Source organism: Apteryx mantelli, chromosome 17 (assembly GCF_036417845.1).
Source record: "Apteryx mantelli isolate bAptMan1 chromosome 17, bAptMan1.hap1, whole genome shotgun sequence".
NCBI classification, from domain to species: domain Eukaryota; kingdom Metazoa; phylum Chordata; class Aves; order Apterygiformes; family Apterygidae; genus Apteryx; species Apteryx mantelli.
This window is the reverse complement of record NC_089994.1, coordinates 18,432,758-18,550,548: the sequence shown is the minus strand read 5'-3', so window position 1 is coordinate 18,550,548 and position 117,791 is coordinate 18,432,758. Positions and strand designations below refer to the sequence as shown.

Below are 117,791 nucleotides of genomic sequence, written 5' to 3'. Positions count from 1 at the left end.
GCCCAGGCCACCCTGTCGCGGCCGCTGCAGTGCCGGCAAGGCAGCCCCCGGCGTGCCTGGCCCCGGCGGTCGGAGACCTGCCCAGGCTGCAAGCAGCTGACGACCCCAGGCTCATGTCTGCAACCTGTTGCAGTGCCAGTGACGGTACCCGGCGCAAGGGCTTTCGGTGCATGCCATCGCCTCCCTGGCAGTGCTTGAGCTGCGGAAGTTGTTTCACTTCCAGATGGTTTCCCTGCAGCGACTCAGGTCGCTGCGCTACGTAAAGACCCGGCGCTAACACGGAGAGAGACGGCGCCCTGCAGGATAGCTCAGATCGGGCAGCTCTGCCAGTCCAGCACTGGCTCTTGGAACCGCCCGGGGATGCTGCTGGTGCGCGGGGGCCTGCTGCGAGCGCTGGCTGAGCCGGCAGCCGCGTTCGACTCCTGGTCACTCTCGCCCCGCAGCTTCCCCGGGAAGAACGAGCTGCAGTGGCCTTTGGTGGGTCTGGTATTGTTGTCCGCACAGCTGGAACTGCAAAACACACCCAGGACAAGGAAATCAATACTGACCAGGAGGAAAGAGAGCAGAGCCAAACCGCCATGTCTGGCTTAGCACCACATCTGTGTGCAAATACGGTCACGGTTTTGCTACCCCCAGCACGGGAGCGAGAAACGTGCCCCCCCTGGGTGGGCAGCCAGCCTGGGGCAGGAGCGGCACAACCTGTGCGCTGAGGCCGGTCCCCATCCCGCATTCCAGCCACGCAGGGAAACGCTCCCCCCGCTCCCCCTCCACCTGCCATCAAAGGATGGGTTCCTCTGCCGGCTGCCTCGCCGCGCCGCGGCTTTCCCGACGGAGGGGGGGGGAAGCCCAGGCGGCGGGACCCTCCCCTCCTCGGATCTGTCATCAGCGCGAGAAATCCTGCCCTTCCCCGACCTGCTCAGCCTGCAGGCTGCAGGACCGGCGTGGCGGCGGGATGGCGGAGCAGCCCTCCCCGGCGCCCCCGGGCCCCCCGACCCGCCCCAGGGACAAGTGGAGCAAAAAGATGGATTTCCTCCTGTCCGTAATCGGATTCGCTGTAGATCTGGGCAACGTTTGGCGGTTCCCTTACATCTGCTATCAAAACGGAGGGGGTAAGGACACAGCTAGGATTATTTAAGTCTTCTTTTCGAGAAGAGAAATTTGTTTTTCATCTTTCAGACCTGGCAAACTTGCTGTTTCTCTCCTTTGTTCGTCTCTGTAGCTGCCCCTCTCCGGCGAGGGCGGTTTCAGAGAGCGACCCAACTTCTGCTGACATCTGTCTCTTTTCTGTCTTGTGTCTTTTTCCATTGAAAACCCTCTTCCATTCACTTCTTTCCTGGTGGGATTAGAGATGTCAGCTTGCAGCTATGGGATGGCTAGCACGCGTTGTATGGTTAATAGTTTTGAGATTAAAAAGAGAAAACTAACAAGGTTCAAACTGAATGTAGCGATTAAGCTGTAAATTTGGGGTGGGAGGTTCGTACGCTTTGGGATCTGGAGACTTTGGGGAGCAGCCCTTCCGGGCGCTCGTGCTTTAGGACAACCTGGGCAGGCACAGCCCGGCACCCTGCGCTGCACCCTGCGCCCCTCGGCGAGCTCCCTCCTGGCAGGGGCGAGCGACAGCAAGTCAAGACACATTAGCTCCACTAAGGAAAAACCTGCAGGAAGTGAGAGCTAAATGCACTGTTTTCAATGGACGAGAACACAAAAACCTTTACAGAGAACGACTGAAAAGGAAGGAAAATTTTGTGCTGTTTGCAGAAACGCAGTGGATTTAATTGCCAAAGTCGTAGGCATTCGGGTAACATCCTCTTAGTGACTGAGAAAATTAGAAGAAAATAATTAGTGCCATACCTGAGGCTAAAACGTGGATGCCGGGCGCCCAGGCTGAAGCACCCCGAGTGATCTGTGATTTACTCCTGGGCGCCTGCAAGTGAACTTCAGCCGCTCTTCGCTGGGGTGGTTTAGGCAGTTTTAACCGTGCCGTGCAAACCGGCGTGCAGAAAGCACCCCGTCCAAATAGCATCGCTCGGAAAGGCAAGGAACAGCCCGAAAAGAGAGGGACGAGGAGAGCAGCTCCGGGCAGCACGGGGGCTCTGGGCTCAGCTGGACGCGTCCACGGCAGAGACGTCCTCGAGGGCTGCTGAACGGGAGCGCAGCGCAGCACCACACCGCGCGCCTCCCCCAGCGCCCGTCCCACGGCCTCCCCGGCTGCCTGCGGCATCCCCGGCTGCCCGCAACATCCCCGGCTGCCCACGGCATCCCCAGCTGCTCCACAGCATTCCCAGCTGCCTGCAGCATCCCGGCCCAGACACAGCCCTGCCGTGCAGGAGCAGGGAGTTTCCCTCTCGCAGGGGCTCTGGCAGCTCCCCGCCGTCCTCCGAAGGAAAACCCCACGTGCACGCGGCTGGGATAGACCAGTGCCAGCCCGGTCCTCGAGGAAGGGGCTCGGAGGAGCCGCGGGGGCTGAATTAACTAATCCCAGCAGAGCGCAGAGAGCGGTTCCCGCCTGAACAGCCCCGTGGGTGCCGGCGTAGCCCCGGTGCAGGCGCCATCGTTATGAATAATGCAGACGACAGCATTAATATTTATAGCTCAGGGTGGCAACGCGTGCTCAGGGGGATTTTTGCCGAGCTCTTCCAGACCTGAGCGGTGCTTGGTGTCGCCCCCTACTGCCACTCACCGCTCGTGCTGCCGCTTGTGCCGGTCGGGCCGTGCGATCCCAGCTAACGATCCGCAGCCATCGGAGCAGGGCCGCTCGGCCCGGCGGCGGCTGGGCGCGATGCTCACCGCCGTGCTGTCCCTGCCCCGCAGGAGCCTTCCTCATCCCCTACACGCTGATGGCCGTTTTCGGCGGGGTGCCGCTCTTCTACATGGAGCTGGCACTGGGGCAGTTCCACGGGACCGGCGCCATCCCCATCTGGAAACGCATCTGTCCCATCTTTAAAGGTAGGAGACCGGCGGGACGGGGGGAATGACGTGGCCGCTGCCAGGGGCTGGCGGGGACCTGCCCTCCTCTTCCCCCAGGCGTTGGCTTTGCCATTTGCATCATCGGCCTCTACGTCTCCTTCTACTACAACACCATCATCGCCTGGGCTCTCTACTACTTCTACTCGTCCTTCTCGGGCACCCTGCCCTGGACGAGCTGCGACAACCCCTGGAACACGCCCAGCTGCACCAGCTACTTCGGGGGCAGCAACGTCACCTGGACCAACTCCTCCCGCTCCCCCGCCGAGGAGTTTTACACGTAAGTGCGCGTAAGCAGACGATGCGACTGAGCCGGGGCAAGTCCCCGAGGATGCGCTTGGGTCTGCGTCGAGGAGCGGGACCAGCAGCGCTGGGAGCAGGTACGGCGATGCACCACGGCCTCCCAGGGAGCTTCGCGGTCCCCTTCCGCGATGCTGCAGGAGATGGGCGCGTGCCGCGGTGCCGGGGCCGTGTCCGTGGCGAGCCGGTGCTGAGCCCCGTCCCGGGTGGTGCTGCACCGCCCTGAGTCCCCCTCCCCGGCACGGGGCTCTCGGGCCACAGGAGGAAGGTCCTGGAGATCCAGAAGTCCAGCGGTCTGTACGACGTGGGGGGGATCCGCTGGCAGCTGCTCCTCTGCCTCTTCCTCATCTTCACCGTCGTCTACTTCAGCCTGTGGAAAGGAGTGAAAACCTCGGGGAAGGTAAGGAGCCCCGGCACAGCCCTGCACGGCATGGACCTGAGCACGGGGGCCATGCGACCGGGCACCCAGCGGCTCCTCTCCATCGTTCCGGCCATGCACGGTGTGTGCCTGGCTGCCTCGGCGAGTTAAATAAGGGATATTGCCCCCTTGGCGCCCCTTGCCGGCACCCCTCAAACCCCCCGGGGCCGCGGCGCCCGGCCGTGCCGGCGGCACTGCTGACGCCCGCCTCCGCCGCAGGTGGTGTGGGTGACGGCCACGCTGCCCTACGTCGTCCTCCTTGTCCTCCTGGTCCGCGGGGCCACCCTGCCCGGCGCGTGGAGAGGGGTCGTCTTCTACCTGCGCCCGGACTGGGGCAAGCTCCTGAGCACTGCGGTGAGTGCCGCGCCGCGCGCCCGCCGTGCCCCCGGGGCTGCCCCCGCCGCCGCCGCTTCCCTGTTCCTGCAGAAACGAGACACCCTGGACAAGCTCTTGGAAATGCAAATCCATAACCGAATCACCCATCTCATTTGCCGCCGGGCTTTATTTGTGCCGCGGCCTGACAATACGCTTCCCGTGGGTAATTAGCAGTGCGGCGCTTGGGAATTCTCATTAAAGGGGGCTCCGGGCACCCCCGCGCTTCCTTCTGCCCTCCGCGTGCGTCGGACGAGGACGCCAGCGCCCGGTCCCGCCACTGCACAGCCCCAGGGAGGAGAGCTGCTCCCCTCCTGCCTGCTCCCGGGACGCTTCCGGGGGGAATGGGAGGCGCGGGAGCCCCAGGCAGGAGCGGAGCTTTGGCAGCGCGTGCCGACACGGAGCCCGTCTCCGCATTGCCGAGCCCGTCCCGGCGCCAGCCTGCCTCTTGCTTCCCTGCCAGGTCTGGGTCGACGCTGCCGCGCAGATTTTCTTCTCCTTGGGCCCCGGATTCGGCGTCCTTCTCGCTCTGGCCAGTTACAACCCTTTCCACAACAACTGCTACCGGTGAGCGGCGCGGCCGAGCCGCGGTGGGATGCAGCCGCGGGGTCCCCGGGGCGCCCAGGCTGCGCCGGCGAGAGCCGAGCTCGCGGGAAGGTCTCCGTAGGCGATGGCATTGCGGGACACCTTCCCCCCACCCCCCGTCTGCTTTCCAGGGATGCGCTGGTCACCAGCGCGGTGAACTGCCTCACCAGCTTCCTCTCGGGCTTCGTCATCTTCACCGTGCTGGGCTACATGGCCGAGATGAGGGACGTGGAGGTGGAGGACGTGGCCAAAGACAAAGGTTCGCCTCCCTCCGGCGTCAGCGCCCCGGCTGCTCCCGGTCCCGCGGGGCCGACCCGCCCCGGCTCTGCGAGCGCGTCCCAGCCGGCGCGGCCGCCACCGCAGCTTTGGGACCTCTCCTTCCTGACGCCAACACCGTTCCCACCACTGCCGCCACCTGGGCTCACGCCGGAGCAGCCAGCGGAAAGGCAAAATGAACCCACCTTCCCTCCTAGGGCCGAGCCTCCTTTTTATCACCTACCCGGAAGCGATCGCCACCATGGTGGGATCCACCTTCTTCGCCATCATGTTCTTCCTCATGGTGATAACGCTGGGGCTGGACAGCACGGTAGGCGCCTCTGCAAACCACAGCGGGCACAGCCGGCTGCTCCGGGCTGCATCCCTGCTGGGAACAACGGGGCCCTCAGGACGCGGGGAAAGGCAGCAGCTGGCCTGGCCCCTCCAGCCCGCGCGGGCACGGACGGAGCACAACCTGCTCGTCTCTAACGCGCCTCATCCGGCTGGCCGCTCGCGGAGCCCCTAGGAGGTGACGGCGATCCCGGAGCGAGGGGATGGGACGTGCCCAGCTCAGCTCCAGCGCGGGGAGGCAGCGAGCGCTCAGCCCCGGCTCTCCATCCGCCGCCCGGCGTTGCTCCGGCTCCAGAGCCGCTCAGCGCCGCGCGGGAACGCGGGAGCAACAGCAGCCCTGCGGCTTTCCCCAAAGCGCCCCGGCATTTTACCAGCCTCCCCGCGCTCCGCCGATAAGATTCGCTGCTCTTTTCCCGTCCGCGGGCAAGTGCAGGGGAGCCCCGACACCCCGGGAAGAGGCTGCTCCGGGTGGGGGCCGGGCGAAGCCGGCAGGAGGCAGCGGCTGACCGGGCGCCGGGATGGAGAGGACCGCGGGGCCATGGCAGATCTCCTCGAGAGCAGGACCGGCCCGGCGCCTTCTTGCTCTGCCTCACGCCGGCGCTCCCGTTGCAGTTCGGGGGCTTGGAAGCGGTGATCACGGCCGTGATGGACGAGTACCCGCACGTCCTCGCGCCGCGCAGGGAGCTCTTCGTGCTCGGTCTCATCGCAGTGTGCTTCCTGGGCTCTCTGACCACCCTCACCTACGTGAGTACGGCACCGGCAGGCCGCACACGCTCCGCCTCACCCCTCGCCGGGCGTTTATCCGTTCCTCTAACAACTCTGGGAGCAGGTTTTCCCAGAGACCCGCTAAACGCCCCAACAGGGTCTGTGGGCAGCTCTCCACTGACTCACCCCACGCTCGGGAAGCCCTCGGAGGTGGCCGTGCTCCTTCGCCAGCCAGGTCCGTCCCCGTAGCGGAGCCTGGGGACACGGCCGAGGCGCGAGGGATGCAGGAGACTCCCTCCCCAGTGGCCGCGGGGCTGGGGGAGCTACTCCATGGAGCGGAGCCTTCTCTGTCCCCCCCCGGCCGAGCCTCCCGGCCTCCCGGGGAATCCGAACCTTGGCAAAAAAGCCACGTGTTGGGAGCAAGAGGGGCGCAGCGCGCCGCCGGGGCGAGCTGCCACCTCACCCGTGTCCTTCCAGGGCGGCGCGTACGTGGTGAAGCTCCTGGAGGAGTTCGGCGCCGGCTGCTCCATCCTGGCAGTGGTGCTGCTGGAAGCAATAGCTGTGTCCTGGTTTTATGGTAAGAAACCGTTATTAAGCGCCCACCACACACCTGAAAACCATCCTGCGGGCGCTGGCACAGGCGTTCAGCCTCACGCACGCCAGGGAACGGCAGGGGACGCAGGGGCACAGCGGTGCGGGAGCGCACGCGCGACTCCCGGCACGGCGGGATGAGGGACTCGGGGCAGTGCGTTTCCGAGCGCGCGAATCCCCCCGCAAGCGCAGCGCGCGCGGGGCTCGGCCGCTCCGGGCGGTGACGGCTCTTCCTCCGGCAGGGATCCAGCGGTTCTCGAACGACGTGGAAGCCATGCTGGGCTTTGCCCCGGGGATGTTCTGGAAGGTTTGCTGGGTCGCCATCAGCCCTGCCTTTTTAGCAGTGAGTATCGATATCCCAAGGGACAAGTCAAGCCACCAATTTCCCTTTAAATGACGAGCAAGGGGGTTGCCCAGGGCTGCTGTTTGGGAAACACACATCCCCACTGTTTTCTGCAACACAAAATCGATGGGAAGCTCCTAAATTAACTAGGAGACATGCCAAGCTGCCCACAGCCCGGGACAGGGCATTTCTCAAAGACAGGGAGTTAAAAGTGCGTTTTCCAGCCTCTTTGGCAGCTGCGCTCCGGGCACAGCCAGGAGCTGGCAGCCGGGCGTGCTCACCGTGCACTGGATGCGGCCCGTTTCACCCTCCTCGGGAAAGGGAGCTGCTGACGCCGAGGATGGCGGCGCCCCACGCTCGCCCGGCCCCGAACACCGCTGCAGCCCCGCGCGCCCGGCTGCACCCACCGCCTCCGAGCCGCCAGCCCTGCCCGCGCTTCAAAGGCTGCCACCTGCGAGATGCACAGGGGTCTGATCTCGCCGGATTTGCAGGAGGAGAGGCCTTGTGGGCATTAATTACGGCTCGAAGCGCTTCGCCTAGGTTATTAAGAGAGAAGCATTATAATCAAAGTAGACAGCAAATGGTTTCATCTCGCCGCGGAGACGTGCAGCCTTTGCAGGCCATCGCCTTTGCGGTTTGCCAGATGAGGAACTGCAGGAGCAAACCGGCGCGAGCGGTGCCAGTCTGGAAAACGTCACTGCAAAAGCCACGTTCGCCTTTAGCAGTTAGAAGCGATGGCAGAGGGATGTGAACACTGTTAAGCCGCGGGATGAGCCCATATTTGTAACAGGGCTGGGGAGACGTTGCAGCTGATCTGCTGTCTTTGGGGAGCGAGCGGGGCTGTTCTGCCGGGGACGCGCGAGCCTCCCCAGCGGGCTCTGCTTGTGCAGAGGTTTTGCCGGCTGTACATCCATGCTCCAGCCCTGCACGCGTGCGCGTGTGTGACGGTGTGCGATGTCCCGCTGTCGTCCTTCCCTAATGCAGCCCTCTCCGCTCGCTCACAGTTCATCATCGCCAGCTCTCTGCTGGAGCAGCCGCCTCTCGCGCTCTTCGACTACCAGTACCCGGCGTGGAGCATCTCGGTGGGCTCCCTCGTAGGAGCCTCGTCCTTCGTCTGCATCCCCTTCTACATGGTGTGCAAGCTGGCGGGGACGCCCGGGTCTCTCAAGCAGGTGAGGCGCCGGGGGCCGCGCTGCGGGAGCAGGAATGGGAGCAGGAGCGGGAGCGGGAGCAGGAACTGGAGCGGGAGCTGGCCGGCGGCGGTGGCCCGGTGCAGCGCGAGGCCGGTGCTCAAGGCTCCGGTGCTGCGGGGAGGGAGCCGGGGCTCCTCCCGCTGCACTGTCCTTCCCGCGGCGATTCAATCATTGCTGGGGAGCTGGTTTCAAGAGGGCGCAGAGGAGCCCGGCTCGACGGCCTAATCCTTTTAAGCCGTATTTCAAAAGCTGTTATTTGGGCTGGGCCAGAAGACAGCGGGGCGAGATCGGTGCCGCTCATAGGCAGGCGAGAGGCACAAACCTGTCCCCAGACGTCACCGCTCCTCCGTGCCCCTTCGTGGGACGCCTCCTCCCCGCGGCTCCCCACGCTGACGGGGGGGGGTACAGGCATGCGGCGTCCGCGCCGTGCCACCGACGGCTTGCACGGCCCCCAGCCCCGCTCCGGCTGCGCCAGCCCGGCACGTCCAGGGATGCAGCTGGGGGAAGAGCAGGACGGGAGGCAGCAGCGTCTCCTGCGCACGGCACCCGGCCGCCCGTGCCGGCAGGTAACCCGCTGCCCTTCTTCTCGGCGTCTCCCGTCCCGCAGCGCCTCGCCGTCTGCATTCGGCCCGAGAAAGCGGCACGAGACCCGCAGGTGGAGGCGATGCGCCTGTCGCCTCTGCTTTAGCGCCGCCGCGCAGCGGGGGGACACGGACCCTCCTCGGCGCCCCCGGCCCTGCCCTGACACCGTCTTCGGGCAGGCGGAAGAAACGCCGCCGTCGCTCTCCCCGCGGCACGCCGCTGCCCTCGCTGCCCCCCCCCCTCCAGGCCGTGCAGGCACCGGCATGGCGAGACGCTGCGGCAGCTCCTGCCAGCACATCCCAACGGCACCGCGGCCGCAGCCGGCGCTGCCGGCCTCTTCGTCGCGCGCTAATAGGTCAGATCCAGTTCTCACCGCGGGCGGAAAACCCTCCCGTCGACAGCAACGAGAGCAGGACCCGGCTTTGCACACGTGTCGTCGCAGCCCATCGCCGATCCCCGTCACCCCAACGAGACGAGAGCCGCGGCGGTGCAGAGAGCCGGGACGTGCGGCCGTAAATCACCCCGAACACGAACGGGGAGGGAGGGAGGGACGGCAAGTGCCCCGCGCGCGAGCTGCCGAGGCACGCTGGCGTTACAGGATATCCGGGCGGCCGGAGCGAGGCGCGAAGACACGGACCTGGCAAAAACCGAGCATCCCTCGCTGCCTGCTTCCCGAAGCCACGGCCCGGAGCTTGTAGCCGCTCGGCTGCTGGCTCACGCGGGACCAATTCCTCCCCGCGGATCCGGGGCCGAACGCTGATTCCCAGGCCTCGGGACGGTGGGACACGTGGCGGCGCGCACCCTGCTGTGTCCGACTGCGCCAGCCTGGCTTAGAGACGCTTGCCGCCTTGCTGCGCGAGCCTAGCGAACGCGAGCGCTGCATGCCTTTAGCTGTGACGTGAGTGACGCGGAAAATAAAGCCGATATTGGTCATCACGCGATAAGCCTAGGGAGAGGATCTGGAATTCCTTGCGCCGATTTCCCAAAAGCGACAGGCACCGGGGCGGCTGCACATCGCCGAGCCGCGGGCTGCCCGCGCAACAGCTCATGCCGTGGGACAGAGCGTCGCCAAGGCTCTGGCGGAGCCCCCGCGCTCCAAGGCGAGGCCCGAAGCCGCGGCTGCTCGCCGGCGCGACGGTGCTGGGCACAAGCACCTTGGGCTCCCCGTCGGCGGGAGGAAGAGGAGCCGCGTCCCGCAGAAGCGGGCTGCCCACCACGGCCGACGGCGCGAGCGGCCACCGCGCTCTCGCCGCTCCCGCTCGCAACCGGCCACCCGGCATCCGTCACAGCCCCTAAATCACCTCGCGGCACTTCTCCTCTAACCCACCCGTTTTTCAGCAGTTATCAGGGGTATTAAACGCTCCCCGGCTCCCGTGTTCGTCACAGCACCAGGCTGCCCTTGGGCGCGTGGTTTGCCTGCGTTTCGCTATTCCGTACGCGCGCTCCATCTTCCCCGTCACGCTCTTCCCGCCCGCCCCGCTGAGCGCGTTCTGCTTCATTTCAGCCCGACTCGGGAGAGCAGAACCGCGCGGCACGGCCGAGCGCCGCGGCGCACACAGCCATGCCGCGAGCAGGGCCGAGCGCGGGCCACGCGGCCGCCCCTGCGGGATCCCGAAACTCCTCGCCGCAGCCGGCTCCGGGTCTCCAGCAGCTGGGTGCTGCTGAGACCCCTCAGCGGATGACAGGGACCGGAGTGGGAGAGGGACCCCAGCCAGGGACCTGGCTTCCCACCGGGAAAGGGATCCAGGAGAGGCGAGGGAATAGGGGAGGGAAGAGCAAGGGAAGGGAATAGGGGAAAAGTGAGGGAACAGGGAAGGGAAGAATGATGGAAGGGAATAGGGGAAAAGCAAGGGAATAGGGAAGGGGAGAGCGAGGGAAGGGATCTGGGAGAGGTGAGGGAATAGGGAAGGGAAAAACAAGGAAGGGGGAAAAGGAGCAGTGAGGGAATGGGGAAGGGAAGAACGAGGGAAGGGGGACAGGGAAGCAGGAAGGAAGGATGGAAAGGGGAAAACACGAGGGAAGGGATCAGGGAGAGACGAGGGAAATAGGGAAGGGAGGGAAAGAGGAAAAGGAGTAAGAGAGAGGGGAGGGAAACAGGATGGAAGGAGGGAATGGGAAAGGCGACAAGGGAGGGGAGGGAAACAAGGAAGGAAGGAAAAGGAAGGGGGCTCTGGGAGGGGGGAGGGAGCTGGGGGAGGAAGGGCGAGGAGGGAGGGAAGGCGGAGGGGGAGCAGGGGAGGGAGCGGGGCGGGCCGGCAGGAAGAGGAGGAGGAGGAGGAGGAGGAGGAGGAAGAGGCGGGTCCGGCCGCGCCGCGAGGAGCCGCCCGAGGCGGGACCGGGGCCGGGGCCGGGGCCGAGGCCGATGGCGATGGCGGCGGTGCGGGGCTGGGCGCTGGCGGCGGCCGTGCTGGGCCCCGGCGCGGCGGCGCGGAGCCGGCCCTACGCCGTGCTGCAGAAGCAGAACCTGGGTAAGCAGCGGCCCCCCCGGACGCCTGGGCCCCCCCCCCCCCGGACGCCTGGGCCCCCCTCGGCGTGACCCCCGCGGCGCCCGGTAGTTATCGGCGATTTGCGTCGTGAAGGCGTTTGGATGTATTAAAGGGCTTAAAACAGCCTTGTGTTATTAAAAAAGGGGTTGAAAAGGGGGGGGAGGGAGGGGGCCTTTTTTAGCCCATTCCGCGGTTTGGGGCCCTGTGGAGCGGGGGCCCCGCGGGGCGCAGGACCGGGCGCCGTGGGCCGCTGACCGGGCGCCGTCTCGCCCCGCAGTGCTCATGGGCAGCGTCCTCAGCGCCCTGCTGCTCGCCATGGTCCTCATGGCCCTCTGCGTCTACAAGCCCCTGCGGCGGCGGTAGCGGCGGCGGCGGGACGACAACGACGGCGGCAAGACGATGACGACGGCGAGACGACGACGACGACGGGACAACGGCGATGACGGCGGGGTGGCGGCGGTGACGGCGCGCAGCGGACGCCCTCCACGGTGCGTCCACCCGGCCCAGCTCGAAGGAGGTCGGCGGCATCGCGCCGGGAGGCTCCGCGGCGCCGCCTGCCTGGCTCGTCCCAGCGCCCTGGCCTTCCGCGGGTCGTAGCCCAGCGGGACGCCGGGGCTGATCCCGAGCGGGAGCCCCCCGCTGCCTTCCCCAGGGTCGCAGGTTTAGCGCCGGCTGCGACCCTGCCCGGGCAGGGCGATGGCGCGGGCTGCGTCCCGGCGGCGCTGCGTGACCCGTGGCGGGCCCGAGCTTTGCTTCCCGGTGAATTCGGTTCCTTGCTCGACCGCCCAGTCTGGAAGGTTTCTAGCGGAGGCTCCAAAAAAGCCGTCGGGAAGGCGAACGCCCGGCAGCCAGCCGCGGCCGTGCGGGTCCGCTGCGTGCTCGCCTCTGAGCAGAGATACTGATGCACGAGCAAAATCTGGTTTAGCTCTTTTGGGATAGGCTTGTCGTGCCTGACACTAGCTGCTTTTACTCTTAACTAAACATCCTCCAACAGCCTTGCACCAAAACAGCTACGCTGAGTCCGCTAGGAGTTTAGCTGCAGACGAGGGTTTCTAACTTGTACTAACCACTGACCCCTTTAGAGATGGATTTGGGCTCCTGGAGCAGGTGGGACAGGTTACTGTGATACTGGAAATACTTAAGAGCCTCCGGAAGTTCACGCTTGAGAGCCCGTTTTGGTGAAGCTCGTGGACCGCTGGTCTCGGCTCTCTGGAAGTGTTTTGGCTACGGACAGATCTCCGTTCTATGCATTGTATGTAATGAATTCACGTGTTTACACTGAAATCACACTTGCATATGAATGCTGCTATTTGGTTTTGCACTGCTATGAGTAGTAACTGGATTTTGCTAATGTGTGTTACTTTGATATTTAACATAGGGTTTTTTGGGGCTAGTAATTTATTTTAGTATTTTAAAACTTTAATTCCAGTACAATTGTGTCGACATGTTCTCTAAAACCTTCTGTTGCATCTTACATGTTTTCCGATTCAGTTTGCTTTAAAAGATACTGACCGTTCTTGGTGATTTTCTTTGCTGCTCCGTTGTTTTAGTAAAATGAGGGTATGAGGTTGGTCTAGAGCAGATATGACTTCTAATCTGCGTGAGATGAGAGAGGGAGCAAGGTAACATTGCTTTTTTGTTGTTGTTGTTGTAGCAGAGTCCTGTATCACTGACTTTGTCCTTAATCCGATGTAAAACTTTCCGCCTGTAGCCGCGTGCTGTTTGCAAGGGGGAAGCCTGTGCTCAGGGCTGGGGCTCCGTAGCCGCAGCTCCGTGGTCCCTGGAGCCGTCTTCTTGTTTGCCTTCGTTCTTCACTCCCTGCTGTGTCTCTTTGTACAAATAAAAGGCTAAATAAGCACTGCAGGACTCCTTTGGTTATTTACGGACATTCTGCTTGGTACCACCTCTGCCATAGCCGTGCCGTAGCTGGTTTCCCAGCCTGTGATACGGCTTTGATCAATTTACCATTAAGAAGATGGGTGAGGAAGGTCCGTGCGAGGGGACAGGGAGAGGGCAGCGGTGTCCGCTATTTGAGGCCTGATTTTGCTGGATGTTTCTCAGCAAGGAGCTATTCTGACTTGGTGAAATACACTATCTGAGCTCCTTTAGGACACTGGAGTTACCAGCTGGACTCTGTGCTACCCCTCCTTTTTCTGGGCAACTGTTTTCTGAATTATATTCAATATGGGTGTTACCTTGTGCAGCAGCAACAGCATGTATGGAATCAGTGCAGTTTGTCCACAAAAGTGGAAAACCCAGCTTTCACTCTTTACGGGAGAGCTGAATACAGCTGAGCATTTCAACACTGCAATTTCTGCCAGAGCCCTGAAGAAACCTTTAAGAGAGCGGCAGCATAATAATGCTGCTGAAGTAAACTGAAAAGGAAAGATAGACTGAGCACTTAAACTGGAGTGCTGGCTTAAATCAGCACATGTAGTCCATTAAGCATAGATAGTGCTGAATCAGAGCTCAAATTCAAAGGTGGTTCTGCAAATAATGACTACTGCTAACTCCGCTGTAACAGGCAAAGTTCGATTAACTCTGTTGCTTTTATGAAGACTATACGCTTTGATTAAAAAGTGGAAATTCTTATTAGCATGCTGCTTTTGGCCCAAACTAAACACATCAGGAACTGTTTTTGTGCTTAGCTTAGCTACTTGAAATCACAGTTCAAAAGCACAGAACAGTGCGTAAACGTTTACTCTCCCTTCCGGGAAGGGACAGAGACAAACAGCGCTGACACCGGGGCACGAGAAACCTACTGACTTCCCAAAGGACCTTGACTGATGGCACTTAAGAGCTAGTTATGGGTAGATACAGCCTGTAACTATTCTTAACTTTGAGTTCCTGCTTTTCTGCTTCACTGCAAAAAGTTACTTTTTTTTTTTTTACACCAGTCTGTGTTAACATCAAAAATAGTATGTAACCTTTTACTGTTCTTTTCCTATCTCTTTTTCTTCAGTACTTTCTTGTGTAATGCATTGAATTTCTAACACTAAAATGCTTTTCATTTACGTAAAACATATTTGTATATTATTTGTAAATCCGGTTACTATGCTAGGAAAGTACTAGTGTGTGTAATAAAGCATCGCGTGCTCTTGAGGAGAATAACACAAGCTTGTGTGCGGGTGATCAGAGGATGCCTTTTACCCATGTAGTTAAGACGTAAGCTATGATTTAAGAAAAGTAGCATCTGTTTCACAGAAGCAGGCTGTTTACTTAAAAATAAATAAATAAAAATGTTACAGTGAAAAACAAGGTTTTTACAGTCGCAGGTTAAGAAGCAGGGGCCTTAACAAAACAAAGTGAAAACTGCACAATATTCTTTAGTTTATGATATACAAAACACAGAAAATAAGATTCTTTTCTCAAGCTATTTCCCTTGAAACGTTGAAGTGCTTAACAGAAATAAGCAATGTCAGACAGATGCTTTTATAAAGGCAACAGCACTCTTTATTTCCGCTGAAGGAAAAAAAAAAAAAAAGCCATCTTATACCTCACAACTTGTCAAGAGCTCAATGCAAGGCTAATTCCCTTTTACGCAGCTGTGAAAGTCACAGAAAATCTCTTTTCAAAGAACGACTCAACAATTCCAACACAGACCACTGCCAATGCGCAAGGAAGCGATGGTCAACAATCCTGCAAATATCAAATAAACTATTTAGGGAAACAAGCCACATCATTTTAAACAAATATGGTGCAGATATACCTGTTCTAGTGTATACAGAAGGAATTTTAGTCATTTGCTATGTAAAACAATGAATTACTGGTTTAAAATAGAGTTCCAAGTTACCAACCATCTCACTGGTTATGATCAAGTCTATTTTATAGTGATTTTACACTGGTTAATAGCTGGTCACACAGAACTGCCCTGTTTTGCCCAAGTAACAAGTGCAGGATTAGACAGCAATATCAGACCATAGGTACCATAGGTTCTTTACACTTCTGCCAGCCAGGACTAAAAAGTATTGCTCACATTTGACTACAATAAGGCTTTCCTGTGGATGTACATCGTGTACTTGTGGAGTGCACTTTAGAGTCACAGCATAAACACTGTAAACACTGACAGAAGTGCAGACAAAACAGCTACAAATATATAGTATGACTAAAGACCTGAGGAAAGCTGGTTAAAATATACTTTTGAATTGTTACGATACCACCTTTTTTTTTTTTTTTTTGGAGCGTACTTGTATTGGCTTGTTTTAAAATCAATAAAAAGATTCAGATAAAAAAATATATGTATTCACATGAAGGATGAACATTTGAATTTTAAAAAGCAATACACGCATTTCCCTTTCAGATGACAGAATTATTAAAACTCATTTTTCAATAAGTGTACATTAAAATTCCACCTGATTTTTTTTTTTTTTTTTTTTTTTTTTGAGTTTAGCACCCACGCACAGGCACGCACGCATGCACATACGCACACAGAGAATCATCTCAAGAAGCACCTGTATCTACCAGTTATTTTCTTGCTGCCCTCTGACTATGTGAACTAGCTGGTTTTGAATCACTAAAGAAACTACTACTTTAACAGACAGATGGTCCCATTTAGGATCTAAAATGTTACTGGCTTGTTTTGTCCTTTTTCAGAAAGCGCTAGTTTAATCTTGAGCTTGGATTAGCTGTTCAAGTATAAAATTATCCCTCTTAAGCATGAGCATGTGATAAAATCTTGGTAACTAGAGAGGAAATATCCTTAGTCGTGTATAAACAAACCTAAGAGAAAACGTCTGTCAGCATGATACACTGTCAGCATGAAAAACTACTGTATGCATGTATGTGTGTGTACATATATAGATAGATAGATATCCTTCCACGTAACTGGAAGAAGCACAGTCAATGGCTTTGAATTATTCAGAAATAACTAAGCAGATGACTATTTCTTTGGTAAGTAATGAAGAGGTTTCCCCCCTGAACTCCCCACAGACCATGTTCTCAAACTTGATGGCAATCCTACATCCTGATGCTAAGCAAAATTTCCACCTGCTCTTCAATAAATGTGTTTATGTAACACTTTTCTTTCAAAGCTAAGACTGCATGGCTGGGGAGCCAAATGCAGATCCCCATGTTCTGAAACTCCCCTCACGTTTAAGCACTGCACAATCTGCAAAAGAGTCTTTTTTGTAGGTAGCGCTCCAGCCCACAAATCAAGGTGGAAAACCACAGCAGAGGTTCTGAACCACCTTTTATGCTAACGATGACAATTAAGAAGGCAGGTGAAATGTTTACTTTAGTAATCCAGGAGTAGTCCTCAGACTGATGGCTATAAAAGCTTTCAGTTTCACACAACTTTGGTCATCCTTATTTCAGGAGATCACTAAGGAGTTATTTTTCCACAAGAGAAAGCTGTAGAACTTGCTGAAGCTCTGCGTCTTCCTCTTCACGACGTTGCTTCTCCCGCTCCTCCTGCTCTCGGACAGACAACTCCATAGCAAGCTGCAAGTCTTTTTCAAAACTGGAAGGCTCATTAGGAGTACTGCAGTGTGAATTACCTGCGCTTGTTAGAAAGCTCTCCTGCAGTGCCCTGAAGAAAGAAAAACAGCTTCAAGAAACAAGAGGCACAGATTCTATATCACTTCTCCTGCAATAATCCTCCTTAGCAACTGTTTTCCAATTGCAAATTTGAATCCTTTTCCTAAAGGGAAGAAAGCAATTCTCAAGGTGAGAGTGCAACGTGTTCTAACAGCCATAAAGTTCCCAAGATAAAACCTGTTCTTTGAAGGTTCCTCAGAATCTTTTATACACACTAAAATACTAACAGTTAAATTTTCAGTGTGCTTCTGAAAGGATCCTCACCTTGTTTAAAGGTGCCATCATTCCCATGTACCCAAAGCACCAGGAGGACGCAGTTATTTGTGTGCACAAACATTTCTTTGCGCTTAGCTACAGGACAACCCCACAGCATATTCTCAGGGGTCCATTGAATATGTTCCAAGTTTGTAAGGATTACATAATGATTTTGAAATTAAATAAGAGCTACCCTGACGTGTTCAGTACCTAATAAACATTATACTTACAGGGACCAAATTCACAGTTCTAAGAATTGTGCTTATTTTGTTGAGCAAAGAATCTCAGTTACATGTGTCTTCCAGTCCTACAGCTGAGCGAAAGGGTCATGTTATGTAAACCAGGGAGGCCTAATTTGAGGTTCTTATTTCTTGAAACAATAAAAACTATAAGAACAACAGGAAAAGAGGCCTCAAGTTCTGTGCATCTATACCTGAACGGACAAAAAAACCCTCACAATTCCTTCATGCTACTATTGGAAGTATTTTGCTTTATCACAGCATGGCTTGACATGGAAGAAAAAAAAAAGTTACCTCTGATACTGTAAATTGAAGTCCTGTGAATATGCAACTGCTCCGTTGGAATGCACTCCCATTTCCTAGAAATGGTGAAAGGGGAAAAATTCCACAGCAGTTAGCAGACTTGCAATGCAACTCAGTGAAAGGTAACTCTTAAGTTACTCTCTCTCTACTTTTTTAAATTTATTACTATATTTTTCTCCTTTGAGGTTCTTAGGAAAAAGAGGTCCTGCATAACTTTTTCCATACATTGGTGCAATTTAGAGGTGCAACTATCTCTCCATAGTCCTTGCAAGACTGTTAGATCTGCACTGAGTGGATTACACCACACTTACTTTATTTCCACTAGATTCCAACAAACTCTGCTGAATAGCAAATTGCATAATCTCGTTATCTTCATCCTGCACATGTATATTCCTGCCATCATCTTGGACATGGTAAGATTTAGGGATCTCAAACACTGACTGGTCAACCTCAAAAGTAGCACCTGTAGAAGCCAAATATAGTTACAAACATGGCATAGTGTATTTTTACAATTGTTGCTCAAAAAACTCTGATAAATGTTTTCGCACAATTAAATTAACTCCAAAAACTTTGATAAACCACCTGGCTACACATACCCAGAGGCTTTGAAAGACTTATATGGCAACCAAGCACAGCAGTGAAAGAACACAGCCTTTAGGATGCTGACAAGTTGTACAAGTAAAGTCGATGTGCAGCAGAGAGCAAAGGTGGCTGAACTCCGACAAAAAGAAAAGCAAGGCTGCAAAACAAATACTGGAGTGTCTCAGACTTCAGTGAAGATATTCCTAATGACCGGGTCTGTAACAGCTCATAGGATGGAGTATGACTGGATACGTGCAGTCACAAACATCTAACTCGAACATAATTCCCTCTCTCCTGGAAAGGCACGCAGCCTGATCTGTCACAGCACTTTTCTATTCCACTTCCCAAAGCAGTAGCTTTCTCACTAGCAGCAGCACTGTGATCTAATGCACCATAATTTAGATGCTAAAACACTTTGTAAAGCTTGCTAGAGCTCAGCTTAGTCATTTGAGCAAGCTCTGAAAGGGCAGAATGGGTTGATATGACCAATATGACACACTCCAGATCAGCTTTGTCATGCATTGCAGCTTCCTCTCATCTGTGAATTTTGCATTCTCTGTAGTTAACCTGTCTCTTTCTTTTGTGGATTCCACTGACAGAAATATAAAAAGATGCAGCCACTGCAACTTTCCACTCCTTACCCGATGTCTCACACTGTGCACCTCCACCGATTTGCGATGATGGTTTGTCAGCTGTCCTGCAGCCATTAACATTTTCAAAAGTAATTCGGGCATTCAGCACATGAAATAAGGGAATTTCTATAGGAAAGAGTACAAGATTTCTATAAAAAAAGAGAATTCTGTCATTCACTTCCACACTTGCAGCCACATCAAACCCGTACAGGTTTACTGAATATATTTCATAAACACCATCCCATAACCACAAAGCAAATCACAACCCACTTCACCAAGAAGTTGCACTTGGTCAGTCTCACTATTTCTAAATCTTCTCAGATTTTAACATAAGATTTTAATAATTTAAGACATTGGAGACAAAAGGAAAAGGCTAGCAAACAGCTAATTCTTACTGAAATGATATTGTCTTTAAAATTACATTACTCTGCTGGTCCTTCAGAATTTGGATTTAATGATCCCAAGCTCACAAGATAATGTATAGCTGGGTTCTCACTTCTAGAGATGGTGAAGATGACATTTACAAAAACCTTGTTAGCTTTTTGTTCCAGTTTATAAACTAATGTGTTGCAAACACCAACAGAATGGAAATGAAGATGTTAAAATAAAAAATGCTGAACATTACCAATTTTGACAGGAAATCCTGGTGGAAATTCCAAAGTGATGAAATCCCTAAGTCTAGCAAAATGAGCACTAGTTCTGGCCATCAGATCAATGATTGGAGTGACTTGTTCCATAAGAGACAAAGGAAACTCTTCACTCATCCACAAGGTTGCTTTAAATCTGTAAGATCAAGTTGCATAAAAGCATTCTACGTTTACAGTTTTGGAACAGATACAAAGCAAAATACATAGCATCATCCCCTGCTTCATACATCTCAAAGAGACAGAAGAGTTACTGCACTGAGAAACTGAATTGCATTCTGGTCAGACTAAAGGCAATGTATAAGAGAAGTTATTAATACCTTACAATAGGTAAGGGTAGGACTTCTAGAAAGTTACAGCATCACTCCAACTGTTTTTGTTCACTTAGTACAAGAAGAATTAGAGTATGGCTGAATAGTTCAAGATACCTCTTTTGATTCATTTATTTTAGAAAAAGGGGGGGGGGAATTTCATCAGATATTTGTACAAAATTGTTTTCTAAAGATTAGATGACTGGGAAATGACACATTTGAAAGACATTAAAACAGGAAACAGTTAAGAGCATTTCTCACTTCTGTGTTCTAATGGTGACTTCTTTCGGTCTTCCTATGTCTCTATCTTTCAATTCAAACTCTGGATTAAAATATTCCTCCAGAGTAATAGCAGTAGGATTGTTAATTGTGGCAAACTCTGTTGTTAGATCCTATAAGGAAAAAAAAGAAAAAAGATCAAAAAAGTAGAGAATGAATAGGCAGCGGCTACTACAAGAAACTAAGTTACCTCTTGTGGAGTAACTCCTCCTCTATTTTAGTCACCAGTGATATGTAGCCATACACACATACACACACATTTAAAAGTCAGACCCAAACAAGTACTTTCTACTGAGCTCTAAATCCATGTTAACAACTACAGTGCTATCTTGATACAGAGCCAGCAGTTGGCAAATCTATTATCTACTGTACTTAATATATACAGATTCAAGGGAGTCTTTTCTGAGGCGATATTGCAATCATTGTCAACACACATTTCAGAACAGCCAAGGACACAACTTTTCTGAGTTGCTGGAGAGCAGCACGCTACTGTGTCATTTCTGTCTCTCTTGTCATTTGTCTGATGATCGCTACACTAACACCGTCTCCCAACCAAGGCCTCTGCCGGTCTGTGGCTCTTTACCTGTGGACATTTTTTCCCAAATTATGGTTGGATGCACCTAAGAACTGCGCTTGCTCAAATTCACCACCACTGCTAATGCCCACCTCTCACTTTGTGAATTGTTTCCCATTTCTTCAGTTCAGCAGCAATTTTTGTATTGAGGCTTAAATTTTCCCTGAGGATGTTTTTGTTTGTTTTTAACCCTCAACTGTTCATTTATATGTAGCAGTTGCTTCCTTCTGAAGGTTTCCATGAAAAGGGCATAGAATACATTAGCAAACACAACTTCTATTGACACAGACCTCTGCACTGTAGTGACCTGTTATGAAAACAGCAAAGACACTCACCTGAGCACCATACTCATGCTCCACTGTACCCAGAAAGGATTCCAGGGGGTTCCTGTCAGCTTCAGACAATAGGAGGAAAAAAAAAGTTATCTATTATTATTGAATAGCACTAAAATTCATGTACACACCAGTCTAACAAACAAGGCTTCTAACCCAAAGTAAAGGGGGCAGCTCACATTCAGGGAAGAGCCCAAGTTTCCCATAAACTTGGGCAGAAAAGACCAGGACCAAAAGGTGACAGAATAAAATGGTTACAAGACATAGAATAGAGGAGAAGGTTTTCAGTGGTTTCTATCATCAAATAACTTTATTTTTCATAGTGACTCCCTCCAGGGCCCCAAGGTAGATCAATGAAGGGCAGGTTACCATGCAAGGTTATTGCCTGATCTCCCTTTACTCTAATTTAAATACTACAAAGAATTAGGGAACCAAAAAGAAACAAAAAGCCCAAACAAACAAAACCCACATGAATCTTGTAGTCATGGCAAAAAATGAAGTAAAGGCACAAATATGTTCCAGAACAGGAAACAGAGATGCTGAAAGCATGGAAAGAAGTGCAGACTTTTAAAGCTTTCAATAGTTTTGAAGGGCTTTTCTTTCCTCCAGATACAGCTAGAATAAATAATGGCTCATTCATATGGTAGGAGTCAAGTAACAAGTCACCTCAGTCACAAAATGCAAGCTAAAGCAGGGCAATATCGGCAAGCAAAGTATTTCACTTTATCTGCCTAGTACTTCCGCAGCCACACAGAGAAGGTGTCAGAGAGGCTCTACTTAATTCCATCTATCCTATAGGACAATTACCTTTATATCTTTTCTTCTCCTCTTCTGTTAAATGTTCCGTTCGTATCTTTGTGACTACATTCACATTGTTTGCAGTGTACACCTAAAAAAAAAAAAAAAAGGTACAACACAGGTTAAAAGACAGCCTTCTCTTTAAATGTAATAAAAGACCATGAACACAAATCTAAAACAAGACAGGATTAAGAAGTATTGATCTTCTTATGACAAGTATCTTAAACATATTGGTGATCAACATGAAACACTGCACTTCAGTGACTTTTCTATTCACTTTGCTTGTCAACAGAAATGCTACATACTATTTTCTTGACAGTCCTGTGCTAAGGCTGAAACTACACGGCCACCTGCTGGGCAAATTGATAAAATAAGGCAACCTACAAATCATATGACAAAGTATCTCTAGACAGCATTAATTTTTCAAGCATTGTACACCAAGAAAAAAGCAAAGGAGTTTGGCCATTGATTTCAACGGCAACAGAATTCAGCTTTTCAAACAGTTTCCTGGGAAGTAGATTTATGCACTTTTAAACAGACTTTTGTTTTTCTTCAGTCTGAACCAACTTCAAAACTAGACAAGCATTTCCTGTCTTGCTGAAGACTCCCCACCTGGGCAGAGATTTTATGAGAGAGAACGGGGAAGAAAAGCCAGACTATGCTATTTCTAAACAAAAGGTCATTGATAAGATTTTCCAAATGAAATTTACTGGATGGTTTAATTACACAGGAACACTAATGAACTCCAGTGTCCAACTGAACTGTCCTGCAGTCTTATGAGAGAAGTCTTCATATAAATCTATGAAGCTATTCAGCATTAATTTTACTGTTAAATGAAACTATAAAAAAAAGTGCTGTTTACTGCACAAATTCCAAAACCTGGAGTAAACAGAGACTTATTAATTAGGAAAGTTAATTCTTGCAATTCTTAACTTAAAATTCCTAAAACACTAAGGCTGTAAAAGCCATCTTCAAAAATACTTCTAAAAAAGTGAAACAGAAAACCAAAAAACCACTGTCACACGGAATCAATCAACGCCACTGCCTGGCTCATCAGCAGGGGCAGGGTCTTTAGTTTACCAGCAGTCTTTTACTTGAGTTGATAATGGCCTCCTGCTGCCATGAGTTACATCACTTTCTTGCAGTCCTGCCATTTGTGAGAGCTCAAGGCACTTCATCAATGGGCTCCTCATCTTCTAAACAGTGAAAGATGCCAGCACTCCAGAATGAGTTCAGTTCTAGTTCTTGGATAGAAGTGAGTTCTACTGGTTATGCTGAACCTTTTGTCCCATTTCTCCTGAAGTGCTTTGATTCTTTCTCTCCCCAAAAGCCCCTGCTGACATTCTTACACACAGGCACCATCACTCCCATAAGGCTGGCACCCTTGAAGTTCCTCACTCCTGCCCAGTTCTGCTGGCAAAACAAGAAAGCTCTCAGGGGAAATTTAGAACCTGGGATATTCAGGAAATAAAGGCATAACACAATCACACTTCAGTTAGCTATAAGACTTCTTAGTTGTACAGAAGAGATTTTACCTTTGCTTCATAACCATTTACACCTTCTGCTTTCTCTGTCCTCCATACCCAGAATCCAGATGTGGTTCTGACAAAAAGTGAACACCACAAGCGTCTACACAGTTGCATTTCTACACAGTCCCCAGCCCATTTTTCTCAAAAAGCTTTGAACAAACAATAGCTTATTTGATTAGCAACCCCAGACAAAAGCACAAGCCAGTCTGTCCCCACACACACGTACCAAGAGAGGGCTGAGGAGGCCATGCTGTTTCTGTTCTTATTCAGTCCATGGCCAAAGCGCAGAGGCTCAGTGAGAGATTTTAGGTTGGGATTTGGATGCCTGAGCCACAGAGGAGGAGGAGAACCTAAAAACTTACTGAATTTTGTCTGACAGCCTGGCCAGAGCAGCTTTTAACATGCACAGTTTAATTTCAAAAGTAACCTGTCACTGAAATTTGGGGAAGTGGTTGGTAGGATCACTTGTCTAGGAAACCCTGGGACAAGTTTCTGAATGTATAGTTGCCACCTTTACTAAGGCTCACTGAACCTCACAGGGACTAAGTTTTGGAAGCTTTGAAAGAGTGCTTAAATATTCCGGAGAAAAATGACAGAATTACATATCTCACTTTGAAAGCGCCTCTCGTTTACAATATGACCTGATCATAGGGGTGTTTTACTGTGTTTCAGAACACTCCAAAAGGAGCGTAATAAAAAGGCTTGTTTCAGCACCTTTGACTAAGCTGACGGATACCTAGATTAAACAAACATTAATAAACAAGGAAGACAAATACAGTAGAAAGTACTATGAGAAGAGATACTATACAAGCATTTTTATTAAAAGTATTAATGTGAGATATAACTCATTTAGCTAACATAAAACCTGTGAATTCCCTTGCGGGATCCTCAATGCCCAGTCTGTCCATTAGTTTTGACACTACACATACAGATTTGGGTGAACTACATACTTGTAACACGAGGGGTTATCACTGACCCCACTAATATGATGATCCAAAAGCTTCATGCAAATCAGTTCAACTGGAAACTTTTTGCCAAGCAACAGCAGTAAGCTGACCAAGCAAAGTTTCTTTAACTGCATGTGAAGTTTAAAGTAATTTCAGACATAATATTTTTATTAACAGGGCTTTGAGAGTTTGTCTTTAAAGCTTAATTGCAAGTATGATCAACCATAATCTTGCAGAATCTATTTACTATGAGAAACTTCATACCTTACCTTTCAAAAGCAATATTTTTTGTATCAAGGCACGTATTAATAATTGGAGACGTAAGGCGTCTTTCCACATCTTTTCTTTTCGGTGTCATAGATCCCAACGTCAAACGCTTCATGTGTTGGGAAATCTCAAAACGCTCCGTTGTAACAAACTTATCATCATGATTGATCTCAATTAGCTCTGCCCAGCCTCCAGTATCTGTTGGAATGATATATCTCATCATCTGCAAACTTACCAATAGTATTCAAGAAGGAAAAAATGAACAGGGTATATATAGTCTATATGAAAATGAGGCTGGAAGTTAATTCATTGTATTTTGTAGTCAGCTGAGATAGTCTCAGATACATCTCCAAATCAGTTTTTTGTTGTTGTTGTTGTTGTTTTGTTTTTTTTTTTGGGGGGGGGGTGAGGGCAGAATAGAAGGGGAGCCAGTAAAGAAGAGATTGAAATCAAATTTTAGCCTTATTCCCATATTTTGACCCCAAGTCTTCTCAAAGCAAAGAAGTCAAGCCCTTATGTTAAACCCCAAAACAGTGACTCTACGGGTCATGAAAGATAGGTAGAAAATTTTTGTTGAAAGCTAAGTACACATTCTCAACAGGTCTTCTTGAGTAGAACTGGTATTTCTCATTGGGGCTTACAATGTATTTAGTGATCAATGATTCAGACATGCTAAAATATTTACCTTCTCCCTTGAAAATTAAACTACGTCTTCCTCTCTCCCAGCTCATATTTTCAAAACCCAGTAATGTGATATCCACTCGTAGCTTGGCACCACTTTTCCAGATGCGGCAGACATCACTTGGACACACTCTAGAAACAAGTGGGACTATAAAAGAAAAATATAAAAGTATAAAATACTCTGAGACTAAGTGCACAGGAAGTCTGAACTCAGCCAGAAGCTATATTCCTGGTATAGGAATTGCTCAATAAAGTACTACAATCATTATTCCAAAGGAGACAATATTGATCCTCTCTACCTTTAAGAATGATGAACTTAGGGGCTAAAAACACTGATTTTAATTTAAAGATGAACATGAAAAGGAATAAGACATTTGTCCAGACTAAAAGATGTGAAATGAGATAAAACAGTCTCCTAGCAGTTTAATAGTTAGCTGTTTGGAAAATGAAGTCAGCTGTAAGGCCCAGCATTCATTCATTTAAAAGAAGAGCAGGGGTTTCTAGAGTAGACTGTGCACCAATATATGAGGCGTGTATCACTGTCTTAGTCACCCTGTACCCAGAGTCAGGTAAACAAAGCTCCGAGGAAAGTCTTCAACAACTCTGACAATGGTTGCAGTTTCCATTAAAAGAACAATTTATGCAACCAAAAAATAAGAGGTTAAATCAAATCCTCAAAGCTCTGAATATTTTGAGGGGTGAAGATATGTATACTGGGGGAAAGCAAGGAAGATTCTAATAAGCATATTTCTCTGCACATCTTTTGTGGCAGTTGTACACAAGCAGGTCGTTCTGTTTACCATTTAGAAGAGGTAACAACGATCAAGATACTTACCCCAGCTAGTAAATTCCCATTTCATTTCCACATAAAAGTCAGGAGTCTGAAAGAAGAAAATACTTTGTGAAACAAATAGTTTTAACCAAACATTCAGTGTAGCATTTCTCATTACGTTTCAGATTTAAAAAAAAAAAAAAACACAAAAACCACACAGAACTTGAGACATGACAAACAAACCTTAAAACAATGAAATTGAAACCAAGAGATATAAAAGACATTTCTACTGAGCTATTCTTCACTTTTTTACTACAGAAGCAGTAACAGCTTCAAGATTCAGCCTCTAATGCTGGAGTTCATAACCAAGCGTAGTCAAGGAAAAATCTCCATCATCTCCCACAGGTCTATGAGACGTACAAATTGAAATGAAGAACAAAATCATCCAACTTCAGATCAGCTGGGTTCTAATCTCTGTTCATCTGGTTTCAGTTTACTTAACTGAACTACTTTGAACCTCTTGCTCCAGACTGTAATTCTGATTCAACTAAATAATTACCTCGTTAATCTTTTGGAGTAATTCAGGAACTCCTCCAAGCGTCATAGATGTTTGCTGATAGTCCCGATGCTGCAAAATCATATGTACCATCTCTGGATCTCCTGTACTGACAGCCTCATGTAAAACTGAAAGAAATCAAGACACAAGCTGGTTTCAGGTGGTTTTCAAACAAAATACGCAATATAAAATGCAGTCAAAAATACAACATTTACAATTGAAAAATATTAACATACAGTTTAACTTTTTTTCAAGTTATCTTTACCTGTCCATCCCTGCGCATTTTCTTTGGTCACATCTGCCTTGTGTTGAAGGAGGACTTTGGCAGATTCTATATAACCCAAGGAAACAGCAAGGTGCAACAAGGTCCGGCCTCGCGGATCACGTTGATCAACATCCTGTTGAGTATCCAAGATAGAAATAATACTCTAGTTGTTCTATCAAATGCAATTAATCAGAGTGCACTGAGGAGAGTTCGTATAAACAAAGCTTGTCAGTAATAATGTAACAGGAGTCAGTATTACCATATATCAGTTTGTGACACCTAGTCAACTCAGCTTTCATAACACTACTGTATTGCCCTTCTGCACTCCTTACAGTGCGATCTTACTTCCCTACTGAAATAAAAGAGAAGCAGAACAGGGCCCATAAATCTAACAGGATAAGAACAGATATCACTGTAAAACATTACAGGAAAAGAAATGAGAAGCATCAACAAGAACTCCGACATTACTTCCCCTTCTGTCTCCCTTCAGAAACAGTCTCTTTCAGGAGAAGATAGGAGTTCTACTCTTTGTGTTTTGCACCATGACAGTCAACAGCCTGAGAGATCACTAGAGGGTAGAATGGTATTATATGGCACATTAAATCAAAAAGAAAAAAAAAGAAAAAAAAAGGAAAAGAAAGAGCGACAGGCCATACAACACATTTTGTATAGCACTTTTTGAAAGTATGGAAGCAAATGGTAATTTACAAAGCATCCGTTTGACTGACACACACAGCACAATGAAGAGTGAGTGCATTATGCAAGTCACAAGAAAAAAAAAAGAAAGAAAAAAAAAGGTAACTACACAGGCATAAATATCCAAAACATGCAAGCACAACATACTCATACCTTACATATTTTTCACTATTAGCTTAGAGATTTGAAACAGAAGAGCATCTATAACTAAAGGAAAAGGGGAAAGTCAATAGCAGAATAAGAAAGGAAAGTTATTATGCAAGTTAACCCAGTTATCTGACAGCATCAGGTTTGAAAGATCACACACAGAGTTGGGAAAGCTTCATTGAAAGCATTCTCTTTTCACTTCTGTGGTCAAATACTAATTAACTTCCCCACTTTCTACAGCTCCAATGTCCACCATACTGACAGGTAATGGACCCTTAAAAAAAAAAAAAATCCCTCCCAATTTGCTTTGATGTTGTTAACAGGTAACCATACATTCTACTCATCGTTTGCCACACCAAGTGCAGCTGGCAAGTTTCTTTTGATTCTCTCACCCACCCCTTCAAAAGCAAGAAGCTTATCCCAAGGAAGCAGGGGGCAGCATATCTTTGGAATACTTAAAATTTAAAAAAAAGTTATTTAAAAGCAGATAAAGGAAATGAGAGACAAACATATTCTGTCTTAACATGTTGCTCATTTCCTTACAATGTGAAACGTTTTGAGGTAAGAAGCAGCACTTCACAGATGTACGTGCTAACCAAACTGCAGTCTTAGACTAACAAAGAGCAGAATTATCCCTGTTTAATTACAAACTTTCAAGGATGAGAACATTATTGAAATAGAAATAAATACACAGAAACAACATGTCATTCAAATTAAGCATTTTGTTAAGTAGGGACTAAGATCACATGAATTTGATAACTAGTAGCTGCATTCCAAAGATTCATCTAAAAAGAACAGGAGCATGCTCTAAGCAAGCATTAGTAAATCGTGGTGTACTGTTAGAACTGCAAATGGTAATCGCTAGTTAGAAGGTGGCACAGCTCATCTTCGGATCATATCCTTGTGGTGTCAGCCATAATGTAATTAATATGCTCTGCTTCTGCAAAGTGTACTCCATACTCCATACTAATGGATGCCAGTGTTTTCCCACAGCATCTCAGCAAGGAGGATGTTTGCTGCAGATTTTCAGACCATCTCCTTACGTCATTACTATTTCTCCCTTGGTTGTTCCCAAAGAGGGCTGGCTTTGTATTTTTCTACTCTACAGCATGAAACAATGATCCATTTTTTAACAGAGATGCTGAAAACATTCCAGCAAGTATAAAACTGCTGCCCCTGCAGTCCTGGACAGCAAAGAAGCCATAAGAACTGTTCGTCCTCGGCAAGATAGTGGCCAGTTTAATCTTTGGCAGCAGCAGCCACCTTTGCTGCATGTTGATTTCCCACTAAGGTAAGCAGTATTTATTGCTTTTCTGGCACAGAAAATTTTAACATCCATCATATCTGCTCTTTCTGATCTGTTTCAATCAGTCCTAATACTTTCTATAGAGCCATTTTGAAAACCACATCTGAATGCTCTGAGCATAGTTTTACAGGTAAGAACTCAAAGTTTAAGGAATACCTTACATAACAAAAAATATCTCTCTACATCTTCCTATAGCACTCTCTCAGCCACAATTAACTAGCTAAAGAAGGATAACCATCGCGCAGGCCTGGCAAACAGACCCGGGTGCACAAACAGGGTTACGTCTCCCCGGAAAGGCGGTAAGTAAGGTCCATTAAGCCCTGCAGGATAGCACAGGGTCTTCAGGACCACCAAGCCTGAAAGACTCTACTGACGGGTTGCTGGTTACATGTCCGGGTTACCTTATCTTGCAGCTCCTCGTCCAGCCGCCTGTAGTCATTATTCCAGACCAGGACGTGCAGGGGAAACTTGCCGACGGCCCTACCAGGGGAACTCATCATGCCACACACCTGCAGGAGCGGGGGGGGAAGCAGGGCGCCTACCCTCACTGTTTCCCCCCCCACCCTCCTTGATTTTGGAGGCCCCAAACTCCTCAAGCTTCTTGTCGCTCCTGACACCCACCTTCTTTTGGGGAGGGAGGGGAGGAGATCTCACAAACTCCCCAGGCCACGACCCCCTGCAGACCCTTCACCCCACTCTGAGGGGTGCCCCCTGCCCTCCCCAGCCCCACACGCCTAGGGGTGTCCCTGCCCACCCCCCAGGACCCACACACCCAGGGCTGCCCCCCTGGCTCCTGTCCCCCTCAGCCCCACACTCCCGGGGGGGGGCCCTGTTCCTGCCCCCCCCAGCCCCACACTCCCGGGGGGGCCCCCTGCTCCTGCCCCCCCCCAGCCCCACACACTCAGGGCTGCCCCCCTGCTCCACTCCCCACACACACGGGGCTGCCCCCCTGCTCCTGCCCCCTCCCTCCAGGCCCCACACACCCAGGGCTGCCCCCCTGCTCCTGCCCCCTCAGCCCCACACTCTCCGGGGGGGGCCCCCCTGCTCCTGCCCCCCCCCAGCCCCACACACTCAGGGCTGCCCCCCTGCTCCACTCCCCCCACACACGGGGCTGCCCCCCTGCTCCTGCCCCCCCCTCCAGGCCCCACACACCCAGGGCTGCCCCCCTGCTCCTGCCCCCCCCCCCACACACTCCCGGGGGAGAGCCCGCCCCGCCCCTCCCCCACAGCCGCCGCGAGCCCCGCGCGCGGCCCCCCGCGGCCTCACCCCCGCCCCCTCTCTCTTCCTTCCTTTCTCTCCAGGGCAGCGGCCGCTGCGGAGGGGGGGCTCCCCCCTCGGCTCTCCTCGGTTCCGCCGCCACCGGCGAGCTCAGAAGAGGAAGTCACTGCTCCCCGCCCATTTCCCCCCCCCTCACGGGCGGGCAGATGGAGCGTCCCACCCACGAGCTCGTCCCATTGCCCTCCGCGCGGGGGGCGGCGGCGCGGGGTTAGGTGGGACGCGGCGCTGGGCGCGCCCTGCTCCCTCCCCACCCCCCCCCGCCCGCACCAAGAGTTAGTTTCGCCCGCCAGCCCTGCCGTCGAAGGGGGCGGCAACGGCCGCGCTGCCGCCGCCATCGTGGGTGAGGGCGGTTGTGGGCACTGATGGCTCCGGGCGCCATCTTGCGTCAGGGCAGCGTGGGTTTCCCGGCAGCCCTCCGCGGCCGCCATGTCGGGTGAGGGCACGGGTTTCCGGAGAACAGTCCCTTCCGCCAGTCCTGCCATCACCCCGCTCCCTGCCCACCGCTTGGGACCACGCCTTTAAAACCTTGCCTTCTCTCCTGGGTCCGCATCCGTGTTTGTTATGAGCTTCCCGTGGGGGGACAGTCAGTAAGGCCTATGGAGCTGCTTACAGAACGGTCTCCGCGGAAGCGCGACCGACGCTGAGCGCGAGACAGCACGGCCTGAAGCGGCTGGTGGGCAGGCTCCTGCCAGGGACAAGCATGGCCGACAGCGCCGCGCGCATGGCCTCGTTCCACCCGTCTACCGTCTTTACGCCAGGAGTGAACATGGCGGCTTAGGGCCGCCGCGAGCCGCCTTCTTTCGCTTGCGGAGCGCTGCCCGGCGCTGGCGTACGCTGCTTGGTGAATCGCGGAGCGGGCGGCGCTGCCGTGCGCCTGCGCGCTCGGCTCGGCTCGGCTCGGCCGCCTGGCGGGGGCTGCTGGCGGGGACCCGTTAGAGCGGCAGGAAGCGCCCGGTGCCGCCGCGCCATGTCGAAGCGGCTGCGGAGCAGCGAGGTCTGCGCCGACTGCAGCGCCCAGGGTAGGCGGCGGCGGCGGCGGACGAGGGGCAGGGACCCCCGCGCCCGGGCGAGCCCATCCCCCTTCCCCTCGGCCCGGGCAGCGGCGCCTCCCCGCCCCCTCCGCGGGGCGCCGCGGGCAGGTGGCGGCCGTGAGGGGCGGCGGGTTGGGCCGGGCCCGGCGCCGCCGCGGGCTCCTGTCAGTGCGGGCCGCCCCGGAGCCGGCCGCGGCAGGCGGTGCCGGGCCGCCCCTCACGGCCGGGGCCCGGGGCGGGGGGCGCGGGCTCCCCGCGGGCTGTGCCGCTTTGGGCTCCCTGTCGGAGCGTTTCGCGTCGGTTCTTGTCCCCAAGGACCCGTTTAAACCGCGGCGACGCTGCACGCAGCCGTGTCTCTGGCTTACCGCAGCGTTGAAGGCGTTATTTTCCCCTCGCCTCTTCTTCCAGGTGCTTGCCAACAGTTCTGGGTCTCCCCTTGGTAGGCTGATTTTGAATGCGAAGAGGAAGGGTCAGGTTTTGCAGGAGTTTGCGGGAAAAAGGGGCACCGTCTATTTACGATCAACTTCCCAGCTCCTCAGCTTGGAGAGAGGGACAGGACTTAGCTAAAGAAACCTTGCAGTCGCGGAGCGAAGAGCCGGCGGGGGGGGGTGTGCCGGAGATGCCTCGCTGGAGGGGGGCAGTGACCGCTTGTGAGGGGCCTTGCGAGGATGGATTTGCCGCCAGTTATTTTAAGGGTCGGGGAGGGTTTAGCTTTGGATCTGTTAAATGAATGACACTCTGCGCTCCGTAACTGCAGGTATCCCCAACTTCTAAAGAAAGGCTCTTCTAAAACCTCTAGCGGAGGCTTGGGTTGCAAACTTTTGTTGAGCAGTGTGTGTTCTGGATACTGAAATGCACGTTATCTGTCTGGGTAAGATTTCTGGGCAGAAAAGGAGGGTGCACCTAAGAAATCTTGAGCATGTTGTAGCTCAGGGTGCTTGAACTCTTAAATAAAAAAACAAAACATAGTTTGGAACCTTATTGGAAAAAATCATGTTTTTTAAAAAGTCAGCTGTATCTCATTTTCTGATTCTCTGTATTTCTGCTGTTCTTGTATTTAAAATCGTCCATTATACTTTTTTAAGGAGTTGCCCATGTTTGTTGTCCTCTCAAATGTATGTAATTTTTGTTATTTTCATTAGTTATGTCTTGTTCTGGTTCTTTCAATATGCTCACTTATGTATAAGCTGAAATGAGTTAAAACACTTTAATGCAGATAAAATTTGAATAGTCAGAAGGTGTGACATGGGGGAGGGCATAACAACCTTTGTAAAGTGGGGCTTAAAAAAGGAGAAGAAAAACCAACAAAAAAACAAAACTCCAAACATACATTTTCCTAGTCTGTTGAAATACATTTTGAATTCATTTTAATTAGCAGTGTTACAGCTTTGTTTTATTGTGTTAGCCTTGACAAGCTATTCCATAAAGTTTACGCAATGTATCAGAAACACTATCATGGCAATCTCGTAAGCTGGACCGCCTTTATTTTATCATTTCATGACATAATAGCATTGTCAGATACTTATCTGATCTTGGTGAAAAAATCTGCTGGCTTACTCATATAAATGAAGGAGTCTTAACTTAATGATCTCTTAAAAACTACATACAAAAGAAACCAAAAAACAAAAAAAACGCCCAAAACAAAGCCCTCTCTTACTTAAACCAGACAGAAGTCGACAGGATTGTGTTTAGGAGCTGCTATGTGTGCAACTATGTCAGCAGATGTGAGGGACCGTAACCTTTTAACCCAGATCAGCTGTAGCAAGTACAGGATGTCTGACTGCTGCAATAGTCAGTACTTACCTCTTGGACTTCATCAACATATACCTTGTCTCTGTAGCTAAGTATGAATAGTTTTCTTCTGCGAGGTGACTTTTTTATGTGCTTTGCTAGTACATTTCCTATTCTCAGGCATGAGTTCACTTTTCAAACTTACAGTGTCAGGCTTGTCTTGATCACACACTTCCTGTTTTGAATTACTCTGCCGTGTTTCTGAAAACACATTAACCTATCTTTCTAGCTTTTCTCCTGTTGTATCTTGGTATCAGCTTATTTTGATCATATCTATAATTGGCTTTCTTTTAAAAATGATTCAAATAGATTGATGGAGAGTCCAGCACAGACACTTTAATTTAAAACTGAATTATCAATTTTACCACAACCTGACATCGCTCTTTGTCTTCAGACTATCTAACGCCATATTCTTTTCCCTTTCCCATCCCCACCTGTTGCTTGAGTACAGATAAATCTACTAAGCTGCTATATGAATTGAATTGAGAGCCCCCAAATCTTTGTATGATTTAATTTAAAAAAAAAAAAAAACACTTGCAGAAAATAGGTTGCACTTCTAAGCTTCCCCCCCCCTCTTTTGATCAGGCTGTTCTCTAGCATGCACACGGTCAAATCCACTGTCTTTGTTGTCGTTCAGGCCTTCAAACTGGGGCCCGAGATGCTAATCCATCCTCTCTCTGGTCTCCCTAACGCTTGGTAACAGCTAAGAGCGTTCTCTTGGCCCACTGTGCTGAACTTCCCAGTTCCCTTGCGGAAGCTGCCTGTTGGCTTTCCTGGTTTTTACTGTCTTCTTTTTCCCATCGTACCATCCACGCTTCCAGTGATGCCAGTTTTTGACAGATTCTACGCAAACATCTGGGCTTGTTCACCTATATGATTTAAGTAGATTGTGCACCCTGAAATTACAAGTAAGACCTCTGCTTTTCTCTTCAGAGGAATTTTAAAGCTCCATTTCTGCTATGAAATGGCCAAATCAACAGTGACTTACTTTATCAAGGCTAAGTGGCAATTGTTGGGAGCCAGTTCAGTTAAGTATTGAGGTAGATGTAAAGGAAAAAATGTGCTAATGACTGTTAGTCAAAACAGAGGAGCAGGGTTCAGCAACAGCCTGTAGCTGTAATGACTGAAACAAGAAACTTAGTGGCTTTCAGAAGAATCCTGTTAGTTTGTGAATGAGGGTGTGATAAGGTTGCCTCTGCTAAAAAGAGGCTGGACTCGTTAATCTGGAAGATTGCCTCCGGTCTTTGGTTCTTAGGTTGGAGTTAATGCATCTCATTTCATTGTTTTTTTTTTTTTCTTTCTTAGAAGTGAAAGTTGTAAAAGTAATGGAATGATTTAATAAGGAGGTTATGTGCTTATTATTACTTTGTTTTTTAATTTAGATTAGCTATTTTCCCCAAACATACACTTAAATCTGGCTCTGGGCTATGTGATAGTTATCAGCTATGAGTAGAGGCTCCCTTCCCTCCGTGGGCCATGGTTTGAACAGGTTTGCCTACATTGCCTTCAGCACACACATAGCATGAGCTCTGCTTAAAAACCACAACAATGATCAGATTTCGTGTTTCAGAGATTCAGTCAATTTATTGCACGGGTCAGAAGGTTTTTTTTTTTTTTTTAATGATGCACAATTGTTCAGGTATATTCTGACATGATGCAGAAGATCTCTCATTAGATACCTGGCTTGTGTTGTACTCATTATTTAGCCTCAAGCTGATCTCTGGATTTGGAATTAGGCAGAATTTTCCAAATTAGGAGAGATCGTAGATGCTTTTTCTTTCCCCTAGGATGTGCTAGACCCTAAAGATCTGTCTTGCTACACAGATTCTTGCTATTACAGGGTCCTTGGCACGTGTAGTCTCTTGCGTCACTGATAGAAAGCTGGGGTTCCCTCCCCTGAGGACAGAGCTAAAGGCAATGGAGGGACCTAAGTTTAATGTCCTGTTTTGCACATACTCGGTTTCAGTTTGATGTAACATACCTACTTGTTTTTTTCTCTCTTTTTTTTTTTTGACATTTGAAGTTATATAATAGCTAATATCTATTATTTACTGTCTTTCTCTCTGTGGAGAAGGACCCCGGAGTCCTGGTGAACAACAAGTTAACCACGAGCCTTGTGGCCAAGAAGGCCAATGGTATCCTGGGGTGCACTAGGAAGAGTGTTGCCAGCAGGTCGAGGGAGGTGATTCTCCCCCTCTGCTCAGCCCTGCTGAGGCCACACCTGGAGTACTGCGTCCAGTTCTGGGCTCCCCAGTACAAGAGGGATGTGGCACTACTGGAGCAAGTCCAGCGAAGGGCTACGAAGATGATGAGGGGACTGGAGCATCTCTCCTATGAGGAAAGGCTGAGAGAGCTGGGACTGTTCAGCCTGGAGAAGAGAAGGCTGAGGGGGGATCTTATCAATGTATACAAATATCTGAAGGGAGGGTGTCAAGAGGATGGAGCCAGATGCTTTTCAGTGGTACCCAGAGACAGGACGCGAGGCAACAGGCACAAACTGAAGCACAGGAAGCTCCATCTGAACATGAGGAAAAACTTCTTCACTGTGAGGGTGACGGAGCACTGGAACAGGTTGCCCAGAGAGGTTGTGGAGTCTCCTTCTCTGGAGATATTCAAAACCTGCCTGGATGTGATCCTGTACAATGTGCTGTAGGTGACCCTGCTTGAGCAGGGGGGTTGGACTAGATGATCTCCAGAGGTCCCTGCCAACCTCAACCATTCTGTGATTACTACTACCTTCCATCAATTGTCGTATTGGCTTGCTTATAGATGGCTTCAATTTGCACTACAGCTATCTGGGAGAGAGACTACCTTTCAGCGAAAATACAGGATCCATTTGGAGTTGATTGAGTTAATTTGCTTGACAAATTATGATTTTTACTGGACCTTTAACTTAACACATACATATCTTGTCCTCTTCTTTACTAGGAAACTCTTGTGTGTTGTTTTTTATAATTTATATTAATGTTCTAATTGAAAAACATTTTATGATGTGGAATTTAACACTTTGAGTAGTATCTGAAAAAACATAATCATAGACTGATTTTTTTCAAAAAAGTAGGTATGTATCATTATTCTTAATTTGTTCACAACCCTCTCTTCCCCCATTAGTAAAACTACTGTTACAAATACTTCTGTTGAACTCCACTAAATGGTATACAAGCACTTCAAAAAGGTGATAAATCTAGTGTCTCATTGCACCTACAAAGGAAAGTATTATCCTAATTTCACAGCTGCAAAGTGGGGTGGAGATGAGGCGGAGGAGGGTGTTCAGAGTTTCCACAGCAGGTCTCCTGGCAGTCCTAGGGCTCCGAAGTCCCTGTTGAGTTCAAGGACAGTTGCTTCCCAAGGATCCTGAAGCCTAGCAAGGTTTTAACATTTCCAAGCTCATATAATGGCTAAGCATTAAAGCTAAGGTTAGGATCCAGGGCTCCTAATTTTAGACTCTGCGTTCAAAATAGAAGATCATCTGTGTTGCCTTCTATGTTGCAATAAGTGTATTTAATTCTCTTTTTCAGATCCTTGTTGGGCGTCTATAAACAGGGGAATTCTGATCTGTGATGAGTGCTCTAGTGTTCATCGAAGTTTGGGGCGTCATATCTCTCAAGTGAGACATCTCAAGCATACACCATGGCCACCAACACTGCTGCAGGTAAAGAGTAAATGTTTGTCTTCCTTCATTAAATCTATATTCTTTTACAGTTTTTACAGAATTTAAATTACTAAACTTTTATTTGGAGCAGGGTGGTCCTTTTAACCTTTTTTTTTTTTTTGGAGTTAGTTTCCTTTTATTTCTCTTGTTTTGCCATGGTAGATCACCAAGATCAGAATTGTCTATGCATTTTTAATTTGATACCTTTGATTTGGAAGGTCACCTTCAATTTGTCTGTCAGACTTCTGCAATACGTCTGCTTTAACATAAATTTTCAATATATAATGAGCCTTTCTTTTTAGTAGGGCTGCTGTTGGTGAAGAGTGGAGAATTTAAGGAGGTTCCTATGACATTCCACCTAATAACATACTAGGCATGGTTCTGATATCCCAGTAGGTTATAGATACTGGCCCACAGAACATGACTTTGTTTGTGTCTGCTTGCTGTGCACTTGGAAGTTACAGCTATTTGATAAGTCCATCTATGCAGCTAGCAGCAAAAGTTCTTTACTGCCTGTTTGTGTACATTTTGGATTTCAGATGGTGGAAACGCTGTATAATAATGGTGCTAACTCCATATGGGAACATTCTTTGCTGGACCCTGCATCTGTTATGAGTGGAAGGCGCAAAGCTAACCCACAGGATAAAGTACAGTAAGTGGAAAAATTACAGAATTTTTCTTATTGTAGAAGCATGATTATTTTATTCAGCAGTCACGAACATAGCAACATATATATGGGAACCTGAGTTTGCTTTGTTTCTGGAAGAGAGCAAAAGGATTAAACTAGTTATTTGTTCAATGATTTATTTTTATTTTTGTTAAGACTTTTAATTCTTATGCCACATGTGCTTCACTACCCAAGGATACTAATGTGGTTGAGTGTTAAGCAGTTGATTTAAAAAAAAAAAAAAAAAACTTTTCTGTCACATCAGTTTGTCAGAAGTTTAGCTGTCTGTTTTAATTTTTTTGTGTTTGTATCTTGATGCTGTAGTTTGATAGAATGACTTAACAGAAGAAGTGCTGAGCACATGCAAGTTCAAGCGAAATATAAATAATAATAGTGTTCAGAACTACTCAGGAGATAAACCTTTAATTGGGACTATTCAAAATAATTAATCTTAGAGCTGAATCAATTCTTTTACTTTAATGTTTTGTACGTTTGTTTTATATCTGTGTGTGTGGAGTGTATATACATATATTTTTAACTAGATTGTTTTATGATATGTATATCTCATTTGATTGGAACATGGACTTCAGTGGGTTTGGGTATAATTTTTCTTGGTGTTTGTGTCTATCAGATGTTAGGAACAGTAGATACCATCCTCTTGTCTCTAGTTTCACTCAGAGACTGGAGAAGAAAATAGGGCTACATGTTCTTTTGGTTCCTGATTAGCTTTTCAGTTGTACACTAAATAATGAAATTAGTTAAGTAGCTAAAATGGAATAATTTAGTTGGTTGTACTGAAATGCACATTTTTTTCTGCCTCCATTAGAAGAGACTGTTGGTTTCAAAACCTGGCTTAGGACTTTAATATATCTATTTCTAGTTACTAAATTAGTTCATTGTTTACTTTATTTAAGACTTCAGCAGTGAATATGCTGCTTCATTTTAAAATGTAAATAATTGAATATAGTACCTATAGATCTTAAGCTGTCATTATTTTAAATTCAAAGTTTACTTCTAAGAAAAATACAGTGCATGCTAGAGTCTGTGTTTTGACATTTAATGAAAGTGTGCTAAGTACAGTTATAAAAACTGCATTGAGTCACCTTTTTAAGGAAAATATTTCTCTAATTTTGCTACTAGTAACATGCAAAAATCTAATGCAATGTTTACTTTCTCTAGGAAAAACAAAAATTGACATATGTATTAACATTTTGAAAGCAGTAATATTTATTTTCTTTTGCTTTTGTTGCTTTTCTTTCTCTTTACAGTCCCAACAAAGCAGAATTCATTAGAGCTAAATATCAAATGTTAGCATTTGTTCATCGCTTGCCATGTCGTGATGATGACAGTGTTACTGCCAAAGATCTTAGTAAGGTAAGTTATTGTTTGTTTGGGTTTTTTTGTTGTTTTTTTTTTTCCTGCAGTCTGCAGAGGCTACGGCGTGTGTCTAACAGAACACTGAAATCTGATCAAGTTAGCTGTTTTTGACTTAATAGTAAGATAACTATTGCTGCTCTTCTGCACTATTATGTAAACACATACAGCTCAATTTCAGCTTGAAGCAGCTTTCTTTTCAGTGGTATATATGGTTAGTGGATGGTTGAGAGGCACAGACTTAGGTTAGCTTGGGGAAAAACATTGGCACAAAAAGGATATAGTGAGAATTCTTTTATACCTGTTTCTAAAAGCATGTTTGAAAAAACAAGTGCTGAATCAAAATTATTGCCATTGTATTAAGTACAATCCTGCTTGTTTTTCAGCAACTGCATTCCAGCGTAAGGACAGGGAATCTGGAGACGTGTTTGAGATTACTGTCCTTAGGAGCTCAAGCCAACTTCTTTCATCCTGTATGAACACTTTTTCATTATTTTGATTAGATCAATTCTTACAGTTTGTAATGTTTATACTGCTTTCAGCTGGTACACATTATATTTCAATCTTATATTCAGACCTGTTGATTATGTAGAATCATGTGCTTTTTCTTAATAACTTGTAGGAGAAAGGAAACACCCCTCTTCATGTTGCTGCTAAGGCAGGACAGATTTTACAAGCAGAGTTATTAACAGTTTATGGTGCTGATCCTGGTACGCAAGATTCCAATGGAAAAACTCCAGTTGACTATGCAAGGTAGAAGGCTCTGACATCTGTGATGCTTTTGTATACTAACTGATGTTCATAAATCATATAATGAACCTGCTTAGTTATGGTTTTCAGTCCTGATACTAATTTGACCATTAAATACCAATGAGTACTTTTTCCAGAAAGAACAAATATATAAAGAGCATAAATATGCGTTTCCTCATTTCACAGCCTGAATGCCTGAGACGACAGTTGTGATCCCAATGAAATTAGCTGTGCTAAGCTAGGAGATCCCAGAAAACCAATCCAGGAAAAACTTTCTGTGAGTTCAGCAAGTTGAATAGACTCCAGGAGTGTAGATAAGTTGTAGAAAATGGCTAGGACTGCACAGACAAGAGAGGGAGTACGGGGTGGAACCAGGCCTTTTAGTGGCAGTGAACTGCTGAATAGGCTCATCCAGTCCTAAACTGCATCCCCAGAAAGTCCTTCCTTTAGAAAGGCTGTAAGCTTCCCAAGAGCAGACAACAGTTGTGTAAAGAAAGATCAAACATGAACGGCTCTTGCTGATCATTTGGGCAGCAATGAGGCAGAGCAAGATTTGCAGCACGGAACCAAAGAGTTTAAGACTTTTTGTGTGTTTATGTGTAAAATTGGACGCTACTTATCAAGCAGAAGCTGCATATTTGCATAAATAAAACATTTCTGTTGCTTGGATTGCTTTTGAATGTAGGCTGTACATGAATTATGAAGACTGAATATGTTTTTTTTTGGTTACAGAGCACAATATACCCGAGTTTTTCTTATTACTATTAATCAAACATGAAGTTGGATGAATTTGGTGCATGATCTCAGGAACTGTCTAGGAATTTGTGATAGTGTATTCCAAATAGCCTGTATAATTTGCTTTTCTACAGCAAGACAATGGGCAAAGCTGTTCAGGATTTTTACTGACTAATGTTGGGGAGTTCATAAATTCTATCTCTATTTTTTGCCCCCTGGAACATATTGCTGAAAATCCTGCTGTGAATTTGTGTTCCACTGATACTCTCAAGTGTGTGCTGTGTTGAACTTATTGTGGCTTAAACTAAATTTTTGTTTGAGCATTTTTTTTTGAAGCTTTGTACTTTTTCAAAGTGAGTAATAAATATAACTGTTTTCCTGTGTATTTGTGTAAAACAGACAAGGTGGGCATCATGAGCTGGCAGAGCGCCTGGTGGAAATTCAGTATGAACTCACCGACAGGTTAGCTTTCTATCTCTGTGGCAGGAAACCAGGTAAGTGCAAAAAAACTGCACCCAAAGGTCTTTCAGTGTTAATTATAGAACAGTTCAAGCTATAGTATATTATATTTGTGTCATCAATGTTATTACTCTTTTTATATCCATTTAAAATATTCTAACATTATATAGATTACACATGAAGTCCTAAAACTCTAAAGCAAGTGTAAGATTAGTGATATAATGCATTTAAAATTCAAATAAAATTGCAGAATTTAAGTATCCTTAAATTAAAAATTAAGTTTCTTTCAGTTTTCCACAAATAAGTTTTCTGTAAATAGAATACTTCCGAAGGCATGGAGAAACATCCATAAGCTGAGATGAGTATTGTTTAACTTAAAGGAGTGAATCACAAGGAAAATATTAAGTATGTGATTGTTGAATATTCTACAGAAAATACTGTAGAAACTTTTAAGTAGTCTCATTGAAATGCAAAAGCAAGGGGATGCTCAATTAAATTGAAGTGTAGCATGTACCTCTTGAACATAAGTACACTTTGAAATTTTCCGCCATAAGGTGCCATAAAAGCACCTAAACAAGAACTTAAGCTTTATTAAAAAAAAAAAAAAAAAAGATGGAATTTTAATACAGTTGGTAAGACTTAATTGGAACCTTTGATAACACTAACAGTGGTAGGAATCTTCTTTCAGGGCTTGTTAGTTTCTTGTTATTGGAAATTGGGAGATCACATGTAAAACTGATACCTGCTGTATATCCTGACAACATTGAAAACTGTAGACCAGTAACAACATATTAAAGTATAATTTATTTTCAACTCTAGAGCATAAAAATGGACAGCACTTTATTATACCTCAGATGGCAGACAGGTAAGTTGCTGATTCCATAACATGTATCAAAACATCAAAATAAGTGGGAAAAAAAAGCCCTAATAATTAAGTTTAGAACTTTCCTTGTTGAAATAACTTTTAAGCTTGTTGTAGTTTTATCTTTTTATCATGTACCTTTTTCTATCTCAGAAGTTTGGGTTTTTTCCAGAATAGAATATTAGAATTAAAAAAAAAAAAAAACAGAAAAATAGAGAAGTTTACTGTATGTGATTAAAAAGCATACAAGGGGAAGATGAGATAGTTATATTAAAGCACATGAGGATTTCTGGGAAACAGATTTTGTAAATAATGTAAGAATCTCCTGAGTTAGTGTCTTGATACCAGCATTTTAGAATTTATACTTGCAAGATAGTTGCATTTTTTTCTTCAAATACTTGTACTTTTTGTCATCTGAGTGCTCATAAGTTTTGGCCATGGTCAGTGAAATTGCCTTTGTATAAAAGATACCACGTATTAACAAATCATAAGTCCCTATTTTTCTTTTATTGCTATGCAATTGGAAATAAGGCGGCTGTAAGTAAATTATGTTCAACTTATTGTTTGCAAAATTTCTATGAAAAAACTGTAATAAAAAATGAAAAATTGTAGAGAAACGCTATGTAATAGTAAAATGCTTAGTGGTAACATCTATAATTTTTAGTTTGTGTTTAGATATTGGATAGAATGCTTTATATTTTCATTACAAAGCATTTTGCGGAGCAGAGTAAGTATAGTTTGCCTCATTGCACAGAGAAGAAAGCTGAGGCACAGAGAAAATGACTTGTTTAAAGATGCTCCTCAAATTGCAGACTCTGCAGTATAACCTGAGAGTCTCGCCTCTGCCTGCTGCCCTCCACTGGACTCTTTTTTTTCCTGTCTGGGTGACTGCCTACAAAAACTCTTCCGTGTTGTCATTTAATTATGCAGAGGTTTTATCTGAGCCTTTCCCTACCTGTAGGCCAGGGGAGTCTTCCCTGGGTGATACAAATATGGGTTCAAAAAATGTCAGCTTTCTGATTTATGTCCTTTATGATAAATTCTGTTGAACTGCAGAATTTTCATCTTATGCCTCAGCCTTAGGGCTAGAAACTAACAGAAGAGATTATGTACTAATCGGTACAGAACAGTTTAAAGCATGACCCTATTGCTGTAACCATTTGCCATCCTGGTGGTAACCTAGCTCCTGCATGATGCAGTGGAACAAATCCTGTGTGTTCTTTGTGGACTCACGTTTTGGTCAGAATAATCAAGTTCTTCAGGTTCACTACAGAAAGCATTTTGCTGTTCTACAACTTAGACCACTTCTTGAGCTACACAGATAGCTAATCATATTTCTAAGGATTGTTGGGATTTTTCTGTTTTAAATTTAAGCTTGTCATTTAGAAAAACTTTAGGAATATACTAATTAGTATATTAGTAATATCGGAAAGATTAATGCAATAAAAATTGTATAAGTATACTAAAAATACTAACATTAAATTAAGGAGTATCAAATAAAAGTGAACTCTTCTAATCATTAAATGTAAACGTGCTTGTAGAATTTGTGTTTAACAAGCTTTTTGATGCTGTAGATATAATGATCACTTTCTGTTTTCATAGCAGTCTGGATTTATCAGAACTCGCAAAAGCAGCTAAGAAGAAGCTTCAGTCTGTAAGTAAAAATTCCAATGTGTGCTGTGCAACACATTTTTCTCCTGACGTGGCAAACTCTGCACTTCATCTTTCAAACTTATTTCGGCTGCTATTAATTACCACATAAATAAACGTCATCTTTATAGCAAGAAATTTAATTCTGGGGAAAAACATGAAAATAGTCTGAAATGGAGGAGAGGGGAAGATGACAGATCCGTGGCAGAGAGGAAATATTTGTTGGCCTTGTTTGGGGTAGTAGTATCTCTAGGTCTGTCTCTCTATTTCAAAACCTTTAATGTTGTAACTTGTCTTGCTATTGCATATTTTATATAAATCTGTATGTTAAATGTCACTATTTGCCTTTAACTTTCTGGGAAGCCAGAACAGTGAGCTACTGCATGCTACTAAGTTCACAGTAACACCAGTTCACTAGTGTTCTTAAGGTGTTTGTGACTAAATTTTTATATAAGTTAGGGTGGGATATGTTTTCGCTCTACTTAAAGCTTCTGAGATTGAGTATGTCTGCTCTCCTTTGGCTATTTTTGACCCTGTGTAGTTCATTTCTCAGGCTGCATAGTAAAGCTATCCATTAAGGAAAGTTGTGCACTCAAGTTTTTGTTAATATAGAGGTCTTATTAGAATTAGTTTATTTTCAAGCTGTAATTATTATTCTCTTCTATTCTTAGCTAAGCAACCACTTATTTGAAGAACTTGCCATGGATGTGTATGATGAAGTTGACAGGAGGGAAACAGATGCAGGTGAGTGAGGTTTTCTGGAGTGTGTATAAAATTAATTTGAATTGGTATATTACATACAAGATGCTAGTGTAAACTACCATTAAATTTAAAATAGTTTTGTATTCAGAAGTTACTGTTATTGGTAGTTTGTTTGTCTGCTGTGTTGTTTGAAGGTGTATGTTAATTGAAAAAAGACCTTTCTATTTTTTGGAGAGTAGAGGACTCTCTGAAAAAAAATTCTTTAAATCGATTGTATTTGTGCTTGAGGTTGTGATTTTTTTGATCCTTTGACAAGGAACTCTGTCAAATGGAACAGAAAGATTATTCTTTCTTTTTTTCCTCTCTCTCTCTTTTTTCTTCCCCTGAACAGTTTGGCTTGCTACTCAGAATCATAGTACACTTGTGACAGAGACAACAGTGGTCCCTTTTCTTCCTGTAAACCCTGAGTATTCCTCAACCAGGAATCAGGTATGCGGTCTTGTTGATACTATATAAATATAAAATATAAAAATATTTTCATTTAATAGGCCAGGTATTCAAAATAATATTCCTTTACTCTGTCTCATTACTGTAAAAGAGTTGCATGTACTTGTAAAAAGGTTAAAATAGTTTCACATTAAGTCTGCCTTGGAGTCCTTCAGTTATTTATTTAAAATCACGCTTTTCTTTTTGCAAGAAAATGTAATTGAGCTGTGAGCTCTCTGTACGTGCTATAGTCTTTGTTTTATCTGGGAACTGTACTGTTCATATAATACACAATGTACTTTTTTTTGCATCATTCTGTAATTTAGGGGAGACAGAAACTGGCTCGATTTAATGCCCATGAATTTGCTACACTAGTTATAGATATTTTAAGTGATGCCAAACGAAGACAACAGGGGAATTCACTCACTGGTTCAAAAGGTGAGTATGCTTTTGGTTGTCGGCTGTTCTATATGCAGTATTTCAGTGATTTAATCCATACCATAGCATCATTCAGAAGTACTTAATATGAATGAAGAAAGAGATTTATACTATTTTTATAAATGATAACAAGAGCTAAACAGATACATGGATAACAGGCTATTGACAGCATGCATTAGCCACCAACATAATGCCTAAACGCAGAAGATTTGATTGTTAAGATATTGGTATTACAATTAAATCAAGTGGTGTGTGTGCAATTTGGGAGCATCTTTTTGTGATGAATATGATTTTATGATTACTAGGTAAAATTTTCCAGATGACTCATGAACTCTTTAGAAATCAAGAATTTTACAGTGTTATTTCTTTTGACTGGCAACTAAGATAATGTCAATGTTGTTAAAGACTGGCCTTCCTAGCTGCTCTCTGCATGCAGGACTTCACTGTAATTGGGATGCTTTAGAACATCCTGTTAATTTGCCTAAAAATGTTTACTTTCTGTATTTCTTCCAGAGAATACAAATAACCCTCCAACAACCAAGCAGAGCCGTAGCTCTAGCTATAGAGATAGAAAACAACGTTTGAACATTCTAATTCTCCTTCTGGAGAGAACTTGCTAAAATGGATTTTTAATATTTCCCTGTATCTGTCAATTCAATGCTGATATCCATTTGGCCATTGTAGTCTGTTTTGTACTTTCTTTTTCTCCCCTTATGTGAATTTTATTAAACTTGTAAAGCATAATTCTCATCAGTTACTTTAACTTGCCTAAATACTTACAGGAAATGAAAAGATTAAAACATAGAAGTTTGTAGTTTTGACCAGCAGATCCACATATTGAGTGGATTTAAATTAATTTTTAGGACTACGCTAACCAAATGATACCTTATTCTGCCTTATTTTGTATTGTCACTCTGGTCAAAGTTCTCTTCTGTTGTGTGTTTTTTGTGGGATTTTTGTTTGATTTTGGTTTTGTTTTGTTTTGTTTTTTAGTGTGCACTTTCACTTGTCTTCCTAACTTTGTAATACAGATTTTAAAATTATATTTTTTGATTTTTTCAGAAAATGTGGAACTGATACTGAAATCAATCAGCAATCAACATAGTAGTGAAAGCCAGGATAATGATCAGCCTGATTATGACAGTGTTGCTTCAGATGAAGACACAGATCTGGAAACAAATGCAGCTAAATCGAACAGACAGAAGGTAGGTTTAAAGTATTTATACACACACACCAAATTTTATGCATAAAGGTAATCTGAAGTCAGTAATCTTCCCCATTGTAAGGTGATTTAAAATGCATGAGTGGTCAGAAGTCTAGTGTTTTGATTACTTTTCACCTTTATTTCAGAATCATGCCTCAGTCTATAAAGTTTCTAACAAAATTAAATGTTGTGGCTTAAATTTGTTATAAATAAAATGCCCCTTTAGAAAAATAGAGCATGCCACTGAGCACATCTGGAGATAAGCTATAGACTTAATAGAACAGATGAAATAATTGAATCTACCGAAATATTGTTAATCAGTGAGTTCATTGACTTTCACAAACATTTACTGCTTCTCACTGAAGAAATATATACATCAGACCAATAGTGACCGAGTGATTTAAATCATTCCTGAAAGTAATACAGCACGGTAAAAAAAGGGGCAATAAATCCCTTTGGTTCTAGTTTCATGGTGATGTTCCCATTGGACATCTAGTAATCTGTCTTTTAGGATTTACTAGTTCTTTATTGCATTTTTTTTAAACCACTATGAAACAGTATTCTTTCACTGTTTGACATGCATGAGACAAGTGTTTTATGCATAGATGAGCTGAGTTGACTGACATCAGATTTCTTTTATAACAGTCCAAAATTATTTTAATGCATGAATGTTATTAATTTGAACTTAATTCGAACCACGATTCCTTTAAATTAAGCAAATGAAAATCTGTTGAAATCTCCTTGTCTCATTTTCTTCCAGTAGTCTGTTTCTCAATAGTGTAAGTATTTTTCTCTTACTGTTTGTAGAGCCTAGATTCAGACTTGTCGGATGGACCAGTGACAGCCCAAGAATATATGCAAGTTAAAAATGCTTTGGTGGCTTCTGAGGTAAAGATTCAGCAGTTAATGAAAGTGAACATCAACTTGAGTGACGAGCTGAGAATCATGCAGAAAAAGGTAACAAGCACAATAATGCAACTCTTTCGTTTAATAACATTTATCTTAATTTCAGTTGACCAGAATAGCACCACTGAAACTGAAGATTCAATAAACCAATATAAGGGTAGGGAGAAAACTTGAAATAAAGCTGTTTTGGAATCAGATATGAGACAACAAAGGTATATGTGTTAACCTGTGTTTTGAGTGCTTTTTTGGGGGGGGATGTTGATGATCTTACTTCACTCTGACATAACTTTTCCCAGTGATCAGACAGTTGTTTTAAATCGTGTATACTTTTGCTATCTTAGCAGTTTTCGGCACTTAGAAAGTAAGTGATAGCAGACGTCATGTGTGTGTGCGTGTGTGCCTGTGCGTGTAGTGTACTTTTCAACTTTTCCAGTAGATCTGCTGTTTTGTTGCATTAATAAGCCTAGCTGGAATGAGGGGAAATTAAAATCCCAATCCAGTTTTACAGCAGGAAAGAATCTGAAGTGTGGCAATATAATATCAATTCTTTTTTGCATATAAGGAAGCTAAGATTTACTTTTTTGTTTGCATTCAAATCTGTGGGGAAGTAGAATGTAAAGAATATTGTGGATTAATTTTTTTTTCTTAAAATATTCAGCATTTGGCAAACCCAGTTACTGCTTTAAACCTTCAGCGTGGGTTTTCTCTAAACAAGGATAAGGTAGAGGTATCTCACACTACAAGATACTACATATAGATAGTCGTAGGGAAACAGCAAAGTGATCATTTGTGCTAAAATCCTAAATTTAAAATCTGGGCTCTAAAAAACTGTTTTAGAAGTCAGACCTTCTAATCCTAATATAAACAAGTCATGTTGTCTCTGAAAGGCCAAAAATTAGTCCTTCATGGGCAAGCGAATAAATCTTCGTAAAAATAATCATGATAGGAGCAAAAAATCAAGATGCAGTGCATGTTTAGCTTGAAGGAAGCGGAGCTTTTAGGGTTACTACTAATGTGTAAATTTGATTGCGAAAGATAAAACTGCTGAAAATGAATATGCAAAAGGCCCATTTCATCATCACTTGGGACACCTACATCTCTTGTAGGCTATCAGTTCTTGATGCTAGGAAGTGACTACAGCCCTAGAACTGGCTAGTGTGTGTGTGTGAAGTAAGATGGGCTACCAAACCATTCGTAATTTGTTTTATGCTTTACCAGTATTTGGGGTAAATTGGAATAAAAATAGATAAACCAGCCATTTTTTCTCAGTGGGGTAAGGGAGGAGTTATATCTCTATTGAACTCGCTATCCTGTCTGTCATGCTAGCTAAGAAAGGGCTGGCTACTTTCTCAAAGGGGTTCTCTTCATTAGTGTTAGAAATTCTATTTTCCAAATAATTACAAGGCTGCAAGACTTCTAATTGCAGCTGCAGAAAGCTCTCCCTGTACAGAAAGTTTGCTTAGGAGTCTTCAAGCTTTGCTATTGCGGAGGTGAACTTGTTCTGAGGGCTGCATTAGCACAAGCCAAAAATATGTATTTTTTTCCCCCTGTTGTTTTGGAGCAAAGAGGCTGATACTTTGGAGAGTGGTGGGGGCTGTTAAGCTATTAGCATCTAAAGCCAAGCTAAGTCAGTAAATGCGAATATCCTCATATGTTCAGTACCATCCTTCTGTTAAAACTGTTAGCCTTTGAGGTCTATTGGAATGACAAATAGAGAGAGGAATGTAAGACAGCTCAGGTTGTTTCTGTGGTATTTTAACAACTTGTACTGCTTAATCATTTTTCTACATCAGTTGATTTACCTTTTCAATTATATTGAGTTTCTTTAGATAGATTTAATCTTTTTCAGGAAAAAAAAAAAAGATTCCTAAGGCCTATGGATTAATGAGTCTTAGTGTATTTATGTGGTGTAACAGAAAAGAGATCGTTGCTCTTCTGCAGTAGAATATGTTTTGAAAGATGGCACAGCTGTGGCTCACTCATTTTGAAGATCAGTTGCGCTCATTTTATGTCCTGGTGATGTAGATAGCTATGGGACTTCTCTAACTTAGTTTTTAATTATGAAGAATGGATATAGCAATGCTCTATCGCAGAAGGAAGAAAGGAGAATGGCTGTATTAGCTGTATGAGGCTACTGGGAACTTCGGGACATTGTGGGAGTTCTCTGGTGGCTATTTGGAGTGAGACACCAATGTACTTGTACTGCTTCAGCAATTCTAAAGCAATAGACTTTATTCAAGAGACTGGGTCTTGGGGTTTTTTTAGGGTTTTTTATATTTATATATACATATATATATATAATATATATATTGTTTTCTAAGCACAGAGCTCAAGCTAAAATTTCTGTCCACTTTACACATCACCTTATTAGCCAACTATGTACCTAATCTTTTGCATGCTAATTACTTGAGAAAGATGCTAATTAAAGAAAAGGCAAAGCTACACTTGATGCATGCTACTTATGAATAGATTCTTCCTAAATAAAAATGAAAATACTTCAATGGGCACTCTAACGGAAAAAAAAATTTTTTTTATGCTTGCATATGTGTTTATGTACCTAGAGGCAATGAGGAGATTGGTCTGAGTTTACATTAGCTGTAACCTGAAATTCCACCAAAAAAGTTTATAAAATGTGGTGGAGGATAAGAAAAAGGAAACTGCGAAGTTGACCTATTTAATTGCCCCTAATGACAAAGTTTAAAGAAATAGCTTGAGTCTTGGCTGGTCCTTGAATCTTAATACACAGAAATCTTAATACACAGTGCATCTTACTACAGAGTACACGAAAGAATGTGGAAGAAGCATAAATTATCTTGATAAAAGTCTGCACGCTCAATTCAGAGTTCTGGGAAGTGCTCCAGGCACCAGAATTTTTTGGTGGAGATAATGTTCTTGAAAGTTCATATGATGCAAAGTAAATGCAAGTAATAAATGTACAATTTCCAGATAAAAGGCCATCAGCTGTTTGAAATATACTCAATATATTGTTGGAGAATTGCTGATACTGAAGTACTTTTTACATCTTTTCTTTATGATGTGTTAATATAGCAAACTTACTCTGAGTAACTCCACATAAAAATTAGAATTTTTGCATTTTTACTATCCATCAAATGTATATAATAAAAAGCTAAAATTAGTTCTTGTTGGCTTCGTAGAAAGCAATAGCTGATACTTTATTTTCATAAGCTAAACTCTCTTCTTGCTTTGCAAAGCAAGCTCTAGTTTTCTTTGCGCTGCCTCTGGCATCTGTGCTATAATTTTGGCATTTGCAAACTTCATGGACCTTATGTTAAAGTCCTCTTTTAAGTTCTTGTAGTGACTGCTGAAATGGATCACTCCACTTAAAAATTGTTTTGTTGGCAAGCCCTCCTCACATTTGCCTCCCCAGACAACTCAATGTATTACATGATTCACGTGCAAGTACAGTTAGGCTGGAAGAAATTGATTGTGTACTTTGAACTGCAACAATTTTAAGGTCCAATTTGACTTGCCTCCCAGAAGAAAGTGCTGCAAATCAGCACATAAATATTTAACAGATCTGGAACATAGATGTTTCTGTGCTTATACTGAGCAAATCAAGTAGTTTCTGAAAAAGAAATCGAACGCCAGCTGCTAGTAGCTGGATTACTAGTAAAGCTGACAAGCGTGTACCTGTATATTCCGTTTGCTTTTGACGCTTGCTATTAGAAAAACAAAGTCCCACTGCTAAACATTTCTTTCAGCTTCAAACGCTACAGAGTGAAAATACCAACCTCAGAAGACAGGCCACAACCAATATATATCAGGTCCAAACTGGTTCTGAATACACAGACCCTACCAACAATTCTTCCTTAAAGCGACGACCATCTGCACGGGGTAGCAGACCCATGTCTATGTATGAGACTGGATCAGGTCAGAAACCCTACCTCCCCATGGGAGAGGTCACATACCCAGAAGAAAGCATAACGAGACTACAGCCTTTCCCTCCACATGTAAGTAAAATTGCTGATGCTTCTGCATTTCTCCTTATGTTCGACTTTTCTGTCTATTCCAACTGTGCTCATATACTGGTGCTTCTCAACTGTCTGCTTCTTAGCAGATTTGAACTGTAAGAATTGTTACTGTTTGCTGTATTAACATGTCTGCAGGAGCTTGATGTTTTGAAGAGTAAAAGCTATAACAATTCCTGAATATATAAACTGAAGCTTTTGGCTTCTGCTCAGCTCTTTCTTTTAACCACAGTATATTTGCCAAATATCTATGTGTCAAAAACAGGAGGGGAGGGAAAAGTAGTATTTCAAGAAGGTAGGTATAGTTCATGGGTTTCTTTTGCGAGATACACAGGCATGTGCCTATTTGTGGAACTTTAGAACCTCCTTTCAAAAACAAAATAAAATTGAATATAACTTTTTTCATTAGGCAACTCTTTCTTATTCTGAGTTGGTGAAACCTGCGACTGAAGACAGTTTAGACCTGTTAGCTGAACAGATTCTTCTGGATTAGTATTCTGGATTGGTATTTTTCTGTATAGGGTACTAATAGGAGAGAGGGAGATCTGAATCAGCCACAAGGATTCTGCACTGAGGTGCTCACACTGTAGATAAGTGGCCCAACACGCATTAGGGCTTATTAAAGTTAACTTTTGTGGCAACTTTTTAAATTGCCTTGTGAGAAGGAATATGTGACAGTATTTCCTGCAAGCACATATTTAGCATTTGGGGATTGGTTTCAGTGTGTTCTCTGTTGATAGCACTATCTTGTATTCCCCTGCCACATGAACATTTAAGCACTTTAAAACATATTTGGAAGTTAACATTTCTTACCTGACATGGGGGAGAGCAAATGTTCCATGAACATCCCAAAGAAAACAGTGAGTGCCAACAGGAGTAGTGCACCAGGGAACTGGTGCAGAAATCTTAATTTTTTTTTTCCTTCAGTTGAATTAATAAGAACTCTAAACTAAATGAAATCTGTATCATTCTAAATGAAGTTGGCATGTCAATATGAAGGCGGTTCTGGCAGCAAGAAGTGTAAGAATTCTTCTGTATGTGGCAATGTAGGCAAAACATGATATCACTTTGTACAAGTCTTTTACATTTCTCATTTGGTTTTGAATTTGGATAGTTAGCAATAGTAGTTCTAAAGCATTGATTTGTTCTGTGGAGATTGGTTAATTTGGTATTATGGTGAATGTATTTTTTTCACTGTGGAATTTGGCACCTCTAGAATATCAGTGTTACAATTATAATGAAGTCAGTTGTGTTTTGAAAGAATTAAGTCCACTCAACCTCAGCCAAGTTCTCAGTATCATTCTTGCTTTATGTCATCTCCTTGGTTTTAAGAATGTTCCTTTATTTCACTTCAGAGTTATTTGTGTTTTGTTTTTGGTTTTCCCGAGTGTTTTTTTCTTTCCCATTTTTAGATCGGGAGGAGTGCGTTTGTGACCTCCTCTTCATCTCTACCTTCCTTCCCCTCCACGCTTTCCTGGTCAAGGGATGAAAGCACACGAAGGGTTAAGTACCTTCCCAATTAGTCTTTTACCTGGAGGAGGTGGCAATCATCCAAAAAGCCCTTATGCCTCTGTTCTTTCCCCTTTATGCTAACTAGCCTTCATGCCTGCATGAAGCAGCATTTCATCATTTCGGTTTCTTCTGCCACATACTATGGATACTTGCCTCTCTCTAACTTCACAACAGCTAAAATCTTCAGCATTTAACACCATGCACAAAGTTGCTCCAAATCACTTGTTCAACTGCATAACACTGAAAACAATCAGAAGACAAGCTGGCTGCTGTTTAAAAAGTAATTTGGTAGGCACTTTATTGATGTTTCATAAGCCAATATATAACTTTTCCTACTGACTAAAATGCATTGCATGAGGCACAGGTATGCTCACTGGGTCCTAGCTTTAAAGCCTGCTTTCTTTGGGGGCTGTCAGTTTGCATCCAATCCGGAATGGTACTGATTGACAGTTTGTCTTACAGATGTTCATTAGTTTGTCTGAAGTGAGTTCTTCAAGCGTCCAAATGGATAACTATTTAGATTGCCCACCAGTTCGTTTAATATCAGCTAGCCTGCTTTCTGCTTACCTTGACGGACAAAAGACTGAAAGGGCATGGAAATTGCTTTTAGCAAGACTCCTTTCAGGTTAAAATTGAAGATATTGTGAAAGCGTATAAAGGAAGTTCATACTTTGTTCCATGAGGATCTGCAAAACTTGTTCTTCAGGTCTTTGTTAGTCACTATACTGACTTTAGGAAGAAAAATTGCTGTATTACTGGGAAGCATTGAGTCCATTCTATATGGTCGTGTTATCTCAAAGACACTGTCTTTGTTGCAGCCTCGTACATGAGCTTTAGCTATTTAAAGAAGCTTTATCCAGCTTATTACACTTTTCTAAATGTTCTCTTTTGATGTAGTGGGACATTTAAATCTAGTCTTATTCAAGTTCATTTGCTGGAAGTGAGCATAAAATGCCACCTCACAAAAGGACAAATTTAGTGTAGCTAGCAAGGTAAACAGTTTTAGACTAGTCTGTTTGCGACAGACAGCTTCTTAGCAGGCTACATTTTGTTTGGGATCCTAGAAATAATTACAAGCTACATATTCAAAAGAACGCAAAAGCACATTACATTTGCAGCTCTAGAATAACTTCTGGTTTGGGCTGTGGAAGGGCGATGGCTGTAATGGATCCAGAGTAGGCTCAGTTTATTGTGTCACAGACAAATGAATTTCTGAGATGAACGGCCCGATAGCTTTCTCCACTGCTGTTTGACTGACCTGGAGTACCAGCTTGCACTGTGGCAGAAAGTACCCCTCAGTCATCGGTGAGCTGGCTGCATTTTGAGGACTCTATGACTAAACATCTTTAACTGTGAAGCAAACATCAATACAAGATTCTTTGGGGTGTTCTTAGATTTTTATGGCTCACTTCATACAAAATTATGAGTAGCTTATACCCATTTTGGTGTATTATTATACATTAAAAATTTAAACTTTGCTTATTTTGCACTAAAACAAGGCTTTCCCAAGAGCAAACTTAAAAGAGAAAAATATTCTTATTTCTTTGCAAGACTTAGCTAATTTTGAAAAGATCTTTAAGAAAATTTCTCCCTTTTAGTCTTAGTATAATGAATCAGTACTGTCTCATTCTGTTTCTTGGACATTGCAGGGTCTCTAATCAGATTTTACTATATAACAGAGATTTTTTTCAAAAGCCCGTCTGTGGGTTTAAATATTGAACGGTCATACCTCTGGCCTCTTTCCCTCAGCATAAAATCCCTTTAATTCTTGTGCCACCAGTTTATTTTGACTGTATAGTGTTTGGAGACATCAATTTAGGAAATATTAGATTTACAAGGAGTGCTAGATAATAAAAATTTTAAGTGAATGTCCTTCTGCTTAGTCAAATGTGAATCTGGGTTTGCCTGCAACTGGTATCAATACTATGTTTTTAAACTATGGTGGAACCTAGAAACTTGAGAGATTTTTTTTTTTTCCTTCAAGCATACACTGATTTTATTGCTGTATCAAAATCCTGTTTTCTTAGTTCATTGTTGTATTTGTATTTTTGACCATAACATACAGCATTGCCATTCATCATACTGTTCTCCATTATACATCTGGGAGAAGGGAAAGGCCAGAAGCTGCATGTAATAGTTTTGTATCTTCGCTATTTGTCACTTTTTAGGATTGGTCTTTGCTATCTTGAGAGATGATTCAAAAAATGCAACTTTTTTTTTCTTCTGTGCAAAATAACTTTAAAATGGATGGAAAGTGCTCATGTTACAAGTGCTTCAGACCGAAGATCTGTTTTTTTTTGTTTTTTTTTTTTTTTTTAACATTAAATGAGTGCATAGCAAATGGAATGGGCCTTAACCAATGAAAAACACTTCCTGTTCACACTCCTCATCTTTCCCCAAGACAAAAATATTGTCCTGACTGTACGTGTCAGGGATGCTAACTGAAGGCATCCTTTACAATCTAACACTTGAGATTCCCTTGATCTTTACTTCAGAGTTTCTGTAAAGCTCGAAGGGTGATTCTTCAGCTGGGATCGCAGAAGACCCTGTTAGGTGAGCAGTGCAGTCTGTGAATTAGGCTGGAGCTGGGGGGATGCCAGGACTTATTAGGCTTAGCAGAGGGACCCGTATGTAGAGTGACACCAGTGTGCCGTACTTGCAAATGGACGAGCTGCAGTAGGCACTTCAGGTGAGCTTTGCAATTTAAGACTAGAGCAGGCAGGTGCGTGGTGACCCTTGGCCTGGCCTCGCGTGGGAATGTGCCTCCAAGGGTCTTGAACTGAAAACTGATGTGAATTCTGGACGTGGGCCTAACAGTAGGTATCCATAGCATAAGCCTGGAGGATGTATTGCCAGGATATAAACTGTACAAGGAGGCCAGCTGAGGTTAGAGAAGGGAGACTAGCACGACCTGTGAGAGCTTGCCGACGGGCGGGGCTACGGTAGGATCTGCAGGGTACTATTCCAGAGCTGTCATGACTAAGTGTGCTCACTTGTGTTAACAGCCCTCTGGGAGGGGGAAAAAAAGTCATGATAAAGGTAGTTTAGAAAGAAATAAGCAACATCACCCCCTTACACATGGATCAGATGCTTTACTGGGAAGTGTAGAACTGGTCTGCTGAGGGTTATGAGGTAACTGACTCTCTAACATCGTGCTTCTGAAAAAGCATCATTGCTCGGGGCATTGAACTGGGTGGCACGCTGGTTCCACGTGTGGTTCCTAGGTCACTCCGTATTATTGCCCCTTTTGAACGTCAAGTGAAAGGGAGAGCAGGAGAACATTGGTACTCAGATGGCAGGTTCTGTGAAAGCTGAAGGACTCTTTCTTTTTAGAACTGCTGATGAAAGCTTGGAAAAACATATTCTCTAATACAGATCTGATTTGTACTTTAGGGAAGAATTTCTCATTAAAGAGGTAATATTTAACTAGGGAGCTAATGAATTTCTTGTTTTGGAAGAAGAGAACGGCCTTTGGTATCACATTCATTTCAGTGCTGCTGTTGTATGTATGCTGTAAGCATACTAAGCATCAGAGTCTATTGGGTAAAAACAGGAAAAAAATAAATCCCAGCTGAAACAACAGTAGCTGGAAGTGTGTGAATGAGTAACCTAGAATTGAGCAGTGAATAATGATAGGGGTAGACTGAGCTTGAAAAATAAGACTGGTACAGAAACTTTTATGCAAAAGAACAAACCAATGTACACAGAATGTATCACTGAAAAAGATCTTTATTTTAAGCACAATACTTAAATAAATCTTTATTTGTTGTAGGCATCGAAGTTAGAAAAGCAGAATAGCATGCCTGAAAGTGACTATGATAATCCCACCACCAGTTTGGAGCTGGATGAGGCAGGGTAGGTCTGGTGACACATAGAGCTAATGCTTGTATCTTTGCAATATCAAAAGACATAGAATTATTTAAACAACAATAAAATTCTGTACCGCAGTGACAATGTCAATATTATTCTTTTCCAGGTCAGGTAGAAAAGGAAGGCAGAGGAGTGTCATTTGGCAGGGGGAAGGGTCTATCCCTGAAGATACTGATACGGCCCCCAGTTCCAGTTTGCCCAGTACAGAAGATGTGATTCGGAAGACTGAACAGATCACTAAAAATATTCAGGAGCTGTTGCGGGCAGCACAAGAGAACAAGCATGACAGGTAAGTGATGAGTTCCTTGAGAGTTCTTGAGTTTATGAGAAAATTAAGAAGATTTTTAAGTGTTTTCAAAAGTACAAACAACATCACGTATATTTATGCCTGGAGATACTGATTTCATGCATATGAAATATGTAGGTCCCTGGTGCTTTTTGGGTATATTGGAACTAGTACTGCAGGGTGAGTGCAGAGGAGAGTGAACAGGCACAGTCTGTGGAAACAACACCTTCCTGTCTGAAAAACCAATACAGTTCTCTGGAAATAGACTGTGGCTGGAGCACTGTCTGCTACTGACCTGCCTATCCTACATGGAAGTAGTACAGGGATGGGGGGGAGCACTGGGAAGCAAGACTCTTGCGAAAGACCCGCTGCAAAATGCAAGCGTGTAGTGTAAGTTTTTAAGATTCAAGTCAGATGAGTATCTCAGAGAACTCAGTTGCTTTAGGTAAGAACTCCCAAAAGAAATGTGATTGTAATACCGAGTCTTATTTCAGGAAAATTTTCAAAGGCAGGGAGAATTTGGCCTTCATACTGAAATATTACTTCTCATTCTGGCTACGTTTATGTTATCTCTAATCTGCTGTCATGGTGACTTTTGTCTTGTATGGGTGGGGGGGGGGTTGCTTTGTTTTGTTTTCTTTTTTTAGAAGGAAACAGATAATGTGCCAGCAAAAGCTATTTTGAACTATTAGGTTTAGACACAGAGATAACTTGGTAAGTAGGTGACTGTTTATCAGTATGTCAGTGAACACTCAGCTTGAGCTCCCTCATGTAATCTGTAACCAAACCTAACAGTTAATTTTGCTGAATAGCCACGAGCAAGTGCTAGTGACATTGTCACTACCTAATCGTCAGGTGTTTTCCTACATAGCTTTTAAGAAGACTATAAATAGTAGTTAGGTCTTCCTATATATGAATGTATTTTAGTTCTGAACAGTTTTGGTCTCCAGAAAGCTTGCAGACTAGCAGTTCTTACGTTTGAACTGCTGTTCCTCTTTCTGATCCCAAGACCCATACAATTCTTTGCCTGTTAAAAGTGGCTGGTGATTTTTGTTAAACCCTTATTTCCTGCATTATTGAGAAAGATGGACAACAATGGGGCTCTTTTGTTCTGTATTTTTTCCGTTCTTGTACTCTTCTATTTTTAGAAGGCACAGTGCACGACCTCTCGTTCTGAAACTGAATGGAGAGCTCCAGAGCGTGTTTCTGATAAGCTCGTTGCCCTTGTCCATGACTTTTTCACTGACATCCTTTGATGCTTGCTTGCTTGTTCCTTTAAGATCACAATGAGAAGCAATAGTAAGAGACGTTTCAAATGAGTTTGATTGTTTATGTATGTCACCATTTATGGAGTTCAGATTAAAAAAATAAATCATTGAAAGATGCAGTGCAGCATAACTAGGTTTTTGCTGTTGAATTGACTAGATTGTTTAAACAACCTGTTTTGTTCTCTTTGTTTTTTTTCCTCTTCTGTACCACGAGTAGTGTGTTCGTATTTAAATGACTAGACCTACAGAACACTAAGCTGTGAAACTATAGTTCTTTGTTTTCCTAATCTTTGGCTTTGTCTCAGTGGGCCAAGAATTACTTAGCATGCATGGAGCGTACGAGACAGAATGAGTAGGTTTGTTCTACCATTCTCCTCCAGCATTAGGAGAACACTTCCTTAGCAAAGCGAGATATTCAGTACTATTTAAGATGTAATCATATGGCTTCCAAACTTGTGTTGGGAATGTTATAGATAATCGGACAGTAATAGATGATATTCTTGCATCATTTTATTAATGAAACACCTTCTTCCTTTTTCTTCTCACTTTTTTTCTTCCCTTTTCTGTGCTCAACTGGCCAAGTAGACCATTAGAGCGTGCAGGCATGCTCAAGCTCAGACATAGCCTCGGCTGTTTCAGTACGCTGGTTCCCTGGGCTGAGAGAGCTCCCCTGCAGCCTTTGACCATCCAGCAGCCTGATCCTACCTCCTGGTACTCTGGCCTCTGTCCCTGCCTTCCAGGCACAGTGTCCTTTCTCTTTCTCTCTGCTGCCTCTTTCCCTCATGCACCATCTGCACAGGGGTCGTTGAAGGCTATGCATGAAATGCTTTGAGTGATGAAGAAATTGCAGATAGCAAGTAGAGAGAGTTGTGGACCAGTAAGAGTGCCCATTCAGCTGAAGCTCCTAGTATTGATTTACTGGGGAACAGAATCATAGCCTAGAAATTGCAACTGTCTCCAGTTTAAGAGATTCTCCTGTCTCCATTCTGTATTGTCTGTCAATATAAATTAACTTATGACAACTAATAGCACAGTATGCTGTTGCTGGTTTTGATGCTGTTGCAAAAATAGCAGAATTTTCATGGTCCCCAACATGCAACATTCAAACCTTGCAGTGTAGGCCTTTAACTGTTTATATAGCTAGTGTGTTAAACAAGAAGATAATCTCTATCTTGGATCAATGAAGAAAGACTTATATGTAAAATGGTTATACCAGTGTCTTTCACCTTGAGCAAAATATTGTTTATTAATGCCTAAAATGCAACCAAATTTAAACATTCTTTAAAAGAGAACTTTTCAAGTTCTAACCCCAAACATTACTGCCAGTGATAAATATCAAAATCAGAGGAAGAGGTTACCTCAAGTCTTCAGTTATTGTTGATGATGGATTTTTGTTTTCCTCCAAGCTATCACTACTTGAATATCTTCCTAATGTCTTACTGAAATGTGTGTGGACTTATCAAACGTGTCAGCTTATTTAATGAGTGTGCAGTGTATAGGCTAAAATAACGCCATTCCTCTGAGGCATGCCAAAAACTTGGCAGCAAAGCCAGAGAACTGGAGAATGTGTTATGAAATATGTATCTCTAATACAAGTTCTCTTTCATTCAAGTAATTCTTACAGTTTTTTCCACGCTGTTAGTGGAGGGTTTAACTAGCAAACAGGTTTTTATGTGAGTTAAGGTACTGTTAAGTGTGTCTTCCAGGGAGCAAATTGTTAACTCAATAGCAGAAAGGGAATTACAGTGAACTTGAAGTATAAAGAGATCTTCTTCCACTTTTAGTTATTTGAAAGGACTTGTGATTTGAGACATACGGAAGTACTCCCTTTTTTAAAGCAATTTTTCCTGCATCGCCCAAATGACCCCAGTGTGTTGCTTCCTTTTCAGTGCATTTGTAACTGATGTATTTTTGCACCTTTGGTATTGCAAGATAAATGCATATCATTTGATTGTGGGTTTGTTTTTTTTTTTTTCTTTCCTTCTTTTTTTTGCTTGAAAGGGCAATGATGTATCATAATCAATAGATGCTGAATATTTTTCTGGTATGCTACTGCTTTGTGATTTTTTTACCTTAAGATTGCACTGTGTTAACTAACTTATAATGTTGAAGTTGAGTCTTTAAAGCTTAAAAACGAGTCTTTTGAAATTAGACTTTTGACAGACCATACTAATGGAATGCTTCACAAAAACTTATGGTCAATAGTTTTAAGATGTATTTTGAACAAACCAATTTTCATTTGGTATATAATTAAGAAGTGAAATCTGTGAGGACTAATGGAGTCTGTAGTGATTTCATTAGTTATCACTTTTTAACTCAATAGCTTTACTGAAAATTTAGCCTAAAATGTACACACTGTGAAAGTAGTTCGTAGTTTGGAGATGCAGGTATTTGTAAGCTGCTGTATGAGCATTGTGCGTTGTTCGTTCATTGTGTTTAAATTCATCAGAGAAGACAGCTTGGCTTTCTTCGGTTACCTTTATATGATGTTTTACCTTTAGTTAAACTTTACCAAAAAAGCAAGGTATGAATTCTCTATTGGAAGCTTTGCATACACCATTCGCAGTAGGTGTCCTGCCTATCGATTTGTGAAAGGGAAAAAGGGGAGCTGCATGCATAACGCTGCGTTCCTGATTTGCACTGAAAATGGACTGATATAGGTATGGAAATGAATGTTCTTGCAGTTGGGATGTGTCCTTAGGCTGCATCTCTGCAACAAACTAAAGAACGCTTTAGGTCCAGCTGTCGACCCCAGAGAAACACGTTTCTTAGAGAGATCATTCAAAGTTTAGCTGAGAAATGATGGGTTAAAAGCTTACAGAGGTCAGACTTCAGATCTTGCTGCCAAGTGTTTAGAATATAGTTTTTTGGGTTTATTCTTTTTTGGTAACATAATACAAAGAAGTATTTTTTTAAAAGACTTCTACTTTGTAACTTACCCATGGAAAATAAGCGCAGGAAAGTTTTCTGTATTGCTTCAGAGAGATAGACAAGACGGTCCTATAAATATCTGCTCTTGAGTCTTTAAATATTTTTGTTAACTGTTTGGATGGCAAAAATTCAATTCTGAAACATAAAATCATTTGAAACACCTTTGGTTTCTTTAACTCTTTTTCAGACATTAAAGGATATTTGTAGTTGCATAGATCCTTAACAGTCTAAATACTTTTTTGCAGAAAGTTTCTTTGTTCCTAAGTACCTCTGCATCACCATATTTTGTATAAGTGTCTTCAAACTGCAGAATCTTACTTTACTTTGTGCCTGACTTACATGAATCAATTTACTTGTGCATGCTCTCACATACATAACAGTAATACGTTGATCCTACGCAGACTGAATAGAACAATCTGAGCAACTTTCTGCAGCCACTTAGAGACAAATTGTAGCATTTGAATCATTTTTAGGAAATGCCAATGTATGAATTAATGTGCAGTTAGTATTTGTAGACATGTGTTTCCATAACTGAGTACAAATTGAGACTTTTTTCTGACAATATTTGGTATAACAGGTGTGGACGGTTATTCCTTCAAACAAACTTTGATCAAAGACAAATCAAAATAGAAGAAATAACTATTTATTAAGGTTTTTTTTTCTGAAGTCATATAGTATGGTTATATACAAGCTTGTGCTGCAGTGTACAAGGGAGTGTTTAAGGAGGAGACACTAAGCTTCACCATAGTGTGTTTAGGTTTTTGTGACTCAGTTGTTTGAGGGAAATAGTCACTGACTAGTGAAATCGAAAAGGAAAGAGAGTCTTTACATGTAGAATAATATGTTGCGTTTTTTTGCAGCTATATACCATGCTCCGAGAGAATACATGTGGCAGTAACAGAAATGGCAGCCTTGTTTCCAAAAGTAAGTGCCTTTTAGTGTTAAAACTAATTTGGCTTTTTTTTTTCTCTTTGTTAGTGAATTTTACTGCAGTAAATGAAAACCAAAACCAGAAGGTAGGAAGAAATGACTAGGTATTTTTGTCAGGTGTTGCATCTTTGTATTTATTACCATGCTGATTGGAAAGGGTTAATCTGTGAATCCAGGCCCTAAAGCTGAAAGTTCAAAAGTAAAATTTAAAAAGTACAATTTAAAAAGTACATGCAGTTCCCCTAAAACTGGAGGCAAAACGGGCACAAACTGCAACACGGGAAGCTCCATCTGAATATGAGGAAAAACTTCTTCACTGTGAGGGTGATGGAGCACTGGAACAGGTTGCCCAGAGAGGTTGTGGAGTCTCCTTCTCTGGAGATATTCAAAACCCGCCTGGACGTGATCCTGTGCAACGTGCTCTAGGTGACCCTGCTTGAGCAGGGGGGTTGGACTAGATGATCTCCAGAGGTCCCTGCCAACCTCAACCATTCTGTGATTCTGTGAACTTGTTTTATCCACTCCTACCCCATATCTGTGATTGTAGTGATTGCTCATAACATCTCATACAGCTCAGAGAGAAGTCCCAGAAAGCACAGAGCCCTAGCAGCAGATGTCCTATATTAAAGAACATTTGTTCACAACTGCTGGCTAATTAAAAGTGATCCTAAAACAGTTTTGTTCTGTCATCTACTTCAACTTTTTCTTTCCCTTCCCAGAAACCCAAATCTGAACTAGTAAGGACTTCATTGCGTCTGCTGACATCTAGTGCCTACAGACTCCAATCTGAATGCAAAAAAACCCTTCCTGTGGAGACCTGCCCTACCACAGACATCCAGCTGGTCACTCAGCAAGTTATCCAGTGTGCATATGACATTGCCAAGGCTGCTAAACAACTGGTTACCATCACAACCAAAGAGAACAACAACTGAGTCACACTTGATTTTTTTAGTCTTGTTTTTTTAAAGGTTGACTTTCAAATATAGGTGTGGAACTATTCAAATTTTTACTAGAAAACTAAAGGGGCAAAAAACTTTTTTAATTCAGTATTATTTTTGCATGTTTTCTAACAATTTTAATGATTAATTTAACCCACTGCCTTATTTTGTGCCTGTGTTGCCAGTTTAGTTACAGATAATAGCATGTTGCAAATAGCTGTTGAGCCAATATCCCATACCAACATTGTATCCAGCTCTTATAAGAGATTTCCTTAGGGCCATATTCTGCTTTCGGATATTGCTTGCACAACTCCCGTTGAAGTCAGCTGCACATATCAGAGGGCAGAATCTCGCCTTTGCTCTGTACATCCTGGAGCCTCGCTTGCAGTGAAACCAGGCTCTGGAGGCTCCAGAACATAACTGCTAAACAGCAGAAAGAAGTTTTGTAGTCCTTCTGCTAACGGAATACGGACTGAGTATTATCTGTTCCCATATCAACTGTTGTGCAATAATACATTTCTAGTCTGCTGAAACAATAGTAGTTGTGGGCATCTGAGCTTACTAAATGTAACTATACAAGGTCTTTTGTCACTTTATCTGTTTTGGAAGGAATTTAAAATTTAATAGTTATTTCTTTTAGTTGTCACTATGCCATTAATATATATGTTTGATGTTACTTTAGGGCATTAGTGGTTAAAATATTATCCTTTGTTTCTGATTTAGTAACTCATTCTGAGGTTTCCTACAGAATTTTATTACCATCTAGTGTCATCTTCAAGGCAAAATTTTGTTTGTAGCAGCATTGTTTAATATCTCTCAAGAAGCAATTTTACTGAAGATCTCTGTGATAATTATGGAAAAAAAAGAAAATTAGAAGAGTGCCAGTTCAAAGGAAGCTATGTCTGCCATAGTATATTGCCTTTGTACCTTAGTCTATCTAAATGTGAAATGTTTTTATATCCAGGAACTTTCATGCAAAGTTTTTGAAATTTTACAAGCTACATGTGGAATAACTCAAGATTAGTCACCTATCAGAAATGTAGATAGGTAACAAATGTCAGTGTATGTTTCATTTTTTTTCAATTCCTAAGTTCATAAAAATTTCCCAAAAATGTGTAAGTCCATACTCTCAAAAATGATAGTTCCTTTAGGAGTCTAAATTCCATGGAGAGTCAGTGTTATTTTGCCTCCTAACGTGTCCCCTCTGAAAGTGTGCTGTCTTTTTCAAAGAGCCTGCCACGCCAGCTTGACTGGGAGCCACTTAAAGCAGCGCTTTAGCTGAAAATCAAACTTACCAAACAGAGACAGATGTCACATGTCAGTAGTTAATATAGGAAAGTGTTTTACCTTACCAGCTTGACCCTAGAGCTCTTTCAGTGGTCTAATGGTAAACGGCAGAAGGATCATAACGGACAGATGCAGCGCTGTTGTCTGTAGTGGGGCTGCACAACAACGAGGATGGAAGTTGATCTTATAACACTTTTTCATCTGGTCGAGTGTTGTGACAACTTTGCTCACTTTGTTGCTCTGCAGGCGTTGTGGAGTTCAGAGGAAAAAAATCTTGATTTGTTAACTGAAACGAGGGAACAGATGAGTTGTAGTCGGTTGCTTTTTCAAAGCAAAACCCCAGTAAATGAGTATTTTGATATTTTTGATGCTACAAGATTTCATAAATCCCGCATGTCATGCCTATTTACACATAAACATGGCAAAGCTTGTGAAATGTGAAAGTTTTCCACCAAATAGAAGACCTTTCCTTGTTATAAGTAATCTTATGACTCTTTCCTCTAGTTCCAAAAATTATAGGACCACAAACTATACGTATATTGCTATAATCCCTGCCCTCTCTGTGTTAGCCAGCGGTGTAAGTGTCATCATATTGTGGTCTGTCTAAATATGTGAATATTCAGCCAGTCTTCACTGCAACACTTGATTCAGAAATGGCTATCTGCGGTTCCATAAACAGGTCTAGCATATTCTAGCCTTATTCTTTAAGGCTTTCTGGTGAAAATCTGCCATGTTTAGGTTAACAAACAAGAACTAAATTTCAGTGGTTCTTTCCTTTTAAAATCATGCTTGCGTTTGTATATACATACAAACATTGCCCAAGTGCCACAGTATTGTTGGATTCTTAAATGTTGTAAATAGCTGCCTTTTTAAAGTATTTTAAGTTTGAGGGAAGAGGGAGGGAGAGAGATTAGATGAAAACAAAGTAAATTAATCCTCTTCATGATCTGTCTTTTCTTCCTGCACTTCTGAATCCTAGAACTGTTTCTAGATTTGCAGGAATGCAGACAGGCTGGGATTAGAACTGTGGAAGACAAACACTTATAAAACTGGTTTCAGAACTATCAGTATATTTCATCACCAGTATGTAACCTCCTTTTAGGATTTTTTTTCTATTAAATTGGCATAATTGAAAGGTAGAGAATGGTATTTTTGAATCTCTCAGGACATAGTTATATGCTTTTCCTTAACATATCCTTACCTGATTTCCAGTTATCAGTTGTTTAAATTTACCTCTGTGCCAAAACAAAAGCTGACTTTAACTGCAAGCCCTTGTTCTCTCTACACTAGCTACAGATTTTCTAAAATAATTGTGGAACTAAAAGAATAGTACATTAGCCCTCAAGTTATGTAGCGCTGCAGGTCAGAGGAGGCTGCAATACCTGAAACAACAAAGGTGACTTTTATTTTATGATTTGATCTCTCTTTTCCCCCCCCCCCCCCCGTCCTCTTTACAAAATGCTGCATAGGAAAGTGAAAATGCCTTTTCACAAACTTGTATTTATCAGTGTCATTCTAGCTGTACATTCTGACTTAATCTTTTGTTTACTGTATTACTATAAAAATGCTAAAATACTTTCAGTGTGTAAAATTATTTTGGGTTATTTGACTGCTTGTTTTGTGAAGAAAAGATATTGAAGAAGTTCCATTAGTTGAGTAAAGGCTACAGTGCTAAAACAGCATGAATGTCGGTAACACTCCCATGGCAGCATGACTTGCACACTGTGGCAGGGGGGACAGTGCACACTCGAGTCTGCTTTACCGGGGGAAATGCTTGGCCCGGGCTTAAGCTGCCATTGCCCACGATGACATCAAGGAGTCAAGTGCAATATCACTAAAACTCACACACTCCTGTGGTTGCAGCAGTTTTTTAATATAATGAAGCTAACGGTTGTTCAGCTTGCAATTATTCATTATTTGTAAAAATAAGGAAAAAAACCTTTATTGAAGTCTTCAGCACCTTCTGAAAAGGAATTGAACTGACATGTAAAGAAGTAGTGCCACAGCATTTATTATTTATCTATCATCTCACTGATTTGCAATATATGTTTGAAGCAACAGCTGGGCTTCTAGGGCACATACTGCTTTTCAGAGGCAGGAGTCTGACTTTAAATACAAAACACAACCCATAGTGCCTGAGAGTTACTGTTCTTTCATATTTTTATGACCAAACTGCAAGTTTTATTTCCTTTGCTGTTCTTCCGGTTGAATGTTTTGACTCACTGTAGCATATACTAAAATAAAACATCACAACTCCTGAACATAAAATAACTGAAGCAGTTCAGGGTGGAGTCCTAAATGCATGCTCACATCTCTGAATTTATTAGAGCCAGTAGAAATTTGATCTTGTGTTCAGATAAGATATTTGAAAATATTTAGCTGTGGCCTATTTCTACTCCGTTTAGTCTTGGAGTCATTGTAGGCTATTCCAGAACCATCATTATGTAAGGAGTTCCTTGATTCCTCAAAATTCTTTTTGTAGTATGCAAATTCATTTAGTGCTCATTCCTCAAGGAATCTTCAGGTCCACGCTGCTTTTGGATGACTGTAGAGCTAATGGGGTCAAAACAAAGAAAATCATAAATACTTTAAGGGCTCTAGAATTAATCTTCCACCATTAAGCATGCAGAGAAAGTACTTACAGTACAGAAAGTCTTTCAAGAAAAATCTATCAGTAACTTTTAAGAGTTGATTTAAGGCAATACAATCCCCTTCCACACTTCTCTGGTTCTTGTAACTACTATCTAGTAAATTACTAAGAAGCTACTCTGTACAGTAGCTCATCGTTTAGGATGAAAAATGTGATCTGCTTGGCATGAGGTTTTTAAGCAGGGTAATTCATATACAGCTTAGTTTTTGGAACCAAATGTGATAGAAGAGGGAAAAATACTGAACAGCTCTGAGATGCACTGTAGCAACTGTTCTATTGTGGCTGCTAATGGCTAGAATAATTAGAATGTCATTTAAGGCAGTAGCAAAAAGTCTGCCTCAAAAAATTGAGGAAGTTATGACTTTAATCATCAGTATCAGCAAAAGAGAAAAGCATTTCATGAGACAGAGCTCTAGCGTTCTGTTAAAAATAGCTCCAAGGGAAAGAATGGTTCTAGCATTCTCCTTTGGCACTATAGGGCAACTAAGATACAGATTAGAAATAAAAATTCTGCTTTCAAGAGGATTGTCACCCTTCCTGATATGCTTAAGTGTTATGATGATGTGTAAGTATAGGATTCCCCCATTGCTGCTATTTACCCTGTTGCGATAGCCTTGCTCAGCCATGCGCTTGGCCTCTTGCTGCACTAACTCCTCACAGTGCTGCTTTATTAATCTCTCCTCTTCTTCTTCCTCTCTCTGGCGCTGCTGCTCTTCTTGTTCTTGTAAGTGGCGTTCTGTCACCTAAGGATAGCAAAGATGTGGGCTATTAAAGCTAGATCACAGACACACGGACTCGTCTAGGAAGTTGCACTTGCATTGCAAAGCAGCACTCTGTAGCAATAAGGTTTCTAAGACAACAAGGTTTAATGAGTGTACTGAACATTGTCTGCCCGGTCCTTAGCTAACGTGTTAAGGGACAAATCCACTGTGCATTTGGAAACTTCAGCAGAACTGGCTAGAGAGTCTGTTCGTCCACTTAGATTCTGAAACTTCCTTAACTGACCTCTCAGAAGCCAAGCTATTCTCTGCTATACTACTTTTCCATGTACTTTCCAGAAGCAATAGCTAAGTAAGTGTATTGCAACAGCACCTCGTATACATCTGGGGTACACACCTGAAAACTGAACCATACCTGAGCTTCCAACTCCTGTTTGCGAGCTGTCTTCAATTCCTCTTCTTGCTCTCTCTCTCGCCTAGTCAGTTCTTTGGCCTCCTCAAGTTCTTTGATCAGTTGCTCTCGATACTTTACAGACTCTTCTTGGGCCCGTCTGTTTAACTCCATCTTTTCTTGGATCTGGCGCTGTCTGCCTGCAAGGACCTTTTTGGAGTGAGGGAATTAAGGGAGAAGACATCAGTCAAGAAAGGGGTCAAACTCAGAAGCAAAACTGAAGAAATCTCAGTGTAGACAGTTAAAACAGTTCTCAGAAAATATATTAACACAAATAATAGAAAACTCTGTCCCTGGTACTGAACTAATCGACAGGGGTTTGTAATCCTCAGGACTTTTGCTTTAAGTAATACAGCTGGAATGTTGGCTTCATAGAAAGGAGAGAGACACATCATTAAAAAAAAGTCATCACCTCACTCATCAGACGATCTCTGGCCTTCTTTTCTCTTTCCCATTCTTCTTCCCTCTTTTCCCATACTTTTTTAGCTTCTTCTCTAAAGGGGAGATAAAGAATTATCTCTAAGGTTTAGCTTACAGTTCAAAAAAAATGTATACTCCATGGTCACAGACGAGCTACCCTCTACTTTAGAGAAGCACTTGATGTTTTTTTTAAGCATACATAGACTCACCTAAAAATAGTCTGTAGCTCTGCTTCTCTCTCCTTTTCTAACTGGAGTTGTTCCTCAATGACACGTTTCATCCAGGCAGCATCTGCGACAGCCCGTTCTCGTCTTGCAGACTGGAGGCGCTGATCCTCATCTTCCTTCTCAAGGAGGGCTAATAAAATTTGCCTGTCTGTCTCCTAAAGAAAAGTCGAAAGATTAACAGCAATCCAACAGGCTTAACCTGTGTGCAAGGCTTCTCCGTGTAAAAATTATCAGTGACACAGTGTCAAGGGCACGCTCAAGAAAACACTCAGCCTGGCAGCTTCTCTGTGATCTTTGTGCTCCAGCCCCCTTCACAAGCCAGGAGGGGCTTGCTGCCTAATTATCCGTAGGCATAGGAGGCAGACGCATGAAACCCAAGAAACAAGCTTCTTCAGTGCACACTATCTATAACATAAATGAAGGGGTATCTCTTCTTACCAGCTCCTCTTGTATCTGCTGGGCACGTCTCTTTAATTGGGCATTACACTGATGCTTCAAAAAGCGACTGAAAGAGGGAAAAAAAAAGAGAAAACACTCAAACTGACTCTGCAGCCCTATATTATTATATACCAATATTCAGTATTATAGGCAATAGAGGTGGAGATGCTAGCAGCTCCTGCTACTTCTAATATAAACAGAAATAAAGTAATTGCACCAACGTAATTTGCTCATTTGCTGTTCTAGGTGCTTCCATCAAAAAAACCCAAATATTTAAAACCTACCACTGCTATTTGCAGTATCTCCTCATGCAGCGAGTACTATTATGGACACAGGAATAGATTCTATTCAAGCCCTACTGAGATGAGCTACACGCTATACTGTACCCAAGCTCCATCTTCTTTCGGTGCTCTTCCATTTGTTTCCTTTCTTCTTCTAAGTTCTCCAGCTCCCACTTCTGCTTTATTAAATTCTCTTGTTCTTTCTTCAGTTTTGTTGCCTATTATTTTAAAAAAGGAAAAACAAACAACAACTAAGAAATAGCACTTTAAAGAGCTAAGATATCCCAGAGGGAGCCTTTGTACCAGTGTTTGTACCATGTTTTACCACCAGCAGCAGGAGTGGTTCCAAGAACTTGACTCCTTTGTAAGCAATCAAAATCCTCACTGCAGTAAATATCCCACATTAAATTCACTCCTGTCTTACGGGCACATAGCACAAGAGAGACAGCGAGCAGCTCCAGCTGAGCAAAGCCTTCAGCATGAATGTATCACAGTTAGAAGTTTCTACCAATCTTTCTCATCTGATGCAACACAAAACGGTGATCACGTTTCAAGGGGAGCAAATAAAGGCTACTAGATTTCAACGAATATGGCAGTGACAAGGCAAAGGTCTACATCACTAACAGAAATGTTATCACAGCTAGCTTTGTTCCTGATGCAATCTAACAGAAACCTGGAAGGAAGAAGTCAGGTCAGTGCTGCTGTATTTGCAAGCAAAAAACCAAACTTCCTTCTCAAATGAGGGGAGACAGGTTACCTCTGTCTCCTGTAATTTCAGTTCTTTTATTTGTTGAAGTAATGCCTCTGCTTGCTTCTTCTCTTCCAGCTGGCGCTTTTCTTCCTCTTTTCTCATTCTTTCCAGTGCTTCCTTCCGTGCAATTTCATATTCATTTTCAAATCGTTTTTTCTCTTCTTGTTCAGTTGCTTCTTGCTTATCAAGCCAAAAGAAAGCATAGCATTAGAGGTTAGGCTAAACACAAAGAAACAACTTCTGGCTCAGGGAATCCACAAATCACAAATTCCTGCAAGCTGAAATGTATTTGGAGAATGTGGAACAAAATATTAGGAAAGAATATAAGGACAAAGCAAGACAACCTGATGACTGCAGTCTGAAAGGAGACATTGGACTAGACAGATCTTTAGTGGGACCCCGCACAACTCTGCTGCTAAGCACAGGTGATGTGGTGTTAGTCTAATGATGTTTTGTATACAAATACACTCAGTTTCTTACAAAGACCTACATTATTATTTTCATTAGTTAACTGAAATGTTTCTGTAATTGAAGACCTTTATTATTCTTTCAAATCAAAATTATTGTATCTAGTACTTGTATATTCCAAACACCGACTTCTTGAAGTTTGGCACTCGGTTGTGTACTGCAGGTAGGTGTCAAAGATGAGCACCGAGTGCCACACAGAACCATGCAACGTGTGTTTAGCAGACACTATCACTGTCTTTTCTAGGAGACAAATAGTACGTATTTGTTAGCTAGGAATGATGACTCTTAATTAAAAGCATCCTTCCTGTTAACAACTCCTGTTGTTCTGTGGAAACCAGAACTTCCTGTTGTTATGGGAATGAGCAAGGCAACGTAAGTCATTATTTGATAACTGGTATAAAAACAACAAAGAAGCAGGCAAGTCCTCCTGTTCCTTACACATCTTATTCACGTCCTTACAGGAAGGCAAATGTCTGTGAACTACGTTAACAGGCACATACTGTAAAACATACATCTGCTCACAGATACCAGGATCCCACCGAAGACCACCAGTGACCGCAACCCCAGAGTGGTCCCAACGTACCTGCTTTTTTTGCATTAGCTGATCACCCCAAGCATCTATTACGTGCTTCTTGTGCAGCTCTGACTCAATCTGGAGAAAACAACATATGCAGCATCACCATTAGTGCCAGCAAGATCTAGATGGGATGCTTTGGAGACCCCCCTGGCACGTCCTTAGCCCCAGAAGTCCCCATGGGATCTCCCTCTGCAGCGGCACAGATCGTCCGGCTGTCCTCAGTCTCCACCAGACTGCAAGCCGAGGCCTGATGTTGCATGTCAGTTCTGGGAAACAGTGCAGTGATACCGAAACTAGAAATGCGGCAGCTGGAGCAGGTCAGCAGAGAAAAGAGGCACTGCAGACATTTCAGGTGTAGCTCTAAAAAGCACCTAAAATAATTTACACCTGAATTTTATCCACCAAGTATAGAAAAAATGGCTAGAGCTGTACTGCTGCAAAACCTCAGAAATCTTGCTGCAAAGCTTTTTTTTTTTTTTTTAATAAGGCAGGAATCTCAAAAAAATTCGGTTACATAAGCCACAGGCACTGAAAATCCGTTCTCAGTGTCAGAACAGATTTCTCGCTGCTTTTGAAGAATACGTGCTTTGAAGTGAGTTCTTATACAGTTAAGCCATTTTACCTACTTCTTTGTCTTTTGCTTATCAGAACGTATACCAACTGCTACGCTGCGATTTAAGATGAACTACAATAGTAGATACACGATGATGTTCAAATGTTAAAATCTGGTTTAGTAAGTGCAAGACAGCAGGGAATAGGAAGGAAATAACGTCACCTCCCGGAGTTCAGCATTGTTTCTCTTCCAGCGCTCATACAGCAGCTCCTCAGCAACCTGAAAACACGAGAGTCGGACTGTGTTAGAACACTAAAACCTCCCAGCCCAGCCGCTCGCTGGGAAAGGCCGCGCAACAGCGCAAGCAAGGAGCGATGCCCTCACCTGCCGCCGCCGCCGCTCCCGGGCCGCCCGCAGCTCCTCGCTCCGCTGCCGCATGCCGGCGGGGCCCGGAGCCCGGCCCCGGCCGCGCCGCAGCTCCCGCAGCTCGGCCGCCAGCGCCTCCCGCTCCTCGGCCAGCAGCTGCCGCAGCCGCGCCCGCCGCTGCTCCAGCCGCGCCGCCGCCTCCGCCGCTGCCTCCGCCGCCTCCCGCCGCGCCGCCGCCGCGCTGAGGCGCGCACGGCGGTCGGGGACCCCCCGGGACTCCGGTCCCCTCCGGTCTCCCGTTCCCCCCGGTCCCGGTCCCCCCCCACTTCCCTGCCCCCCCGGTTCCCTGCCTCCCGGTTCACCCCGGTCTCCGGTTCCCTCTCCCCTGGCTCCCTCCCGGTCTCTGGTTCCCCCCAGTTCCCTGCTCCCCCGGTTCCCCTCTGTCTCCAGACCCCGTTCCCTCAGTTCCCCCCGGTCTCCCCCTATCCCCTGCCCCCCGGTTCCGCCCGGTATCCGGCCCCTGACCCTCGGTCCCCCCCGGTCCCCGGACCCTGTTTCCCGGTCTCCAGTCCCCAGAGCGGGGGGAACTGACCCAGCTCCCAGCTCCTGCTCCCTCAGCCCCCCTCGGTCTCCCCTGCCCCCCGGTTCCTCCCGGTCCAGGTCCCCCCGGGCCCCTGCCCCCCGGTTCCCCCCGGTCTCCGGTCCCCTCCGGCCCCCGCCCCCCGGTCCCCCGCCGGTACCTCAGCGGGAGGGCGCGCGGCGAGCTCCACTGGGCCTGCTTGGCGCTGCAGAGCCCGGCGTGGGCGAAGTAGCGGCTGGCCCGCTCCCACTGCAGGCGGCTCCGCGCCGCCAGCTCGCGCTGCCGCGCCCGCTGCCGCTCCAGGACCCGGCCCGGCGGCAGCAGCGCCATGCCGGGGCCGCGCGCCGCCGCCGCCGCCGCCGCCAACGGCCGCGCCGCTATGGCAACACTTCCGGGGCGGCTACGGGCGCCGCCGAGGGACAAGCGCGGCCGCCGCGCGGTGCGACCCCGAGCCCGGGCCCTCCGCCGCCCCAAGGGGCCTGGCCGCCGCGCTAGGACCCAGGAGCGCCGCTCCCGCGCGGCCGAGCACCCGCCGCCCGGACCTGCAAAACCTGCAGCCCCTTCTGTGGCCCCAAATGAGGCGATCCGCCCCCAAACCGCGCCGGCCCCTGCCAGCGGGCACCGGCAGACGCGCCCCGGCCGCAGAGCCGCGCCGGCACCTCATCCCGCCCGAGCCCTGCGGTTTCTCCTAAGCGCGTCTGAGCCATTTCAGCCCCTAGAGTACGTAAAAGAGTGATTTAAAGGGCTCACTGATCTGGACTATTTGAGATGCCTTCGATACTTACTGCTATCTTGGGCGTTTATTGTGCCTTAAAACCTTACACCGCTTTAAAGCTTCCAGCAGTTTAAGTATTTATTGTGCTGTAAATATTTCAGGCGGGTTAAAGGTTTATGTTTCCGTCAGCCTCAGAACTGGCACCAGCTCAGCGCCACCTGCGGAATTTCATCCCATCTTCCGAGACACAGAAGCTGCATTAAAACAACAACGACAAAAAAAAAAATTGATAATTTATTATTAATCGGAAATGTTCAAATCGCAAGTTACTGAGCCACAGGGGAGTCTGGGCTCGGGTGCGCTGCAGCGGTGCTCCGGCACGTGCGTGCGCCGGACCGAGCGCTTGTTCCGTGCTTCGCGGCGTAGGAGTTGGGGAGGCGGCTGCAGCCGTTAGGGCACGCGGGTCCCCTCTCGCGCCCAGGGGAACCGCCGCGCGGCTCCCGCGGCTCCCGCCCTTAATGGCGATATTGTGCCAACACCCTCCGCACGCTCCTTCTCAGCCAACTGCTTTTTTTTTTTCTCCACGTGAGACAAATGAACAAAGATCAGTATCGTCCCATGACTTGTTTTTCAAGAACGGTGTCGTAAAAAAATATCTGGGCCTCTGTCACTGACAAATGCCCTCCCCAAATCTAGTCTTAATAGATTTATTTAGTTTTTCTGCATTTCTTAACATCTCTTCTCCCTCAGCTTTCATTTCATGATGTTCTTTCCTTTCTTCAGCTATGGAGATAAAGTAACTGGGTGAATTCAAACCTTTCTGGGCAAGAATCTGATGTGATTTTTCCATCCCCAACTTTTGGGAGAGATACTTAAAATTAATCACTTGTGTGCTAGGGTTTAGGTTTGTTTGTTTATTTAGTACACGCCAGATCTCGCAAAGACAGTGAGCTATGTGCTAATCAAACCATCTGGCCTATATAAAAAATTTATCTTCGCTAAATAATTAACAACAACTAGATGAGAAGGCTTCATTAAGGCCAGGAAAGGAACGTGTGGTGTGGGGCCAACAGAAGATAAATAAAGAAGGAAGATGAGCAACCAGTTCCGCCAACACACGTTGCCAGGGGGATATTCTGATTTCCAGGCGCCGTCAGGGTGCGGGTCGCACCGGAGGGGGGCCCAGCCCAGGCCCTGAGGGCCGCGGGGGGCCCGGGGCCTGTGGGGCCGGGGGGACCCAGAGCGTCTGAGGGCCCTGAGGGCCGCGGGGGGCCCGAGGACCGCGGCCCCGCACGGCGGCAGGCCCCAGGCCAGCCTTCCCCTTCGCGGCCCCGCCGCCAGGCCTCGGCGCAACCGCTTCGGGGCGCCGCCTCGCCGGCTCTGTCGCGACAGGCCGCGTCGCGACACCGCCCCGCGGCCGCCCGCGCCCCGGCTGTGGGGCGAGGCCCGCCTCCGAGGCCTGATTGGCCGGCGGCGGGGCGGGCCGCGCGCGGCGATTGGGCGAGGCGGGCGGGGCGGGGCTTCGGGCCGCGCCGGGGTCTGGCGGCCGCTCCGCGCCCCGCCCCGCGCGGCAGTGGCGCTGCCGGTTCGGCTCTCGCTGCCGGTTCGCGTCCCGGTCCCGGTCCCGGTCCCGGTCCCGGTCCCGGTCCCGGTCCCGGTCCCGGTCCCGGTCCCGGTCGCGGCGCGGGCCATGGCGCTGCTGCTGGAGCACGAGTTCAAGCCGCTGCCTGCCGACAAGCAGATCGAGACGCTGCCCTTCCTGGAGGCCGTGGCGCACCTGCCGCCCTTCTTCGGTGAGCCGCCGGGCCGGCGCAGCGGTGCGGGGGGGGGGGGGGCAGGTGCCCGGGGGGGCCCCGGGACCGGGGGCGGCCACCCCCGGGCAGGGCCCGGACCCGCCGCCACCGAACCGAGCCGTCCCGGGCTGCGGGCGGCCCTGCCTGGAGGGTCCCTGCTCCTGGGGGCCCCCCCCGTCCCGCTGCTGGGACCCCCAAGGTCCTGGGCGTCCCCCCCCCCCGTCCCGTCCCGGTGCCGGGACCCCCAAGGTCCTGGGCGTCCCCCCCCCCCGTCCCGTCCTGGTGCTGGGACCCCCAAGGTCCTGGGCGTCCCCATCCTGGTGCTGGGGGCCCCAAGATCCCGCGTGTCCTCCCCCATCCCAGGTGTCCCTGTCCCATCCTGGATGCCCCCCCCACTCCATCCCAGTGCTGGGGGCCCCAAGGTCCCATGTGTCCCCCCGGCCATGCTCTGGGTGTCCCCAGTCCCAGGCCCCCCCTGCTCCCCCCCGCCCCGGTGCCAGGCTCTGTCGAAGCAGGCCCCTGCGCCCGGGGTTGCATCACGGCAGCCCGGGGCCAGGCAGGCAGCAGCGGCGGCGGCCCGTCAAACCCGCCGAGCAGCAGCAGCAGCAGCAGCGTTGGGAAACGTCCCGGGGCGCCGCCGGCTCGGGGACGCCCGCGCTCGCCCCCGCCGCGCGCCGAGGTTTGGCGAAACCCAGAGCCGCGTTGGGGACGGCCTCGTCGTGTCCCCCCTCGCCGGCCAGGCGACGCCTCGAGGAGCTGCCTCGGAGCGCTCGGCCTCGAAGCCCCGCGGCGCCGAGTCCTTCCAGGCCGCGCTCGGACGGCTTGGGATGCCGGGAGGGGAAATGCCGCGTCCCCCTTTCGCTGGGGGAGCCGGAATGAGGGTGCAGGGGCGTCCCCGCTCCCGCCACCCCCCTGGGAGCATCCTGCTCGCGTCCCTGCGGCGCAGCCCTCCCTCCCGCGCGCCGCTGCAGCCTGGTGCTGCGCCCAACGCCCTCGCGCCACGGCAGCCGGTGCCGTCCCGCTCCGGGAGCCGCCGGCCTCCCACAATGTCTGCTATTATGCTGGCGGCACCGTGCGAGGCTGGAGCAGAACGTAGCGGCTGCCTGGGCTGGTAGCTGCCACGAGGGTCCTGCGCGCTGCGAGAGCTGGCGGCGCTGGCCGGAGGAATCCCCCGAGTTTTGGGAGAGCGGCGAAGGCAGGACCCGTGGCGGCAGGCCCGGCTGCGAGCGCCGTTCCTCACGTAAGGCACGCGGCTCTGGGGCAGCACGGCGCAAATCCCTTCCTGCCCCCGTGCTGGAGGCTGCACGGGGAACCGGAGAGCGAGCGATAGGTCTGGACGGAGCTGCCGCGCTCCAGGCGTGACCGGGCGCCCCTTCTCCACGCTCAGCGTTCCCGGAGATGGATGAAACGGGGCTGCGTTCGAAGCGACCTCCTGGGGAACGGGGAGGCCAGAGGGTTTCGCATGGCCCGCGCGGGAGGAGAGCCGGCCCCGCTGCCGCGGCAGCCCTCCCCGAGACCACCACCTCCTTGCTAAAAGCAGCGTCTTTGCTGCGGGTTCACCACGGGATATCGCTGCCTTGTCCCCCTCGGGGTGGTGTTCTCCTAGCCCCGGAGCGCTGGCCGGTCGTCGGAGGCTCTCTGTATCTTCGGGGTTGGGAGACGAGTGCAAAGCTAAACGACTGCTCTTTCAGCCCGAATTTCACACCCCTGCTCCGTTGTGTCCTGGCAACCCCTTCCCAGAGTGGCTGCTCCCAGGGGCCTCGTGTGAAACCTGAGCGGCCCCTTCCAGCCTGATTCACGTGTGTCTCTTGGTGCCTTTTGCCTGCTGCTAAGGTGAAGCTTGTTGGCTTTGTGGTGTCTCTCGTGTGGCCCTAATGACCGGTTTTCCTCTCTCTCCGTTTCCACAGATTGCCTCGGGACACCCATCGTGTACTCGCCGGTCAAAGCAGACCTAGCTGGAAACATCAAGGTATGGAAGGGCGCACGAGAGCTCTGACTCCTCATCTACGCTCCGGTTCCTCTAACGCACGTTCTCCTACGTCAGGAGTACTTGGATGGGGTGAACTCCTCTGAGGCAGAGGGAACGGAGAGGCAAGACCCAGAGGTGTTTAAAAGGGCTCCTTTCCGTGAGGGCTTCCGGGCTCTGCAGTGGCTGTTCCTGGTCACATACGTTTATTAGCTAGGTTTATGAGCGAAACCATCAGTTAGCAGCCGTGGTGCTCGCTGCAAGCATCACAGGACGCATCTGCCCGAGTTGCGGCCGTAAGCGGCCGTGAGAGCGCTAACCCCACTGCTCTCTGGATGCCGTGCGCTTCCGCTCTCCTCCTTCCCCGGAGACTCCAAACCTGATGGCTCCCTTCTGTGATCGTTTCAGAAAATTCGAGCAGTTTATGAAACCAACCCCGCCAAGTTCAAAACGTTGCAGAACATCCTGGAAGTGGAGAAGGAGACGTATGGCTCGGCGTGGCCGAAGACGGGTGCAACTCTGGCACTGATGTGGCTGAAAAGGTGACTCACGGCGTCAGAAGCCGTGCTGGGCTCTGGGGTGTGTCTCGGTGCTCAAGGAGCAGTCTGAGTGCCAACGGGAGTCTGTTGCAGAGAATACCTGCTGCCTGGGTTTTGGACTAGCTAAAGAAATGTTGGCATGTGCCCGTTCTCTCGAGGACCGTTTGCTCTGTGTGTGAAGGGTGTTTCTCAGCCTTGGAGTCCAAACAGCCCAGGTCTGGTCAGTCCCTTCAGGCTGGGCTTGAACGAGGCAGCAAGGGGAGATGCGTTTCGAGGGAGCAGTCTGACGCGTTGGCCCCGCCAGCAGAAATACGCCGAGCTCTTTGAGCAAGGCAGGTCTTAGCTCTGCTCGTGCTGGAGTTCAGCAGCGCGTTTAAAAGTTTGACCTTGGCCGATGTTCTCCTTTTGTCTGTTCAGATGAACGTGTATTTACATTCCACTAAATTCCAGCCGGCCTTGAGGCTTTGTGCCGCTTGCTTAAACCTCCTCTGAGCGGGATGTTGCCCGAGCCATGGGTTTCTAGAAGGAGCCGGACCACATGGGGCTCAGGAGTGTGTAGCAGGTGCAATAACTTGGGTGATCGCCTTGCTGAAGGTGGCATTGCAAACGCAGGAGACCTGCGCTTGTTCAAGTCAGCCAGGCACCCTGCAGGGCCTGCCTTCGCCAGGAACACGTGAACCTGCAGGCATCTAGGAAAGGTCTCATCCAGCAAAGGCGGCCAGTTTCCGTGCCTGACAGCTCTGCTTTCCCACAGGGGCCTGAAGTTCATGCTAGTTTTGCTGCAGAGCATCTCTGATGGCGAGAGAGATGAGGAGCACCCAAACCTCATCAGAGTGAACGCCCTGAAAGCTTATGAGATTGCTCTGAAGAAATACCACGGCTGGATGTTGCAAAAGCTCTTCACCGTGAGTGTTTGCTTCTCTGCCGGGGCTGCCACGGAGCCTGGCCAAAGCAGCGCTTCTTTAAGGCCAAGTGCTCTGCGTTCGTTGCTCTGAGCAACGATCTGCTTTAGGATAATTAAGGGCTTGGGACCATGCTCGGATGCAGAGACCCACGATCTATTTTGAACAGTATGGCCAGGGGAGCTTCTCTGACACCCCTGCTTCAGCGAGGTTCCAGCAGACCTCCCCGAATGCTGTAGCCGTTTGGGGTACCTGGTCGGAGGCTGTTAGCGCTGGGGTTGGCCCTGGCTTGGAGACGCAGGGGAACAGAACCTAAAACGGATCTGTTGCAAGGGGGCTTGTGCGCAGGCAGGGCCCTGCCGGCCGGCGGCGGGGTGGTGGTGACAGCGTGCTGGGATGGGTAGTTTGGAGGGTGCGACGTGCAGAGGAAGCTGCTCTGCTAAGTCTCTGGACTGGAGGTTTCCTCACAAGCTAACAAGCTCCGGGGATTTATTAGCTTTGTGGGACCGGCGTTCCCACGGCAGGTGCTCTTCCGTCTGCAGCTGACACAGCGCTCGCTTCTAACGGTCTTACAATTTTCCCCCGTTTTCTAGGGCTCAGTCTATGCTCTTCCATACAAGTCGGATTTGCTTAAGGCTTTAGAGAAGGGTAAAGAAGTAAAGGAGGAGGAGACCATAGAGAAGATTCATCAGTTTCTGTCAAGGGTCGCCCCCATCCTGGATGCAATTTATGAAATGTATACGAGAATGAACGCAGAGCTCAGCTACAAAGCCTAACACTCGCGCAGGACTTGTACGGCTGAGAATATGGTGCAACGATTACTACCTACGTCTCAATCACTGTGACAACTCGGGCTGTTGCCAGTTGTCAGATCACTGATTCTGGTCTGGATCTGCGGTGGATAGCCCGTTTTTTAAAAAAAATAATAATTTTCTATGGATAATACAGCAATAAAACAACGCTATCCCAAGTCAGCGTAGCATTTCACAAGCTTTTGTACAAAAGAGAAAAAACGAGTGTTTCTAGTCCTTACCACTGGGTTTATTTCTAACGTGTTGCGGGAGATGAAGCGTGGCTGGCGGCAGAGCCCGGCTGATGCTCTTTTGCCTCTGCCGCGATCCTTAAGGACCGTAACCGTTGCACCGGCGTGATGCGCGCGGCCACGGTGGCACCAGGCCCCGGACGCGTGCCCAGAGGTGCCGGATGCAGGTCTGTGACCGGGAGCGAGACTTCCCAAGTGCGGCCGGGGGCATCTGCGGCGGAAGCGCCGGCGGCTTCTCCGGTGACCGCTCGCTCCGACGGCGCCAGCCCCTGCGCGGGGCGGGACGGGACGCGCCGCCCCCGGGACCGCCAGGGCGGGCAGCGGCTGGGACCGGCCCCGCGGCCACCGGCGGCAGCGACGCTGGTGGGACCCTTCGCGGGACGTGTGCGGTACGGGGCGGCCGGGCACCGCGGGATCCCGCTGGGTTTTGGGGGTGGGGGGGGCATCCGTGCTGCCGGCCGGGGCGATGGGGGGGGTCGGAGCAGGACTCCTCGGGATCAGGCTGGAGCTGTGGGTCCAAGCGGGCACGGGGGGGATTCTGGCCCCCCCTCCCCCGGGCTCCCCGTGGTGCCGCAGGGGCCCCGATGCCGCTGCCTGGGCACAGTGGGCTCTCCCCGCTCCCAAAACACCTGGAGGAGCTGCTGGGACGCGGGCTGAAGCCTGCCCCGCCGGTGCCCCCCCCCTCACCGGTGGTGGGGGGCACCTGGTGCAGGGCCGAGCGCCCCTCTCTGCCCCCCCCCCCCGGCCCCGTCCGCGTGGGAGCCGCTCTGCCCCGCTGCCGTCCCGGGCGCCGTCTTCTCCACCCGGGATGCGGGAGCCGGCAGCGACCCACCCGCGGGGCTGCTCCGGGCTCATCCGGCCTCGGGGGCCCGGAGGGGCTGGAAGGCGAATCGAGGGGCTCCGCCGGGAGCTGCTGCTGGCGGGACGAGCGCGGACGAGGTGGCTTCTCCGGCAGAGCGCTGGTGCCCGCACCGGCCGGCCGGCGCTGCCGTAAGGCGCTGCCGGTGTTTGTGCCAAATGCCGGCGCCGGGTGTGTTCGCGCGGAGCCCGGGGGAACGGGTGACACACAGAGGTGCGTTTGTTAAGGCAGCGGCGGAGCCGACGGGCGGCCGCGCGCGCGCCCAGGTGAGCGTTTGCCTTGGCAAGGGAGCCGCAGCTCAGCGGGGCCCCTTTGATTCGGGCCGAGAGTTTCCAGCGGGGCCGAGCGCGGACGTAATGCGGTTTAACTGATTCGCTCCCGCCCGGAGCCCTTCGGCTCGACGGCGCTCCGGGGTGGCGTCCTCCCTGCATCCCGGCGCGTCCCGGCTGAGCCGGGCTGGCGAAGGAAGCGGCGAGACCCGGCCGGCCGGGAGCGACCTTCGCGGAAAGCCGGGGAGCGGTGGGAGCGCCTGCGGCGGGAGCGGGCGGGAGATTTATGTTGGACGCGAGCGAGCGCGGCCGTGCCCCTGAGCCTCGGAGAGAGGTGAGCTACGCGTTGACTCATCTGCTCCGCGGGGCGAGGAAACCTGAAGAACAAAAACCCAAATAAATAACCAGCCAAATAAAACCCAAATGACACCACCTTTCCAGGCAGCGGCCGGGCCCGTGGGACCGTCTGGGTTTACGGGACGGGGTCAGCGAGCCCGTAATTTCCAAAGCAAACTTCCTCTCGGTGCCGCTGACACCAGCGTTCGCTCCCGCCGCCCTACCTGTGTTTTCCACTTCTGCCGCTCGCTTCCGCTTTGCGTCGCCGTCGGCCGCGGCTCTGCAAGGAGCCGGGAGGGCGGCTGCACTGCCCGACCTCTCCGGGACCCCGGCTGGCCACCGGCACGGTTGCTGCTCTCCCGAGCGACAGTGACAACGTGGCATAAATCCAGCGGGATTGATCCCCCGCAAGGGGCCAGGGCTCTCCCGCGCCGCTCTCCCGGGGCAGCGTCCAGCTGCTCAAAGCCGATGGCAGCAGACAGGGATCTTCTGACCTGGCTCAGGCTTTTTTTTGCCGGTTGGAGTAGCCCAAATCAAGCCCACGGCCTGGTCTCTGGAGGGAAACGTGTTCCCGACAGGAGGCCGGTTTCCGTTTTGCCCGCTGCCGGTGGTTCCCTGGTGGTGCCCTCCAGAGGAGACCTGGGATGGGGAGAAGGAGAGGCGCTGGCCGGGCTGCGTTTGGTGCCCCTTGGCCCGCGGATGCTCCTGGCAGGATTCCCCAGCCTGGGGTCGAGGCACCGGAGGTGCCTGTCCGGTTTTTCCCGGGGAGATGCCGGGGAGATCAGTTTGCTGGGTGCGTGGAGGTGCAAAATCCGCACTGGTATGTCGTGTGTCCAGGCTGACCCTTGCAGCGCTGGCCCTTTCCACGCCGGCCGCTGGCTGCCGTCACCTCCTTGGCGGGAAGCAGCGGGATGGCACGGACAGCGGGATGAGCAGGGACAGCAGGATGGCACGGACAGCAGGATGAGCAGGGACAGCAGGACAGTGGGCAGAGCATGGGGAGCAGCCCCGGCTCGGCGCTCGTGCCGGCGCGGGGGCTCAGCGCGGCTCCGGGGGCTGCTCTCCGCGTGCCGCCGCCGCTGCCGCTGCACCGTGCCTGTGCCCCGTCCGGCTCTCGGCCTCCCGCTCTCCCTGCCGGCTCCATCGCCGGCAGCTCAAGGCCCTTTTGTGGCCGCCGGCCGCCCGGCTCTGCCCCGGGCTCCGGTCGCGGTGCACAGTCTGGGCTATATTTGGGCTTTGCCCTTGCAGCTTTTCCTTAAAGCTGTGCTTTGCCTGTGGTTTGGGCTGGGATTTCCAAGCAGGCGGGAGAAGTTGGGTGCTTCATCCTCGTGTGAAGCCTGTGGGGGCTGGCGTGCTCCCAAATCCTCGCTGCCGGCTGTGCCGGCCGGGGCTGGGGCCAGCGAGAGCCCCCGGCCCGGCTTTCGCAGGCGCACGGGGAATTTCTCGCGGAGGGGACGGCTGCCGAAGGAGGGTCCGAAGGAGGAATCGTGTCGGTGCCGGGGCTTTGCCACCCTGGTGCCGGCTGCTTCCCTGCGCAGGCTGCCGGGCGGAGGGGGCGGCTTCCCGAGGACGGGATTTCTGGAGCCGTTGGTGGCCTTGCCCGCGGCTCCGCGTGGGGCGCCGGGAGCCCCGTGCCGAGGCTGCCAGCCGGGCCGTGCCGGGGCCGGGCGCCGGGCCGCTCTAATGACACGCTGCCTAATTAGAAGCATGTTATCCAGCCGCGATCCCGGCCCGGCCCGGGAGAAGCAAGCCCCACATTATGGCTTGTCGCACGGAGCTGCAGCGGAGCAGAAAATGACACGTTCCCAGGCTGCTTTTTCTGTCTCCGAAGCCGGAGCCTGGGTTTGCGTTTCTATTTCTGGGGCGTTTTCGCGGGAAGCCGGGCTGGGGGAGCAGCTGAGGTTCCCCATCTCCCTGCCCGGCCCGGAGCCACGCGGGTCCCCGCTCCTTCGGAGGCCTCCGGGGCAGGGCACTCCGCGTTTCCCAGGATTGTTCCAGCGCTTTGCCCTCCGCGCCCTTAGCACAAGTTTCCTGAAGTCTCATTTCCCTCTTTGCAAGTGAAACCCGTCATTCCTCATCCCGGGCACTGCTTGCTCCCCGCCGCCGCGCAGCGCCGTCCCGTGCGCGTGCCCACCCTGCTCCGCCACCCTCCTCCTCCTCCTCCTCCTCCTCTGCGCTTCCAGCCAGACCCGACCTCAGCTCCCCGCTGCTCCGGCGGCCCCGGAGGCTGCCGAGGTCGGTGCCGGCCCGGCAGCGAGGGCTGCTGCCCCGCAGCCCCGCGCAGGGGTGTATCCCGGGAATGTTTTCCTTCCGTGGGTGGCGGATCCGTGCGCACAGGGTCTGCTCTGTGCCCTGTCCCGGGCTGCTCCCGAGCCGAGCCGACCGCAGCCGGGAGGGAGGCCGTGCCGCCGCCACCACCACCGCCGCCGCCGCGCTCGCCCTCCCTCCTTAAAGCCGCATCCTTTGAAGCCGGCGGAGGCGAGGGGCGACGCGGCGGCCGCGGACGCTCCGGTGCGCGGGGGCTGCCGGGGGGCCGGGGCGGGAGCGATGCCCCGCGGGAGAGCATCGCCGCTGGGTTTCCCGCTGCCGGGGTCCCTCTGCCGTGCGGACGGGCCGGGACGGGGGGGGGAGAGGCGAGCGCCCGGGGCGGGGGGGCCGCTGAGCCGTGTGCCCCGCGCAGGTGAGCGCCGCGGCATGGCCGAGGCCGAGGCCGCGCCGCGCGAGGCCGGGGACGGCCAGGGCGACGAGGGCTCGCTGCAGAACGACGCCTTCCCCCTCTCCTCGCTGGCCAACCTCTTCGAGAGCGAGGACGCCGCGTCGCCCGCCGAGGCGCCCCGCGGCCCCCCCGGCGCCGGCACCGGGGACGGCAAGCAAAACCTCCGCATGAAATTCCAGGGCGCCTTTCGGAAAGGCGCCCCCAAGCCCATGGAGCTGCTGGAGGCCACCATCTACGAGTCGGCCGTGGTGCCCGCGCCCAAGAAGGCCCCCATGGACTCGCTCTTCGACTACGGCACCTACCGCCACCAGCCCAGCGAGAACAGGCGCTGGCGCAGGAGGGTGCCCGAGTGAGTACCGCGGGGATGAGGGGACACGAGGACACAGGGATACAGGGACATGGGGATGTGGGGATGCAGGGATGCCGGGACGCGGGGACAGAGGGATGTGGAGACACGGGGATGCGGGGATGCGGGGACCCAGGGATGCGGGGATGAGGTGATATGAGGACACAGGGATACGGGGACATGGGGATGTGGGGACGTGGGGATGGGGGGATGCAGAGATGTGGGGACACAGTGATGCGGGGACGTGGGGACAGAGGGATGTGGAGACATGGGGATGTGGGGATGCAGGGATGGGGGGATGTGGGGACAGAGAGATGTGGAGACACGAGGATGTGGGGATGAGGCGATATGAGGACACAGGGATACAGGGACGTGGGGATGTGGGGACGCAGGGATGGGGGGATGCAGAGATGTGGGGACACAGTGATGCCAGGACATGGGGACAGAGGGATGTGGAGACACGGGGATGCGGGGATGAGGCAATATGAGGACACAGGGATACAGGGACATGGGGATGTGGAGATGTAGGGATGCAGGAATGTGGGGATATGGGAATGTGGGGACACAGTAATGTGGGGATTTGGGGATGTGGGGATGTGGGGACATGGGGGTGCGGTGATGAGGGGATGCAGGGAGAAGGGGACGTGGCGATGAGGGGACCTGGGGACATGGGGATGCGGGGACGTGGGGGTGCAGGGATGTGGGGACACGGGGATGTGGGGATGTGGGGACAGGGGATGCGGGAATGTGGGGACATGGAGATGTGGGGATGAGGGGACAGGGGGACATGGGGATGGGGGGACATGGGGACACAGGGACACGGGAACACAGGGATGTGGGAACAGGGGATGCGGGAATGTGGGGACACGGGGACGTGGGGATGAGGGGCCAGGGGGACATGGGGACGCAGGGACACGGGGACGTGGGGATGCAGGGATACGGGCACGGGCTCCCGGGAGCAATGGGATCGGGACGGCCCCCCCGGGGGCGCCGGCGAGCCCGCGGCTCCCGCCGCTCGCCCGGTGAAAGAGGGCTCTGTGCAGCGCCGCTCGGGCTGGCCTCGCTGGCAGCCGCCGCCGGCCGCGCTCGGCCCTCGCCGGCATCAATGGGCTTTTCAGGAGGGGCCTCCGCCCTGCGGCCCGCGCCAGGAAGCCGGGGCCGGGGGGGCCGCCCGCCGCCCGCGCACAATGCCGGCCTGTGCCGCGGCCCCCCCGCCCCGCGGCCCCGAGGCGTCGCCCGCCGGCGGCATCGCCGTCGGCGTCGCCGTCGGCATCGCTGGCGGCATCGCCGGTGGCATCGCCAGGGCGCCGGGCCCGGCCCTCCCCGCCAGCACGCCGCGGCGGGCAGGCGGGATGCTCCGAAGCGCCCCGGCTCCCCGGGGCAGGGAGACGCCGAGAGCCGCGGGGGGCCGGGCGCCAGCGGGCTGCGGGCACGGCGGGGCTCAATTGCACGGAGCGGACTGCACGCGGCAGCCGCCGGAAAGGGGGGTCTCTGCCGCCGACGTGGCCGAGCCCGGGAGGCGGCTGGGGCGATGGAGCCGGGCTGTGTCCCGCGGAGCCGGGCTGCATCCTGCGGTGCCAGGCTGCATCCTGCAGTGCTGGGCTGCATCCCTTGGTGTCATGCTGCATCCTGCGGTACCGGGCTGCATCCTGCGGTGCCGGGCTGCATCCCTTGGTGCTGGGTTGCATCCCTTGGTGTCATGCTGCATCCTGCGGTGCTGGGCTGCATCCCTTGGTGCTGGGTTGCATCCCTTGGTGTCATGCTGCATCCTGCGGTGCCGGGCTGCATCCCGCTGAGCCGGGCTGTGTCCCTTGGTGCCGCTGCCAGGGATGAGACATCCCTGCCGTTGCCTTTTATAGCAGAAACAGCAAAGCCGCCGGCCCTGGGACAGTCCCAGGAATGCCAAGCTTCCCCGGCAGCCCAGGCGAGCGGTGGCTCCGGCGGTGCCTGGCAGCTGCCCAGCCCCTGCCAACCAGTCCGGCAGGAATATCCTGCTCCGAGGGGGGCTGGAGAGCGGGGCCGGAGCCGTGTCACCCCACCTGCGTCCGTGGGGGCTTCCGCGGCCCTTTCCCCGGCAGCCCTGACCTCGCGGGAAACCGAGGCACGGAGCGGGAGCACGGCCGGGATGTGCCCCCCCCCCCGCCCCCCCCCGGCCGATCCGTAGCGCGGCCGCTCGCCTTGCAGGAAGCCGGCGCAGGGCTCCAAGGCTCCGGCTCCCAGCCCGCCGCCCGTCCTCAAGGTCTTCAACCGGCCCATCCTCTTCGACATCGTCTCCCGCGGCTCCCCGGCCGGCCTCGACGGGCTCCTCGCCTTCCTGCTGGCCCACAAGAAGCGCCTGACGGACGAGGAGTTTCGAGGTGAGGCGCCGTCCCTCCCGTCCCCGCGTCCCCCGAGGAAGGGGGGGGGGGGACCGGGGGATGGGGGGGACGGGGGATGGGGGGGGACGGGTTCCCCCGCTGAGCGCCCCGCGCCCGCAGAGCCTTCCACGGGGAAGACCTGCCTGCCCAAGGCGCTGCTCAACCTCAGCGGCGGCAGGAACGACACCATCCCCGTGCTGCTCGACGTCGCCGAGAGGACCGGCAACACCCGCGAGTTCATCAACTCGCCCTTCCGGGACGTCTACTACCGAGGTGGGGTCGGGGGGCAAGGGGGGGTGGACGGGGGGCGGCCGGGGGCAGCGGGGCGCTGACGGACCCGCCGCCGCTGCAGGGCAGACGGCGCTGCACATCGCCATCGAGCGCCGCTGCAAGCACTACGTGGAGCTGCTGGTGGAGAAGGGGGCGGACGTGCACGCCCAGGCCCGCGGCCGCTTCTTCCAGCCCAAGGACGAGGGCGGCTACTTCTACTTCGGTGAGCCGGAGGCGACGGGGGCGGCGAGCGGGCGCGAGCCGAGCCCCGGCGCAGCTCGGCGCACCCGCCACGCCGCCCCTCCGCCCTCGCTCCGCAGGCGAGCTGCCCCTCTCGCTGGCCGCCTGCACCAACCAGCCCCACATCGTGCACTACCTGGCCGAGAACGGGCACAAGCAGGCCGACCTGCGGCGCCAGGACTCCCGCGGCAACACCGCGCTGCACGCCCTGGTGGCCATCGCCGACAACACCCGCGACAACACCAAGTTCGTCACCAAGATGTACGACCTGCTGCTCGTCAAGTGCGCCAAGCTCTTCCCCGACGCCAACCTCGAGGCCCTGCTCAACAACGACGGCCTCTCCCCGCTCATGATGGCCGCCAAGACCGGCAAGATCGGGGTACGGCGGCACCCCCCCGTCTCCCCCGCCGCGTCCCCGCTGAGCCCCGGCGTGCTCGGTGCACGTGCCCGGAGATGCTTGCGGAAGGACGCGGCCGTGCACCCAGCCGGGTTGCGGGTCCGGTTAAAAACGCCGAAGCCGGGACGTTCCCGGGGGCTGGGTCTGAGCGGTCCTGCCCCACCGCAGATATTCCAGCACATCATCCGTCGGGAGATCACGGACGAGGACGCCCGGCACCTCTCGCGCAAGTTCAAGGACTGGGCGTACGGCCCCGTCTACTCCTCGCTCTACGACCTCTCCTCGCTGGACACCTGCGGCGAGGAGGTGTCCGTGCTGGAGATCCTGGTCTACAACAGCAAGATCGAGGTGCGGGGAGGGAGCCGGCGGGGCGGGGGGGACGGCGGTGGTGGGGCGCCCGGTCCCCCGCTGACGCCGGCCGCCGTCCCCGCAGAACCGCCACGAGATGTTGGCCGTGGAGCCCATCAACGAGCTGCTGCGCGACAAGTGGCGCAAGTTTGGGGCCGTCTCCTTCTACATCAGCGTGGTCTCCTACCTCTGCGCCATGGTCATCTTCACCCTCGTCGCCTACTACCGCCCCATGGAAGGCACCGTGAGTCCCGCGCCCGCCCTCGGTGGCGTTTTCTGGGCTTTCTGCCCCAAAGAAGAGCTGCTTGTCCCCGGGGGGCTGCAGTGCAGCTCAGCGCGGGATCCCGGGACCGGGGCGGCTCCGGGACACGCCGCTGACTTGTCCTTTCCCTGCAGCCCCCCTATCCATACACCACCACCGTGGACTACCTGCGGCTGGCGGGGGAGATCATCACCCTCTTCACCGGTGTCCTGTTCTTCTTCACCAATGTCAGTGCTGCGGCGGGGACGGGGGGCAGCAGGGCCCTCGTGGGCTCCAAGCCGGGTGCCCCGAGGCCTGGTGATGGGCTCTGGACACGGTGACCTGCCCTGCCGTGCGGGGACTCGCTCCCACCGCGTCCCAGCTCCTCTCCAACCTCTCCCTCTCTCCCCCCAGATCAAGGATCTGTTCATGAAAAAATGTCCGGGCATCAACTCCTTCTTCATAGACGGCTCCTTCCAGCTGCTCTAGTGAGTGGAGAAGCCCGGGCTCCTCTCGGAGCTGGCGCGTCCCCGGGGCTTGCGAGGGGCCGGCGCTGGGGCTCACACCGCGCTCTCCTCCAGCTTCATCTACTCGGTGCTGGTGATCGTCACGGCGGGGCTGTACCTGGGCGGCATCGAGGCGTACCTGGCCGTCATGGTCTTCGCGCTGGTCCTGGGCTGGATGAACGCGCTCTACTTCACCAGGGGGCTCAAGCTCACCGGCACCTACAGCATCATGATCCAGAAGGTCAGGCGGTGACTGGGGTCTTCTCCTCGCCGGGCAGGACCTGCTCCTCGTTGCGCCGGTTTCTCGCGGTGGGGTCTCCGTTGCAAGGCCCGCACGGCTCACCTCCGTCTCCATCGCTTCCAGATCCTCTTCAAAGACCTTTTCCGCTTCCTCCTGGTCTACTTGCTCTTCATGATCGGCTACGCGTCAGGTAGGCGGGCGTGTGGGGGCCGGCGGGCGCGGGCAGGGCTCTCCTCTTCCCCGCCTGCCGCGGCCCCCCCCGGACTCGCTGTCCCTCTGCCTCCTCCCCACCCAGCTCTGGTCTCTCTCCTGAACCCGTGTCCCAGCACCGAGTCCTGCGGCGAGGAGCCGTCCAACTGCACGGTGCCCACCTACCCCTCGTGCCGGGACAGCCAGACCTTCAGCACCTTCCTGCTCGACCTCTTCAAGCTCACCATCGGCATGGGCGACCTGGAGATGCTCGAGAGCGCCAAGTACCCCGGCGTCTTCATCATCCTGCTCGTCACCTACATCATCCTCACCTTCGTGCTCCTCCTCAACATGCTCATCGCCCTCATGGGAGAGACCGTGGGCCAAGTCTCCAAGGAGAGCAAGCACATCTGGAAGCTGCAGGTAGGACTCAGGCTGGCCGTTCCCGGGGGGTGGGCAATGCCCGGGGTGGTCTCCAGCCTTGCCTCCAGCCCCAATGGCTGAGAGGTCCCTGCTGTCCCTGGCAGTGGGCCACCACCATCCTGGACATCGAGCGCTCCTTCCCGGTGTTCCTGCGGAAAGCCTTCCGCTCGGGGGAGATGGTCACCGTGGGGAAGGGCACGGACGGGACCCCCGACCGCCGCTGGTGCTTCAGGTACAGGCGGGCGCCCCGGCGGCGCGGGAGCTGCCGAGCCCGGCGCCGCGGTGGCCAGGCCCAGCCGGGGAAGGGCCGCTTGGGCCGGCCGGGCCGGAGCTGGGGCGCTCTGCCCCGCTGCGGCGATGGGAATTTGGGGGGCAGCAGCCGCCATGCTCGTCTGCACGTTAACGACGCCGCGCGGCCGGCGGGGCGCACGGCAGGGACTCGCGGGTGGTGCTTAGGGCTCCCGGCGAACATGGAGGACAGATGCCCGCTACCGACTACGGCAGCGCTTCACGGAACAGCTGTTAGCGACTCGCTGTCAGGCCTCGTTAGAGCCGGGGGCTTGTGCTAGTCTGGAGCCGGGCGGTGTCGCCTGAATCGCTCCCGCGCGGGGCTCGGGGGCCGTTTGCCTCGGGGCAGGGGGTGGGGGCGGTGGGGGCCAGCACGGGGACGCGGGGATGCAGGCATGGGGATGCAGGGATGCAGGTGTGGGGATAAGGGGATGCAGGTGTGGGGACATGGGGATGCAGGCATGGGGATGCGGGGATGCAGGGATGCAGGCGTGGGGATGCAAGTGTGGGATGCAGGGATGCAGGCATGGGGATGCAGATGTGGGGATGCAGATGTGGGATGCAGGCATGTGGACGCAAGGATGCAGGTGTGGGGATGCAGGAATGCAGGTGTGGGGACATGGGGATGCAGGCATGGGGACACAGGGATGCAGGCATGGGGATGTGGGGATGCAGGTGTGGGGATGCAGGGATGCAGGCGTGGGGACACAGGGATGCAAGCGTAGGGATGCAGATGTGGGGATGCAGGGATGCAGGCGTGGGGGATGCAGGCGTGAGGACACAGGGATACGGGTGGGGGGGCATGGGGATGCAGGTGTGGGGATGCAGAGGTGTGAGGACGTAAGCATGGGGACACAGGGATGCAGGCATGGGACATAGGCATGGGACACAGGGATGTAGGCATGGGGACACAGGGATGCAGGCATGGGACACGGGGACGCGGGTGCCCTGTGTCCCTGGTTCGGGGCCCCCATCCTGGTGGGTGCCCTGGGCAGGGGCAGGGGCAGGGGCAGGGGCAGGGGCAGCGGCGGCAGCTCCTCCGGTCGGACCTGCTCCCGCAGGGTGGACGAGGTGAACTGGTCCCACTGGAACCAGAACCTGGGCATCATCAGCGAGGACCCGGGCAAGAGCGACACGTACCAGTACTACGGCTTCTCCCACACCGTGGGCCGCCTGCGGCGAGGTGAGCGCCGGGTCCCGGGGGGGACGAACCCCCCCACCCCAACCCCCCCCCCCCCCCCCGCCGCCACCGCCGGGCGCCTCTGAGCCGCTGCCGCCCCCGCAGATCGCTGGTCCACGGTGGTGCCGCGCGTGGTGGAGCTGAACAAGAGCGCGCAGCCGGAGGAGGTGGTGGTGCCGCTGGGCTCCGTGGGCGCCGCGGACCCCCGCGACCGCCGCCACGGCCCCGCCACCGCTGCCTCCCCGCTCTAGCGGCCCGCTCCTCAGGGATCTGCCCGGCCTCTCCTCCACCGCCGTCGCCCCCGGCGGGTGCCGCTTTCGGCCGGGGGGCAGCCCAGTCCCGTGGCCGCTGCTCCGCTCCCCCGGCCGAGCGCAGCCCCCCACGCCGTGCCGGGACCGGGTGCCGCGGCTGCAGGCAGGCGGGCAGGCAGCGATGCCGCCCCCCGGCACCGCGTGGAGCCCGGCGGTGCTCGCCACACGTTTTTGCACAGGATTTGTACGACTATTTATTTAGGAATAAAGGCTGATCTGCAGCCCCCGTGTCCGCGGCTCATTTGGGCTTGTCACCGCGGGCCGGGCGCCGGGGGGAGGCAGGAGCCGGCTCCCTGCATGGGGTGCATGCCCGTGCCATGCCGTGCCGTGCCATGCTGTGCTGTGCCATGCTGTGCTGTGCCATACCATGCTGTGCTGTGCTATACCATGTCATGCTGTACCATGCCATGCTGTGCCATGCCGTGCTGTGCTGTGCCATGCCATGTCATGCCGTGCTGTGTCGTGCTGTGCCATGCCATGCCATGCCATGCCTTGCCTTGCCATGCCATGCCATGCTGTGCCGTGCCATGTTATGCCATGCCGTGCCATGCCGTGCCAGGCCATGGCTCCAGCGTGGCGAAGCCCAGCGCCCACCTGGAGCAGGCTGAGGGCCACCAGGGCCGGGGCACGCCGTGCCTCCGAGCCGCGCAGGGCCGCACCGTGCAGCACCCGGCGTCGCCCCGGCCCTGGCGCGTTGCCGGCAGGGTGCAGCGCCCGGCGCAGGTCTGGTGCAAGCCGGTGGCGCCGGGCAGCAGTGCACGAGCGCGGCGCGGGGGCTGCGGCGGTGCCGCGCTGCGGTGTCGCCGGGATCCCGCTCCCCACTGGAGGGCACCACACACCGTGCAATGCCCGGATCCGGCTCTGCCAGGCAGGAAGGCGAGTGCTGGGTCCCTGCCCATAACGGAGCCGGGATAACAGGGCTGGGATAACAGGGCCACCCCCGGGCACCGCTCCGGCTCCCATCGCCGCGATGCTCCGGCTTTGCTGGGGTCGTGCTGCATCGCCAGCAGCGTGCGGTCCTGCCGAGCCCGGTGCCTGCGCGGCCTGCCGTGCCGGGGAGCTCGTGCAGCCCCACTGCTGGGCTGGCGGAGAGCCTGGCAGTGCAACGAGTACTGCGTGGCCTCAGCATGGCGGGAGGCCGGGAGCTGGCGTCCCACTCACCCCGGGGCCGCTGCAGCCGGCTAGCGGGTCTCTGCCCGCCTGCTCCGCTCAGCTGTCGGCGCAGCAGCACGGGGCTTTGCGGAGCCGGCCGGCCGTGCCGGAGTGACAAACGCGGGTGGCACCAGGCGCTTCTCGGGAGTGCATCCTCGGGGAAAGCACGGGACTGATGCCCAGCCCAGGCCTGGGACCGGAGGCGGCGCTGAGCGCACGGCGCAGATCCTGGGCCCATCGCAGGGTGAGCTGTGCCGGTTCTGTGCCGGGACCTGCCGACGCTCGGGAGCTTTCTCTGCATCCTCCTGCCAGCAGGGTCCCGGAGCATCTGCGGGGATGGAGGTGCCATGCTGCATGGCCTGGGCGTTGCTGCGGAGAGGTGCAAATGCCCTTTTTTGCCCTGTTTTGCCCTTTTTTTGCCCCTTCTGGGGGCACAGCAGTAGCCGGGAGGGCAAAGCAGCCCTGCAAGTAACGGCTGCGGGGTGCAAAGGCAGCCGGGTGCGGGTGAGCCTGGCGCGGTAAATACCGCCAGGCAAAGCCGGCTGCCCTGCACCGCCCCGCGCCAGGGAGGCTCAATTACCGCCGGGATCGGAACGGCATTTTGTCATGCTGTGGCATGACATGCTCCGGCGGCACGGCGGAAATCGCGGTGCTGGCGGCCAGGAGCGTGGCCGGCTGTGCTGGCTCCCGGCCGAGGAGGTGCAAGGAGCTGGCGCGTGGGGAGCAGCGGGGCCGGGACGCAGCCTCAGGCGACACGTCGGCGTGGGACCGTGCCGGCTGCTGCGCTGGCGGAGCGGCGTGATGGATCGCCTGGCGCCGTGCCCGCTCGTAGGTGCGCCCACGTCCTTGAAACAGCCGGGCACGCTGCAGCACACCGGCCCCCGGCCGCGGCAGTGCCACCGGCGCAGACAGCGCTGGAGCCTCCGGTGCCGCTCCGGGGACCATCCTGCTCCCGGGGCGCCGGCTCCTCGCCCCCACGACCGGTGCACTCCTCATACCCGCTGTGCGGGGCCACGTGCTGTGCACGGCCACGGTGCATGGCTGCAGCAGTGCGGGGCTGCCACGCATGGCCCAAGGGCGAGCAGAGCAGCCTCGCTGTTCACTGCCTGCGGCCATCAGCAGCACCTGCAGCGAGATGTGCGCGGCCCTGGTGAGATGCATGTGGCCCTGGTGAGATGCACGTGGCTCTGGTGAGATGCACATGGCTCTGGTGAGATGCACGTGGCTCTGGTGAGATGCGTGTGGCTCCGGTGAGATGCATGTGGCCCTGGTGAGATGCATGTGGCAGAGTCTAGTTGGAGGCCTGTAGCTAGCGGTGTCCCCCAGGGGTCAGTACTGGGTCCAGTCTTGTTCAACTTCTTCATCAGTGACCTGGATGAAGGCACAGAGTGCACCCTCAGCAAGTTTGCTGATGATACAGAACTGGGAGGAGTGGCCGATGCACCAGAGGGCTGTGCTGCCATTCAGAGGGACCTGGACAGGCTGGAGAGGTGGGCGGAGAGGAACCTCATGAAGTTCAACAAAGGGAAGTGCAGGTTCCTGCACCTAGGGAGGAATAACCCCATGCACCAGGACAGGTTGGGGGTTGACCTGCTGGAAAGCAGCTCTGCGGAGAAGGACCTGGGAGTGCTGGTGGACACCAAGTTAAGCATGAGGCAGCAATGTGCCCTTGTGGCCAAGAAGGCCAATGGTATCCTGGGGTGCACTAGGAAGAGTGTTGCCAGCAGGTCGAGGGAGGTGATTCTCCCCCTCTACTCAGCCCTGGTGAGGCCACACCTGGAGTACTGCGTCCAGTTCTGGGCTCCCCAGTACAAGAGGGATGTGGCACTACTGGAGCAAGTCCAGCAAAGGGCCACAAAGATGATGAGGGGACTGGAGCATCTCTCCTATGAGGAAAGGCTGAGAGAGCTGGGCCTGTTCAGCCTGGAGAAGAGAAGGCTGAGGGGGGATCTTATCAATGTGTACAAGTATGTGAAGGGAGGGTGTCGAGAGGATGGAGCCAGACTCTTTTCAGTGGTGCCGAGCGACAGGACGCGAGGCAACGGGCACAAACTGAAACACAGACACTTCCATCTGAACATGAGGAAAAACTTCTTCACTGTGAGGGTGACAGAGCACTGGAACAGGTTGCCCCGAGAGGTGGTGGAGTCTCCTTCTCTGGAGATATTCAAAACCTGCCTGGATGTGATCCTGTACAATGTGCTGTAGGTGACCCTGCTTGAGCAGGGGGGTTGGACTAGATGATCTCCAGAGGTCCCTGCCAACCTCAACCATTCTGTGATTCTGGCGAGATGCACATGGCCCTGGCAAGATGCGCGTGGCCCTGGTGAGATGCACGTGGCCCTGGTGAGATGCACGTGGCCCTGGTGAGATGCACGTGGCCCTGGTGAGATGAACTTGGCGGGGCCCTGGGGACGAGGGCAGGGAGGGGAGTGCGGGCGGCTGCACTGCAGGGTCGTCCTGTCCCCCTGCACCCCGCAGCCCCGTCCCGGGGCCGAACCCACCCAGAGGGCTGGAGCAGAGAGCCCTGCCCGGGGCCGTGCCAGCTGGATCCGGCCCCGTTTGCAGAGCAAAGCGCAGCAAACCACCCCGCTCGTGCCCCCCCCCCCCCCCCGGGCCCTGCCTGCTCCTGCGGCAAGCGATAAACGGGGCAGCGCCGGTGCAAAGTCACTGCCCTGCTCCCCGCTAGGTCCCTTCCCGCCTGCCGCCGGTTTCCCAGCCGCCCGGCCCGGCCCCAGCACCGCTCACCCGGCAGAAACCGGGGCACTTCATCTTCCAAGCTGATTACTCGCCGTTAGCTTTAACTGCGCTGTCGCCGTTTAAATGTGATTTACATATATCTCTCATATTGTGGTTTAAGTATTTCCCCAGGGCGAGGGAATGAATAAGTTTCATTATCGCTGCTTAGGCAGGGCTGCGGCTCCGGCTCCCGCCTCGCGCCGCGGAACCGAGCGCGGAGCCCGGCCGGCTCCAGCCTTCGTGCGAGAGGGTTTGAAGCCGCTAAGCTTTGCTTCCAGCTAGGGTCAAGCCGGGTTTCCACCCGGCCGGGGGTGGGGGGGACATGAAACCCGGCCCCGGGCAGCCGCTCGCAGGAGCCGGCGGGGCGGCGAGAGCCCTCGCGGGGCGTCGGGCTGCTTCTGCACCGGCCACGGCTCCAAAAACAGGATTTTCCAGCTTAATTGGCAATAAACCAGTGTTTTCCCCATGCAAACATCCCGGAGCCGAGGGGACGTACGTGAGCGGGTTGCAAAAGAGCCCGGGAAGCACGAGGAGCATCCGCTGCCTCATCCCGGCTCCCGCTGCCGGCTGCGCTCCTGCGACGGGGCACCGCGGCCACGGCGGCACCGGTTCGGGCTGCGTTTGGCCCCTTTTTCCAGGTGCCCTGCGGCTCGCGGTGGGTTTCCCCAGGGCTTTGCCGGGCGCAGGCTCGGCACCGGCTCCTCCGCGCCGCCCCGCAGCGGTGAGCAGCCCCGCGGAGGGGAGACGGCCGTGCTCGTCATCCCCAGCGCGGCGGGCGGGAGCGAGGTTATTTTTAGATAAATCTAAAGCTTAATTTGTGAAGCTAATATCAATCAAAATGAGAGATGGGGTTTTTTTTTTTTTTTTTTTTAAGCCCTTTTGCAGCCGTGCAATTTATATCGCCTGTCTCTTCGCCTCGCTCCCAAACCGTGGAGGCGGCCTGGCAGCTCAGTTCCAGCCTCCCTTGGAAATCACCAGGATTGGTTTAATCGAGAGATATTTGCAGAGCAGAAATGCCCACGTCGGCCCCGGCGCCGGGTTATGAAGCTGCCGGGGCAGCGCCGGGGCTGTGCACCGGAGCCGGAGGAGCGGCGCATCCTGGGGCCGTATCCCGCCCGGTTCCAGCGTCGCCCCCCCCGAGCCGCTCCGGCCGCGCGGCTCGGACCCTGCCGGCGCGGGGCTCCAGCGCACGCGGGCGCCTGCCGAAGAGGGACGCGCGCATTTTGCATTATGCATTTGAAATCTGCCCCTGTCCGGCGAAATCCCCCTCCAAGACGGATCTATCTGAGGGGAGAATTAAACTGCTAAATAATAAAAACCCCGTGCGCCGCCTAATGAAATGTAATGACTTGGAGGCCGGCAAGATGAATCGAGCCGTCCCTCACCGCCGCTCGCCCTGATTTATAGTGACGGGGTAAATATGAGCGCGGCATCTTTAATGAGCCCCTCTTCGGAGGGGGAGCCGGGAGGGCAGCGACGTTCCCGCGGGCCCTGGTGCCCCCGGCTTGCGGTGCCTCACACCAGCCTGGCCGGCTCCGGCTGCCAGCGAGGTTTCCGGGGAGGAAAGGGAGCCAGAAGCAGCCACCCAAGCTCTGGGAAGCGCGGTGGAGGCGCTGGAGCTGGGATGCTCCGGCCGTGTCCCGCGCCCCTGTGCCAGCTACAGCAGCAGCCGCTTTGGATGACAACCCCCAAGCAAGTATTTCCCCCCAGACAGCCCAAGTTCGACGCACCAGGCAGGCAATTCCCTTCCCTCCCAGCTCTCCCAAAGTAACGCTGAGCTCTCTGAAAATTCCCTTTTCCCCAGTCTCTCTTTGCTCCCATGCCGGGTCAGCTCACCGCCAGCACCAGCACGGTGCCCTCCCGGCAGGCCATAACTACTGGGATGATGCTGCTGCTGCACCGCGGCGTCAGTCCTGCCGCCAGCACATCCCGGCTGCCGCCAGCACATCCCGGCTGCCGCCTGACCCCGGCACTGGTCCAGCCACCGGCCCCGCAGCAGCCAAGAGCGGGCACCGTGCGCGCTGCGGCATGGGAGCCTGCCGGCTGACACAGCCCCGGGGGCCGCAGTGCTGAAGGCTTCGGAGCGAGTCTCCCTCCCCTTGCCCACCCATTTGTGGATGTGCACCCATGCCTTTGTGTGTGCAGGTGTGCACGTGCGTGTGTGTGCCCGTGTTTGTGTGTGTGTGTGTGCATCTGTGCATGTGCATACCCATGCATTTGTGTGTGCATCCATGCATGCACATGTGCATCCGTGCACCCATGCATTTGTGAGTGCATGTGTGCACCCGTGCATTTGTGTATGCATGCATGTGCACATGCGGGTGTGCCCACGCACTTGTGTGCGTATGCATGTGCACGCGGGTACTCATACACTTGTGTGTGCGTGTGCACATCCATGCACACACACGTGCATGTGCACACCCGTGCATTTCTGTGCGTGCACCTGCTCACACGCACAGCATCACTTGCCGCATGTTCCGAATAAATCAGCACCGACTCCAGCCTGCCGCTATCGCGCTTTCCAGCTCACTCCGGTGACCCCGCTCCAGCGGTACGTGCTGGCATTTTCCGGGCACGTGGTGCACGTTGCTCGGGCTTGTGGCAGCTGGCGGGATGCTTGCGGCTGCTCCGCCGCGGCGCCGAGCCCTGCGGCACCGTCCTGCCGGCAGCGGGACGCGCGGCGGTCAGCAGCCCCGGCTTCGAAGGGCGGCCGCGGGGCAGGTCCGCGGCACGGGGACGCGCCGCACCGCGCGCAGGCGGCCACGGCAGGCAAACAAACTCCAGAGCACACATCCAATGACAGCCTGGTTTTACTTTGGGAAAAACAACATCCGGACACACCGCTTGCAGGTTTTGTGGTGGTTTTTTTTTTGTTGTTGTTGTTTTCTCTCATTTTTAAAACAATATAGTGCGGACAGCACTTCTCACAGTAGAATATAATGGTCAATTTTAGTATAAAAAAAAACATTCTCAGAGATTTGTAAATGCACTTAGTGCTTGAACAGGCCTTTTAGGGATACAGTACCTCTTTGCTGAGCACAATCACCTTGGGTTTCATTGGGGTATTTTTTTTTTCTCCTTTAAACATCAAAACACTTTGTATTTTCCGTGATGCAGAGCCTTTTTCAAACGAATAAATCTATTAAACACATAATTACACGTACTGAATAACGGACCATAATAATGAACATTTTTGAACTGTTTTAAAAGAAAAGGAAAGAAAGGATGCAAACCACAACCTGGGACGGGGGCTAATGCGTTATTAAACGAGACTCTACCTCTCTTCACCTGCAAGTTGCCTCTAAAACAGAACAAAGGTAGAATTGACGGTAAAAAAAGAAAAAAAGAAAAAAAGGAAAAGAAAAGAAACAACCCTGGAAAAGGTGGATTTGAGCATGTTCCCGTGAGGGCGCCGGGGCGAAACCACGCGCCCGGCCCCGTGCCGGGTCCCGAGCGGGAAAGCATCGAAACCTGGCGGTTTGGGTGAAGCCGCAGGGCCGGGGGGGGGGCCGGGGGCCGGGGGCCGGGGGGGGGGGGGGGGGCTCTGTAGCAGCCAACACATCCGATGCACAGTCTAGTCAACTAAAAAAAAGAAAAAAAAAAGAAAAAAAAAATCTGTTCAAGTTTTCAAGTGTTTTTCTTAAATAGCCTCCAGACTGTCCCCAATTCTGAGCTTTAACCAAAGCAGTGCAAGTTACGGACTTCAACGAAAGATTCGGCACCGGCTGCGCCCGGCCGCCGCCGCTGAGCCGCCCCGGCACGGCACCTCCGGGCCGGAGCTGGAGCCGGCGGGGCATCGAAACGCTCCGCGGGCCGGAGGCTCGGCAGCGCCCGCACAGCCACGCACGGAGCGGAGCAGAGCGGAGCGCACCGGAGCCTGCTCTCCCTGGATAGCAGCAACTTGTAGCGATTCCCTGTTCACATTCGTGGAAATAAAATGGTTTCTGAGCTATATAAACAAGCATTCCTTCATCCTCGGCCGGGGCGGCAGCGCCTCGGGGCGCCCGGGGCGGGCAGCGCCGCTGCCTCCCGCCGGCCCGTTATCCCATCATCCCGTCATCCCGTCATCCCGTCCCGCGGCAGCGGCGGCGGCAGCGCGGGGCGCAGCGGCGGCCGCTCCTTATCTGTAGACGGGCAGGCGGATGTGCGCGTGCTGGTGGTCCAGAAGCCTTGGCACAGACACCGTCTCGTAGCCCTTGCCCAGCATCTGCTCCTTGATGCAGGGCGGGCGGATGTCGTTGATGAGATACTCCAGCGACTGCAGGCTGCTGCTGAGCACGGACGTGTTGCAGAGCGTCTTGCTGGGCGGCGCGTCGGCGGCGTGCGCGCCGGGCTCCCGCGGCCCCACGCCGGCCTCCGCCGCGTTGTAGCAGTCGCTGGTGGGGGTCACCAGGACGCTGTTCCACGGCGGCGCGAAGTACTGGCCCACGGCGAAGTTGCCGTGCATGCAGTTCAAGGGGGACGGGGTCACCTTCTCGGCCGCGCCGGGCGGCGCGTAGGGGCGCGCGGCGCCCGCGCACGCCTCCGGCGACTTGCTGACGGCCCCGCCGCCGCCGCCGCCGCCGCACATCCGCAGGTGCTGCTGCTGCTGCTGCTGCTTCTGCTGCCAGAGCAGGTAATCGACGCCGTCGGCGTAGCCGCCGGCCTTGGCCCCCAGCACCGCGGCCGCGCCGGCGCCCAGGCACGGGTCGGCGCCCTTGCGGCAGTCCGGCAGCACGGCGCCGGCGTAGGTCACGCCGGCGAAGGCGCCGTGCTTGGCCGGGCTGGGGTGGGCCGCCGCGACGGCCGGGCAGCCCGGCTGCGAGCCCGGCGCCTGGCACTGCTGATTGAGCTGGTAGATGATGCTCTGGATGGAGGGCAGGTTGGATGGCGGCAGCGCCAGGCTCCGGCCGGCCAGCGGGATCACCGAGGCGGCCACCATCACGTTGGGGGCCTCCATGGGCTTCTGGCCGCCATGGTAGGTCAGCGGCGCCGCGCAGGAGGGCCCTTGAGCTAAAGTGCTTGACGGCGGGTAGGGAGCGACGCCGACCTGGGCGGGCGACAGCTTAGTCCGCTTCCCCTCCGAGTTCTTCACGACGCTTTTGCCGGAGGCTTTGACGATGGCCAGCAGCCCCTGGTAGCCGCCGGCGTGCACGGGGTAGGGGCTGTAGCGCTGCCCCGTGGTGTCGTACCCATTGACCGTCCGGTTAAGGTGCTTGTGCTGTGGGACCCTGATGTTGGTGGGGAAGATCTTGATGGTCAGCGGGCTGTGAGCCACTTTCTGTGCATAGGCGTCCAGCTCGGCGGGGCTGGGGTAGCGCGGGGAATGCATGGGTGCCGCCGTCTCGCCTGCGGGAAAAAAGCACAGCGTGAGGCCAGCGCCGCCGGCAGAGACCCGGCCGCACGCCGCGGAGCCAGAGCAGGGCTGGCGAGCTCCGTGCACCGGTGCAAATGCATGTGCTGGTGCAAACCTGCATTCTGGTGCAAATGCAGTGCTGGTGCAAACCTGTGCGCACGCTGGTGCAAACACATGTACCAGTGCAAACCTGCATGCCGGTGCAAACACACGCACCGGTGCAAACCTGCGTTCTGGTGCAAATGCATGCACCGGTGCAAATCCAGGTGCTGGTGCAAATGCATGCACCAATGCAAACCCACATGCTGCTGGTGCAAACGCACGCACCAGTGCAAACCCGCGCGCTGGTGCAAACACACGCACCGGTGCAAACGCATGTCCTGGCATCCTTCCTGCGCTGCACCGCGCTCCTGCCGCCCCTCGGCCCCCTGCGTCGGGCACGGAGCAGGGCCCTGCATGCCGCAGAGGGCAGCGGGGGCCAGAGGGGCTCAGCAGAGGGGCACCAGGGACCCGCCGGGGCGTCGCGGGCGCTTTCGCTCCCGGGTACCGATCGCACACACTGATGCTCGACCTCCTTCCCCGCAGCGCCGGCGCGCTGGGATGCGGCGCCTGCTCTCACCTCCGCAGCAGCTCCGGCCGCCTCATCGCTTCAGTCAATCATCGCCTCTTTAAGGGCAATTGGGGGCTGCTCGCTCGCAGGCCGCTCCGGGTGGAGGGGGAGCTGGAGCCGGCGCCGGCCCCGCGCCGCGGCCGGGCTCCCGCGGCCCCGAGCTCCCAGAAAGGAGGTCGCAGCGCAGACCTGCCCCCTTCCTCTTATAGAGCCACTTCTAAGTGGCCTAAAATAAACTCGGTGTGGAGAATGGAAATGTCACTTTACCCAACGGGGGAATCTTTCTCTGAGATTGGATTTAAACTACATTATACAAGCAATTTCATGGGTGCTTTGCGCTGCTACGAGAACCTCACCAAAAATGGAAAAGCATTCCATTTACTAGCTATAAATCAGCAGTTCCTATAATGAGCACAAAAATGTCACTTTTATGCAATTTTACAGATGAACAAAACTGGTGAAATTAACTGTGGTAACCTACTGTAGTCAGCAAAAGCCACTGCGGAAAAAAAAAATTATATATGTATATATTTTGGTTCCTTTCAAACTCTTTCCCAAGCAAGTTTCTGCCATTCTGGTGTGAAAACTCATTTGTCGTTCCCATTATACTTTCATTTGGAGTTTATCTTGAGTATCCAATGAGCCACCAACTGTGAAAATGATTAAATCTACAAAATCTATCTAATAGATGGAATAAATTAGGTGTTTAAAACGCCCGCACAGCCGCGCGTGCGCAGGCGCCGGCCGCCCGCCCGCTCCGGGGACGAGCCGGGGGACGGCGTCCGAACGCGGCCGCACGCGCTCGTCCCCACTGGGAGGAACGGCACGGAAAAAGCCATCAGCCACCCGCTGCATTAAACCCGGGTTTAAGGTGATGCCGCGGTGTCCGAGGGTGAAGAACCCCCCCGTGCAAGGCTGCTCCGGTGCACGAGCGCGGGGGCGCGCGGGAACGTGCCGGCGGCCGACCCCCCGCTCCTGCCGGCCCGTCCCGCTGCAGCGGCGCATCGGTGATTTAAAAGGCAGAAGGGAAGCGAGTTCGCCGGCCGCTTCTCCCATTAAGTTATAGCGTTACGGGCTTTTTACAGGTGTCTTAAACAGATGTTGTTATTAACGAGCGTATTAAGCCAGTTAAAACCAGGCTTTGGAGTGGGATTTAATGCAGCCGCTGGGGGACGCGAGGTGGACGCCGGAGGACAGGCGCTCGGGGTCCGCGGCTGCTCCGAGCCGGGAGACGCGGCCCTCGCTGGGGCCGATTCCCGAGGCGTCCCCGCGAGCCGGCTCCGGCTCCGGCTCCGGCTGCGCACATCTGCATTCCCCTTCACGCCGGCACCGCTGCCCTTGGAGGTGGCGGCATCGTGAATGCTCAATTAACGTGACACTAATTAGCCGGCGACGCTCGCAGCATCCCTAATGAACCCACGCCACGGCGGGAGCAAAACGCTCCGGTCCGGGCAAAAAATAAAAAAAAGAAAGAAAGGAAGGAAGGAAGGAAGGAAGGAAGGAAGGAAGGCCGCCGCCGGGGAGGCGGGAGCCGGTGCTGCGCGGATCCGGGGCGCGGGAAGTGGCCGCCATCGGCTCCGGCCCCGGCGCGGCCGCTGGAGCAGCGAGGCCGGGCGCCGCCTCCGCCGCCTTCCTCGCGCCAGCTGGGTTCGCTGTGACAAGCCACAAATTCAGTGTGTTGTCACATATCAGGGTGACGCACCAAACCCCCACGGGGAAAATTACAGAGCTACCAATTTCCAAGAGGCGCCCGGCGCGCTGGCGCGCTCCGCCGGTGCGCGGCTCCCCCCTCTCCCGAGTAATTACTGCTTTCTAACGGGCTGTAATTACTGCGTGATGCAAACTCCGCCGAAGCGCCGCCGCCGTCACCCGTCACGCGCAGACAGCCTGCCTGGCACGCCGCTGGCCGCCGCCGCCACCGCCACCGCCCCCCCCGAAACGCGAGCTGTCAAAGACGCACGCGGCGCCGCGGCCCCGGCTCGGCGCAGCGCTGGCGCGCGGGCAGCTCTCCCCCGCGGCCGGCTCGGCACGACCGCGGCAGCTCGGCGCCGGGGCGAAGGGAGGCCGGGGACGGGCAGAGATGCAGCCCCGGGAGGAGGAGGAGGAGGAGGAGGAGAGCGAGCGGCTCCCTCTGCCCTTTACTGACCTTCGATTTTACAGCTCCGTTTGCTCCGTGGCTGCTGCGGCACGGGCCGGCGCTGCAAGGAGGGCTCCCGCGCGGAGGAGACCCCGGGGAGCTCCTGCCGCCCCGAGCCGCGGCACCGGGTTCGAATCCTGCCAGGCCAGGATTGCGCGGAGCAGAGCAGAGGGCAAAGTTTGCTCCCTGCAAGCATGGCACGGCACGCCACAGTGCAGCACAGTGCAGCACAGCACGGTGCAGCACAGCACAGGACAGTGTGGCATGGCACGGCACGGTGCAGCACAGCATGGGACAGTGCGGCATGGCATGGCACGGTGCAGCACGGCACAGCACGATGCAGCACAGCACCATGCGGCATGGCACGGCACAGTGCAGCATGGCATGATGCAGCACGGCATGCCACAGTGCAGCACGGTGCAGCACAGCACAGTGCAGCACGGCATGGGACAGTGCGGCATGGCACAGCACAGTGCAGCATGGCACAGCACGGTGCGGCATGGCATGGCACGGTGCAGCATGGCACCATGCAGCACGGCATGGCACAGTGCAGCACGGCACAGCATAGTGCAGCATGGCATGATGCAGCACAGCATGGCACGGTGCAGCATGGCATGATGCAGCACAACACGGCACAGTGCAGCACGGTGCAGCATGGCATGGCACGATGCAGCATGGCACGGCACGGTGCATCTGTCACACTCAGCCGTGCACCGTGCTCCGGGGCTGAGCCAGGGCTCCTCGCCCCGGGCCGGGCCGCGCTGCCATGTGCCTGCACGCATGGACGGTGCAACGGGCCGCTCGGCCTCACCGGAGCCACCGAGAGCGACAAAACCACCCGGCCCCGGCCGGACGCACAGCGCAATTCTCGCGATGTCCCTCAATAATCGCTTCTCCCAGAGGACGCTGCCGCCGGCTAGGGGCGATCTCCCGCCGCCGCTCGCTTTTTCACTGGATAACGACGACAAACAACCAGCTTCGGATTCCCCCTCCCTTCCTGACCTGCTCTATTTTTCCAGCCTGCACTCAATAACAGCTAAATAATTGAATCTGCTCAGCAGCCAAAGATTTGTTTTGAATTTTATTGGAATTTTAAATTGTTTTGTTTCTTCAGTATTTTATTACTGTAAATGGAAAATGCATCGCCTGCAGTAATAATCCTATGGCTTTTTATATTACTCCAAGCTTCTGCTCAAAGCATTATTGGAAAGCTAGGCAGAAATGAGAAGCCATTATAATGGCAGCACAGGCTTATAAGATTACGCCTCCAGCTAAACAACTTTTTACTTTAGCAAATTGGCCACCAAACTCGGTTCAAGACACAGATTTAAGTCCTAGGCCCCAACGATACTGCGACACAGAATAAATCTTGTTTATGGATTGGGGTAGCTTCAGCCCTGCCGTGCCCCGCGCAGACAAGTCCTTGCAAAACGTCCGACTCCGGAGACACGGGAGAATTTTGTAGCCGCCGGCGGGGGAAACTCGGGTGCGACGTGCCGGGCTGGGCAGCTGCCGGCGCGGGATGCAGAGCCGCCGGGCAGCACCGCCGCCACCGGAGACGAATCCCGCACACCCCGCTCCCGCGGCGGGTTTGCGGAGGCAGCGGCTGCGAGCGTCCCCGAAGCACCCGGCGGCCGCGCGCCGCGCAGGACCGAGCAATTCCGCCCCGCACTAACCGCAGGAAAGCAGCGACAAAGCGGGGCACGAGGCAGGGCTAAGAGCGGAGAGCTAAACCGCGGACTGGCGGGGCCGGGAGCCGCTGCCGCCGCGCTCCGACAATCCATCTCCGCTCGTTTAAAACACTTACGGGATCCAAACGGCTTCGGTAACGAAGCGGGGGGCAGCGGGCGCCGCCGGCTCTGCGCTCGCACGCCTCCCCGTGTCCCCGGCACCGCGGGAACGGTCCCAGAGCCGGCTGCGCCGGGGAGAGCCAGCGCCGCGGCAATTTATGGCTTTAATTTTCGGGCACCGGTAGCCGGAGACGTCATGCTCCCCGGCAGCGATATATAGACAGATATAGATATATAGATAGATATAGCGGCAGGGCTTGGGGAGCCGCTCCGCCGGGACCCTGGACGCGGGGTCGGCTCCCGCTCCCCTCCCGCTCCTCGGCTCCGTCGCTCCTCTGCAAGATAAGATGGGACAAATCTTATTTTTATGCATCGAGAGCACTAAGATATTTTGCAACAAATGAAAAAAGTGATATCTCGGCGGTAAATCTTTCTAACGCCCCCGAGGGCAAAGCAGACAGCGGCGAGCCGCCCGGGCGCCGCGTCAGTCCTCGCGCTCCCGCATCCGTAAACCAGAGTCGTTTTTGCCCCTTTTTTGAAGAGGGCTCCAAACCGCCCAGCGCCGAGCACGCGGGAGCGCGGGGCAAGGTGCACGTGCCGAGCGGAGCCGGATCCGGAAGGGATTAGGTGAACTCCAGGCCTGATCTTGGGTAAAAATCCTTCCATCCCGGCAGGAACGACCGTCCCGACGCTGACGCCCTCCAAGCCCCCGAACGCCGCTCTCTCCATTTAAACGCCATCGGTTTCACGCCAGCTCTCCCGGCACGTCGCGTTTGGACTCTTCCCGAAAGCAGGAATAATGCGCATAGGCCGACGGCACCTGCGAGGCAGACGGGCGACCCCGGGACGGGCACCGAAGCGTCGCGAAGACGCTCTGCGGCGGGTGGCCGGGCCCGGGGGGGGATGAGCCGGAGCACGGCGCGACCGGCACCTGCAGGCGCTCCGAGTCCGGAAGAAACGATGAGCGAAAGCCGGGAGCTGCGACCCGATCCCTGGCGCTGGCTCCCATTGCCTGACTACTATCTCTGCCATCTGCAGCACGCGCCAGCGCCAGCGTGTCTCCCCGCGCGTCCCGCGGCGTTCCTGGGGCACCAGGCCGGGAATCGGCACCGGCACGGGGGACCATATACATCCCTGGGTACTTCAGGGACCCGGGACGCCCTTCCGCTCCCTCCCGAAATGACTTAAATCCTGCAAGAGCCGGGAAATCCCGGGCCGACTTGGGCCGGCGCGTCCTTCGCGGAGGAGCCCCGGCATCCTCGCCCAGCCGGCAAAACCCCCTTTCCCGCGCTCTGCCGGAGCAGGGAACAGATTTCCCAACAGCTGAAAAACTAAACGTTTGCAAAACACTTTGAAGCAGGCAAACGGAGCGCCGCGCACTTTGCAAACAAACGGGGCTCCTTCCCTCCTTCCCTCCTTCCCTCCCTCCCTCCTTCCCTCGCTCGCTCCCTCCGCGCTGCGGGGAGCGGGAGGCGCTGCCGAGCGCTCGCTGAATCGCATCACCTCCGGGCGAGCACTTTATTATCCGCAGTCAAAGCGTCACCGCAAATACCATTCTACACACACACGTGTCACTTCTGATTTGTCTCCTCGGCGAGGTATTAGCGCCGCCGGAGCCGCCGCCGGAGCCGCCGGAGCCGCCGGAGGGGAAGCCGCACCGGCGCGGGAAGGGCCGGGGTGCCCAGCGCGCTCCTCCCGCCCCGCACGGAGACGCACGGGAAAAACGGAGCCGCGGCCGCCCAGCGCTTCCCACTACAGCTCCCCGCGCGCGCGACCGCGGCAAATCGGGGCTCTTTGGGCTGGAATCCTCCCTGCCGGGTGCCGGCTCCGGGCTGGGCCCACTTTTCCGGGCGGGGGGAGGAAGCCGCGGGGCCCGGCGGGTCGCCCCCGGCGCCTCCCGGCCCCTCTCCGCCGTCGTTCAGGCGACACGCTTGCCGCCGGCTGCAAATTAATATTGGATTCACTTTAGGAGACGCGCTTCTCACGTCGACGGCTCCCCGCCGGCCCGCGCCGCTGCCAGCGCCGGGGGAGCGGCAGATTCCCTCTCTCGGAGGCGGCGGCATTTATGGCACCGCTTCCCTGCTCCGGAGGGGCCGCGGGGCTCTGGGCACCCGGACACGTGCAGAAACCCGGGAGCCCTGTCTGCCGGGGGGCCGGTGCAGGCGGCGGCTCCCAACGCGGAGAAGTGGCGAGCGCTGCTGCCACCCCGGCCAGCCGGTGGAGCGGGGATGAGAATGGGAACGGGAATGGGAACAGGAACAGGACCGCTCCACCGGGGCAGAGAGCCCGGCCCGGCGGCAGCAGCAACACCCGGACGCAGCGTGGCTCGCCGGGTGCACGGGGTTCTGCTCCCGTTCGCTCCGCCTGATCCCTGGCCCTGGGATCCGCTGGAAAGCCAGGGAAGAAGGGCAGCAAAAACAGGCCCTTCTGTACCCAAACACGGGCTTGCAAGGGAGGAGGCAAACGAGGCCAAGAGCTGCGTTGAGCAGCCTCCGCAGGAACCCAGGCTGCCGCCGCTCTCCCTCCGCAGCCGGCTCCTTCCATGCCGACCGCCCCGGACACGGGATTCACGGCGCCAAGCCTCAGCTGAGCCGCGACATTCACGCTCGGCTCGAACGCCGAGCCCCTGCTCCGGGAACCGAACCTCCGGCTTCGGCGCCGGCACCCCAAGTCCGACCCTTGCAACCGCCGAGATTGCAAACGGCGCCGGAAAGTTTGGGTGCAGAACGAAGGCGCGAGCGAGCGAAACGCGCCGAGCCGAGCGGCTTTGCGCCCTGCCCCAGCCTCCGCGGCCACGCGGGTCTCGCCTCGCGCATCCGCCTGCGCGCCGGATCGGGCCGGACCGGGCCGCCCTCCCGTATCCATCCATCTCCCCCAGCCCACGTGACCAGGCGAGAAGTGTTTTTGCAGCGTTTCCTGGCAGGGAAAGTGCAAGTCAACAGCACATTTTGGGCATGGTAGTTAATTGAACTCCTTTTTATGGCACGTATATAAATACATAGAACCATCATTAACAGATCCCTTCCAGAAACCGAAAATGAAAGAATTAATCTTATTTCACTCATGTGTAACCCCTCATGAAATTAAAATGATATTTTATGGGTGTGTACAAAAGCAGAGCTTTTGCTGCAGCTACTTTAATGAAAATGCCCTTGGAATAAGTAGAATTGTGTAATGAGAAGCCATTAAACATGTTTTTATCCCATATGCAATTAAAGAGCTTTATCACTCATAAGAGAGTTTCCAGCGGCGCGTCACAGCGCAGGGGCTGCGGCCCCCGGCGTCCCGCGTCTCCAGCCCCGAGCGCTCGCCCGGATCCCTGCGCTCCTCGGCGGGGACGGACGAGCAATTAGGAAGCCGGGGCCAGAAGACGACGAGCCACACGAGGTGCCGGAGAGGCGCAGCGCGGCCAGGCCCGGCGCTGCCCGATTTCGAGACAGGACGAGCGGGAGCAGCAAGCAGGGAAAAAGCACCATCTGTCCTCATTTTAGCAGGCAGCTCCGGACCAGCCCGGTTCTCCCAGGAGCCGGCGACCCCCCTCCCCGAGCGCGGGAAACCGGGGCCGCCTTCCCCTTCCCGCAGGGCCGTTAGCGTTTTAATAACCCGGCAGAGGCTCCCGCCGCCCTCCCGGAGCCCCTTCCGACACCTCGCCGTCGCGCGGAGGTGCAACATCCTGCAGGAAGCCGCGGCGGGCGAAGCCGCCCCCATCCCGCCCCGCGCGAGCCAAGGAGCAGAAGAGGAGGAAGGAGACGCGGCGCAGCAGAGCTCCCGATGCGCGAGAAACAAGGTGGGTTTGCTCCGCAGAGCTCTGATGCGGCGCGTTCGCAGCGAGGACGCGGAGCTTCGCGCGCGGACGGCTCCTGCGGCGCGGGCAGAGTGCTTGGCTGGGCCGAGCATCCTCCTCCTCCTCCTCCTCCTCCTCCTCCTCCTCCTCCTCCTCCTCCTCCTCCTCCCGCCCGCCGCAGCGCCCGTGCAGCAGCCCCTCTCCTGGGCTTTAATTCCTGCTCCCCGCTCCTCTTGTGAGCCGGCATCCCCTAACAAGCCCGGCCAGTTCCCGCGCTGCATCTGCGGCCCTGCAGTGGCCATAGGGGATGCTCCAGGAGAGGGAGAGGTCTGGAGCGCGCGGATCACAAGGGATAAGCTACACACATGGCAACCCAAACCGGCGCTCGGATCCATCGCTGGTAAGTTATTTGCATCAAGACTTGGAAATTCTTGCATATGGATTTGGACCGGGAGCTGCTGGCAGCAGCGAGGAGCAGTGGGGCTGGGCCCGGCCCGGCGCCCCGCCGGCTCCGACTGTGGATTTTCCCGTCTCCACCTTGGCGGGCGGTGGTGCACCGCTCCGGATCCGGGCGGGCAACGACATCCTGCCTCCCCCAAACCGCCCCCGGCGGCCTCGGGAGGCGGCAGGAGCCTCACCAGCAGCTTGGCGGCTTTTCCCATCCATGCACCAAGCAACAGGCTGGGGCCACGTCCTGAACTGCCTGGGAACAAGGGTCGCGTCTCCGGTCGGAGCCATCGCCAGCGCTGTTCGGTGCCACCTGGTCCTCGTGCCCGAGCGTCTCCTGGAAATCCAGCCCTCTTATCCCAAACCGGGGGCTTCTAACCGCGAGCAGCTGGGAGCATCTCCATCCTCAGGCCGGGCTCTCTGCTGTGGGAATTTGCAGGGAGAGCTTTAAATCCCACCCGGGCAGGCGCGGCTTAGTTAGTTCTCTCCAGCAGCTCGGTGGCTTTTCCCATCCGAGCACGAAGTGGCCGGCTGGGACCAGGGGCTCGTTTCAGAGCAGCCGCGGAGCCGCCGGTTTGCAGGTCGTACGGGCAGCGGCGGAAATCGAGCCGGTTAGCTCGAAGTCACCGGCTCCGCCGCGCTGCAAAACCTCCCGAGCCAGGCGGCAAACCGGCTGCCGCGCTGCAAGGAGAAGCCTGCTTTTAATGCTAATTATTTTGGTGCGTAAAGCAGGAGCGCCTTTTGGGCAGGAAGCTCCCCGTAGCTCCGCGCCGGGTATTGATCGCGCCCAATTAGAGCGGCGCGTTTCCTGCGCCGCCGCAGCCCGTGCCGGCCCCGGCCGCCGCAGCCCAGGCCGAGTCTGAAGCAGGGCGCATACGAAGTAACATTTAATTAAATATAAGCCATTGCTACACTGCTGCGGAGAGCAAGAGCAGCAAAGAGTTTGGCCAAGCTGAGAGCGGTATTATTTGATTTATAATTTAAATAAAGCTCAGGATTCCTGTAATGCACACGGAATAAAATCAAAAGGGACCAGCCTGCCGGAGGTAATTGGATGTGATATTTTCCTGAGGATGCTGCTTTTTCCAGAGGATCCTGCTCCTCGGCTGGCGACGGCCAGGAACGGGAGCGGGCGATGGGCAGAGGAGCCCTCGCGGGAGACGCACCGGAGAGGGGGAAAGGGAGTGATGCCGCGGGGGGCAAAGCCGCTGCGCAGGGACAGACCCCGGGGGCACGGCGCCGGGGCCGGAGACGCCCGCTCCCGGCACAGCCGGGAAAATCACTCAGCTCACCTTTTACATGAAATTAATACAAAAATTAATCAGCGGCGCAGGCAGGGTAATAGGATTTCACAGCGGTGCTGGGCCAGACGGCCGATGCGCCGAGAGCCAGACTCATTTAAAATCGACAGCAACAACGCCAGAGGACGGGAATAAGACCCATAAAGATAATTACTGAGATACTCAGGAGCAAATTAAGTAATCAGAGGCACTTCTAAACTGTGTCTCATTTTAAGAGAACGCTATCTTTCCCGATGACCTAAGCCGGCGCTGGGGAGCGGCGGGAGGCCCGGCCGCAGCCGACCGCAGGTGCCGTCCGCACGGAAGGGAAAATTATATTCCAAAACAGATGCGTGGCCCTGAATGTCACCTGCAATTTAATTTGAAATAGCAGGAGGCAGAGAGGAGAGAGACGTGCTGTATTTTCCCATAACGAGCGGAAACATACGGTCAGCTAAACTTTGATTAAGGTGACCCGGCTGGCGGCGGTGGCGGCGGTGGGGGATCGGCTCGGGGGGCCGCCCGCGGGTCTCCGCGCTCCCCGGCTCCCGCCGTCCCCGGGTCCAGGGCAATCCGCCCCATTTCCTCGCCGGAGCCAGCGCCCGACCCCGCCGGGTTTTCGGAAACCACACGGGTTTTCGGCAACGCAACCCGCTCGCCGCAGCGGAGAGCCCCGAAACCCGGCGCTCCGGAGGCGTCGGGGTGCCCAGGCAGCAGGGGGGAAGCGTCCCCGGAAAACCCGTCTCGTTAAGCGAGTGCCCGGGGGCTGCCGCACGCTAACGAGCAGAGCTTTAGCAGCCGATTTGTCTTCAGCCCGGAATGTTTAAAAATCCAACTGAGACCAGCAGAAAAATATCCACTCCCCTCTTTAAAACACACATTCATCACTCGCGAATCTTAATGCGTCTTTCCCAGCCGGGGAGGTCAAACACGCCTGCCTAAAGCAGGCTCATTAAATATACATTTAATCATGGTTTGGATTGAGAGACAAAGGCTGGGAGAGACAGGTGCTTTACTGGAGTGACCTTTTGGAACCCATTTTAATGTAACTGGTTTACAGCTTATCTGAAAGGCCAGCTCATCAGGAACAGCGGAGCCACGGCCAAGCCGGGGAAGCAATTACGGGGGGGAAGGGAAGGAGGCGGAAAAACGGGAGCGATTCGGGAGGCTCCGGAGCAGGTGACTGGCGCTTTGTCCGCCGCGGCTCTTTGTAGACGTCCGCGCGAAATTTTCTGAAGTTCGCCTTATCAACCGAAGCGACCCGATTTAATTTGCTTATCTTGTCTCCTTCCTCCTCCCACCCCCCCCCCCGCTTCTCCTGCTCTTTTTAATTAGCGGTTAAATAAATGTCTTTTTCAATAAGACAAGAAGCATCAAAGCAGCAAGCGGGCGCACGGGGAGGGAGGGAGCCGGCTGAGCCCCTCCGGCCCGAGCCCCCGGCGCGGGAGTCCCGGCACCGCAGGAACCAGGCTGCCGTGCGCTCCCGGACGGCACAGCCACGGCTCCGGCTTGCACTTACACTTCCGCGGCTCCAGGCTCTTGCTGGGACAGGCGAGGTGCTGGGCCGGCGGGTTCTGGGTCCGCTGCAGACACGCCAACATGGTCCGGGCGTCCCGGCGGGCCACGCCGCCACCGCTGCCGCCGCTGCGGAGAGAAGAAACACCGAGTGAGCGCGGGGACGGGGACGGGGACAGGAACGGGGGCCCGGCGTCACGCAGCCCTCTGCCCGCCGGGGCGCGAGGCTGGGCAAAGTCTGCTGCAGCAGCGGGAGGAGGACGGGACCGGAGGGGAGGCTGGGAGCTCCTTGGACCGACCACGAGCGCGCAGGCTGCTCGCGGGCCTTTGCTCTTTTGGAGATAAATAAATAACTGTGAAAGCCTTAAATAAATATGAACGTATATAAAATAAATATGAACATCTCAGTGGGCGATTTTTGGTGACTGCAAAGCTTTCCGTTCTTGCTGCAGAAAAACAAACACCTTTCCATCCTTCTTTCCATGCAGCACGTGGCCACAAGAGGACACAGGTCCAAACGGTGGCCACTGGCACCCTGCAAGGGCCGCGAGCATCCTGCAAGGACTGTGAGCACCCTGCAAGGACCGCGAGCACCCTGCAAGGACCGTGAGCATCCTGCAAGGACCGCGAGCACCCTGCAAGGACTGTGAGCATCCTGCAAGGACCGTGAGCATCCTGCAAGGACCGCGAGCACCCTGCAAGGACCATGAGCATCCTGCAAGGACCATGAGCACGCTGCAAGAGCCGCGAGCGCCCTGCAAGGACCGTGAGCATCCTGCAAGGACCATGAGCACCCTGCAAGGGCCACAAGCACCCTGCAAGGACCGTGAGCATCCTGCAAGGACCGCGAGCACCCTGCAAGGACCGTGAGCATCCTGCAAGGACCGTGAGCATCCTGCAAGGACCGTGAGCATCCTGCAAGGACCATGAGCACCCTGCAAGGGCCACAAGCACCCTGCAAGGACCGCGAGCATCCTGCAAGGACCGCAAGCACCCTGCAAGGACCGTGAGCACCCTGCAAGGACCGCGAGCACCCTGCAAGGACCGTGAGCATCCTGCAAGAGCCGCGAGCACCCTGCAAGGACCATGAGCATCCTGCAAGGACCATGAGCACGCTGCAAGAGCCGCGAGCGCCCTGCAAGGACCACGAGCACCCTGCAAGGACCGCGAGCACCCTGCAAGGACCGTGAGCACCCTGCAAGGACCGCGAGCACCCTGCAAGGACCGTGAGCACCCTGCAAGGACCGCGAGCACCCTGCAAGGACCGTGAGCACCCTGCAAGGACCGCGACCACCCTGCAAGGACCGTGAGCACCCTGCAAGAGCCGCGAGCACCCTGCAAGGACCGTGAGCATCCTGCAAGGACCATGAGCATGCTGCAAGAGCCGCGAGCGCCCTGCAAGGACCACAAGCACCCTGCAAAGACCGCGAACACCCTGCAAGGGCCACAAGCACCCTGCAAGGGCCACGAGCACCCTGCAAGAGCCGCGAGCACCCTGCAAGGACCGTGAGCATCCTGCAAGGACCATGAGCATGCTGCAAGAGCCGCGAGCGCGCTGCAAGAGCCGCGAGCGCCCTGCAAGGACCACGAGCACCCTGCAAAGACCGCGAACACCCTGCAAGGGCCACAAGCACCCTGCAAGGACCGTGAGCATCCTGCAAGGACTGTGAGCACCCTGCAAGGGCCACGAGCACCCTGCAAGGACCGCGAGCACCCTGCAAGGACCGCGAGCACCCTGCAAGGACCGCGAGCACCCTGTAAGGACCACAAGAACACCGCAAGGACCACAAGCATCCTGCAAGGACCATGAGCACGCTGCAAGGGTCATGAGCACCCTGCAAGGGCCGCGAGCACCCTGCAAGGACCACGAGCACCCTGCAAGGACCACAAGAACACCGCAAGGACCACAAGCATCCTGCAAGGACCATGAGCACCCTGCAAGGGTCACGAGCATCCTGCAAGGACCATGAGCATCCTGCAAGGACCGTGAGCATCCTGCAAGGACTGTAAGCACCCTGCAAGGACCACAAGCACCCTGCAAGGACCGCGAGCACCCTGCAAGGGCCATGAGCACCCTGCAAGGACTGTGAGCACCCTGCAAGGGCCATGAGCACCCTGCAAGGACTGTGAGCACCCTGCAAGGGCCTCCTGCCCGTCCCCGGCTGGTTGCCCAAGCACCAGGAGAAGAGGCAGCTCCTGTGCCAAGCGCTACCCAGCACCTCCAACCCTCCTGATCCTCGTCCTCCAGCTCCTTCCACCCACCAAGCAAAGCCCCAAGGTGGCCAAGCTCGGCAGCGAAATACAGCGGTGCTGGCGGCACTCTGGCAGCACCCAGCCACCGAGCCCCTCACTGGGGCCCCGCGGCACCCGCGGCCGGCTCGGCGTCCCCTGCACCCGCCGCTCGGCCGGATCGGAGCCAACGGCTGCCATCAGCTGGCAGCGGGTTCGGAGAGGGCTGCCGGAGCGCCGAGGAAGGGGGTTAACACATGCTGAGGGCGTCGGGTGCTGCAGCGCTGCAAGGCGCCCCGTCCGCCGGCGCGCTGCCCGGAGCCTGCCGCGGTCCCTCGCGAAGCGCCGGGCTCTGCCGCCTGCCCGCCGGCCGCTCGCGTCCCAGCGGAGATCAAACCCGCCGGCTCCACGCAGCGCCGCGGAAAGACAGCGCCGAAATCCCGCTCGGGGTGCTGGGATCCGTCGCCGGCTCTCAGCTTGCATCGAAATCCGCCCGACAACAGCCGGAGGGGTCAGGCCAAAGTCATCGCCGCCGCCGCCGCGCTAATTGTGCATCCTTCAGGAGCCGCCGCGGAAGGCGTGAGTTATAACCCGCTCCTCCCGACACTCCCACGGCTCCGGCTGACTCCAGGAAGGATACTTCCTTCACGAGCGGGGCAAGCAAACGCAGACGAGAAGCACACGGAAACCCGGCCGCGGTCTCCGTCCCGGGGAGCCGGGTGTCCCGGTCCGTCGCCCTCCCGGGGCCGTCGCTGCCGGTAAATCCCGAGCGCGCCTCAAGGCGCTCCGACTGCCGTGAACTGGCTAAGGGTCGTGTCGGAGCGATTAGGGAGATACCTGGTTTTTCCTGCGCGCAACGGGCAGACGTTCTCGGAAACGGCTCGCTCCAGCCTCCGAGCTCACAAACGGCTGCGGACACGCGCGGCTTCCTCGCCGCCGCTGCCGCTCTCCCCGCGCGCCCGGACGGGACCCGGCGCAGCACCCGCCGCCCCGGCTGCGAAGTTTGGGAAGCGCCAGAGACTTGCCAGGGAAAGGTGTGAGGAGCAGGAGGGGAGGAGGAAGTCATTTAGTACCGAGCAGGTGTCTGGAGAACCCAAATTGTGCTGTTTTCTCCTAATAATGAAGTATTCATGAGTAAAAGCCTTTTTCACTACTTTCTTAAGATACTAATTTCACAACAAGCGCCTTGTTACCATGCAATTATTCCAATCTTGCATTTCTCCGAGATTCCATCTGTCCTAGCGCTCTCTAAATGAAAGACAATCATGTAACCACCTTTCATTATTCACTATTTTACTTTCAGCAAAGGTACCCTGAAAGAAATGATTTCCTCTGAAAGGGACTTTTATTCAGTTTCAAAACCAATTTTCTCCTATTACTGTCTTTTAAAAAAAAAGGGAGGGGGAAGGGAGGTGTTTTTATTTCGTGCATTACATATCCTTTGTTAATGCAGCTCGCAGTAAAAGCAGCCGTATCCATTTTCTGGCTTCGATTTCTGGTAATTTTAAAATATGCCATTACAATCAGGCAGAAATTATACAGTTTGAAAAGAGAATGAAGTGCTTCTTATTCAGAGACCGAGCGCACTTGACTGCTCAGTAGTGTGCGTCTCTCCGCCGGGACCAGGGGTTCATTACGCAGCCCCGCGCGGAGCCCGGTGGCAGCTCTCCCTGGCACGCGCGGAGGCACAACCTGCACGGAGGCATGATCCGTGCGGATGCACGACCCGTGCAGATGCCTGATTTGTGCAGATGCACAGCACGCACGGATGCAGGGCACGCGCGGAGGCACAACCCACGCAGAGGCACGGCACGCATGGAGATACAACCTGCACGGAGGCACAACCTGCACGGAGGCACGACCCACGCGGATGCATGGCACATGTGGATGCACAACCCGTGCAGATGCACAGCGTGCGCGGGTGCATGACCGGTGCAGATGCATGGCACGTGTGGGTGCAGGACCCGCGTGGATGCACAGCACACCCAGTTGCATGGCACGTGCGGATGCATGACCCATGCAGAGGCATGGCATGCATGAATGCACGACCCACGTGGATGCATGGCACGCGTGGATGCGTGGCACATGTGGGTGCACAACCCATGCGGATGCACGGCACATGTGGATGCATGGCACACGCGGATCCGCAACCCACACAGATGCACGACCCATGCAGACGCATGGCACACGTGGATGCATGGCATGTGTGGATGCACAACCCACGCGGCTGTGTGGTCTGCACAGATGTACGGCACACGCGGATGCACAACCCATGTGGATGCACAACCCACGCAGATGCACAGCACATGCGGATGCACGGCATGCACAGATGCACGGCATGTGCAGATCCGCAACCCATGCAGATGCACGACCCGCACTGATGCATGGCACACGTGGATGCACGGCACGTGTGGATGCACAACCCACGCGGCTGTGTGGCCTGTGCAGATGCATGGCACGCACAGACGCGCGGCCCCAGCAGCACCTGAGCCTCCCCCGCGTGCTGACCCCGGCCAGCCGCGCTAAGCCGCGGGCCAGCGTCCCGCAGGTCGCGGCCATCTGGCCGATTAGCGCGCCAACGCCGTCGCCGCCCCCGCGAAAGCCCTGCTCGTGCCCGCCGGCCACCCCGCGCCTCGGCCCTCGCCTGCGCCGCCGCGCGCGGGTGCACCGCCCGGCTCCCGCTGCCGCCGGCACAACGCAGGAGCCTGGAACGGCGCGAGCATCATCGCCGCTGCGTCGCGGGGGCTGGCGGCTCATCCGGGCACAGCGCTGCCCCGGCCGAGCACCGGCTCCGCTTCCCGAAAGCCCCGGGGCCAGGGCTGCTGGGGGGCATCCCCGCTCCCGGGCATCCCCGCAGACGGCAGGGGCGCTTCCGAGCCGAGCCGAGCCGAGCCGCCGGCGGCTGGGACCGCGCGAGCCGCGCCGGAGCTGCAGCGACGCAGGCATCCGCCGGGAGAGACGCGGGAGCCACATGCCAAACTAAATAAAGCCAGCGATTAATTCAGCTCACAGTTGTGCCCCCGTCTCCCAGTGTCACACAGCTCTTAGCAGAGACAATTTTTTAGACAGCTAAGCTAAGCTTCGCCCCATATTAATGTGCACGCGTAATAACTGCCGAGGTTCCGCTCGCTGCACGAGCGATTCCTCCCGTCCCCGCGTCTCCCGCTCGTCCCCGTTAACGCTTCCCAGCCTGGAAGCACCGCGTTCCCGGGCGGCAGGGGCTGGGGCAGACCCGCGCGCCCCACCGGGATGCTCGCAGCACCGGCGAGGGGGGCACGCGCAGCACGCACGGATGCAGGCCCTGCGCGGACGCACCGCACGCACGGATGCACACGGATGCAGGCCCCACGTGGATGCACAGCACGCGCGGATGCAGGCCCCGCATGGATGCATGGCACACGCGGATGCAGGCCCCACGTGGATGCACGGCACGCGCAGATGCAGGACCCGCGCGGACACACGGCACACGCAGATGCAGGACCCGTGTGGATGCACGGCACACGTGGATGCAGGCCCCGCATGGATGCACAGCACGCACGGATGCAGGCCCCGCATGGATGCACGGCACGCGCGGATGCAGGACCGGCATGGATGCACGGCACGCGCAGATGCAGGACCCGCGTGGATGCACGGCACGCACGGATGCACACGGATGCAGGCCCCACGTGGACGCACGGCACGCGCGGATGCAGGCCCCGCGTGGACGCACGGCACGCGCGGATGCAGGCCCCACGTGGACGCACGGCACGCGCGGATGCAGGCCCCGCGTGGACGCACGGCACGCGCGGATGCAGGCCCCACGTGGATGCACAGCACGCACGGATGCAGGCCCCGCATGGACGCACGGCACGCGCGGATGCAGGACCGGCATGGATGCACGGCACGCGCAGATGCAGGACCCGCGTGGATGCACGGCACGCACGGATGCAGGCCCTGCGTGGATGCACGGCACGCACGGATGCAGGCCCTGCGTGGACGCACGGCACGCGCGGATGCTGGGGCCGAAAGCAAGCAGGGCGCCCGCCTC

General features: G+C 52.3%; 7 protein-coding genes across 11 annotated transcripts; 4 read left to right on the top strand and 3 right to left on the bottom strand.

The window, feature by feature from the left end:
- Positions 1 to 2,594: 2,594 nt before the first annotated feature.
- On the top strand, positions 2,595 to 8,837 carry LOC106484380 (sodium-dependent serotonin transporter-like; the record flags this gene model as incomplete). The annotated part of the gene is made up of 12 exons (XM_067307349.1): positions 2,595 to 2,946; positions 3,025 to 3,244; positions 3,526 to 3,664; positions 3,902 to 4,036; positions 4,518 to 4,621; positions 4,771 to 4,898; positions 5,113 to 5,225; positions 5,858 to 5,989; positions 6,428 to 6,527; positions 6,784 to 6,884; positions 7,889 to 8,056; positions 8,685 to 8,837. Coding segments are annotated over 12 exons (1,773 nt in total), but the record flags the coding sequence as incomplete, so codon positions are not given.
- A 5,500-nt stretch (positions 8,838 to 14,337) lies between these two features.
- On the bottom strand, positions 14,338 to 30,161 carry ANKRD13A (ankyrin repeat domain 13A). Of its 2 annotated transcripts, none has more exons than XM_067306891.1 (16): positions 30,062 to 30,161; positions 29,197 to 29,275; positions 26,647 to 26,779; positions 26,385 to 26,509; positions 25,889 to 25,934; positions 25,058 to 25,201; positions 24,375 to 24,570; positions 23,165 to 23,231; positions 21,639 to 21,720; positions 20,835 to 20,893; positions 19,908 to 20,038; positions 19,317 to 19,474; positions 18,701 to 18,817; positions 17,789 to 17,940; positions 17,469 to 17,533; positions 14,338 to 16,672 (listed from the first exon to the last, which is right to left on the bottom strand). In XM_067306891.1, the coding sequence occupies exons 4-16, from the start codon at positions 26,472 to 26,474 to the stop codon at positions 16,474 to 16,476; spliced, it is 1,506 nt and encodes a 501-aa protein (XP_067162992.1). In that variant the 5' UTR covers positions 26,475 to 26,509; positions 26,647 to 26,779; positions 29,197 to 29,275; positions 30,062 to 30,161; the 3' UTR covers positions 14,338 to 16,473. The 2 variants fall into 2 exon arrangements, with proteins under 2 accessions (XP_067162992.1, XP_067162991.1); XM_067306890.1 differs by having other exon boundaries at positions 29,197 to 29,304; positions 30,062 to 30,122.
- An 840-nt stretch (positions 30,162 to 31,001) lies between these two features.
- On the top strand, positions 31,002 to 65,369 carry GIT2 (GIT ArfGAP 2). 4 transcript variants are annotated; one of them, XM_067307366.1, is made up of 20 exons: positions 31,002 to 31,092; positions 36,414 to 36,547; positions 37,087 to 37,199; positions 38,483 to 38,588; positions 38,975 to 39,061; positions 39,211 to 39,341; positions 40,473 to 40,567; positions 41,352 to 41,397; positions 43,000 to 43,048; positions 43,716 to 43,788; positions 44,138 to 44,235; positions 44,559 to 44,670; positions 45,733 to 45,875; positions 46,682 to 46,831; positions 50,503 to 50,751; positions 52,182 to 52,271; positions 56,054 to 56,136; positions 56,258 to 56,440; positions 61,497 to 61,560; positions 62,286 to 65,369. In XM_067307366.1, exons 1-20 carry the CDS (start codon positions 31,041 to 31,043, stop codon positions 62,496 to 62,498), a joined length of 2,271 nt encoding a protein of 756 aa, XP_067163467.1. In that variant the 5' UTR covers positions 31,002 to 31,040; the 3' UTR covers positions 62,499 to 65,369. The 4 variants fall into 4 exon arrangements, with proteins under 4 accessions (XP_067163467.1, XP_067163466.1, XP_067163468.1 ...); XM_067307365.1 differs by having other exon boundaries at positions 42,997 to 43,048; XM_067307367.1 differs by lacking the exon at positions 52,182 to 52,271 and having other exon boundaries at positions 42,997 to 43,048.
- Positions 65,370 to 65,643: 274 nt separating this feature from the next.
- TCHP (trichoplein keratin filament binding) lies at positions 65,644 to 72,613 on the bottom strand. Its single transcript, XM_067307369.1, has 12 exons — positions 72,433 to 72,613; positions 71,711 to 71,933; positions 71,549 to 71,605; positions 70,780 to 70,848; positions 69,735 to 69,908; positions 69,083 to 69,195; positions 68,697 to 68,763; positions 68,241 to 68,413; positions 68,024 to 68,105; positions 67,576 to 67,761; positions 67,041 to 67,184; positions 65,644 to 66,344 (listed from the first exon to the last, which is right to left on the bottom strand). The coding sequence occupies exons 1-12, from the start codon at positions 72,600 to 72,602 to the stop codon at positions 66,312 to 66,314; spliced, it is 1,491 nt and encodes a 496-aa protein (XP_067163470.1). The 5' UTR covers positions 72,603 to 72,613; the 3' UTR covers positions 65,644 to 66,311.
- Positions 72,614 to 74,634: 2,021 nt separating this feature from the next.
- Positions 74,635 to 79,201, top strand: GLTP (glycolipid transfer protein). The gene is made up of 5 exons (XM_067306926.1): positions 74,635 to 74,780; positions 76,688 to 76,749; positions 77,155 to 77,288; positions 78,040 to 78,190; positions 78,781 to 79,201. The coding sequence occupies exons 1-5, from the start codon at positions 74,678 to 74,680 to the stop codon at positions 78,961 to 78,963; spliced, it is 633 nt and encodes a 210-aa protein (XP_067163027.1). The 5' UTR covers positions 74,635 to 74,677; the 3' UTR covers positions 78,964 to 79,201.
- Positions 79,202 to 83,387: 4,186 nt separating this feature from the next.
- On the top strand, positions 83,388 to 90,895 carry TRPV4 (transient receptor potential cation channel subfamily V member 4). Its single transcript, XM_067306912.1, has 15 exons — positions 83,388 to 83,758; positions 85,940 to 86,112; positions 86,233 to 86,385; positions 86,465 to 86,605; positions 86,703 to 87,001; positions 87,188 to 87,367; positions 87,453 to 87,611; positions 87,764 to 87,856; positions 88,023 to 88,096; positions 88,190 to 88,355; positions 88,479 to 88,545; positions 88,651 to 88,967; positions 89,072 to 89,199; positions 90,317 to 90,438; positions 90,541 to 90,895. The coding sequence occupies exons 1-15, from the start codon at positions 83,388 to 83,390 to the stop codon at positions 90,684 to 90,686; spliced, it is 2,589 nt and encodes an 862-aa protein (XP_067163013.1). The 3' UTR covers positions 90,687 to 90,895.
- A 7,325-nt stretch (positions 90,896 to 98,220) lies between these two features.
- Positions 98,221 to 111,660, bottom strand: FAM222A (family with sequence similarity 222 member A). Its single transcript, XM_067307052.1, has 2 exons — positions 111,540 to 111,660; positions 98,221 to 99,965 (listed from the first exon to the last, which is right to left on the bottom strand). The coding sequence occupies exons 1-2, from the start codon at positions 111,619 to 111,621 to the stop codon at positions 98,758 to 98,760; spliced, it is 1,290 nt and encodes a 429-aa protein (XP_067163153.1). The 5' UTR covers positions 111,622 to 111,660; the 3' UTR covers positions 98,221 to 98,757.
- Between the last annotated feature and the right edge of the window lie 6,131 nt (positions 111,661 to 117,791).

Bases quoted from the DNA above. Each gene is read 5' to 3' on its own strand.
- GIT2 (XM_067307365.1), top strand. From the start codon at position 31,041: ATGTCGAAGCGGCTGCGGAGCAGCGAGGTCTGCGCCGACTGCAGCGCC. The intron at 40,568-41,351 runs GTAAGTGCAAAA...TTTCAACTCTAG, and splicing joins TCTCTGTGGCAGGAAACCAG to AGCATAAAAATGGACAGCAC. The intron at 52,272-56,053 runs GTTAAGTACCTT...TATTTGTTGTAG, and splicing joins GGGATGAAAGCACACGAAGG to GCATCGAAGTTAGAAAAGCA.
- TRPV4 (XM_067306912.1), top strand. From the start codon at position 83,388: ATGGCCGAGGCCGAGGCCGCGCCGCGCGAGGCCGGGGACGGCCAGGGC. The intron at 86,113-86,232 runs GTGAGGCGCCGT...CCGCGCCCGCAG, and splicing joins GACGGACGAGGAGTTTCGAG to AGCCTTCCACGGGGAAGACC. The intron at 86,606-86,702 runs GTGAGCCGGAGG...CTCGCTCCGCAG, and splicing joins GGGCGGCTACTTCTACTTCG to GCGAGCTGCCCCTCTCGCTG.
- ANKRD13A (XM_067306890.1), bottom strand. From the start codon at position 29,295: ATGATGAGTTCCCCTGGTAGGGCCGTCGGCAAGTTTCCCCTGCACGTC. The intron at 25,935-26,384 runs GTAATTATTTAG...TTCTTCTTTCAG, and splicing joins TACTCCAAAAGATTAACGAG to ACTCCTGACTTTTATGTGGA. The intron at 16,673-17,468 runs GTAACTTTTTTT...TTCTTTCTTCAG, and splicing joins TTCAATTTACAGTATCAGAG to GGCACTGCAGGAGAGCTTTC.
- TCHP (XM_067307369.1), bottom strand. From the start codon at position 72,602: ATGGCGCTGCTGCCGCCGGGCCGGGTCCTGGAGCGGCAGCGGGCGCGG. The intron at 71,934-72,432 runs GTACCGGCGGGG...TGCGCGCCTCAG, and splicing joins CCGCGCGCCCTCCCGCTGAG to CGCGGCGGCGGCGCGGCGGG. The intron at 69,909-70,779 runs GTACGTTGGGAC...TGGCTTGATAAG, and splicing joins AGCTAATGCAAAAAAAGCAG to CAAGAAGCAACTGAACAAGA.
- GLTP (XM_067306926.1), top strand. From the start codon at position 74,678: ATGGCGCTGCTGCTGGAGCACGAGTTCAAGCCGCTGCCTGCCGACAAG. The intron at 76,750-77,154 runs GTATGGAAGGGC...TGATCGTTTCAG, and splicing joins ACCTAGCTGGAAACATCAAG to AAAATTCGAGCAGTTTATGA. The intron at 78,191-78,780 runs GTGAGTGTTTGC...CCCGTTTTCTAG, and splicing joins TGTTGCAAAAGCTCTTCACC to GGCTCAGTCTATGCTCTTCC.
- FAM222A (XM_067307052.1), bottom strand. From the start codon at position 111,621: ATGTTGGCGTGTCTGCAGCGGACCCAGAACCCGCCGGCCCAGCACCTC. The intron at 99,966-111,539 runs GTAAGTGCAAGC...TTTTTCCCGCAG, and splicing joins GAGCCTGGAGCCGCGGAAGT to GCGAGACGGCGGCACCCATG.